General features: G+C 34.8%; 11 protein-coding genes across 22 annotated transcripts; 4 read left to right on the plus strand and 7 right to left on the minus strand.

Annotated features, from left to right (window-relative positions):
• Nucleotides 1-355: 355 nt before the first annotated feature.
• LOC115972290 (EPIDERMAL PATTERNING FACTOR-like protein 2) lies at nt 356-1,517 on the minus strand. The gene is made up of 3 exons (XM_031092514.1): nt 1,060-1,517; nt 944-978; nt 356-841 (listed from the first exon to the last, which is right to left on the minus strand). The coding sequence occupies exons 1-3, from the start codon at nt 1,169-1,171 to the stop codon at nt 575-577; spliced, it is 414 nt and encodes a 137-aa protein (XP_030948374.1). The 5' UTR covers nt 1,172-1,517; the 3' UTR covers nt 356-574.
• Nucleotides 1,518-21,436: 19,919 nt separating this feature from the next.
• LOC115971245 lies at nt 21,437-27,893 on the minus strand. 2 transcript variants are annotated; one of them, XM_031091034.1, is made up of 11 exons: nt 27,448-27,893; nt 26,784-27,057; nt 26,215-26,282; nt 25,311-25,381; nt 24,781-25,050; nt 24,199-24,359; nt 24,062-24,117; nt 23,810-23,862; nt 23,625-23,754; nt 22,187-22,284; nt 21,437-21,996 (listed from the first exon to the last, which is right to left on the minus strand). In XM_031091034.1, exons 2-11 carry the CDS (start codon nt 27,050-27,052, stop codon nt 21,925-21,927), a joined length of 1,248 nt encoding a protein of 415 aa, XP_030946894.1. In that variant the 5' UTR covers nt 27,053-27,057; nt 27,448-27,893; the 3' UTR covers nt 21,437-21,924. The 2 variants fall into 2 exon arrangements, with proteins under 2 accessions (XP_030946894.1, XP_030946893.1); XM_031091033.1 differs by lacking the exon at nt 27,448-27,893 and having other exon boundaries at nt 26,784-27,124.
• Nucleotides 27,894-35,895: 8,002 nt separating this feature from the next.
• On the minus strand, nt 35,896-43,364 carry LOC115971244 (putative lipase ROG1). Of its 3 annotated transcripts, none has more exons than XM_031091031.1 (10): nt 42,897-43,361; nt 42,335-42,402; nt 41,441-41,511; nt 40,917-41,186; nt 40,345-40,505; nt 40,208-40,263; nt 39,966-40,018; nt 39,778-39,898; nt 38,343-38,440; nt 35,896-36,607 (listed from the first exon to the last, which is right to left on the minus strand). In XM_031091031.1, the coding sequence occupies exons 1-10, from the start codon at nt 43,193-43,195 to the stop codon at nt 36,536-36,538; spliced, it is 1,269 nt and encodes a 422-aa protein (XP_030946891.1). In that variant the 5' UTR covers nt 43,196-43,361; the 3' UTR covers nt 35,896-36,535. The 3 variants fall into 3 exon arrangements, with proteins under 3 accessions (XP_030946891.1, XP_030946892.1, XP_030946890.1); XM_031091032.1 differs by lacking the exon at nt 35,896-36,607 and adding an exon at nt 36,622-37,385 and having other exon boundaries at nt 42,897-43,363; XM_031091030.1 differs by lacking the exon at nt 35,896-36,607 and adding an exon at nt 37,485-38,005 and having other exon boundaries at nt 42,897-43,364.
• Nucleotides 43,365-52,994: 9,630 nt separating this feature from the next.
• On the plus strand, nt 52,995-58,694 carry LOC115971485 (RNA polymerase sigma factor sigC). Of its 3 annotated transcripts, none has more exons than XM_031091435.1 (7): nt 52,995-53,285; nt 55,080-55,243; nt 55,361-55,966; nt 56,054-56,284; nt 56,886-57,026; nt 57,131-57,331; nt 58,095-58,694. In XM_031091435.1, exons 1-7 carry the CDS (start codon nt 53,192-53,194, stop codon nt 58,374-58,376), a joined length of 1,719 nt encoding a protein of 572 aa, XP_030947295.1. In that variant the 5' UTR covers nt 52,995-53,191; the 3' UTR covers nt 58,377-58,694. The 3 variants fall into 3 exon arrangements, with proteins under 3 accessions (XP_030947295.1, XP_030947296.1, XP_030947297.1); XM_031091436.1 differs by having other exon boundaries at nt 55,418-55,966; nt 58,095-58,597; XM_031091437.1 differs by lacking the exon at nt 52,995-53,285 and having other exon boundaries at nt 55,151-55,243; nt 55,347-55,966; nt 58,095-58,597.
• A 2,456-nt stretch (nt 58,695-61,150) lies between these two features.
• On the plus strand, nt 61,151-77,595 carry LOC115971938. Of its 3 annotated transcripts, none has more exons than XM_031092049.1 (23): nt 62,124-62,212; nt 63,248-63,369; nt 64,661-64,776; nt 66,002-66,210; nt 67,290-67,409; nt 67,533-67,661; nt 67,750-67,875; nt 69,470-69,525; nt 69,615-69,714; nt 69,802-69,919; nt 70,185-70,394; nt 71,482-71,818; nt 72,069-72,162; nt 72,580-72,688; nt 72,919-73,190; nt 73,338-73,465; nt 73,598-73,832; nt 74,767-74,955; nt 75,175-75,464; nt 76,037-76,235; nt 76,347-76,589; nt 76,836-76,939; nt 77,047-77,595. In XM_031092049.1, the coding sequence occupies exons 2-23, from the start codon at nt 63,305-63,307 to the stop codon at nt 77,192-77,194; spliced, it is 3,597 nt and encodes a 1,198-aa protein (XP_030947909.1). In that variant the 5' UTR covers nt 62,124-62,212; nt 63,248-63,304; the 3' UTR covers nt 77,195-77,595. The 3 variants fall into 3 exon arrangements, with proteins under 3 accessions (XP_030947908.1, XP_030947909.1, XP_030947910.1); XM_031092050.1 differs by having other exon boundaries at nt 62,138-62,212; nt 63,261-63,369; XM_031092048.1 differs by lacking the exon at nt 63,248-63,369 and having other exon boundaries at nt 61,151-62,212.
• A 1,044-nt stretch (nt 77,596-78,639) lies between these two features.
• LOC115972463 (glutamyl-tRNA(Gln) amidotransferase subunit C, chloroplastic/mitochondrial) lies at nt 78,640-82,155 on the minus strand. 3 transcript variants are annotated; one of them, XR_004087482.1, is made up of 8 exons: nt 82,056-82,155; nt 80,926-81,235; nt 80,796-80,836; nt 80,657-80,712; nt 79,843-79,894; nt 79,671-79,756; nt 79,154-79,367; nt 78,640-78,978 (listed from the first exon to the last, which is right to left on the minus strand). XR_004087482.1 is itself a non-coding variant. In XM_031092758.1 (7 exons), exons 2-6 carry the CDS (start codon nt 81,172-81,174, stop codon nt 79,681-79,683), a joined length of 474 nt encoding a protein of 157 aa, XP_030948618.1. In that variant the 5' UTR covers nt 81,175-81,235; nt 82,056-82,155; the 3' UTR covers nt 78,915-78,978; nt 79,671-79,680. The 3 variants fall into 3 exon arrangements, 2 of the variants coding, with proteins under 2 accessions (XP_030948618.1, XP_030948617.1); XM_031092758.1 differs by lacking the exon at nt 79,154-79,367 and having other exon boundaries at nt 78,915-78,978; XM_031092757.1 differs by lacking the exon at nt 78,640-78,978 and having other exon boundaries at nt 79,047-79,367.
• A 2,352-nt stretch (nt 82,156-84,507) lies between these two features.
• Nucleotides 84,508-97,646, minus strand: LOC115970727 (calcineurin-binding protein 1). 3 transcript variants are annotated; one of them, XM_031090323.1, is made up of 19 exons: nt 97,438-97,644; nt 97,276-97,350; nt 96,883-97,002; nt 96,742-96,782; nt 96,157-96,368; nt 94,074-95,953; nt 92,623-92,829; nt 91,848-92,516; nt 91,416-91,651; nt 91,119-91,329; nt 90,839-90,994; nt 90,148-90,305; nt 89,854-90,046; nt 89,132-89,523; nt 87,459-87,639; nt 86,553-86,782; nt 85,647-86,310; nt 85,211-85,283; nt 84,508-84,993 (listed from the first exon to the last, which is right to left on the minus strand). In XM_031090323.1, the coding sequence occupies exons 1-19, from the start codon at nt 97,438-97,440 to the stop codon at nt 84,755-84,757; spliced, it is 5,940 nt and encodes a 1,979-aa protein (XP_030946183.1). In that variant the 5' UTR covers nt 97,441-97,644; the 3' UTR covers nt 84,508-84,754. The 3 variants fall into 3 exon arrangements, 2 of the variants coding, with proteins under 2 accessions (XP_030946183.1, XP_030946184.1); XM_031090324.1 differs by having other exon boundaries at nt 84,866-85,037; nt 97,438-97,645; XR_004087135.1 differs by lacking the exons at nt 84,508-84,993; nt 85,211-85,283 and having other exon boundaries at nt 86,237-86,310; nt 86,489-86,782; nt 97,438-97,646.
• Nucleotides 97,647-99,025: 1,379 nt separating this feature from the next.
• Nucleotides 99,026-103,145, plus strand: LOC115972350. The gene is made up of 6 exons (XM_031092615.1): nt 99,026-99,435; nt 100,031-100,263; nt 100,373-100,511; nt 100,591-100,719; nt 100,796-100,886; nt 102,707-103,145. The coding sequence occupies exons 2-6, from the start codon at nt 100,175-100,177 to the stop codon at nt 102,874-102,876; spliced, it is 618 nt and encodes a 205-aa protein (XP_030948475.1). The 5' UTR covers nt 99,026-99,435; nt 100,031-100,174; the 3' UTR covers nt 102,877-103,145.
• A 1,346-nt stretch (nt 103,146-104,491) lies between these two features.
• LOC115972465 (oleosin 1) lies at nt 104,492-105,484 on the minus strand. Its single transcript, XM_031092759.1, has one exon. It carries the CDS (start codon nt 105,202-105,204, stop codon nt 104,767-104,769), a length of 438 nt encoding a protein of 145 aa, XP_030948619.1. The 5' UTR covers nt 105,205-105,484; the 3' UTR covers nt 104,492-104,766.
• Nucleotides 105,485-109,761: 4,277 nt separating this feature from the next.
• On the plus strand, nt 109,762-113,068 carry LOC115971163 (serine/threonine-protein kinase Aurora-1). The gene is made up of 9 exons (XM_031090895.1): nt 109,762-109,888; nt 110,566-110,682; nt 111,146-111,292; nt 111,392-111,487; nt 111,795-111,890; nt 111,984-112,080; nt 112,279-112,396; nt 112,603-112,675; nt 112,780-113,068. Exons 1-9 carry the CDS (start codon nt 109,853-109,855, stop codon nt 112,879-112,881), a joined length of 882 nt encoding a protein of 293 aa, XP_030946755.1. The 5' UTR covers nt 109,762-109,852; the 3' UTR covers nt 112,882-113,068.
• Nucleotides 113,069-113,395: 327 nt separating this feature from the next.
• Nucleotides 113,396-121,632, minus strand: LOC115971162 (ATP-dependent 6-phosphofructokinase 3). The gene is made up of 13 exons (XM_031090893.1): nt 121,280-121,632; nt 120,921-120,967; nt 120,758-120,797; nt 120,604-120,666; nt 120,344-120,481; nt 118,839-118,997; nt 118,624-118,677; nt 117,352-117,420; nt 117,118-117,247; nt 116,728-116,993; nt 114,724-114,772; nt 114,448-114,602; nt 113,396-113,954 (listed from the first exon to the last, which is right to left on the minus strand). The coding sequence occupies exons 1-13, from the start codon at nt 121,397-121,399 to the stop codon at nt 113,796-113,798; spliced, it is 1,449 nt and encodes a 482-aa protein (XP_030946753.1). The 5' UTR covers nt 121,400-121,632; the 3' UTR covers nt 113,396-113,795.
• Between the last annotated feature and the right edge of the window lie 264 nt (nt 121,633-121,896).

Here is a 121,896-nt window from a genome sequence, read left to right on the forward strand (position 1 = left end):
AGTAGGATTTTATTAATACATATACTAAGAACACATAATAATAAATCAATTTTAGAAAAAAATTATTGAAAATTGAAAAAAATTTTACAATTTTTTCAATTCCTAATAAAATTTATCAAAAATAGATTTGTTATTAACCGGACCCTTTTTAGTAAAACCAATCAAAACATGCCTCACGTCAGCAAAGCAAACTGTGAAAAGTAAAAAATGTTGCGTTTCTGTCGTTCTTTTCCACAACCACACTGTTTTTTTATCCTTCCATTTCCATTTCCTTTGCTCGGTTAATTGGCTAGCTCGTGTGTTAATTAAGAACTCTTAAATCTTAACTACACTGGATATAAATATAATCATGAACTCAATGTAAACATTAACAAATTTATTGAACAAAATAAACCCACGAATAGTACAACTCTTTCAATCCAAACCCAAACCCCATCTATACGCGTAGGAATAGGGTTTTATAATATGGATTAAAGGAGAACTCTACAAAGCATGAGAGATTGTGTGTGTGCAATCCAACTATTTTGGTCATATCCTATCTACTACTTAAATACTTAATAACATGTTAGCTCAATCAGGGATTGAAAATGAAGTCGCCGCACTTGCATTTCCAGCACATAGGCTTGTAGTTAGAGCTGCCATCCCCTCTAGAATATGCAATACTTGGGGTTGCACGCGAAGCATAGAATTGGCTTCTTCTGTGGTTTTGAACTTGTGGGACAATAGGAACCTGAACTGCCTCACAGTGCCCACAAGAGCTACACCTGTTCTCACACCTTGGTGGCCTTGACCCTATCTGAGTTCTCACCATCCTTGCCACTTTCTTCACTTCTATCCCTTTCTGTATGTACACAATGTTCGAATTCAACATCAGCTTCAAAAATAATTTAAATAGAGGAAATGATCAATATATATATATAGAAGGGAACTTGTTGTTACTTACTTGAGCAGCCTCAACTAACTTGGGCAGACCCCTACCTGCAATAAATAGAAATTAGCAAAAGTCCAATCCAGACCAAAAAAAGCAAAGGGTTTCTCTATGAGTAGTATAACTAGTACCTTCAGCCATGAATCTCACTTGGGTCAAGCTTGAAAACAAAAGTGCTAAGAGCAATGAACTGACTAGGTGTCTATTTTTGTTCCAACAAAGGCAATTTTCAGTGCTGCCCATTTTTTCACTGAAGAGGATGCCAGTTCTTTTGAGTGTAAAAACCTTGAGAGGATAACAATAACGGAGGATAGAAATAGAACACAGTAAATAAGAGAGAGAGGCCTGAATGGTGGCAGTATAGAAGGAAGATGAAACTGAAATTTTGGTAATTGTCCAAAAGGGTTTTCAGAGATTGAAAGCAACTTTCATAATCCAAATATGATCACTCCTTTTACCCCTTATATATTTTCCCTATCAGTTGTGTACGTGTAAGTCAAAAAGATTACTGTACAAATCTATACTGAGCTTAAAGAGAGAGTAAACGCACCCCAACCGAAAACGGAATGACCATAACCTCGTTCCATGAGCTACCAAAAAAAAACAAAAACTGTACAACTTCTTTAAACAACTGAAAGCAGCAGAAAAGGAAGGATGGACAGCTCAGCAACAATAAAAGCAGGGCCCGAGAAAAGGGTCATTTTCATATACTGTCATGGTCCCACAACAGCACCAAGTAAATTTCCCACAAAGGACAAGACAGTATAAACCAGAGGGTAAGGATTTTCGGACTATTGGGTTTTCGTTTTCCTTCGAATTTTTACCTCATTTTGTCCCTCACGTTTTGTGTTTGTTTCTTCTGGAAATTTGGGCATGCAGGTCCACTTTGACACGCCAAACACCTTGCTTAATTTCTCTACCTTTTTTTTTTAATTTTTTTTTTTTATATATGTTTTGAGGAAAAACTTTTTACAAAAAATATATTTCCCAAGGAAGATACCATATTTGAGGGTACATTATCTAAAGAATCGACTCATGGGAGCTAGAGGGACTGTTTAAGTTGCTTGAGAAGCAATGTATTTCGAGTAGGTAAGGTCGGTGTGAGCCATTTCATCAGCTGCATGCAAATTCACGCACGCTCGTCGATGTCGGGGAATGGAGTCAGAAGCTCGAGCACCGCGCATGCGTTTGGTATACGTCGTGCAAAATCTTTTAGCAGTAATTAGCTACATTATAATTACTGCATTATTCATCATCATGTAGACATGTACGACCTGGTTAGTGGTTACTAGCTACTATAATTTTAGTGTAAATAGTAAATTCTACCTGCCAACTCATTGCCCCTTTTTTGTTTGTTTGTGGGAAGTATGGAAACCCATCAATTTGTTTTCTGTCGCATGGGATTTTTAAAATTTTAAAAACTATTTAGCTCCACATTAAGCTCAGCCCTAGTCCCCATCTTATTAATTATGTTTGAATACGGTTTCGGACCTATTTAGTTTGTCTACTAGAGCGGAACATTTTGATAAAGGCCTATTTAAATATATTGTCTGGAATTACCGCTAAAACTGTATATATGTATATTATACCACATTTAGATATCTAAGTTGCATCATATGATATTATACCACATTATATTATTAATTCAAAATCAAAGTAAAGAATTTTTTTTTTTTTTTTTTTTTCATTTGATAGCCAGAAAAAAATATATTAATTAATGTAAAAAACAAGTCATGTCAAATATGAGTAAAGTAAACAAGAAAAACACAATTATAAAGGAAAGTAATAATAAAATTTCATATGTGAATGAAATAATAAAAAAATCATGGATTTAAGAAAAAATAATTATTTTTTTACATTCTAGCTAGAATCACCATATTGGGTTTAATAAACCAAAATAGGTGGAATGGAGTAGAATGATCCAGAATTTAGAATGAAATAGAATAAAGGGATGATTTGTATTGGTTAACTAATTGGAATAGAAAATTTTGGTCGTTTCGAAGAATGGAATAGAATTCATAATTATATTGAGATAGAAAAAGATTACCAAATCTGGTGTGAGTGCATTTGGAAATTCCTTAACATAGTTTTTACATTTATTTTTTTGTCTCAATTTTTCTTTTTAAATAATCTAACTTCTAATTTTTTTTAAATTAACTAATTTTTAGCTTTTCATAATATATTTAAAACAGAAATTACAAAAAAAAAATATATCTTTTAATAAACATTATACAAATAAACTATCGAAAATAAACAACAATCAAACATACTTGGAAGGAGAGGAGGGGGCGGGGGGAACTATTGTAATTACTAACACCTAATTATTATAATATTTTTCACAACTTATTAAGGTAATAGGTTGTAATTAAAGAAGTAACATAATTTTTGAATCAATCACAACAAGACCCATTAACCATTCTAAAAAAAATTTAGAATATTTTGACCAAAATTATTTGGGAAATACACTTTATCACCCGAAATTATACATCATATTACACTTTACACTCTAAACTTTTTAAATGCATGTTTTGCACCATAAATTATGACCCTTATTACACTTTGCACCTCCACGTTAAGTATGGTGTTAACTTGGATGGAAATTCAAAGTTTAGGGTGCAAAGTTTAATAAGGAATACAATTTAGGGTGATAAAGTGTAATTTCTCATATATTTTTAAGGGATTGAGAAGATATGCAATTAGATCTTTTCATATGATGTCATAGTTTTTTATCCAAATTAACACTAAACTTAACATCGGGGTGCAAAGTGTAACAATGATCATAATTTTAGGTGCATAATATACATTCAAAAAGTTCAGGATGTAAAGTGTAACATGAGATATAATTTAGGATAGTAAAGTGTAATTTTTCCTATTTGTTGAGAGAAAAGAAAGCACAATTACAAAAAAACTGCAAACAATAATAAACAATAAATTATCTCCTATCTATCATCAACAAAATTATCATACAATGATCATATCAATTCATGGATGGAGAATAACTTTTTAGGCAAATCGATATGTCTTTTTTATTTTTTTTATAGAGAATTTCAACCTATGATGTCCGCTCTTGATAATAGCTCTTTATCATCAAATCAAGACACCAATCAATTTTTGGTGTAGGCGGGAATTGAACCTCAAATCTCTTATATAAACATCAGAAACTTTACCAATTTTTGGTGTAGGCAAATCAATATGTTTATTTGTTTTCATAAATCTTTTTCACCTTGGTCCCAAACACCATTTCCAAGGGTCATATCATTCCAACATCGTTCTAAAACATTTACCCAAAAAAAAAAAACAAAATCGTTCTAAAACAATAATAGAGATGTTCCAAAAAAAAAAAAAAACCCCCCAATAATAGAGATGGATTTTCTTTTATGGGTGGGACCATAATAACAATCACATCCGTTTTTCTATCTTTTTCTTAATTACCTATTAAAAATATTAACTTTTTTTTTTCCATGCTTTACCACTTTTGCAATACACCCTTTTTCTCAACCAAAAAAAAAAAAAAAAAAAAAAAATCCTTTTGCAATACACTCTACATATACAATATACACTACCTCTATAGCCCAGTGGGCCACGACCCCGACACTGAATGACCCACAGTGGCCACTCCGAGCGACACACTAGTAGATATGAAGCCCATTATTTGATTGCTTACTAGTAATACAGTTTTCCATAGGAGCTCACAATTTTTTCTCTTCCAAATTAAGAAGAAAAGAGGAAAGAAAATGCCATTGAGGAAAAAAAAAAAAAAAAAGTACAAAATGATGAGAGGAGCTTTGGAGCTGGTGGCAAAAATGAGAACTGTGCTCTCCTGGCAAAATACGATTAGAACTTGTTATATGAAAGGAATGTGCCTTTGGGCTCAAATTATGAAGGCCGAGCTATCATGGCTGTATTATGGGCCTTGCGGGATGGCCTTTTACAGTATTTTACTTTGCAATAACAGAAAATTTATAGCTATTGTCATTAATGCTATTATTGATGTGTTAAAGCATTCACAGCAGCGGAGCTAAAAATTTAGTAACTTAACTCTACCAAAAGTTACTTTATCTATTTTACCTATGCACATGCTGTAGCAGTGGATCTATTTTAACTTTCAACACAATAAAATAATATAAACATCACAATAAAATAATATATCTATTACAATAAAATAATTCATCTCACTACAATAAAATAATATATTCGCTACACACATACATCACAGCTACACACACAACCACAACCCACAACAACAACAACAACCGAAAAAAAAAAAAATTCAACCAAGTCCACACCCACCCGGCAACACCCACACCCACCACCACAAAACCCACCCGAGCCACCACCACGAACACACCGATCTACCCACAAACCCACCCACCCACCGATGAACCCAACCACCTACCGACGCCAATCTACCCACACAACCACAACCACCACCACACCATAGCCCATAGCCCACAACAGGGAAAAAAAACAAAAAATGCTGATCGGCGCCCACAGCTCAGCCACCCACTGATGAACCCAACCACCTACCAACATCGATCTACCCACACAACCACAACCACCACCACACCACAGCCCATAGCCTACAGCAAGAAAAAAAAAAAAATCAAAACAAAAAGTGTTGATCGGCGCCCACAGCCCAACCACCCATCGATGAACCCAACCACCTACCAACGTTGATCTACCCACACAAAAAGTGCTGATCAGCGACAACGTTGACGATGAAATGAGAGTGAATGAGCTTGAGAGACCGGAGTTGAGAAAGTGAGATACCAGAGATCAGAGCTGAGAGAGTGAGATACCGAAGATCGGAGTTGAGAGAGTGAGCTTGAGAGAGATGAGCTTCAGAGATGAGAGTGAATGAAAGAGAGAGAGTGACAGTATGTATTATTTTAATCATCGAGGGATTAAAATAATTTTTTTTTTTTTTGTTTAGCTCTCATGAACAGTGCACATCTATTTATAGATGTGCACTGTAGCAATGGAGCTAAAAAAAATAGATTTAGCTCCATTGCTGCAGCATGGTTTTTTGTGATTGAGAACTAAAAAATACTATTATACCTATATAGCACCACTGCTATGAGTGCTCTAACTAACCCTTGACAATCTAACTCTATGATTTCCTCCATTGTGGATGATTGCAAGCAGTTGGCTTCCCAGATTCCCTAGGTTCAATTTAGCCATTGCTTCATGGAAGTTGTAAGGACCAGATTTGAATTCCTTACCCAAAGTATGAATAGACTTAGGTCCAAAAAATCCAAAACAATAAATTTATAGAGAATGGGTTAGAAAACTGGGTTTTATTTAATCAAACAACAAGTTAAGTAGGCTAGTGACAAAAGAGTGAAAACATACAAGTTGAGTCTAAAGAAAAAATGTCATCGGCAAAGTCCTTGGAGACTGGTTCTTATATAATGCTCTTAAGTATGGTTATAAGTCTAATTCTAGATTGCTAAAGTATTTCTTTCTTTATCCTTCGACCTCCATGTCTCGTTGCCTCCTTCTTCATTTATATTGTCTCCCCATCTTATCTCCACCTTCCACGTGCATACCCGATGGTTGGTGTTGATACTTGTCCCATCAACACCTCCCAAAAGTCTTCATGTAGCAGCTGTAAGACTGATAATCACTATTCAAGTATCACCTCTACATTAATGTGGTCAGAGAGTTAGCTGCAGTGCATTTAATGCGGTGATAGCAGCTTTCTCCTTAGATATTTTAGGATTTTTCCCTTTCCTATGTCTCTACCGTGCTCATCTATACCAACCAAACTTCTTGGAACATTCCCCTGAGCAATGGATCACTCCTTGTGAACTCAGCCTCAATTAGCCGAGGACGCATTCATCCCCAAACAATCCTCCTGGGCCATTATAACCAAAACCAACTTCTTCATTTACTAACACAGTCTCTTCTGTCAAAGATATTTCCTCCTCGGACCACTCCTAGGCCTCAACTTGAGCCATAGGCCCAATATACAAATAGATAATGGACCCCTGGGCCCAGTGTCCCTACAGAAGTAAATAGATGTGCGGATGCTTTAGCTAGAGTGAGATCGCAACAATCTTTAAATTTCATTTTGTATAACAGTCTGCCTGTGGACTTAGGGACTATTTTAAACTCCGATAAAACTGGTTTATATCTTAACAGGTGTTGCCCTAAGATGATTGTTAACCTTTAATTTTCTTTTGAATGAATCTCCTTTCTACCCCCCCCCCAAAAAAAAAAAAAAAAAAAAATTCTTGAAGTCTAGATATAGCCTTTTTTTTTTTTTTGTTTGGTAAAGTGGATAAATTAGTTAAGAACTAAGAATTACAAAGTCTAGGGTATACAACACCCCAAGCATCAGCTAAAAGCTGGTATAAAATACAGGAAGGGGGACTAGAATGCAAAACAAGAGCATTTGAATTATTTAATCCTTCCTTGGCCAATATGTCCACGCATTGATTCCCTTCACGATGGGTGTGGTCTATGTGTGCTACCTCAAAAGACTAGAGGATAGACCTGCAATCATTAATAAGATTCATATAAGGGTGAGTGTGATCGGTAGGGGCAAAAAGGGGTTTGACCACATTTAAAACATTCAGGGCATTAATTTCTATCAAGATTTTTCTGATGTTTAGGTTCCTAGCCAATATAAGCCCATCTCTTAGGCCCCAAAGTTCCGCAACCATCGAGTGGGTGAATCCAATATCCCTGCTGAAGCTACCTATCCAAGTTCCATTGTGATCCCTTAACAAACCCTTACCGAGGCCCTACCTGGATTGCCTTGAGTTGAACCATCAGTATTTAATTTGTAAAAGCCCGATGGTGGTGGTTTCCATCCTACATGAGACAAGTTTTTCCAAACGAGGGTATTCTTGGGGGGAAGGAAGTGAAAAAGCTCCTGCATTAAGGCTTTTATTCTTTCAACGATCCAGTTGGTCTTAAAAGGGTGGGCTTCCATCACAATTTGTTACGAGTAGACCAGATGGACCAAACGACTAGAGGAAAGGAAATTTCCAAGGGATGTCAGGGAGGTTAGGAGTTTGTGAGGTAGAGGTGGACATGCGTTTGATAAAGAAATCAGGGGGAGGGTTGTAAAAGGAAAGGACGTTCCAAATAGGCATGGTGCGAGGGCAGTCCCTGAGGAGGTGTGATGCTATATTAGGGTGTGAGAGGCAGAAAGGACAGGCGTTGTCATTGAGGATGTGTCTGTTGTGGAGGTTGTATTTGGTGGGAAGGTGGTCATGGCAGGCTTGCCAGAGGAATGTCCACACTCTAGGGATGGTGTGTGTTTTCCAAAGCCAGGACCAGGATGGAAGGGTCGAGGTTGGAGTGAAATTTGCCGCAATCAAGTAAGTTGAATTGGGGTTGAATTGTCCATTTGGGGAGCAGTTCCATGTGGGAAAGTCATCCGAAGTGGAGAAGAACGGCTATGGGGTGGCGTGGATAATATTTTGGACATGGGTGGGAAGCAAAAAGGATAAAGTGTTCAAGTTCCAGTTTCCTTGGGCGTCCCATGTGTCCTTGACTTTGAGAGTAGTTTCATTAGCATGAAGGGGATCATGTATGAATTTTCGGAGTGGTCTGTGCCCAGTCCAATCATCATGCTGAAAGGAAATGGATGCTCCATTGTGGATGAGCCACCTAGTACCTTTATCGCAAATTTCCGTAGCTTTTGAGAGGCTTGCCTAGGTATTGGATTTCCTTTTGGCATATGTAGAGGTGGGAGGGTATATTTCCCCGAATGTTTTGCCCTAGAGATCGTTTAGTTTAGCACGGATTGTCCACACTCTTTTGGCTAGCAGGGCTTTGTTGCGGGCTAAGCTTTTTTTTTTTTTTTTTTTTTTTTTTTTTTTTTTTTTTTTTTTTTTAACTTAGACCACCGAGGTTCTTAGGTCTTGTGACCACATCCTAGCTAATGGCGTGGAGTTTTCTATTCGAGGATGAGTCGCCCCAAAGAAAGTTATGATTGATACGGTCCAACTTGGTGTAGATTATTGGAGGGAGAAGAGTGCATTGCATGAGGTGGCTCGACATGGCCGATGTGACCGAGCTTGTGACCAAGCTTTCGATTGATACAGCCAGCCATGGGTGGGCATAGCCTTTGCCAATGCTTTAAATGTGTGCAAAAAATGCTTAGGTTAGGTTGTTAGAAATGGTAGGACCATTCAGTTTTGGACTTATAATTGGCTGGACATGGGCCCAAATGGGAATCCCAAAAAAAATGAGATTTTAGGTTGATTTCCCTTGACATCCCCTTCTTCTTCTTCTTCTTTTTTGTTTTTTTTTGGTATGGTACTTTACTTTCAAGAAATTAAGTATTGAATAATTTTTTTTTCAATTTTTTTTCTTTTGTAAATTTTATATTATTAAGTGGATTATAAATATTTAAGATAGTAATTATTATTTAGATTATGGATTGTGAAGTGATTTATTTATTTATTTGTATAGTACTTTACTTTCAGGAAATTAAGTATTGGGTAAATTTTTTTTTTTCACTTTTTTTTTTTCTTTTGTAAATTTTATATTATTAAGTAGATAAGAAATATTTAAGATAGTAATTAGTATTCAGATTGTGGACAGTTGAGTGATTTATTTTTTTTATTTTTGTACGGTACTTTACTTTCAATAAATTAAGTATTGGGTAAATTTTTTTCTTCACACTTTTTTTTTTCTTTTATAAATTTTATATTATTAGGTTGATTATAAATATTTAAGATAGTAATTAGTATTTAGATTATTGAATGTGTAGTGATTTATCTTTATTTTTTTCTTTTTCTTTTTGTATAGGAATTTACTTTCAAGAAATCAAGTACTAGGTAAATTTTTCTTTTTCACTTTTTTTTTTTTTTGTAAATTTTATATTATTCAGTGGATTATAAATATTTAATATAGTAATTAGTATTTAGATTGTAGATTGTGAAGTGATTTATCTTTATCTTTTTTTTTTTGTATGGTACTTTACTTTTAAGAAATCAAATACAGGGTAAATTTTTTTTCACTGTTTTTTTCTTTTGTACATTTTATATTATTAAGTGAGTTATAAATACTTAAGATAGTAATTAGTATTTAGAGTGTAGAATGTGGAGTGATTTATCTTTATCATTTTTTTTTTCTTTTTGTATGGTACTTTACTTTCCAAAAATCAAGTATTGGGTAAATTTTTTTTTGTTAATTTTATATTATTAAGTGGATTATAAATATTTAAGATAGTAATTAGTATTTAAATTATGAACTGTGGATTGATTTTTTTATATGGTACTTGTAAGGACACGATTCGTGGCGGACCGTAACAGTGTCGGGTTCGCACGTGAAAAGGCCTTAACAATATCATTTGTAGAGCGTGGGTTTGGAAGGCTAGGCCTTGATCGACAGGCGGTGGGTTTTTCGTGGTGTTCATACAAGGTTAAGTTTTCCTTCACCCCTGGAGTCTTTCTCCTGGAGGTGGGCTGAGAGGCTCTGGTTTTTGGCCATTTTTCCCAGCCTCTTCTCTAGGTTCCTTATTTTTCCTTTTATACTCGCCTGTGTCCACTATCCATCATCCACGTATCGGGTCAACCTTTCCAAGGCTCATACTTGTCCTGTCAGTCCATACCCAAAGTCGTTGGGGGTGGTTGTAAAAACCAAAGAACGCGGCTCTGTCAGGTTCAGAGCATTAAATGGCAGTAACAGCAGCTTTCCCTGGATATTTTAGATATTTCTTCCAAGTTTCAGTCCTATACCGTTTTTACCCTTCTTTCTGGGGGTACTTTGGGTCTGTCGAGGACCGACCTGCCCTCGGCGGTATCCAAAGGCTATCTTGTCGAGTTTGGGCCATAGCCCTCCTCGGCTTGGGCCTTTGGATTCTCCCCGGGTAGATGGGTCTGGCCCATAAATCACTTGGGCCCCACAATAGCCCCTCAAAACCCGGCTGTCCAACCTCTTGGTTGGAAATGGGGGTTTTGGTGATGCCGAACCTCTTCCTACGGCCCAATCAATTCGGCATTTTAATAATGTTGGCGGCTCTTCATCTGCCCAAGCAATGCACCGATCTACGAGACAGTTTTTTGATTTCGCGCTTGATGCGTTCTTATCGTTTGGGTATCCAAAACGCGCTTTTAATGACCACTATTTACGAGACTACTTTAATTCGGCGGTTTGTTTTGATGGGGTGGAGAAACGGAACCAGCATGTTTGTGTTGGCAGATTCCTTTGGAGATCTGAACCTATTAAATGTCTCCCGCTCCACCCTCTGTATAAGAAGGAAGGGAGGAGGTTATTGTTTTTGCAAAGAATCCCTTTTCATCCTTCTGAGATTTGAAATACTTGGCCTCCCCTAGGGTTCATTTTACCCACTGGTTTATACACTAAATCGTGATACACTTTACCATAACAACGAGTGATGCAGGAGCCAAACCCCTCCCATAAACGCCACGTTCCGATAAAGCTCATTATGGCTCGATCGGGATAGGGATGGCGAAGACTCAAAATCAACTTCACCCTTCTTTCAGTCAAAATCCGAAGCAGGGACTTGTCACGTCAAACTCTCAGCGTGACTGAGTTGAGAACACCCATCATCAGTACCAACCGCTCTCCTATGAGCATACCTAGTATGGCTCCAGTGTGTTGGGAGTCAGGATCGAGGCAGAGATTAAGTGTCTCTACTTCTTCCTCTCTTCCTTCACTGGTGCTATCCTCCGTCTCCTTTTCTTAGTCTTCCCAGCACCAGATCCATCCTGGTGCTTTCACTTCTCCCTCTTTTGCTCCTTTTTCTTTCTTTTCATCTCTTCTCTCTTCTTCTCCTCCTTCTTTACTCATGTCCTCCATCTTCTTCATTCATCTCCTCCATCTTCTTCATTGATTTATTCCTTACTATTTCCTTCTCCTTCATTTTTCCCAAAGAAGGTTCTTATCGTAATATGAGCAGTATTGAGGCAGAGATTGGAGAGACTTTGAAGACGAGTTTAAAAGACGCCTGACAGTTTACTTATCTGTACTACGGATATAATTGTTGCTTAGGCAGTTCACATTTTGTATAGGCTCGTTTGAGCCCCTCTTTGTACGTTGTAATAATTTTTCGTATTAATAAAAATTGTTGTTTATCTCATTTCGCATGTTATGTCTCTATGTTTTTATAAATTTGCAAGCGCTGCTCGGCACAATAATATAGCATCTAAATCAATGACGACTAAGACCAAAATACTTGATAATAAAAAGATGTCGCCATAACTTTAATAGAAGTGCTTGGCACAATAAGGCCGACCCGTAAGAAATAGTACTTACCCGGAACTAGCCGAGGAGAGAACCGAAGGCTTGAAGCCGTGTGAGAAATGACCATCCGAGGACATATCACCCGCCAAATGAATAGCCCTCTTAGGCTACTGAATACTGGGGCGTTCCACCCCCTTCCTTACACCTTTGTTGGCCTTAGCCTTTTACGGTGTTTAAGCCGTGGCTGAAGTAACCTGGCATTTTTATCAAGTAGCCAATCTTTCGAAACTTAATTAATTTTTTTTTTTTATACAAGTAGTTGGTTCCCCCATTGGCTTGGGTCCGTGGACCATACAAGACCTTGGTTCAGTTTATCCCTTTCCTCAGGTATCTCACAAGTTGCCGAGCAGGAGGTTGTCCTCGGCAACGGTTATTCCCCGGCGTGGGCCGTAGTTCGAGGACTCCCATGCAGATCTGGCCTGGGCCGCGATTTTACTAAGCCCACAAATTAAGAGGCATTTCTGTAGTCTTTGGTCACGCGGTACTTTTTGGCGTCCCAGTGTTCGAGGTGCGCCTTCGCGAGACTCCTTTAATCTCAGGTTTGCAGACGGCATTGGAAATCGAGCCAGAGACGTTTTGTCTGTAGCGTTCCTTGGGACGCTGCGTGAATTAAATGCCACCACCTTATCTTTTAAATAAATAGGAGAGAAAGTTGCTTTACTTTCGCACAAACCCTTCAGTCTCTTCTCCTAGTACATCATGTTTGAGGCGAGGATTGGGGCAAAGGAACTCTCTCCGCCACAAAGGCGCCGTGTCCTCCTGAAACTCCAGATAGTGAGGTACGGGCAAAGGAAGCATGAATTCAAGAGAATATTCCAGTTTGACAGAGGGGAAAGGGTGTTTCTCCCTCTTTTAGTCAAAATCCGAAGCAGGTTCTGTTCATGCCAAATTTTTGGTGTGTCAGAAGAAAGATTCTCCACCCCTAGCGCATCTGCCTTGTTGCAGGCAAATTTTTGGTGAAGACTCCTCAGCTTCCGGCTCCCTGCATCTTTCCCTCAGCGGTGTGAGGCTTAAGTCGGGTTCTTTTGCTGCCTGAGTTATGGGCGTGCAAAAGCATTGAGGAGGAATAAGGTCTCGAGGCAGTAGCCAACTTCTCCTCTGTGCTACCTCCTCGGCTTTATCTTCACTCTCTTGTATTTTTCGTTACTTACGTAGTTAGCTTCAATGTAAGTTTTGTTTCAGCTTTTCATTGTACACTGTACGATTCCTTTGTCTTAATAAAATATGTGTCTATTTCTCTATACATACCTTTCTTCTCCGTAACAACTACTTTATGCATAAATATTAAATGTAAGCTTGCCCTTAATGATATTCCAGGCAGAAAGATGCCTTAACACAGATTCCTACTAGTTTACACTTACAAATATTATCAAGCATAACAAGGTTAATCCTCAATAAATTAAACTCTTGGAACTAACCGGGATAATCGCTGAGTGCTGCGCGATGCATGCTAGAGCGATGTCCGAGAACGATAAACTCTAAATAATTCGTCCGAGAGGGTAGCCGAGTAGCGAGGGACTTTGGTTGTGCTTTTGGGTAATATGTTGCACCGTATCGCATCAACCCCTTTGATACTGGGGATCCGAGGGCAGACCGAGGAATCCGCGCAATCAAGGTATTAACCCATCTGTTAACGCGGAGTTCTCTTCGGATGGATTTTGAGGTTTATGTGCCATAGTTTTTTTTTTTTTTTTTTTAAATAGTTGGTTCCTCATCCAAGTAGTTGGTTTCCCCATAGGCTTGAGTCCGAGGACCATGCAATGCCCTGGTTCTGTCCAAAACCTAGTTTTCCTCATCCAGGTAGTTGGTTTCCCATAGGCTTGAGTCCGAGGACTATGCAATGCCCTGTTCTGTCCAAAACCTAGTTTTCCTCATCCAGGTAGTTGGTTTCCCCATAGGCTTGAGTCTGAGGACTATGCAATGCCTTGGTTCTGTCCAAAACCTAGTTTTCCTCATCCAGGTAGTTGGTTTCCCCATAGGCTTGAGTCCGTGGACCATGCAATGCCTTGGTTCTGTCCAAAACCTAGTTTTCCTCATCCAGGTAGTTGGTTTCCCCATAGGCTTGAGTCCGTGGACCATGCAATGCCTTGGTTCTGTCCAAAACCTAGTTTTCCTCATCCAGGTAGTTGGTTTCCCCATAGGCTTGAGTCCGAGGACTATGCAATGCCTGGTTCTGTCCAAAACCTAGTTTTCCTCATCCAAGTAGTTGGTTTCCCCATAGGCTTGAGTCCGAGGACCATGCAATGCCCTGGTTCTGTCCAAAACCTAGTTTTCCTCATCCAAGTAGTTGGTTTCCCCATAGGCTTGAGTCCGTGGACCATGCAATGCCTTGGTTCTGTCCAAAACCTAGTTTTCCTCATCCAGGTAGTTGGTTTCCCCATAGGCTTGAGTCCGTGGACCATGCAATGCCTTGGTTCTGTCCAAAACCTAGTTTTCTTTGGCACTGGAACTTGGTTTTACGGGAGTTAGCTCCTCGGCCAAGCCCCTAGAATTATTCACGCGATTAACGCTGACAAACGTAGCCCCTAATCAAGAAGCATAGCCCCTAACGGAACTTTACGCTGAAACTCTATAACCAATTGTTAGGAATAAAAAAGGAACTATTTCGACCTACCGCCTATGCCAACACACAAGCCTTCCCCACAGACGGCGCCAATTGTAAGGACACGATTCGTGGCGGACCGTAACAGTGTCGGATTCGCACGTGAAAAGGCCCTAACAATATCATTTGTAGAGCGTGGGTTTGGAAGGTTAGGCCTTGATCGACAGGCGGTGGGTTTTTCGTGGTGTTCATACAAGGTTAAGTTTTCCTTCACCCCTGGAATCTTTCTCCTGGAGGTGGGCTGGGAGGCTCTGGTTTTTGGCCATTTTTTCCAGCCTCTTCTCTAGGTTCCTTATTTTTTCTTTTATACTCGCCTGCGTCCACTATCCATCATCCACGTATCGGGTCAACCTTTCCAAGGCTGATACTTGTCCTGTCAGTCCATACCCAAAGTCGTTGGGGGTGGTTGTAAAAGTCAAAGAACGCGGCTCTGTCAGGTTCAGAGCATTAAATGGCAATAACAGCAGCTTTCCCTGGATATTTTAGATATTTCTTCCAAGTTTCAGTCCTATACCGTTTTTACCCTTCTTTCTGGGGGTACTTTGGGTCTGCCGAGGACCGACCTGCCCTCGGCAGTATCCAAATGCTATCTTGTCGAGTTTGGGCCATAGCCCTCCTCGGCTTGGGCCTTTGGATTCTCCCCGGGTAGATGGGCCTGGCCCATAAATCACTTGGGCCCCGCAGTACTTTACTTTCAATAAATCAAGTACTGGATAATTTTTTTTTTCACTTTTCTTTCATTTGTAAATTTTATATTGTTAGGTGGATTATAAATATTTAAGATAGTAATTAGTATTTAGATTGTGAATTGTGGAGTAATTTTTTTGTATGGTATTTTACTTTCAAGAAATCAAGTACTAGGTAAATTTTTTTCACTTTTTTTTTTCTTTTGTAAATTTTATATTATTAAGTGAATTATTAATATTTAAGATAATAATTAGTATTTAGAGTGTAGACTACAGAGTGATTTATCTTTTATTTTTCTTTTTCTTATTGTATAGTACTTTACTTTCAAGAAATCAAGTACTGGGTAATTTTTTTTCACTTTTTTTTTTGTTTTGTAAATTTTATATTATTAAGTGGATTATAAATATTTAAGATCATAATTAGTGTTTAAAGTGTGGACTGCGAAGTGATTTATCTTTTTTTTTTCTTTATCTTTTTGTTTGATACTTTATTTTCAAGAAATCAAGTACTGGGAAATTTCTATTTTCACTTTTTTTTTTGTGTAAAATTTATATTATTAAGTCAATTATAAATATTTAAGATAGTAATTAATATTTAAAGTGTGGGTTGCGGAGTAATTTATCTTTTCTTTTTCTTTCTCTTTTTGTATGATACTTTACTTTCAAGAAATCAAGTATTAGGTAATTTTATTTTCTTTTGTAAATTTTATATTATTAAGTGAATTATAAATATTTAAGATAATAATTAGTATTTAGATTATGGACTGTGAAGTGATTTATTATTATTATTATTATTATTATTTTGTATAGGACTTTACTTTCAAGAAATTAAGTACTTGATACTTTTTTTTTTTCACTTTTTTTTTTGTAAATTTTATATTATTAAGTGGATTATAAATATTTAAGATAGTAATTAGTATTTAGATTGCGGTATGTGGAGTGATTTGTCTTCTTTTTTTTTTTTTTTTTCTTTTTCTTCTTTGTATGGTACATTACTTTCAAGAAATCAAGTACTAGGTTTTTTTTTTTTCACTTTTATTTTATTTTATAAATTTTATATTATTAGGTGGATTATAAATATTTAATATATTAATTAGTATTTAAATTGTGAAATGTGGAGTGATTTATCTTTTTTTTTCTTTTCTTTTTGTATGGTACTTTACTTTCAAGAAATCAAGTGTTGGGTAATTTTTTTTTTTAATTTTATATTATTAAGTGAATTATAAATAGTTAAGATAGTAATTAGTACTTAGAGTGTGAATTGCGAAGTGATTTTTTTTCTATTGTACTTTATTTTCAAGAAATCAAGTACTGGGTAATTTTTTTCAATTTTTTTTTGTAAATTTTATATTATTAAGTCAATTATAAATATTTAAGATAATAATTAGTATTTAAATTGTGGACTGTGGAGTGATTTATCTTTTTTTTTTTCTTTTTGTATGGTACTTTATTTTCATGAAATCAAGTGTTAGGTAAAAAATTTCACTTTTTTTTTTTAATTTTATAAATTTTATATTATTAAGTGGATTATAAATATTTAAGATAGTAATTAGTATTTAGAGTGTGGACTGTGGAGTGATTTATCTTTATTTTTTATTTTTTTTTATTTTTATTTTATAGGACTTTACTTTCAAGAAATCAATTACTGGGTAATTTTTTTTTCACTTTTTTTGTTTTTTTGTAAATTTTATATTATTAAGTGGATTATAAATATTTAAAATAGTAATTAGTATTTAGATTCTAGACTGTGAAGTTATTTATCTTTATTTTTTTTTCTTTTTCTTTTTGTATGGTACTTTACTTTCAAGAATTTAAGTATTAGGTAATTTTTTTTTTCACTTTTTTTTTTTTTTGTAAATCTTATATTATTAATTGGATTATAAATATTTATGTCATTTTTTAGGTCCTAAGGATATTTCAGTCACTTTTTGGTTACAAGGTCATTTTAGTAATTTTTTGTTTCAAGGTCATGTGGTCATTTTTTTTTCCTCAGGGTATTTTGGTCATTTTTTAAGTTTCATGATTATTCCGGTCATTTTTTTTGGGTATTATAGTAATTTTGGAATTTTTTTTATTAAGTTTTAGGATGATTCTATTATTTTTTAGGTTCTAAGGATATTTTAGTAATTTTTTAGGTTTTGAGAATATTATGGTCACTGGTGATAAAAAAAAAAGGGGAAACATCGAATGTGACAAAAGTACCACCGAGTGTGAAAAATGTACGATCTAATGTGAAATTGGTACTGCCTAATGTGACATTGGAACCATCAAATGTGATAAAGAAATAAGGAAAGCACCAAATGTGACAAAAGTACAGTTACATGTAATATTGGTACTACACAATGTGAGGACAGCACCGTCAAATGTGAGAAAAAATTAAAGTACAACCAAATGTGAGAAAAGTACGGTCAAATATGATGTTAGTACTGTATAATGTGACAATAGAACCATCATTTGTGAGAAAAAAAATTGAATCACCAAACGTGACAAAAATGCAATCACATGTGATTTTGATACTGCACAATTTGAAGATGGTATCATCAAATGTTAGAAAAAAATACAAGTACAACTGAATGTGGCAAAAGTACTCTTATATGTGATGTTAGTACTGCTTAATGTGATAGTGGAACTATCAAATGTAAGAAGAAAAAAAACTATAGAATGTGACAAAATACGGTTACATGTGATGTTGGTACTACCTAAATCTCAATTTGATTATGAAACTGTCAAATGTAAGTAAAAATTAAAGTACCACTAAATGTGAGAAAAATATGGTCAAATAAGATGTTAGTACTATTCAATGTGACAATGAAACTATCAAATGTAAGAAAAAAATAGGGGAACCACCGAATGTGACAAAAAGTACTGTCAAATGTGATGTTCGTACTGAACAATTTGAGGATGGTACTATCAAACATGAGAAAAAAATACGAGTACAACCGAATGTGGCAAAAGTACGGTCAAATGTGATGTTTGTACTGCCTAATGTGACAATGGAACCATCAAATATGAGAAAAAAATAAGGAAACCATCGAATGTGACAAAAGTACAGTCACATGTGATGTTAGTACTGTCCAATGTGACAATAGAACTGTCAAATGTGAGAAAAAATTAAAGTACTATCAAATGTGAGAAATGTACGATTAAATGTGATGTTGGTACTGCTTAATGTGATAATAAAACCATCAAATGTGAGAAAGAAAAGAAAGGAACCACCGAATGTGACAAAAGTACTGTCACATATTATATTGGTACTACACAATGTGACAAAAGTACTGTCCAATGTGACAATAGAACTGTCAAATGTGAGAAAAAATTAAAGTACTATCAAATGTGAGAAATGTACGATTAAATGTGATGTTGGTACTGCTTAATGTGATAATAAAACCATCAAATGTGAGAAAGAAAAGAAAGGAACCACCGAATGTGACAAAAGTATTGTCACATATTATATTGGTACTACACAATGTGACAAAAGTACTGTCCAATGTGACAATAGAACTGTCAAATGTGAGAAAAAATTAAAGTACTATCAAATGTGAGAAATGTACGATTAAATGTGATGTTGGTACTGCTTAATGTGATAATAAAACCATCAAATGTGAGAAAGAAAAGAAAGGAACCACCGAATGTGACAAAAGTACTGTCACATATTATATTGGTACTACACAATGTGAGGATACTATCATCAAATGTGAGAAAAAAAATAAGGGAACTACTGAATGTGACAAAAGTACAGTTACATGTGATGTTGGTATTGCATAATGTGAAAATGGTATCATCAAATGTGAGAAAAAATAAAGGAACTGCCAAATGTGACAAAAGTGTAGTCACATGTGATGTTATCTATATATATATATAAAACCGAAACCTCTGCTAGTTCCACAATTTTCCAAGTCATCTTTTTTTTTTTTAATTCTTTTTAACGATTTATTATATTAGAATTTATTAATTTAGAACCCCACCCCAATCAACTCCCCCTTCACCTTCACGTCACCTCCTCTTTTTTTTTTTTTTTTTTTAATGATTTATTATTAAATTCTAATGATTTATTATATTATAATTTATTAATTTAGAACCCCACCCCAATCAACTCCCCTTCAGCCTTCACGTTACCTTCTTCTTCTTTTTTCTTTTCTTTTTTTAATTCTTTAATTCTAATTTATTATTATATTAGAATTTATTAATTTACAACCCTAATCCCCCTTCAGCCTTCACGTCACCTCCTTCTTCTTCCATTATTTTTTAAAATTTTTTAATGATTTATTATTAAATTCTAATGATTTATTATATTAGAATTTATTAATTTAGAACCCCACCCCAATCAACTCCCCTTCAACCTTCACGTTACCTTTTTTTTTTTTTTTTAATTCTTTAATTCTAATTTATTATTATATTAGAATTTATTAATTTACAACCCTAATACAAGTATACAACTCCCTTCAGTCTTCACGTCTAAAACAACCTCTCTGTTTCCCGTCAGCCTTCACGTCTAAAACAACCTCTCTGTTTTCTAATATACGCTGGCACCCCAAAACTCAGATCCTCTCACTGTCGCCGCCACCATGGATCACCGCCACTACATCGATTTCTTTTTGCCTCTCCATCGCCGCTCAATCCAGCCCATCATATTCTAGGTCGGCAAATTATTTTGAGGTAATTAAAACATGTTTTTTACTTTGCATAATTTCTATATATTGCTCTCTCTCTATCCGCTTCAATTGTTCATGGAATTTTGTTAGTTTGTGGCTGTGGGTTGCTTTGGATTTAAGTTTTTTTTTTTTGGTTTGTTTTTGTTTTTCATGGAATTTTGTTGGTTTGTGGCTGTGGGTTGCTTTGGATTTAAGTTTTTTTGTTTTTGTTTTTTTTTTCTTTGCAGATTTCCACATTTTCTTCTTCTTCCTTTGTTGTCAAATCTATGGCAAAGAAGAATCATGAAATTTTTGTTATTAGATTTTTTTTTTCCTTTTTTTTTGTATGCGATTTTTATTGGATTTTTGGTTTTTTGGGATTCTTCTATTTGGTTTTAATTCTGGGTTTGTTTTAGTTGATATATAGTGTTTTTCTCATCTTCATTTTACATTGGTTTGGATTTTCTTTTTCCCTTTTTTTTTTGGTTATGCAATTTTTATTGGATTTTTGGTTTCCTAGGATTCTTCTATTTGATTTCAATTTTGGGTTTGTTTTGGTTTGATATATAGTGTTATTGTCATCTTCATTTACATTGGTTTTCCCTTTTTATAAATTATTATAATCTTTGGGTCTTCATATATGATAGCCTGTGGAATGTTATGTTAGGGTTGCCACTATTTTGGATTCCGTGGGAATTTTTTTTGAAGGTTGGGGTTGGTTAGTATAAGTGCTTGAGATTGATGAACATGTGCTTGATAGAATGCTCAAGTGTTTGTTCTCAGATTCATTTATAATATGCCTTTTGTTCTCTGTTTAAAAGAATTCAACTACAAGAAATTACAAAAAGGTAATGGTTTGATATATAGAGTTATTGTTGTCTTCAATCTAATAAGACCGTGCCAATTGCATGGTTAACTCCAAAAAAAATTTAATCAGATTTTTTTCTACAGAAAGCTGTGCTATTACCCCAGTCCATTAAAAATCACTACTCATGTTTTAGTTTTAAAGTTGTAATATCTATTGGACAATATAGTATTTTGTGTTTCAATGTATTTATATTGTTCTTTTTTTAAAACAACAAAAAAAATTGTTATATTTGAATGATATCTTGAATAATCACTAAATATATATAGTATATTATCAATGTCAACTCTTATTCATAAGCATTTCATTTAATTATATAAGTTATTCCAACTAAAATAAAATGAAATGAAGATTTGAAATAATATTTTAAACTACCATAAATAAATATTCAATATAAACTAAAATTAATAAATTTTTCTTTTTTAAAATCTAATTTTCAATAGTTTTCCGTGCATCGCACGGGTTAGTGACTAATTATTACAAAATGTGAGGATGATACTATCAAATTCGATGTTTTGATAACATGGTATAGCAGGCCTGCTAGTGAGTACTGTAAGAATACGGTAAAATTACCCTTCTACGACAGAATTAACTTATTAAACTGTTTACATACGTGTGTACTAGCTTCTCTTTTGGGATTACGCCCTCTCTCTCTCTTCCCTGCCACAGCATTAACTTAAACTATCACATTCGCGTGTATATTTACTGGCTTGTCTTTTGGGATAACTTCCTCTCTCTGTGATGGTAAATAGAACTAACAACATTATACCTAAAATTTCACTCACACAGCCTGTCTAACCCCTTTTAAACCCTTCGGGATTTTTGAACTTCCAAGTCATGCCAAGATCACCTGGAACATCTAAATCCCTTCTCCCTTCCCTATAACTCTATACTAACCCCGGACAGGAACGATATTAAGCCAATAGGCAATAGGCAATCAGCAACTCAAACCAGACATACACATAATAACAAGTTGGTAGCTATTACAAGAGAAAATTGTCAATCATGTGATGGACCACATCAGCCCCAGCAGAATTGATACGGTATCTATTCACCTGAACAAAAAGAAAGAGAGAATTTAGAAGAAATTTCATTTGAGTTAGACTTCATTGGCAATCAGTTAAAAATGTGAAAAATAATGATAATTGTTGTCTGATAGTGGAACCAATTGGTTCATAACCCTGATAGCACAAAAATGGAATTTATGTTCTACATGATGACTTTCAAGAGAAGGTAAAAACCCACCTGAATGGTACTGTGCGCAAGATATCTTTGTTTAGTTCCACTGAAGTTAACGTCAATCCGTTCCCAGCTTGTTTTAGTCAAACCTCTTAACATTTCCTCTACAAATGTTGTAAAATGATACAATTGAGTGAAAATAAGTTAGAAGTTTTAGAATCAATCAATATACTAAAGCTCAGAATATGTAAAAAAATCATGAGACTGAAATCACACATGTATTTTAGGAAGCAAAACGGATAAAAGTAGCACTTTCCAACAACAAATTATTTTCCAATATCCATCAGCTCATATCTCATGCCCTAAAACTTAACCTCCATCCACCTTTCATCAGTTATGACATCTGGAAGAACATCTACATATTTGCTGCTCTTAAAAAAATTCATCATAATAGCAGTAAATAGTTTTGTGACCTCCATAATAACCATTGTGTCAATTACTTATATCATCCAGATAAAGTATGTTCTACTATTGTTACCAAAGTCATACTATCACAATTTAAATTCAGGAAAAGCCAAAAAATTATACTTTATCTAATAAGTATATAATTTTCTCCTATTAAATACTAAAGCATACTGCTGATAACAAATTGAGAACCACGCTTTTTCCTTCAATTTTTTTTAACACAAAAACTTGATGATATTTGTAATCATGTACCACACAATAAAAGTTGATGCACCTAGTGACTTAATATATAGGTTACGCAATTGTACAATGTGATTTTTTAATATGGCTTATTACTTATTAAGATAGTTTGCTCTAGATAAAATTCAATTATCAAAGTTTCAAGTGCCTCACAAATTATTAAAGTAGCTTACTCTAGGTAAAAATCTATTACCAAAATTTCAAGAAACTTAAAATACTACTCCAAAGAAATTCTATTACCAGAAGTTTCAAATAATTTTAATAAAAAAGGTCATTCGCACAAAACTAGAAAAATGTACCCACCTTCCCAAGTACTCAGCATTAAAAATATCTTTGATGTGCAAAAAAAAAGGACCGAGGGAGACCATTGCAGCATACCCTATTTCAACCGGAAGATTTATTACTTGGTTATGTCACTTAACTTTCTTTTAAGTTTCCCAACACAACGGGAAAAATTGGAATCAAAAGCTAGTAAAAGGCTGTACCAATCTTCATCGACCTTTCCCAGAAAGGCCAGAATTTCAATTAGCAAGTATTACAAATCACTTTTTAACAACTTATTTTTGAGTCACCTGGCCCCACTACCAAGAAAGATCTATCACAATCTTCATGGTCTTCTTGGATAATATTTATGATCTATCAGTAATTAATTAGTTGAGATTTTATAATAGTCAGGTGGGTAATTTAAGTAACTGCAGAGGCCCAGTATTCTCCAATTTTAAAACGCACACACATTCATCTAGTTTTCAATAGTGAGAGTAGTTTGGTAACCAGTTAAAAAGGACAAACATCAACACACCTTCTAAGTCAATGTTCTTGAATCCATTGACTTTGTCCTCCAAGAGGACTACTTGTTGTCGACTGGAAGTTTCTGCTGTCTCCACATTTACAATATGCCGGTATTTGTCATCTTTAGAACGATGGCAATGCTGATAGAGAAAAATAGTTAGAGTAACTCAATATGATTTAAAATTTCAAAATTACCTTTGGGAGCTCCTCTTGTCGCCGTAGAGATGATGTACTCCATCCCACAAGTTCTATGGAAAGTGTCAAGTAATTATCAGAAACACCACGAGAGTGTGATAACAATAACAATTAAGAGAGGCCAATGGTCAGACCCATCAACTAACTCCTTCAATTTCAGATTTGAACATCTAGAGATCTGACTTCCAATGATTTTACTTGAACAATAAGGTACAATGAAGTAGAAAGGATTAATAAAAAATAGAAGGATACGGTCATATCGTACATTTGCATAGGTCACACGACGCTTGAAGGACTGCAAAGCAGATCTGCAGAGACAAGATGACATTTGATGACTTTTTGAAATCATTTGTGCTGATAGTAGACACTCATGTTGCACAAGAACTCACACAAATTTAAGATCTTCACAATCATTAGCCATCTGAAGAAGAAGGGGAGGTTTTCCATTATCTTTGTCAGTTAAAAATAGATGTTTTCCAGTTCTACCAAGCAACCAAGATGCCCGGGATGCTACTTTTTCCATGGTATAAAAGCCACAAAACATGGGAACCTGAAAATAAAAATCCACCAAGATCCAGAGACTTTATTGACATGGAGCCATACATATAATGTAAGCACAGTAGACATGCAACAATTATTAGTTTGTTGCATTATCAAATGCCTTTTTCATCATCAATATGACGATACCCATCTCTAAAATCAAAATGATAGTCCGCCCTCACAATTGAAATAAATTCCAAAGTAAGAAACAACAAAAACTGTTCCAATTAGTTCATTTGAAGTTCAATATATGTTGCTGAAAGGAAAACCCTCTCAAGAGCCAGGTATTAAAAAAATAAAAAATAAAAAATCTCATAAGAATTAGCATTGTTTAGATATCATGGAACCAAAGAGAAAACATCTGGTATCTAAAATGAAATCTTCATAGTAATAATACAACTCAGAATGAGCAAAAAGGGGTAATGAATCACCTGTTTATGCCCTCTTGAACCAAGGTGAGGTGTTGCAAAGGTTATAAAATTCATCGGCACCAGTCCAGCAATTTTGCCTTTGAATTTCTCCACAGGGCATGGATCTCCAGATCCATCACTCCTACACTCTCCATTTTCCTGTGCAAATTCCCTCCTGACGTCTCGTCCATAAAGCTTGGCAATCACATACCTTGTTACCAGGCCACCCAATGAATGACCTACAAATGAAATCTTCTGAACTCCTGGGTGACGTTTTATAACTGATATAACCTGGAAAAAACAAAAACAAAAATAAACAAACAGTGTTCAATTTAAATCCTTAGATTGGTGCAGCAACTTCATATTCAAGGTAGTGTTTTCAAACATAAAAGATGTTGGACAATGGACAAACACATCTGAACTACAAAGAAACAGAGGAAACCGCTTACACACCAAGATTTGGTTCTGACAGAAAATTAGTAAAGAACAATCTCAGTTACAATAAGGGAACAAAGAAAGTTGGTTGTCTGAATAGCCAAACCATAACGCACCTCTTCTGCTAATCTATCTCCCATATTATCAACACCATCGAATGTCAACTTTGAAGGATTACATTCACTGCCTGCATTCAATATTGAGCATACTCATTTCATTTTATAATGGAAGCAAAGAACATCAAACTAGACAGTCAGACAATAGCCAATCGACATATATTGAAGCCCACCAAAGATGGAAAATTACTAAATCCTCAAAAATGTAATTGAGAAGTGTAATGAGCTATCCCCAGTTTAAATTCTATTAACATGTTGTTATGAAAGTCAACCCGAAACGGAGGAGAAACTACTTCCAATAAGAGAAGACAGACAAGTGACCATCACCGACAGACTAAAGATAAAATATCCAGACATGCCTAGTAAATAAGATAATTCCAGCATAAGCGTCTTAATATGGATGGTCCTCCATGTACCATACAGTTATGCTTAGATAGTTAATTCCCTCAAAGTTCTTGCCTTTCATTCTCATTATAACTTGTAACACTTTTTTCATTTGTCGTTTTTTTAAACACAAATTTGTTTGGATTAAGGTCATCAACCTGAAAATGAAACACCAGATTAGATGGACTAAGTCATGTGTGTAACATAGAATTAAAGCGGGCATAAAAACAGATAATCTTCAAATATTTAAAAGCCACAAAATGCTGTATCTGGGAATCTACTCAAGGAACACACACACACACACACACATAATGGTGTGTAAGTCACTAAAACACAGGTGATGGATTAAATCAACCAAGTGATGGTTCCAACTACTGTGGTCATCATGAATTTTGTATGAACATCACTTTAAGCTAATGAACTCGTAACCATGAACATCACTATTCACTAATGAAAATAATTTTATCACACATTCATCGAACATCCAAGACAAACGAGATGAAAGGATGATGAAACTCACAGTGAGCTATAACATCTTCAGGATACTTCTTCAAAAACTGCTTTGCAGCATATCTCCAATTTTCAGCACTGCATAGATATAAAATTTGAAAAAACAATAAAAATAAAAGTATAACCAAAGCACATTACAGTTCCGATAATTTAATCATTCTACATGCTCTAATGATACAACATCAACATAAAAAGTCTTAAAAAAAAAAAAAAAAAAAAAAAAAAAAAACTGAGGACAGGTTATACAATAACAACAATGAAGCCTTAGCCAGGGTCGGTCATATATATTCTTTTTCTCCGTTCTATTTTATCCGAATTCATAATTTCTGTTTCGTCCTTAATTAACAAGTCCTTTTTAATTGTTATTTTCGTTCAATCAACTTTTAACTCTTTCTTACCAAATAAATGAAGATATACAATTAACAAAATTCATTAGCTAAACCACCACAATATGAATCATTCAAACTTGCTCTCAAGTATGTCTCAATGAATCATATTATTATTATTATTATTATTATTATATTGACTAAAAAATAAGAGTCAAATGCAAATGCAAATAAATGGTTTGAGAGTTTTTACCTGCCAGCGAGACCGTTAACCGTTATAACAAGGTGAGTAGGATTGCGACGCTGTCCATCTCCATCAACAACTTCCATATCAAAATTGCCTTCCTTATCATACTCTGTTCTCAGTCTCACACATCCAAATCCTAACTTCGACATATAATAACGATACGCAGCGTTTTTGTCCTTCTTGTTACTCTTCTCGCTCATCTTCGATGGAATCCAAACTACTTCCACTTTCTGTACAGTCTCCGATGGAATCTCTTCCAAATCTACCGAAGCCATTGGAGCTAAAACAAAAATACGGAGCTGCTTAGAACCTTTTTTTTTTTAAGGCGAAAATACAAAATTGGCCTTTCACTGTTTTTCAGCTTAGAATTTTTTTTTTTTAAGGCGAAAATACAAAATTGGCCTTTCACTTATTTCATTGTAGTACTTTAACTTTTATTTTTGTTAATTTAATCCTTTAATTTTTAATTTTTTTGGTCAATTGAAGGGCACCATCAGGATCTGAAACGACGCCATTTTGCTTGTGTTTTTTTTTTTTTTTTTTAAATTAGAAATAAAAATAAGAAAAATCTGAAAAAAAAAAAAAAAAAAAACAACATTAAGAGGAACGACGACGTCGTTCCCCTTCCCCTGAAATCAAAAGAAAGAAATCACTGAGAATTAAAAATCACCCAAAGATTTGGAGAGAGAGAGAGAGAGAATGGAGGAGTCGATCCGAAGCTTTTGTGGAAGCTTAAGTTCATTTTGCAACCACGTTGAGTCCAGTTGCGACACTCTTAAGCAATCCAGCACGTCACGTATCAATCGCAACCAACGATCTCAACCTCCTCGATTCCATGACTTTCGGCACCGTCTTTTTTGAAGAGCTCTTAGGTCACTGCAATGAGGTCTACAAGAAGAACCAGGCCGATCTCACCGAACTCGAACTTCGCCTCAAGGACTTTGGATACAGTCCCGGTACAATTTCACGCTCAATTCCTGTTTGATTTTTAGTTTCTGACAAATAATTTATACAAAGCATTTGCCAATGTTGATTTTGTTACTTTCTTTTGCCATAAAAGTTGAGCTTGATGATGAAGATGAGGTTCGTAGTATATTTTTCTTTTGATTTCAGGGGAAGGGGAACGACGTGGTTCCCCTTAATTTTTTATTTATTTATTTTTTTTTTTTTTCAGATTTTTCTTATTTTATTCCGAATTTATAAAAAAAAAGCGTTGTTTTATAGGTTCTGACGGGAGTAGTAACTGAGCAGTAACATAGCCTTGGGTTGACAAAAAAATTGAAAGATAGAGGACTGAAATGAAAAACGGTGAAAGTTAGAAGGTCAATTTTGTATTTTTGTCCTTTTTTTTATGTATAAAATAGTAGTAGTAGACTCGGGGTGTAGTACTAAGAGCATCTGTAGCAGATGTTCTATAAAAAAAATGCTATTTTGATACATCAAAAGTCTACTTTATTATTTTACCACAACATTTTACAACATCCTATTTATCAGATGTTTTATCGTTCAATTCTATTCATTAAAATAATATTTACAACACATTAAAATAATATATTAAACTACTTCCCCATCATCATCATCAACAACAACAACGACACAACCACCTCGGCTGCAACAACGCTAACAGCCACCACCAGTACAAATCCACATCTACCAACACCACCTTATAAATAATAATAAAAAAAATAAAAAAATAAAAACCACACACACACACACACAACCGCCACCACCCACCCACTACCACTGCCAACCCACCCACAGTTGACCCATCCTTCGGAACCCACTCACAGGATGGTCCTCCCACCACCCATTTCGCACAATAGAACCCACCACCACTGATTCGCCCATCACCAGCTGACCCACCCACCCATCCATAGGTCGACCCACCCACCATTGAATCTAACCATCACTATCCACCACTAGTGATCTGCCAATCACCACCTCAACCCATCCACTCTTAACCATGTATCAAATCACTGCAAAAAAAAAAAAAAAAAAAAAAAAAAAAAAACCCGCAACGACAGAGATCAGAGTGAAAGAAGAAAAGAGTGAAAAGAAAAAACTGAGGGTGATGTCTAAGAGGAAGAGAGAAAAACAACGAGATTGAGAAGAAAAAAGAGTGAAAGAAGAAAAGAATAGAGAGGCTTGATGTCTGAGGAAGAATGAGAGAGAAGAGAAATGAATAAAGTGAAGAGAGAGGAGAGAGAAAAGAGAGAAAAAAATATTAAATCGTTATACCATTTCTGCCCGCACCGTGTCAAAATTGAAAAGGTACTATAGCATGTTGCAAAAATTTGATACATTTAACACATCTAATAAAGCTCCATTTTTGTGTTTGATGTGTCAAATGCCAAATATTATAATATTTAGCACAAATATGACATGTGCTGTGGATGCTCTAAGAGCTGGTATTTTTATAGGTTCTATTTGGTTTGAAAAATAAACATGTACTTTGAAGGGGACTGATCCCCGCTTTGAAGCAGAAGAAGAAGACGACGATGCTGGATCAACTCTTTGTTTTGAATCTTTTGATCGCGTATACTATTTCTAATAGGCCTGAGTTATAGGAAGCAACTCGAATTGGATCAGATATTCATATTTTAGTTTAGGGAACAAATAACCCTTTGATTTTGAAGTTATTTACGGCTTTGCGTTAGTCTATGCCGTCGTTGAATGAAAGGGCAAAATTGGAATTTTAGGGATTGATTTAAATGGGAAGGAAATGAAGGATTGGCATGTGTTTTGAGAGGTGGTATACTATGGATAATATGCATGTTACATCCTCCTCACATGAAGGTGAACTTCACACCATGCACCACACCATGCATTAGATGTATGTTTCCTCCCTCTCATATGGAGATGGACCCTACACATATGAGAGGGCGGAAACATGCATCTGATGTTTTAAACTTTTCATTTATATACACATGTAACATGACATCTTTGTTAGGAATGACAATAGGTCGAGCTTGGGGAAGGTTTCTTTACACCCAAACCTGCCCCACGGGGCCACCCTTGAAACTCAAACCCATCCCGTTTAATAAACGGATTTTTTTTAAAAAAAACCCTATCCCGCCCCGTTTAATAAATAGGTTTAAAAAAAAAAAAAAAAAACCCTAAGATCATGGTCATTAATCTAGATTAGAAACCCAAAAAAAAAAAAAACCATAAGATCATGTTCATCAATCTAGATTAGAAACCCAAAAAAAAAAAAAAAAACCCCAAGATCATGTTCATCAAGACTAGAGTAGCCACCAAAACCCCAAGATCGCTGCTTATCAATGAGGGATATGGGTTGTGCAAGATGGGCAAGGGAGATGAGAGAGTTGTGCCTTGTGAGGTGGAGGAGGGTCTAGTGAGGTGAGGGAGGAGGAGTGGCATCTACTGGCTGCAACGAAGTGAGGGAAATAAGGAGGAGGTACCAGCGAGGTGGAGAAAGGAGCAACGCTGACGAGGGAGCAGTGGTTGAAAGGTAAGGCCTCGTTTGGGAGGAGGAAATGGAATGGAATAGAAATGAATGAAAAGAATATTTTTAGAATATTTTTCCATTCCCTTGTTTGGGAGTTTTAATGTAGGGAATGGAAAGCTCATTCCCTTATTTTGGAGTTTAAGTAGGAGGAAATGGAATAGGTAGAAGAGAACACTAATTCCTCTTTATTCTCTTAAAACCTCAAATTTTCATTACCCCCAAAATTAGGAGGAATAGGAAGGAATGAAATTAGATTTAATGATTTTTTTACTAAAACTCTCAAAATATCCCTATATATTCAACTCTTTATTTTAAAACAGGGGTCTAATAATAATATTGTCATAAAACAATTTCATTCCATTCCCTTCATGTTGCTCCCAAACAAGATTACTTACATTCCATTCATTTCATTTCCTTTATTTTAAAACATTCAAACAAGGTTACTTAATTCCATTCCATTCTATTCTTTTCAATTCTTTTTCCTTACTTAAATACATTTCATTCTATTTTATTTCTTTCCATTCCCTGTAATCATTCCATTCCATTCCCTTATGAACTCCCAAACGGAGCCTAAGGCACCAGCGAGGGAGCAAGTGAGAGTGAGGGAGAGAAAGAGAGGGCGGCTGAAAGAGGGAAAGAGAGGGTGAGAGTGAATGTGAGGGATTTAGGGTTAGAATTTAGGAAAAATTTGTATTTATAGTTAGTTTTTTTTTTTTTTTTTTTTAATGTTATATATATATATATGGGTCGACTTCGGGCCGGGTATTACTAAAACTCGCACCTAACCTGAACATGTTTCGGGTTTAATTTTTAAAATCCAAACCTGACCTTACTATTTTGCAGGTCGAGTAAAACCTAACCCATTAGGGTCGGGTCAAGTACCCGTGGGTCGGTTGTTTTTACCATCCCTAATCTTTGTTTTATTTTATTTTTCATGTGTATAAGGTCCACTTCCATGGAGAGGGAGGAAACATGCATCCGATGCATGGTGTATTGTCTTGTGTTTTGGACTTTTCATTTATATACACATGTAACACGTCTTTGTTTGATCTTTCTTTTTCATGGGTTCTGGAAAGGGACTATTGTTAACATGCAAACGCAATTCAATGGGAGATACCATATTTCCCATTTAAGGGACTATATATTTCCCAAGGAAGATACCATATTTGAGGGTATGTATTTAGAGGATAGACTCAAAATATTTGAGGGGGAGGGAAGGAAAGTAGAGTAGAGTAGAGTAGATTTGACCCAAAATTAGTCTATTTTTAGCCAACTCTACTCTACTCCTCTCCACTCCCCCTCCTTCCACTTCCATCCAAATGGGCCCTAAGTGTTATAAAAATACATGTAAAAGTGTTTAAATACTGAAAATTGTTATTTAAACACCCTTACAGAACACCCTCTTAGTTGCTTGAGAAGCAATGTATTTCGAGCAGGTCGGTGTGAGCCATTTCATCAGCTGCATGCAAATTCACGCACACTCGTCGATCTCAAGGAATGGAGCCAAAGCTTGAGCACCGCGCTTGCATTTGATATACGTTGTGCAAAATCTTTTAGCAGTAATTACCAATGAGGTACATTATAATTACTGCACTATTCATCATCATGTATGACCTGGTTAGTGGTTACTACTATAATTTTATGGCATGTTTGGAAGTTTAGAGAGGGAGGAGAGTAAAGTAAAGTAGAGTAGAGGGGAGGAGAGTAAAGGAGAATAATTATCCTTCATCTTGTTTGGATGTTTTTAAAATTAGTAAAGGAGGAAGAGAGTAATTAGCATTTTCTCTTGTTTGGATATTTTAAAAATTATGATGGAAAAGAGAGGAAATGATTTAAATAGACAAATTTACCCCTATTTGAAAATGGACTTACAATATTGTTCTATGATTAGTTTGTTAGATTAAATAATTATGACTATAGCATGCAAATTTTTTTTTTTTTTGATAATTTTTTTTTCCTGATGTGAATTAAATAATCAACATTGATTTATGATTAAATATTTTTTCTGCTTTTTTATTATACTAAAAAAAACCATCCTTCGTATCAAAAATAAAAAACCATCCTTAATTGATAATAATTAAAATAAGAAAAACAATGTTTGTTTGTTTATTGAAAAAATCAACAAAAATTATAGTGGGTCATATTGGAAGAAGAAATAGTTCTCGTTGCTTTCGAACCTGTTCAGGTCTAGATCCAAGAAATTGGAATTAGATCCTAGGGTTTCGACTCGCAAGCCCTCGGCTGCAACTACTGTTGCTTCTACAAGTTCGTCTTCTCCATCCTAGTTCACCGCGATCTTCGTCGATTGCATGAAGAAGTTGCGACTTTTCGTTTACGACGAGTCCACTGTGGAGAGAAAGCCTCGTCCGCGAGTTGATCAGGGAATGTTGCCAATGAGAACTGGCGATTCCGATGAGGACTGCGAACGTTTGTTGCTCGTTTGGTTTTCCAGAAAGTTTGGGTCGAGAAAATTTTTTTCAAACATTATTTTCTCGAGAAAAAAAAAATGAATTTATTTTATATAATCGGTTTGTAATTTTGTTAATTTAGAAAATGTAAATTGGGGAATTCATTTAGTCAATAATTTATCTACTCTACTCTCCCCCCAAATCTCTCCAATTTGGAGGAATTAAAAATAAGGGGTTAGAGGTAGTTGAAATCCCTCCAAATCCCTCCTCCTCCTTCCTTAAAAAACTTCCAAACAAGATAATTGAATTACTCTCCCTCCCTCTACTCTACTCCCCATCCTTTGTTTAACTTCTAAAGAGGCCATTAGTGTAAATAGTAAATTCCACCTGCCAACTCATTGCCCCTTTTTGTTTGTTTCTGGGAAGTATGAAACTCATCAAATTTGTTTTCTATCTCATGGGATTTTTAAAACTTTAAAAACGGTTTAACTCCACATTAAGCTTGTAGCCCTAGGCGCCTACCTTATTAAGTATGTTATGAAGACCATTTTGGACTCAATTTTGGTTTGTCCACGGGAAGAGAACATTTTGTATCAGCCAATTTTGGCTTACCATTAAATCTGCATGACATGATATTATATTACAAAATTTATATACCTAAGTTTGTATTACATGATATTATACCATATCAAATTATTAATTCAAAATCAAATAATGCACATTCTTAGTGTGTGTTTGTATTCAGCTTCTGCATTTCCCTGCTGCGTTTTGTTCCTTCTTCTTTTTTTTTTTTTTTTTTTTTTTTCACGCGTTTTGGGGTATTGCGGTTACTGTTCAATGAACAGTAACCGCAAATGTTGACTTTCTGCAATGAACAGTGCATATATGCACTGTTCACGAACCCATAAATTTCATTTTTTATCAATTTTTTCATTAAAAATGGGTCCCACAGCACTATTCACACATTTAAAAATTATTTTACTACAGTGTTTTCAGTTTTCAGTTTTCAATTTCAGCAAAATAAGTTCTATCCAAACACACCCTTAATATCATCATTACACAATATTAATATATAAAATGTCATTTATAAGTAAAGAAAAAACCATGTCATATGTAAGTAAAGTAAACAAGAAAAACAGATTATTAAAGGAAAATAATAATAAAATGTTATATATGAGTGAAGCAATAAAAAAAGATTTAAGAAAAAAATAATGATTCATTTACATTCCACCCAAAATCACCAAAATAATGAACCAAAACATGTGGAATGGAGCAGAATGGGCTTGAATTTAGAATGAGATTGAATAGAGAGATGATTCGTACTGGCTAACTAATTGGAATAGAAAATTTCGGTTGTTTTGGCGGAACAAAATAAAATTTATAACTATATACTGGCATAGAAAAAGATTACCAAATTTGGTGTGTGTTTGGGAATTTCTTAACAAAATTTTTCCTTTTGTTTTTTGTCTCAATTTATTTTATTAATTTATTTTTAAATAATCCTACTACTAATTTTTTTTTAAATAAACTAATTGTTAGCTTTTCATAACACATTTAACATAAAAATGACAAAAAATCATATATTTTAAAAACAATATACAAATAAACTGTTAAAAAAAATTAGCAAAAGCCAAACATACTTGGAAGGAGAGGGGGAAAAACTATTGTAATTACTAACACCCAATTTTTATAATATTTTTCACAATTTATTAAGGTGATAGGTTGTAATTAAAGAAGTAACATAATTTTTGAATCAATCACAAGAAGTCCCATTAATCATTCTAAAAAAAATTAGAAAATTTTCACCAAAATTTATTGAGAGAAAAGAAAGCACAATTACAAAAACTGCAAACAATAATAAACAAATGATTTATCTCCTATCTTTCATCAACAGGATCATCATATGATAATCATATTAATTCATGGATGGAGAATAACTTTTTAGGGCAAATTGACAAGTTATATGTCTTCATAGATCTTCGTTGCTTTGGTACCGTACCAACGTCATTCTAAAACAATAATAGAGAAGGATTTTCTTTTACGAGTGGGACCATGATACCAATTCTTCAACAACTCTATAACAATCACATCCGGTTTTCTATCTTTTGTATTAATTACCTATTAAAAAACTCATTTTATTTTTCCATACTTTACCACTTTTACCATACACCCTACATATACACTATCTCTATAGCCCATGACCCACAACCCCAACATCGAATGACCCACAGTGGCCACTCCGAGCAATCCACTAGAAGATATGAAGCCCTACCCAACTAGTAAAACGTGGTTTTCCATTATTTGGTTGGAATGAAGATAAATGAAAGAAAAGAGGGTTTTTTCCCTTCCAAATTAAGAAAAAAAGATGAAAGAAAATGTTATTAAGAAAGAAAAAAAAAAGTACAAAATTATCCCACTTTTCTATATTTCTACTTTTTTTTGAGAGATAGTTTCAACTTATAACGTTTACTCCTGATATAACTTTTTATCATCAGATCAAAACACCAATAAGTTTTTGATATAAATGGGAATTGAATTTCAGATCTTTTATACAATTATCAAAGACTTTACCAGAGCTAACTGGAACCAACTTTTATATTTCTACTTTTAATAATGACATAATAATAATATTTTAATCTCTATCATTTTTCAGATTTTACTTCCATTCTCTTGCCTTTTCATCCTCTCAACCAAAAACAAAAAACAGAGAATAAAATGAGGAGGAGAGGAGCTCCTTGAGTAAAATGGGATTTTAGGTTGAATCCTTTAAATTAAAAAAGCCACTAGCATTACATTCACCAAGTACCAAATTCAATCGCTCAAAACTTCCTAACCTTGATCCAAAGTTGGTGAAATCATCATTCCCCTTCCAAATGATTTATATGTCATCTAAGATTTAACACCGAGAGAGTGAACTTTCAGGCATGTTATTCCAATTTCCATAGCCTATGATTTTTAATGTCATGTCCGGCCAATTAGTAAGCAATCAGATTATGGTCTCGGAAAGTTATGCCAGAATATGGCAAAGCCCTCAAGGTCCTATAAAGGTATATCAAAATCTGTATGCATCCCGTGCCTTCACTACAGTGATAAGAGGAATGCGGACAGGTTAGCTTAGGCTTGACAACAGAAGCAGGAAAATAACAATTTCTGCACCACGCATGACTCTACTGTGTTGCATAACAAAAAGCCACGGCCAGGGTTGCCGTTATGTCATGAAACGAATATAGGAGCTCAACACACAGACACAACAATCACGTCTTACTGCTAAAAAATCATTTTGAATGTATCAATTGCTTAATCAATGCGGTTTTCACATGTACACATACTAACTTGGATTACTTCCCACACATATCCATACCCACACCTACAAGAGGGAAAGCAGAAATGTAGAAATGTCTGAAATGTAGAGTATCTGGATTATCAAAGAAAAAAAGAAAGAAATGTAGAATACTGAACAGTTTAAGAATTTTTTATAACTTTATTGTAAAATTGATGTAACTGCGTGTGCATAACTACCTACATTTTGGGAGAACAAATCCTTTCTCCCTCATCTGTTACTGTTACAGAAAATTATTTCTACAACAGACTTAACTTATTACAGTGTGTACTGTGTAGCTACTAGCTTCTCTTTAGGGATGATATCCTCTCTCTGTAAGGGTAAATAGAACTCACAATATCATACCTAAAATTTCCCTCACATAGCCTGTCTAACCCCTTTTAACCCTTCCAGAGATTTGAACTTACAAGTCACGCCAAGATCACTTGGAACATCTAAATCCGTTCTCCCTTCCCTATAACCCCAGATGGAGAACATCATTAAGCCAATGGGCAATCGGCAACTCAAACCAGGCATACATATAATAACAAGTCAGCAGCTATTATAAGAGAATATTGTCAATCATGTGATGTACCACATCAGCCCCAGCAAAATTGATACAGTAGTTTTTCACCTGAACAGAAAGAAAGAGAATTAAAAAAAAAGGGTCGTTGAACCAGCTTATTAAAGGTAATCATCAGGATGGAATCAATTTTTCCCCCCTCCCCCTCAATTTGTAATTTATGCAACTAGTGTTAAAGTAGGAGAGAGAGAGTGAGACAAGAGAAGAGAGAGAGAATAAAAGAGGCATAAATTTTTTTTGCATGTTGCCAGAATGCTTATGCAAATATATGCATAAGCACTCTAGCAACATGAAAATAATTTTTTGCATTTTAGCTTATTGGATGTGGGTGTTTTTTGTGCATTTTGGTGAATAGTGTTATTTATTTTGCTTTTTAATGGGTTATATATTACCCAATGAGAATGTCAGATTATGGATTCAGAAAGTTATGCTGGAATATGGCAAAGCTCTAAAGGTCCTATGAAGGTATATCAAAATCTGTATATATCCTGTTCCATCACTGTAGTGATAGAGGAATGTGGACAGGTTAGCTTAGGCTTGAAAAGAGAAGCAGAAAAAGAACAATTTCTGCACCATGCATGGCTCTACTGAGTACTGTGTTGTCTAACAAAAAGCCATGGCTAGTGTTGTTATTATGTCACGAAACGAATATAGGAGCCCAACACAGACACAGCAATCACGTCATACCGCAAAAAAAAAAATATTTTGAATGTTTTAAGTGCTTAATTAATGCGTTTTTCACATCTACACATGCTAACTGAAGTTAATTCCCCCACATCCATACCCACACCTACATGAGGGAAAGCAGAAACGTAGAAATGCAGAGTATCTGGATTGTCAAAAAAAAAAAAAAAAAAAAAAAAAAAAAAAAAAAAAAAAAGGAAATTTAGAATACTGAATTGTTTAGAAAAAATCTAAAACTTTATTGTAAAATGGAATGTAACTGCAAGCACATAACAACGTACAATTTGGGAGAACTAATCCTTTCTCTTCATCTGTTATTATGTTTCAGAAACATATTTCTACAACAGAATTAACTTATTAAACTGTTTACATACGTGTGTAGCTACTAGCTTCTTTTTTGGGATTACATCCTCTCTCTCTTCCCTGCCACAGTATTAACTTAAACTATACATTCGTGTGTATATTTACCAGCTTCTCTTTTGGGATAACATCCTCTCTCGGTGATGGTAAATGGAACTTACAACATCATACCTAAAATTTCCCTCACATGGCCTGTCTAACCCCTTTTAAACCCTTCCGGATTTTTGAAATTCCAAGTCATGCCAAGATCACCTGGAACATCTAAATCCTTTCTCCCTTCCCTATAAGACCATAACCCCAGATAGGAACAATATTAATAACAAGTTGGCAGCTATTATAAGAGAAACTGTCAATCATGTGATGGACCACATCAGCCCCAGCAGAATTGATACAGTATCTATTCACCTGAACAGAAAGAAAGATAGAGAATTTTTTTAAAAAAAGGATCTTTGAAGCAGCTCATTATAGGTAATCATCAGGATGGAATCAATTCTCCCCACCCCTCCTCAATTCATAATTTATGCACCTAATAAGTCATGGAACCATGAACTGACCCTATATCATGTTTTTACAGAGGGAAGAAATTTTATTTGAGCTAGACTTCATTGGTAATCAGTTAAAAATGTGAAAAAATAATGATAATTGTTGTCTGATAGTGGAACCAATTGGATCATAACCCAGATAACACAAAAATGGAATTTATGTTCTACATGATGACATTCAAGAGAAGGTAAAAACCCACCTGAATGGTACTGTGCGCAAGATATCTTTGTTTAGTTCCACTGAAGTTGACGTCAATCCGTTCCCAAGTCATTTTAGTCAAACCCCTTAACATTTCCTCTACAAATGTTGTAAAATGATACAATTGTGTGAAAATAAGTTAAAAGTTTTAGAATCAATCAATATACTAAAGCTCAGAATATGTAAAAAAATCGTGAGAGTGAAATCACACATGTATTTTCGGAAGCAAAATGGATAAAGTAGCACTTTCCAACAACAAAATATTTTCCAATATCCATCAGCTCATATCCCATGCCCTAAAACTTAACCTCCATCCACCTTTCATCAGTTATGACATCTGGAAGAACATCTACATATTTGCTACTCTAAAAAAAATTCATCATAATAGCAGTAAATAGTTTTGTGACCTCCACAACCATTGTGTCAATTACTTATATAATCCAGATAAAGTATGTTCTATTATTGTTGCCAATGTCATATTATCACAATTTAAATTCAGGAAAAGCCAAAAAAATTATACTTTATCTAAGAAGTATATAATTTTCTCCTATTAAATACTAAAGCACACTGCTGATAGCAAATTGAGAACCACACTTTTTCCTTCAATTTTTTTTGACAAATAAAAACTTGATGATATTTGAAATCATGTACCACACAATAAAAGTTGGTGCACCAAGTGACCTAATATATAAGTTACACATTGTACATTGTGCTTTTTTCATAAGGCTCATTAGTTATTAAGATAGTTTGCTCTAGATAAAATTCAATTATCAAAGTTTCAGGTGTCTCACAAATTATTAAAGTAGCTTAGTCTAGGAAAAAATCTATTACCAAAATTTCAAGAAACTTAAAATACTACTCCAAGGAAATTCTATTACCAAAAGTTCCAAGTAATTTTAATAAAAATGTATAAAAAAAAGGTCATTCGCACAAAACTAGCAAAATGTACCCACCTTCCCAAGTACTCAGCATTAAAATTATCTTTGATGTGCCAAAAAAAAGGACTGAGGGAGACCATTGCATCATACCCTATTTCAACTGGAAGATTTGTTACTTGGTTACACCACTTATCTTTCTTTTAAGTTTCCCAACACAATAGGAAAAATTGGAATCAAAAGCTAGTAAAAAGCTGTACCAATCTTCATCGACCTTTCCCAGAAAGGCCAGAATTTCAATTAGCAAGTCTTACAAATCACTGTTTAACAACTTTTTTTTGAGTCACCTGGCCCCACTACCAAGAAAGATCTATCAAAATCTGCATGGTCTTCTTGGATAATATTTATTATTAGTTGAGATTTTATAATAGTCAGGTGGGTAATTTAAGTAACTGTAGAGGCCCAGTATTATCCAATTTTAAAACACACACACACATTCATCTAGTTTACAATAGTGAGAGTAGTTTGGTAACCAGTTAAAAAGGACAAACATCAACACACCTTCTAAGTCAATGTTCTTGGCTTTGGCCTCCGAGAGGACTTCTTGTTGTCGACTGGAAGTTTCTGCTGTCTCCACATTTACGATATGCCGGTATTTGTCATCTTTAGAAAGATGGCGAAGCTGATAGAGAAAAATAGTCAGAGTAACTCAATATGATTTAAACTTCCATAAAAACTTTCAAAATTACCTTTGGTAGCTCATCTCGTCGCCGTAGAGACGATGTACTCCATCCCACAAGGTCTATGGAAAGTGTCAAGTAATTAACAGAAACACCACAAGAGTGTGATAACAATAACAATTAAGAGAGGCCAATCCACTAACACCTTGAATTTCAGATTTGAACATCTAGAGATCTGACTTCCAATGATTTTACTTGAACAATAAGGTGTACAACGAAGTAGAAAGGATTAATAAAAAATAGAAGGATACGGTCATATCGTATATTTGCATAGGTGACACGACGCTTGAAGGACTGCAAAGCAGATCTGCAGAGACAAGATGACATTTGATGACTTGTTGAAATCATTTGTGCTGATAGTAGACACTCATGTTGCACAAGAACTCACATAAATTTAAGATCTTCACAATCATTAGCCATCCGAAGAAGAAGGGGAGGTTTTCCATTATCTTTATCAGCTAAAAATAGATGTTTTCCAGTTCTACCAAGCAACCAAGATGCCCGGGATGCTACTTTTTCCATGGTATAAAAGCCACAAAACACAGGAACCTGAAAATAAAATCCACCAAGATCCAGAAACTTTATTGACATGGAGCCATACATATAATGTAAGCACAGTAGACATGAAACAATTATTAGTTTGCTGCATTATCAAATGCCTTTTTCATCATCAATATGACAATACCTATCTCTAAAAATCAAGATAATAGTCTGCCCTCACAATTGAAAATAAATTCCAAAGTAAGAAACAACAAAAACTGTTCCAATTAGTTCATTTGAAGTTCAATATATGTTGCTGAAAGGAAAACCCTCTCAAGAGCCAGGTATTTTAAATAAATAAAAAACATCTCATAAGAATTAGCATATTTTAGATATCATGGGACCAAAGAGAAAACATCTGATATCTAAAATGAAATCTTCATAGTAATAATACAACTGAGAATGAGCGTCATGAATCACCTGTTTATGCCCTCTTGAACCAAGGTGAGGTGTTGCAAAGGTTATAAAATTCATCGGCTCCAGTCCAGCAATTTTGCCTTTGAATTTCTCCTCTGGGCATGGATTCTTAGATCCATCACTCCTACACTCTCCATTTTCCTGTGCAAATTCCCTCCTGACATCTCGTCCATAAAGCTTGGCAATCACATACCTTGTTACCAGGCCACCCAATGAATGACCTACAAATGAAATCTTCTGAACTCCTGGGTGACGTTTTATAACTGATATAACCTGGAAAAAACAAAAACAAAAATAAACAAACAGTGTTCAATTTAAATCCTTAGATTGGTGCAGCAACTTCATATTCAAGGTAGTGCTTTCAAACATAAAAGATGTTGGACATACACATCTGAACTACAAAGAAACAGAGGAAACCGCATTACACACCAAGATTTGGTTCTGACAGAAAATTAGTAAAGAGCAATCTCAGTTACAATAAGGGAACAAAGAAAGTTGGTTGTCTGAATAGCCAAACCATAACGCACCTCTTCTGCTAATCTATCTCCCATATTATCAACACCATCGAATGTCAACTTTGAAGGATTGCATTCACTGCCTGCATTCAATGTTAAGCATACTCAATTCATTTTATAATGGAAGGAAAGAACATCAAACTAGGCAGTCAGACAATAGCCAATCGACATATATGAGTGCCTTCATATTTATTGAAGCCCACCAAAGACAGAAAATTACTAAGTCCTCAAAAACGTAATTGAGAAGTGTAATGAGCTATCCCCAGTTTAAATTCTATTAACATGTTGTTATGAAAGTCAACCCGAAACAGAGGAGAAACTACTTCCAATGAGAGAAGACAGACAAGTGACCATCACCGACAGACTAAAGATAAAATATCCAGACATGCCTAGTAAATAAGATAATTCCAGCATAAGCGTCTTAATATGGATGGTCCTCCATGTACCATACAGTTATGATTAGATACTTAATTCCCTCAAAGTTCTTGCCCTTCATTCTCGTTATAACTTGAAAACTTTTTTCATTTGTCGTTTTTTTAAACACAAATTTGTTTGGCTTAAGGTCATCAACCTGGAAATGAAACACCAGATTAGATGGACTAAGTCGTGTGTAACATAGAATTAAAGCGGGCATAAAAACAGATAATCTTCAAATATGTAAAAGCCACAAAATACTGAATTTGGGAATCTACTCAAGGAACACACACTCACACACACATATAATGGTGTGTAAGTCACTAAAACACAGGTGATGGATTAAATCAGCCAAGTGATGGTTCCAACTACTATTCACTTTAAGCTAATGAACTCATAACCATGAACATCACTATTCACTAATGAAAATAATTTTATCACACATTCATCGATAATCCAAGACAAATGAGATGAAAGGATTATGAAACTCACAGTGAGCTATAACATCTTCAGGATACTTCTTCAAAAACTGCTTTGCAGCATATCTCCAATTTTCAGCACTGCATAGATATAAAATTTGAAAAAACAATAAAAATAAAAGTATAACCAAAGCACATTACAGTTCCGATAATTTAATTATTCTGCATGCTCTAATGACACAACATAAAAAGTCCCCACCACCCCCCCCCCCCCACCAAAAAAAAAAAAAACTGAGGACAGGTTATACAATAACAACAATGAAGCCTTAGCCAGGGTCGGTCATATACATTCTTTTTCTCCGTTCTATTTTATCCGAATTCATAATTTCTGTTTCGTCCTTAATTAACAATTCCTTTTTAATTGTAATTTTCGGTCAATCAACTTTTAACTCTTTCTTACCAAATATAATAAGATATACAATTAACAAAATTCATTAGCTAAACCACCACAATATGAATCATTCAAATTTGCTCTCAAGTATGTCTCAATGAATCACATTATAATTATTATATTGACTCAAAAATAAGAGTCAAATGCAAATGCAAATGCAAATAAATGGTTTGAGAGATTTTACCTGCCAATCAGACCGTTAACCATTATAACAAGGTGAGTAGGATTGCGACGCTGTCCATCTCCATCAACAACTTCCATGTCAAAATTGCCTTCCTTATCATACTCTGTTCTCAGCCTCACACATCCAAATCCTAGCTTCGATATATAATAACGATACGCACCGTTTTTGTCCTTCTCCTTCTTCGTCTTCTTCTTCTTCTTCTTCTTACTCTTCTCGCTCGTCTTCGATCCTCCTCCTCCGCTTACTTCCACTTTCCGTACAGTCTCCGATGGAGTCTCTTCCAACTCTATCGAAGCCATTGGAGCTAAAACAAAAAATACAGAGCTGCTTAGAACTTTTTTATATATATAAAATTGTATTATTAGACTCGTGGTTTGGTACTAAGAGCTGGTATTTTTATAGGTTCTGTTTGGTGTGAAAAATAAACATGTACTTCGAATGGGACCGGATATTCAGATTTCAGTTTAGTTGACGACCGCCCTTTGATTTTGAAGTCATTTACGGCTTCACATTAGTCTATAGACCATACTGTCCATACCGTCGTTTGGACTTTTCGTTTTTATACATACGTAACACATCTTTGTTTGATTTTTCTTTTAAAAAAAGAAAAAAACATCTTTGTTTTATCTTTCTTTTTCATGGGTTCTGGAAAGGGACTATTGTTGACACGCAAACGCAATTACCGGGATTCGTTTTACGAACTTTCCTTTCCTTAACCTTACGGCCTAGATTTTTTTGTTTGGTGGGAGGTGAAAAAGTGAGACAACAGAAATTAGTAAATTAAAAAGTGAAGTGATTAAAAAAATATATTTGAACAAATTTACTCTTATGTTCTTTATTACAAAAACTGACAAACAATCAAAACTTATTAAAAAATAAAAATCATATCTAGGAAAAAAGAAAAAAAAAAATTTAATCACGTCTAGTTAAACCTTAAAAAAAAAAAAAAAAAAAAAAAAAAAAAAAAAAAAGAGGGAAGAAGAAGAGCAAAACCAAATAAGAACCCACAAATTATATCACACATCCAGAAAAAATATCAAACTTAAAAAAAAGAAAAAAAAAAAAACCAACAACAACAACAACAAGGTCCAACTGTAAGAGAAGAGATGGTTCAACAATTTGAATGCAACTATTTATTTCTCTCTATTTTCTCCCTAATTTGGGGAGATTACATTTTGGTGAGCTTTAGAAGAAAGTACTTGGCCCCACCAATTTTCTCTCTCTCCTCTCCTCTTAATCATTTTTTCTCTTACTTTTCTCTCTTTCTTTTTCTATCCTCCCCAAAATCATCTCAACCAACCAAACATCTTCGAGTCTTTTTGTTGTTCAATGTTTGCTTTTTTTAACCATCTTTGCACTCCTTGGGATTTTTTACTAAAATAGTATTGGTAGGAATGTGTATTTGTTGGGTTTGATTGGAAGGATTTTTAACCAATCGGATATGAGGTTTAGAAATTTTCAACTCAATTTAATCAATTGATTTTGGGGAAAAAAAAAATTCCTAAAGAAACTACCCCTATCCTATATGTTTAAAAACTAACTTAACCTAAGGCTGGCGCTTACATGTTTTATACTTGTAAAAATTTTGAGTTTCAACTATTTAAACTTTTCTAATAAATTATTATTATTATTCACATACTATATTTAAATTATATTTCAAAAAATTTAAAATTATCAAAATTAATTCTCAAAATGCTAAAATTACTTATAGTTGGGTTGAGATTGCATACCACTTTCATTTGAGCCGTAAACTTCGAAAATGCTTCATTTAAACCTCTATTTTTTAAAATACAGTTCATTTAAATCTTACGTCACAAATTTTGTTAACTCTCATTAAACATCATGTGACCAACTAGCTTAGATTAAATTTATTTTGAAATTTGAAATTTATACATAACTGTTTTGTAGTGAAATATTATAAATTTTATTCAAATAATTCAAGATATTATATCAATTATTAAGGTATCGCCAAAAGTTGAAGGAAGATCCTCCAACTATACTGCGTAATAAATTAGATGGTTTACAACCATAGAAAAATTACAATTGCAGATTGACTAGATAGCAACTTTATTTAAAAAAAAAAAAACAAAACAAAACAAAAAACTTTGTCTTCAAGTAAATTTGAATGTAATTGTAAGGACACGTTTTGATCCACAGCCCAAGAGATTTGGACAGTGACCCAATGAGCCCAAAATAATAAATTTGTTTGAGAGTGGGCTTGTTAATGAACGTTCAATGAGTTAAAGTATAGATTACAGTAGGCTAGTTGGTGTAAGAATGAATAAGACAAACAGTTTGTAAAGAAAAATACTCATCGATCAGGTTCGAGAATGGTATGTTCTCATATATTTCTCTCAAACTTATATAAATATTCAAATTCTTGGCTACACAGTAATTTCTTTTATAGTTTTCTAGTGATCCCCCTTATAATGGAATCCTCCTCCTTTTATATCCCCTTTTCTTCTTTCATCTTAGCCATCCACGTGTATATCAGATTACTAATCTCCTTGATTTTTGTCCCATCAGCACATTCTTGAAGTCTTTGTGGGTAGTTGTGAGGTTAGAAGTCACTGTTCAGGTATCACCTCCACATTAATGCGGCTAATTGGTTAGGTGCAGAGCATTCAATGCGGTGGTAGCAGCTCTCTTCCCAGATTTTTTTTAATTCTATGTTGACTCACTTCTCTCCGAATCTTATCCTCCAAAGCACGGTTATCCATTGCCCAGTACTTGATGGGTGGTCGAACTTTAGGCTTCCCCTCTGTCCTCGGGCTCTTTGAAGTTCTTAGGTGCAGCCCACGGCCAATATCCTTATCTAGGTCTTTCATCCCTACAGTAATGTAGGGTCACAATTTTTGGGGTCCAAGCCCAAATTGTATGGAGTCTTGATCCAATGAACCCAATACAATAAATTTGTAGAGAAATGGGTTGGGAAGTTGGATTTTAGTGAATCAGACGACTGACTAACATGTCTTAATGATAAAGAAAGAAAGATAACATTGGTTTACTGGGGAGAGATGTCCTCGGATTTTATTTGAGGAGGTTGATTCTTAATATCTCTCTTCCCCCCCTCTTGTTCTCCCCTTCTCCTCTATTTTATACTATCTCTCTCCTATTTCCACCGTCCACGTGTAAAATTGGATTGATAGTGCTGATACTTGTCTCATCAGCCCCTCCCCAAAGTCGTTGGAAGTGGTTGTAAAGGCTGAAAAGTATGGTTCTGTTCAGTTCAATAGTAGCAGCTTTCTCTTAGATATTTCTATGTCTTCCTTTGTCCTTTTCTATTTTGGTACTTATCCTATTCCATGGAATGGTCCGGAGTGTTACTCTAGATGGCAGGCCGTTCCCTTTGTGACTTTGTCCTTGGCCTTACTTGGCTGAGGAGGAGTTCTTCCTTGAACTGGGCCAACATATGCATCGGTATGGGCTCCTTGGTTCGTTTTGTAAATGTCACCCCCATAAGTAACATTTTGAAAGTTTAAGATATAATATATTCCAAAATTTTAAGGTTGAAATGAAAGTTAATAAAACTGAATTCTCCTTTTTTAAGAAAACAAATGTTTGGTATGAATCTTCCTCTTTAATAGTTATATTATGAACAATCTTTCATAAGATATATAAAAAAAATAAAAAAAAATAAAAAAAAAAACATTAATATTGTTCTACAACATTCATCAAATTCCATTGAAAAGGAGGGAGCAAGTTAGGAAGAACAATAGTTTGACTTTGGCGCATTAGGTGGGTTGTAGCATCTTCTCATCTACAACGCCATTCTACAAAGAAAACTTCTACGCTAATTAGAAATTTCAAAGTTTCTAGAAAGTTATTCCTTCTAACTTTTATTTATTTCTTGGAGAAGTATGCAAATTATTCCGGGTCGCTTTCAAGGTACACGTCTTCTTAACATATTTTATTAGTAGTTAGTTAAACGGTCAACCGACCTATCAGGATTGCTGTCATTAACTTATTTATTCATTGTTGTTGTTGGTTTTTTTTTTTTTTTTTTTTTTTTTTTTTTTTTTTTTTTTTTTAACAAGATAAAATTTTACTTTAGCCTAATTTAAGTGTATATGCATGTGAAGTTCTTTCCTATAAACTTGAACTCCGACTCTTGCCCCCCACACTTCACAAGCACTTATACTTGTGAAGCACTTATACTTCTTTATTCATTGTTATTAATATTACTCTTGGAGACATTGACTTAAAAGAATTTATTTGAGGATTTGGTTTTCCCCTAATAATTTTTTAAATGGACATTTCCTGTTATTTTAAATAAATATACAATAAAAAGTGATAGTGAGTTTTAATCTCTACCTTTTTATTTAATTAGTGGGTGATGTGACAGTTTCTCATTAAAACAAAATGAAATCCTAATTTAAAAAGTACTAGAAAAAAAAAAGGAAGCAAAACTCTTTATTTGAATGCATAATTTTCAAGTTTGATGGTTAATGTGTTCTAAATAAAAATGGATAATTACAGATTACCCACCTGTGGTTTAGCCTGAATTTAACTTACCCTACCCATGGTTTCATTTTTAACACTTTACCCACTTGTGTTTCCCTCCGTTACTACTCTGTAATCCACCTCCCTTTCAAACGTTACTCTAACACATTTTTTATCAAAAATAAAACCCAAAACAGATCAAACACTCCTCTCTCTCCTAAAACACACTCCCATCCACGTGTACAAATTTCAGCATTTTAAGCTTAGAGAGAGAGAGCTCACAGATCACAATAAACACAAAACAAATGTTTCCACCGTGGGTATGGATTTGGTTTAGAATGAAGAGTGAGGGGGGAAGGAGGCGAAGCTTGAGGTCATGGGCTCAATGTATATCAGAGAAAGCAGAGAGGGTTTAAGAGAGAAATCGTTGGCCATGGAGATCAGTGGACGAAAATGGCAGCTCCGAAAGTTTCGTGACCAATTTGCTCCATGATTGAATCATTAGCCATGCGAGACTCCATCCGAAATCGAATCTATTCCTTCAAAAAAGCGATCTTATATTTCCTTAGCTTTCACACCATTTTCACAAAAACAAAAACGGAGAACCTTTTGGGGAGGGATGGCAATTTTGCCCCGTCCCGCTTTGATTCGCCCCACCCCACCCTACCCCGTGCGGGTTTTTCCGGCCCCGCAAAGGTGGTGAGGCGGGGATGGGGCAATATTTTGTCCCCACACCCCGGGGCGGGGATGTGTTTAATATTTTTATCCCCGCCCCACCCCATACTAATAAGAACTATAATTGTAAATTTAGTAAACCCTAAATCACTAATATTTAAAGTGAAACACAATAGTACAAAACATGAGATAAAATATTTTTTATTCTAAAACCCTACTGCTATTGCTGCCCTCTGACCCATCCCTTTTCTCTATAGTCTATACGTGTTTTTCAAGTTTCAAGCCAGACTCCACTCTAAGTCCAAGACGTTGCTTTTTAGGTTCATCTCATTCACTATCTTCCTTTTGTTTTAGTGTTTCTTAAATTAGTTTTTTTCAATTTAAATTTTGGTTCTTTTTTTCTATCGAAAATTGGTATTTTTGTTTATAACTATTGAAGAAGCACAGTTGGAAGGAAAAAAGGTTGGTCACGTAGTGCTTCCAGTAGGCAGTAGGTTTGTTTCTTATCATATTCCAATTGTTTCAAAAAAAAAAAATTGGCACATTGTTTCATGCTTCTAGTAGGCAGTAGGTTCGAGCACACATGGATTTCATTATGTATTAGGCAGTTTGAAGCTAGATGTGATTCATTATATGTTCGGCCCCACACTTGCTATTAGGCAGTTTTGAATTATGTTGTTACGTATTAGACTATTTAAATACTTGGTTTATTTAAATGCTTGGATTTTAAAACATTTTGCTTTGTTGTGATTTATATTATTGTAGCAAAATTTTTATTTATATATATAAAATTGTATTAGGGGCGGGGCGGGGCCCCAAGAGGTGGGGATGGGGTAAGGTAGTTTGCCCCGCACCCTGGGGTGGGGCGGGGATGGGGAAGGGCAACAACCATATGGGGCGGGGACGAAGATCCCATCCTCTCAGCCCGCCCCGCCCTATTGCCATCCCTACTTTTGGGAAATGGGGCCTGTGGTTGGATCAACTTGGTTTGATATTGAAATGGTGGCCATGTTAGTGAAGTAGCAGATTAGGAGTTTGGGAAACAGATCAACATGTGATCTGGAGTTTGGTTACTAGAGGTCCGAGATCTCGCTTTTGGTGGGTTGCATTGTGGCGGATTTGGTGATTCCGTGGGTTCTGGGTTGTTGTTTAGCTTTGAAATTTTCACTTTGCTTATTTTCATGTTTTGTGAGTTGTGGGGGTCGGATAATCAATAAATTATTAAAATCGTGTTAACTGGGCCTGTGGCCCATCTGAGGACGTAAAATTGCCCGAGGAGGCCCATATCAGGTCATAAGGGTAACCAAATAAAACGGAGAGTAAATATCACGTGAGGTGAGTTCAATATTCGTCCGAGGACAAAATCCTTCTCGGTAGTATGAGTTTCTAGGATGACCTGAACGCCACATTATTGCAAACACACCTCAGAGCTACATTACCACTGAAGGTGGGACATAGGACCAAGGATAAGAAAGAAAAGGTAAACAAATATCTTTAACAACATCTGCCTCCGCATTAATTGCCTCCCAACCAACTCTCTAACCGCATTAATGTGGATGTGATGCCTGAACAGTGATGGGGCAACCTTACAGCTGCTGGTTGGAGGTTTTAGGAGGTGTTGGAAGGGACAGGAAGGGATCCCCCGAACCCAACTTACATGTGTGTAGTGAAGATGACACCAAGAGGGCAGTATATAACATGGAAGAACGCATTGAGAAAAGGATCGGAACTTCTAAACAAAGAGGACTTAGAAGTAAACCTTATGAAATAAAGAACTGAACTTGTTTCAAGGAGAAATTGATCGTTATATCTGTGCTAATCCATCTATAAATGTGATATTTAATCGTTTTTTTTTTTAGTTAACCTAGTTTTTTGACATCCACACTCTACAAATTTATTGTTTGGGCCTTTAACGTTCGAACCCAATACCAATTTGGGATCGATACAAATTGAGTCCTTACATGAGTATACAAATGTGTGTTTTGTTACTACTTTTTTTTTTTTTTTTTTACTTTTGTTTTGAGAAGTTCCACATGCTTACTAAATGGGCTTTTTTTTTAGAACTTAACACGCGCACCCAAATGGGTTTTTGAAAGCACAACCTTGACTGGTCAGAGAAAAAAAATGTTATTTGAAGCTAATATGAAGTAAGAATCATTAATTTATTTTACAAATACACCGCCCACACGTGTTTAAGATTTCATGTTTTCTGTCTTTGTGAATTAAAGTAATGTAGATCTTTCCCTCTCTTTCTTTTCAAATTTTGTTGTTATTTTGTTTGTTGATGACATTGTTGTTATTGGAAACTGGAAAGTTATAATATGTTTTGTTCTTTGGTCAATAAATAATGAAATTAAGGTTGGAGTAATTGCAACATGGCTCAATGTTCTTGAGTTTTTACTCAATAGCAAGTAGGGACTGTACTAAGCAATCTGGATTAAAGTTATATTAAGAGGAGCGATTTTTGGGTTATTGTTGTGGTTCAAGAATCACAATATTGCTCACATGTAACCAGTTGGGTTCCATTTGCTTGATTTGATTTGTATTAGTTTTCTGAGTGTATGTTCTTCATGTTTGTGAATTGTGAAAATACTATACCATATTTTAATCTTGTTTTTCTTTTATTTTTATTTTTATTTTTTCTTGTTTTGGGAGGAAAGAGACATAAAATGGGTGTAAAAAGACTTATTTACCCCTCTTTTTTAACAGAGGTGGGTAACAGAGACTAAGGGGATGTTTGGATGAAAAAAAATGATCACTCATCACTCATCACTGAAATATCATTACTCAATAACTCATCACTTATCGCTGAAAATACCCCAACTTTCTAAGGTGGCATGTTTGACACTTGTTTCCAACTTCTGATAACTCAAAAAAATTTTACTTTTTGTAGGACTCACTACCTGAGCACCATGTCAGACTCCGGTTAGCATACCCACGTAACACACTAACACCAAAGCCGTTTCATTTAATTTTTCCCTTCAGCCCCAAAATTTCCCCTTTAGCCCTGTTTATCCCAAAACCCTCAACAAACCCATCAAAGGAAATCCACCTCACCTAGCGCTGATCTCCACCGTCCCAAAATTTTATTTTTTTCGAGCTGATCTTGATTGAATTCAAGTGGGTCTGATCTTGATTGAATTAAACTTAGATTTCTAAGTTTAATTTTTGTGGGTTTTGTTAGTTTTTGTTTGGTGCTGAATCTTCGTCCTTTACCCCAGTCACACCAACCAATCCAATGACGTTGTCCAACCCAAACTCGGCCACTGCTCAGACCGACGATGACACAGAGAAGAAAGGTGCGAAGGGGAGCCACCTATAAGTGTCACCCACCTACGTTGGACAATCTCACCATGGTTGTCGTCCACTTGCATTGGATGATCTCACCGTGCTCGGGGTTATGGTCAAGGTCTCGCAGTGGTCATCATCGGTCTGAGCTATGGCTGCCTTTGGTTTGGATGATCTCGTTGTCTTGGTAGGCGTGATTGGAGGTGAATGATGAAGAACAAAGAAGGCAGATTGGAGAAGAAAGGTGAGAGAGATGCTTTTGGGTGATTTTGCTCTGTTGCTTTTTCGTGTGAAGGGGAGGGCACTGTGCTTAGCCATGGGGTTGTGTTGGTGTGGGAAAATGTCTGAATTGGATTTGACAAGTCTCTGCCGTGGGCCCTTGTGTTGTGATGAAAATTACCAAAATGCCACCGTTACTCAGATTTCAAAATTAAAAACACCTAAAACTTGTTTTCAGTTTCCATAACTCATTACTCAATTTGGTGAGAATTGAGTGATGGAAACAAAACTTGAAAACAAATCTAGACAAGCTTTCTCTCCATGGGTCCCACCATTTTTGAGTGATGAGTGATGGAAACACCAAAATCCAAACAGCCCCTAAACGAAAGTAACTTCAGGTGGGTAAAGTGTCAAAAATGAAACCACAGGTGGGTAATTTGTAATTATCCCAAATAAGAACTACTTTTCTTGGCCTTTTAGCTAAGATCAGCCTTTTAGTTAAAATCAAGTGCTCTTAAAAAAAGGGTTTGATTGTTAATGATTTGTAGGTCGTGCCTTTACTCAAATCTATGAGTTATCCTCAATTGCAAGGTTAGAGCATTTGTATCAGCTCTTGCAATTTTTTTTTTTATATATATTTTGTTTGGTATATTTTTTATAAGAACTTATTTTTTCTAATCTACATACTCACTGTTCAATACAGGTTACATTAAATTATCTATTTTACTTACATTTTGTTAAAATATCAAATTTTTCTGATTAAAATTTTTTTTTCTTCACATACAACAATCCTCGTTCATTCTCTTCATTCATCATCAGAATGTGTAAACAGAGAATAAAAAATTAAATGTAAAATGAATAGTATTAATATAAATTTACATGGTTCTATAAAAATTATGTATTTTTACAAATTTTTACATAGCTATAGGTGAAGTTTGGGTTTGATTAGAATGTAGGACTTTTTCTAATTATACAAGTACTCTGTTGGATACCTATTTATAGGCTGGGCTGACAAAAATTGTACTGTACCCCCTAAGAAGAAAGGCTTCGATATGGGCTAAAAATAAGGCCTACCAAAGGATCGAGTCGCCAAGGCACTGTGTATAATGGGCTTCAATATGTATTAGACTGAGCTTTATCTGAATTGTGAAGTCAAGTTGCGCTAACGAAAGTCCAAATTTAGTTTAGGCTTAGCTTGGGTCGAGGTTTGCCGACGGTACGTAGTTTACATTCACAACCAACGAAGAAAGATAAGATACATCGTTTTAGAACTCTAGAATCTAGATTCTAGATAGATATTTTCTGTCTATGGCGGCCAACGGAAAACAAAAACAGAAGTCATTGTTTAACATAGATATTTTTGTGTGATGGCACGTGAGGTTTTCTTTTCTTTTTTTTTTGGGATGGCACGTGAGGTTTTCTTTTCTTTTTATAATATTCATTTTTTTTTTGCTGAATTTCTTTTTATAATATTCATACACATAATAATAAGAACCAGCAAATTATTGGCCAACCCAATTGTTTGTTTTTGAACTGGTGGTAGAGAGTGAAACCAAAGTACACCAACATATCCACTTTTTAGTCCGGCTTGTGTGTCATGAATTTGATGATGAACTCCATCAAGAGTTAATGGGCACAGTTTCTCTTCCATTTTGGTTCCCACAAACACAATGGGTTTCGGTTTCAGGCTAAATCTGAAGTGGGGTTTTCCTATTCAGTCTCATTCCCTCACCAATTCACCCTCCAGACTTTCCTCATCTTATGGTGAGTTTTTTATTGGCTCAAAAAAAAAAAAAGTTTAGTTTTTGAATAATGCACAACTTTAGTGCTTTAAATTAGATACATATCTGCCCCATCATAATTTTGAAATACATATTTGAGCCCAACAAAGTATCAATAGTAAAGTGCAGAAATTGACTTTGCAAGCTGACCAAATTAAAAGAGTATTTATGGGGATTGAATTTTAGAGTTTGCTCTGGGAACTGGTTCTAATAGCTTGTTTTTATAGATATTAGACATGACTTTTGAAGTTTGTACTCAGCACTTTACGGAAATGTAGAAGGCTAAGCAATTTGAAGAGCTATGCAATTGTCCCACAAGAAAATATATTAAGGAATAAGGACTTGTTAGAGTGAAATATAGTTGACCAGGATACAGTTTAATATGAGATACTATGCGATTTGAATTAGTTTCCATTCAGAAAGGCTGTTTTTTATTTTCAAAAATTAATGTGCTAATAGTTGTCATTTCTGGTATGAGAGTTTTAATTTTTAATTTTATAAGTATTTTCAACGATTTGTTTAATTGTCTTTTGATTTATTACCAAGATGTTTCCTTTGACTTGACAATTTCTTTTGAGTTGGGAGGTTGCCACTAAAACCCTCGAAAGTTAGCATGCAATCATATTAGGAAGTTATTTTCATTGAAATTTTCCAAACATGGTGTAAGTTCAATATTGCTTTATAATTTCAGCACATTTATTATGATTCCATCTCACAGTTACTTACTAGAACAATTGCACTAATTAATTGTTTGGAAGATAAGATGTTCTCGGGCTATAAGTTTAAGCTTTTCAAGTTGGTTTAAATCAGTGAAGAACTTAAACTCTCTTTGTGGATCTTTGTCATGCTCAATTGAATCAGCTAGTGACCCTATTGAATCTAGACATGCTTCAATTAGCTTCCTAAATCAACTGATTTTAGATTAATTATATCTATTATTTTCTTTGCCCCTTCCTAACTTGTGATGTAACAATTTGATATAAATACTACATAATATGATACTTTTTTTTTGGATAATTTGATAACTACAACGGGGGAGGGGGGATTTGAATCCTGGATGTCTTTATTGGAAATGCCAAAAGGTCCAATTAGTTGAGCTACAATGCTCTTGGCTACATAATATGATACTAAGCTTGAGTTGCTGGGATAAGTTTATCCCGTTTACTTTCTAATTGAGCTGCATTCTCAAACTCTTTTTCTTCCAGTTCAATAAGAATACATTGGGGAGGATTTAAGTTTATAACTATGCTTGGCAATTTAGCTAGATAAAAAATGATAAGAAGTGACATGGTGGGAATAGAAGAGATAAGAAGAGAGGTGGTCAGAAGTGAGAACTGAAGTATAACCTTTCTTTTCCTGTTTGGATGTTTCCTATGCAGAATGGGAGTAAAATGTATTCTTTACCTATTTTGTTTGTCTCTATTATTATTATTTTAATTAGTTGGGGTTATTCATGGTACTGAAGAAAACAATAGTAAAATGTTCACTCACTTCCTAGCTCCCAGCACTTCTAGCCACTTTTTTGGCTAGAGAGTAGAAAGTGGACCCAGGTGAAGTTTAGTCCTTTCACTTTTATCCGCTTCTTTCTCACTAAATATCCAAATGGGAAGTTTTACTCATTTTAATCTACTTCTCTGCTTATGCATTCACTTTCCACCACTCCAAACATGGTATTCATGGCTATTAATTCTGCATTTACAGTGTTCATTTGCCTGTATTATGTTTATATAGTTTTAGTTATATCATACTTTTTACTTATGTATACAAAATGATACAGTTAGAGGCAAGGAGGCTTCTCTCAACTTGACAAGGCAGTCTTTTGTGTCTGTTATTTCTGAGGAGAGTGAGACATTTTATAAAGATCCTCTGAAAGCAGACACTTGTTCAGCTGCAGCTCCACTCTTCATGGAGAATAATTTCTCAGAAATGGAAGACATGAAGGTTTGTCATTGCATTAAGTTTTCATGGGCAAGCTGCATGTAATAATATCTCAAGGACACTTATTATATTGCGATATTCTTCCCCATTTGAAATCTTATTGTAGGTCTTATCTTTCAGAAAAACATTAGGAAGAGGTCATACAGTAGTCTACATAACATGATCGATGATACCCAGGTACCTGTTGAAGAGGACAAATTTACTTCCTGCACAAGCTTACAAGGGAGCAAGGAAGCAAATTTTAATTTGTTAATGGAAAATCTTCACGTTTTAGAGGAAACTTTCGTTGATTCGGACGTGCTAAGGTTGGAAAGAGATATTCTGCAGCAACTAGGAAGGCTTGGAGCTATAAACTTATTCAATACCTGTCTATCAAGAACGGTTCAAATCTCAAATCTATTGGATTTGTCTGACATACCTACTGATTATACAGAGCACGAGAAGAAAAGCAAAACAGACGAGAATGCAGAAGATGAGATGAAAGGCAAAACAGATGATTGCATAGGTAAAGTTGTTGTTCGCTCCAGGAAAAAGAGGGAAAGAAAATCAAGAGGAAAAAAAACATTGGAAAATGCCTGTGAAACTTCTCTTCTGTTATTGCCTTCAAAAACCATTCAGCAACGTTTTGGACAGCCTAATATTTCATCTGTAAAAAGGGCATCAAGTTCTAGAAGTAGAAGGCTTAAGATTTCTAGGAATGAGGCTGAAATGTCAACAGGGGTTAAGGTAGCATTAATCTTCTAGGCCTTGGAATGAAATTTTTCTGTTCATGTTTCAAAAACTTCCTTAACAGCTATATCCACATCGTTACAGGTGGTTGCAAACTTGGAGAGAATCAGAAGAACTTTGGAAGAGGAAACTGGGCGAGTAGCCACCATAAGTTGCTGGGCAGAAGCAGCTGGACTTGATGAAAAGGTGCTGCAGCAGAATTTGCATTTTGGTTGGTATTGCAGGGATGAGATTATAAGGAGTACTCGCTCCTTAGTTCTATACCTTGCAAGAAACTATAGAGGCCTGGGAATAGCCTTGGAAGATTTAATTCAGGTTTGTCAGACAAATTTTTCATTTATATACTACTTTTTTTGTTTATGATTTGAAGGTTCGCAATGAAAAAACTGGTATATAGGTTGTGTGAGACGCTATACTTGTCTGGTCATTGGTAAGAATTCATCTATATTTACCTTAACAAGTGTGAAGACTTAGAGGATGTTATGCTTTTTTGTCAAGAAGCTTATGGCTACTACTTCTTCCCATTGCTGTTTTACTATCAAAGACCCTTATGCATTAGATAAGATAAGGAAAAACAAGTCAGTATAATAAATTCAAATAAGATAAATATGCAGACTGTGTCCTTGAGTCTTGATTTTTGGTAGTTCACATGTCTCACATCTCATGCCTGCATCAAAACATGACCCTCATGTTTGCACCCGCATTGTTAAATCATAAAATTCCAAGTTGCAGCTTTCTTTCATGCTGAGATTGATAAATGCATGAAACTGCCAAAAGGAGGAGAAGAAGAATAAAAGTTTATATATGTGCATGCATGCATGTATATTATTATATAATATGTATCAGCATATCACTCTCATTTTCCTAATTTCTTGCTTGCGAAGATTTATAAGTTCACTTCTGTTTTATTTTACAGGCTGGAAATCTGGGAGTGCTCCAAGGTGCTGAAAGGTTTGATCATACTAGGGGTTACCGATTTTCAACCTATGTCCAGTACTGGATAAGGAAATCAATGTCAAGAATGGTAGCACAGCATGCTAGGGGAATTCAAATTCCTGTATGTTTCTATATTCTTCGAGATGTTGTTTAAATGTAAAAATGTCATGTTTGTGACATCCAGAGGTTGATCCAAATGTTTTCCTTTTTTATTTTGGTTTATAGTACACATTGTGCAGTGCAATAAATCAGATACAGAAAGCTAAAACAGCCCTTAACAGTGGCCACAAGAAATACCCAGATGATGATGAAATTGCAAAGCACACAGGTCTTTCTTTGGCTAAAATTAGATCGGCTAGCAAATGCTTAAGAGTTGTGGGTTCAATTGATCAGAAGATGGGACATTGCATCAATATAAAATATATGGTATGACTAAAATCCGTTCTTGCTCCCTTTATCATATGCATTCATCTCATCCATACTGGCAAGTCAAAGTCTTGTTATAAATTAAGATTTGTGTAACACATTTTGTTTTTGGCTATGGTCACCTAGTACTTCTGGTAGATGGCGGCAAAAATTAGTCATGCTTCTTGTTGTTACTGTTGCCTAGTAATTCTACAATTGTATAATAATGTCACAGTGGAAACCATTTTTATAGTTGTAGAAAAGCACATTTTCAATTCACTCAGTGGGCACAACATATTCAATAGAACAAGCCTAGTTTTCTTGTGAAACTCTACCAGCCAATAGAGTAACCTAAAGGATCCTGATCATAAACCCTCTTGTGAGGGTAAGTTTTTTTTTTTTTTTTTTTTGGGGTGTGTGTGTATGTGTTCTAAAATAGTGCCGATTGGATCACAAGGCCATTGGTGTTGTTTTTCTGCACTTGCATAGTCATATTTCTTACACAATCTGAAATAAGTGTTTGTGGGATTGTTTTCCATAAAAAAACTAGCATTTTTTTAAAGGGGGAAGGGAGATTTTGCTTCATAATGTAGTAAAATAAAAATTTCCTCCTCCAGTGAAGCAGGTTTAGGAGAGGGGTGAGCCTACTTTTATGATAGCATCATTGACTAAAAACGCTATATGAGGTGGCCATTTTCATTTGAAATTCAGACTCACAGTAACATTTCAAATCTTGTCGAGATTATTTTGTTAACTAGAAGTGTGTTTTGAAAATCTGATGCAGGAACTTACACCTGATATGTCGGTAAAGAGCCCGGAAGAAACTGTCATGAGGCAACACATGATAAAAGACATTCATGATCTCTTAAGAGGCTTGGATTCAAGAGAGAGGCAAGCGTTGTTCCTACGGTATGGTCTTAAGGACAATCAGCCTAAATCACTTGAGGAATCTGGGAGGCTTCTTTGTGTGACCAAGGAGTGGATGCGGAAAATTGAAAAGAAGGCTCTAACAAAGCTAAGGGATGAAGATATCTGCAGAAATTTAAGCCATTATTTGGATTTGTAGTTTCAGCTCAGAAGCTCCGATATTGTCTGCCTTTTAAGTTGAGCTTGGAGTTAATTTTCAACTTTCTTAGGCTAGATGAATTGTTATATAAACCCAATAGAGCTAGGGTCCTGACGAGATCTAAAACTGCACACAAATTATGAGTGGATTTTGTGAGTTCTCAACCCAGGAATGTGCACATCATCATTCCATGATGATCCATGAATGCATTTTTCTATCAAGGGTTTTTTTTTTTTTTTTTTTTTGAAGGTGCACATGTTCCACACTTTCACTAGTTAAGTATTGGATAATCTCACCTGGAACCCTTTTATAAAAGAAGAAAAAGAAAAAGGATTTGATTTGAGTTTTTTTAATCAATTATTTGAGCTGAGTTAGACTCGTTGACACCATTCTATCTTTTTATATATATATATATATATTGTAAAGAACATACCGATTCTTTCATTTTTGTTTCCTTGGATTCACAAATTCCCTTCACGAAGGAAGTGCTAGTTAAACAAAATAAACGTTGTTTTCTTAAAAGTTTATTAGAGAATGAAATAGAATGGAATAAATGAACCATAAAACAATTGGTGGATGGGAAAAGTATATGGGTATATTGTGTTTTGGAGGTTTTTATATGTGTATATATATATATATATATATATATATTTTAGAAATCATTGGAATATGTAATTTTAGGTTTACATTATTCAAATTCTATTCCTGTTTTGTCATGACAGTGATAATATTTTACTTCCATTTCATTAAATGAATAAGTCATCTCTTGTATCTTGAAGGAATTAGGAATGCTTACCGATTCTTTCATTTTTGTTTCCTTGGATTCACAAATTCCCTTCACGAAGGAAGTGCTAGTTAAACAAAATAAACGTTGTTTTCTTAAAAGTTTATTAGAGAATGAAATAGAATGGAATAAATGAACCATAAAACAATTGGTGGATGGGAAAAGTATATGGGTATATTGTGTTTTGGAGGTTTTTTAATATATATATATATATATATTTTAGAAATCATTGGAATATGTAATTTTAGGTTTACATTATTCAAATTCTATTCCTGTTTTATCATGACAGTGATAATATTTTACTTCCATTTCATTAAATGAATAAGTCATCTCTTGTATCTTGAAGGAATTAGGAATGCTTAGGGTCTATTTGGATATCGTTTATTTACTAAAAATTGAAAATTTATTGTTAAAAATACTGTAACAAAATAATTTTTAAATATGAATAGTACCGCGTGGAACCTAGTAAAATATATAATCTGCGTTTAAAGTAGAGTTGGCTGACAAGTGCACAGTTACTATGGGACCTACCTTTTAAATGCCAAACGTAGACGTGCTGAGGGCAATGCTTTCCAAACGGTCACTTAGAATCAAATGAATTTGAATGGATATTTAATATTTTCCCGGAACCATTTTATTCATTTTCATTGATCCTTCAAACATGGAATATTTCATTTTCCTCCCCCAATCTAGTTGCAACTTGCAAGCATCTTTTATTTAATATGACATGTAATGAGTTTATGGTTTAACTTTTTTTAAACATGCAAATTTTAATTTAAAATTCCAAAATGGCAGGAGTATAATTCAAAACTATCTATCTTAACCCAAAAAAAAAAAAAAAAAAAAAAAACTTCATTAAATGATAATTTAAAGTAAGATAATTTACATATTTGGTCCCTATCTTTTATATTATATTTCAGTTTGATCCCTAACTTTTCAATTGTATCAATTTGGTCCATAATCTTTTAATGTCGTGTCAATTTAGTTTATGTCATTATCTCTTAGATGAAAATTTATGACGTGGCAAACGGCCAAAATAAAATATTAGTTTATTGCCACATAAATATAAACTAATTTTTTATTTTGACTTTTAGCCATATTAGCAATTTTTATCTAAATTATAACGGTAGAGACTAAATTGATACAACATTGAAAAGTTAAGGAATAGATTGACATAATTGAAAAGTTAGAGACTAAATTAAAATATGAAGTAAAAGATAGGGATCAAATATGTATTTTTACCCATTAAATACATATATATATATATATATATATAAACATTTTATAAAAATAGGAAAAAAATTTATAATTTTTTTTCAATAAAATAAAATAAAAACTTTCCTTAAACGGTGAACGAATCTTTTAAATATAAAATTTAAAAGTAGTCAAAGGAGTGAAAGAAGCCAACCAACCAAACGGTCCAAGCTACTACTACTTCACAGCCAAGCAGTCACCCCATACAGCTTAGGTGAGCTTGCACTGTTTTCACTTTTTCAACGATACACGTGTCCCCTCTTCGCCTTTTAATGTTCAGTCAGCATCAGTAATTCCGTTAAGAAAACGACTCCATCACCCGCAAGACTCACTCATATCTCACAGACACATAAAGTTTACCGTCGGCTGTCATTGCTGGCGAAATACCATTCCATCTGTGACACATTGTATTTCCCCCGCGGGTGATTACAGTTCCAAAATATTTAAGCGAGTTGGTTTATCGCCGCGCCACCACTCCCTCACTCACGCTCCAAATGGCGCGTGAAGATAAACACAAACAAGTAATCACTAATCAGATTCATAAAATCAGTTTCTAATTATAATCCAAAGCTGCTAACAGTTAATAATCAGCTTTCCTAATTAGGAGAGTGTATTCAACGCTCTTTATAACAACTTCAGTTTTTATTTAATGATTGAATAATCAAGCACGCTATCCAGTACTCTACCAGAAACGAACAACCAATCAAACTCTACAAAAACCTCAAGTTCACAATGTTCTGACCTTATCTGATAATTTCTTCCTCCTCCCAAATATTAAAATAAAGCTCTCTCTCTCTCTCGCTCTCTCTCTCTGTGTTCATACACTTTGTCTTCCTTCTCATTCTCTCTTAGCTCCCTCAACCGCTTTTTTAGTTTTTTTCTCTCAGAGCAATTTCTAGGGTTTGAAATGCTACTAACTCTAAGATACAATCTCAGCCCTTCATTTTAATGACTTTTTCCACCAGTGAATGGCTCGATTTAACTCTCCTATTTTCCATTTCACCATTCTCTTCTTTACTTTTTTACCCCTGGTCCAAGCATCCGCAATCGACGGCGATGATTTCTCGATTACCGATTTCGATTCCGATTCCGATTTCAGTCTCTTCCACCAGGACTACTCGCCGCCGGCGCCGCCACCTCCGCCACCTCACCCGCCGTCGGTTTCGTGCACCGATGACCTAGACGGCGTCGGCGACCTCGACGCCACGTGTCAGATAGCTAACGATTTGAACCTCACTCGCGACGTGTATATATCAGGGAAGGGAAATTTTTACATCCTCCCTGGGGTGAGGTTTCACTGTCCGACTCCCGGTTGTTCGATAACTGTGAACATTACTGGAAATTTTAGTTTAGGCACAAATTCTTCGATCGTGACCGGAGCGTTCGAGTTGGCATCGCATAACGCGAGCTTCCTCAATGGTTCGGTGGTGAACACGACGGGACTGGCGGGGAAGCCTCCGTCGGAGACGAGCGGTACGCCGCAAGGGGTAAGCGGGGCGGGCGGAGGACACGGCGGGAGAGGCGCGTGCTGCTTATTGGACGACAAAAAGCTGCCGGAAGACGTGTGGGGCGGAGACGCTTACTCGTGGTCTTCGCTGCAGAAGCCGTGCAGCTTCGGAAGCCGAGGCGGGACGACGAGCAAGGAGGCGGAGTACGGCGGATTGGGAGGCGGAAAGGTGAGTATGGATGTCGTGGGAACTGTTGTTGTGGAGGGAAGTATTTTAGCCGACGGCGGCGACGGAGGAACTAAAGGTGGAGGTGGCTCTGGTGGCAGTATTCACATCATCGCTTATAAAATGTAAACTCTTTTAACTCTCTGATGATTCCTCTTTCTGTCTTTAGCTTTTTTCTTCTATTTTCGTAGTTGATGGAATAGAGGGAAACTAGATATTTGATTGAGTTTTGTTTGGCATCATTTGGTTGGTAGGGAAAATTTTAGGTTATTCATAGAGATTCGTTTTTGTCTCCAGTGGGTTGGTGAGAGAGGGGAGGGAAAAATCTTAGTAGAGCCATACGAAACTTTATATTAGAAAACAGAAACCAAGATGCGGCCTACAATTGTTGAAAAGTAGTAGAAAAAATAAAGGAAATTATAGAAATTAAATATCTGAATCTGCGTTTACTTTGTAGATTAATTGCTGTGAGTCCGTGACTTAAAAAAAAAAAAAAAAAAAATTTTGGGATTTAATTCTGGTACTCTGATGTGCTATTTCCTTTTGTGTGTCTGTGTGCGCGATCTGGTTTGAAATTTTGTAATCTAGCATAAAAAGATGTATTTTTTTTCTTCTGGAGTGTAAAGAGTAAAGTTTCGGTGCAAATTTTGCATTACTTGATTTGATGCTTTGGTTTTACAGTCCCTTCAAATATCATAGATTGTTGCAGTTCCTGAAGTTTCAATGTTAGCCCAAACTTAAAATTAGCATTTTAAATGGATGCTACCTATCACTGCTTTCTGCAGAGTGTCATGGTTTGAGCCCCAAAATTTTCACCTATGTTGCTATCCTCGCAATTTTGAACTTTTTGTTATATATTGACAATACATAAACGTTACTAGCATAACCATTCAGTGGGAGATTTTTTAATTTTTAATTTTTTTAATGATTTGGGCATCGTTAAGCCTTATCTTGTGTGTGGGCTTGATGTGCATTCTTCTAGTATTTTCTTCTGGCGAAGTTTGTAGTTAAATGGTGAAGGAGGCCAATGTTTAAACTTTCTGTTTCTAACTATTTATGCATTTTAAAATATCATTCTTCTTTTCCGGTCAGGTTATGCATGCTAGATTAAATTTGAGAAACAAGATTGGAAATCATCTTTTGTCTAATTTTCTAACCAGAATTACCTTGAAGAGGAAAATGAATGGCAATATTGAAGCAGAATTAGTATTGTAACTATGTTGGTGGGGAATAAGAATTCAATTATGAAGAGGAGCAGGAGACAACTTTTTACCAGGGAAAAGTGAGTTCCCTTTATATTATGGTTTCACTGTTATTTTCCACAACCAGAGCTTGAGTTGTAGGGAGTGTGGGTCTATTTTCTAAATGACGTTTGAAATTTCCTATATATATATATATATATATATTCTTCTTCCAATAACTTCATTAGCATCTATTTACTCCTCCTATTGCCTTGCCTTTTTCTTCTCTCCTTATCACCTTCCCTTCATATTGTGGTTTCATAATCTGGTAATTCCATTGATGTGACATGCGTTCCTAATGTAAATTACATTGAAGATTAAGCTAATACCTAATATAATTTGACTTTTACTGCTCTGTTCACATTCATGAACTTCGATTATTTTAAAATTGCTGCTAGAATGATTAAATTCTTGTTCTATCCAATTATTATTTTATAAGTTTCCTTTTTAGAAGTTCTAAAATGTTTGTGCATCATCAAAATTTAAAGACTTTTCTTGATCACTTTCCCATGATAGCCTATCATCACATTGATTACATTTAATGTTAATTATAATTTATATTTTTCTCCAGTTTTTATTGTTAAAGCATACAAAGGATTTAACTATTAATATATGATAAGTAGGTGGTACAGAAACACTTAGGGGGTGTTTGGTATATGCACTTAAAAACTAAAAACATGTGTTTGAAAGCATGTGTGGAAATACATGTGGGTGAAAAAGTGTGTGAAAATACGTGTAATGTTGTTTAAAAACTGAAAACATGTGTTTGAGTGGGTGCACCAAACGGGGCCTTAATCTTTCTTCCTTGAAATGAGCATTTTCTCAAAGTTGAGTGGGCATTTTCTTTGTAGCTATGCTCTGGGGGGAAGATGTGTCTAATGTCTTTTTTTTTTTTTTAAATAATTTTTTAAAAATGATTTTATAATGGCACAACTTTAGCAACACACTGGTTTGTATCTATAAACACATTCGTTCCTGTGTGGGCATGCACCATGCGTTTTAGATAACATGTAATGTAGATTTTTTTTTTAAGCAGAAGACGCATCCATATTATTCCATTTTTATGTGCGTGCATTGGTGCATGCATGTGTGCCTTACTACGCATGTATTCGTGTGCACACACTGGATAAAATTAATTCAGATTTTATTTTTGTTTTTTAGGGGAGACATTCAACAGCATATTATTCCGTTTAAGTCTTACCATTCTGTCCTTGTAGATGTGGGTGTGATTGTATTTGCATCTACCTTAACTTAGATCTGTAAAAATTTCAGTAATGGAAATACAGGTTTTTATACTTATTTAATTGAAGTGTTCTCCTTTCATAAGAGCAGGACTGGCAGTGGCAGGATAAGTGCTTGTGGAGGTAATGGATATGGCGGTGGCGGTGGTGGAAGAGTTTCAGTTAATGTTTTCAGCAGGCATTATGACCCAGAAATTTTTGTGCATGGTGAGACTCACTATGTTCTTTGGCTATGGTTAGCTCCTTTTATATTTTTTTGATAAGTAATTATTAGCATTGAAGGGAAACCTCATGTACATGGTACACTGGATGAGTACATTACAACAAAAAAGAAAAAGAATGATGCAGCAAGAAAAACTTAGAGCTGAAAAAGTTCTGATATGATCCAGCTAAAGAGATTCAAGCAAATTGACACTTATAGAGGTTTAAGAAGAAAATCCAGCAATACAACCAAATATTGTAGCAAAGATAGAAATAAGACTGAATTTAGAAAATATCGATGAATATGATCAAATGAATCAAAAAGGCAAAGACCAAAAAGCACCGGAATAGAAAATTGTCCTTGTTTGTGTCTCTTGATATGTTGGCATTTTTTTTTTTGTGTGGAAGACAACACCTATAGTGTTTTTATAATAAATCAATGTTCCATCTCATTTCCATTAATGATAATGATTTACAATTTTTTAAAAAAGCGTGCTTTCTGCTTCTTAGAAAAATGCTGGAAAAGCATGCATGAGCCTCACTTCAATAAATGAGTTTTGTTTTGACAAAGCAAAGTGCTTACACCTTGGGCTTTGAGCTTTAAGTGTGCTTATTGAGCTGTTAACAAAATTGGTAAAGAGCTTAAAATTTAAACAAAAGTAGAAGAAACTGTAGTCTTGATGGAAAGCAGTCTTTTAAAAATATATTTATATATATATATATTTTAATATTATAAGTAATTGAAGACATTTATTGAAGAGAGAAAGGGAAAAACCTTAATTTCTTTTTGTATATGTTCAGCTGTGTTATTTTACTTATAGGTTGGATCATATGAAATTTTCTCTGTAATCAAGTGGTGGAGGATGAGTTGTAGTTGCCTATCAATAAAAAAGAAAAAGAAAAAAAGAAAACAGAGAAACCCATGAGCCTATTTCATTTTGAAATCTCATTTACTGGGTTCTAATTGCTTTTTACCATGAATTTGCTTGTCTTCTTCACATTATTTTGTTTTTTTCCCTTAATGTTTTCCATTTCTGGAACACTCTTCATTTATCAGTTGTCTGGTCAGGTGTCTATGTTGATCAGCATTGATGGGTACTAAGTTACTATCTTGATATCAGATGGTTATCAAATATTTGTTTTATTCTTAGGAAAAGCAAATTACATATCCTCTGATTAAATCTTATGTCAATATGTGGAATTATTTAGCAACTGCAAGCATCATTTGCAGGAGGAAGTAGTTTTGGCTGTCCAAAGAATGCAGGTGCTGCTGGGACTTTATATGATGCTGTTCCCCGGAGCCTTATTGTTAGCAATCACAACATGTCAACAGACACGGAGACACTTCTTTTGGAGTTTCCTAATCAGCCTCTCTGGACAAATGTTTATATTCAAAATAATGCCAGGGCTTCTGTGCCATTACTTTGGAGTCGCGTCCAGGTTAGTAAAATTCAGATGCATAATTTATACTGGCAGAGCTCTTGTTCCTATGCATGGTTTGCTCTTACTTTCTGGCCAGCCCCTATGTACTCATATTTTTTTGGAGTTTAAAGACCTTTTGTGTTACCTCCCTCTCTATCTAAAGAGAAGTTAGATATAATTGTGTGAAATTAAAAAAAAGGCTGGTTTAAAATATAATTGTTTACTAGGGGGGTGGGTGCTTGTTTAATGGAACTTTAATGCTGGGAGTACAGCTAAAATTATTTCAATATTTTTTTTTTTCTTATCTGAAATCTTGGATTTTATTTTTGAATTTCAGATTTATTTTAGATTTCACTTTTGAATTTTATGTTGTTGAGGATTATATGGGATTTTTTTTTTTTTTGAATTATTTTTACTTATTGTTGACAAATGCTCTTTTGACAGATATTGAGGAATGCACTTTTGAATTGGAAAATTTCAATTGCTGGGTGTTGATTCCTAAGTTTTTCTGTTTGGTGCTAATTCCAAGCAATCCCCAAGTGCTGATTCTTATTGCCTATTTTTATATTCGGCGCAATTTTCTTCTCTAAATTCCTATTCTTTCTCCCTTGACCATCTGCATTTGATCTATCCTCCGACGTCAAACTTTACCTTAGCCCATTGTGACTATGAAACCACTGGTTTATGCATATTTACCTTAAGCATGATCATAATTTTGGTGCTTACTGTATGAATATATATATATATATATATTAATCGTTATCTAGATTTTATGAGATTGGTATATTCATTTTAACTCCTAACCACATTTTATTGAGTCTATCTGAGTCAGTCGGTGTGAATGTGGATGTATTGAGATGTATTTTTAGAATTCGTTATAATTAAAATTGTGAATTCTTTTCCATGTATGGAGCTCTCGAGAATATTTTGAACAATAAATTTTCATTGACCACAAATTTCTATATAGAAGAGATTTTGAGTGTTTTCTTCATCTTAAAAGAACTGAAGTTTGGTTTATTTTGTATCCTTTTGAAAATGCAATCATGATTCACATGGGCTATCTAATTCCATTATCTCCTGATGATGCACTATATCAGGTAGAAGGACAGATAAGTCTGCTGTGTGGTGGAAAGTTGAGCTTTGGGCTTGCACATTATGCTTCATCAGAGTTTGAGTTATTGGCAGAAGAACTGTTGATGAGTGACTCTGAGATCAAGGTAACTAGCAGTTCAGTACGTTCTTTTTATGCTTTCCCACAATGTTTGATGCAATTTGAGGTTTAATGTTTTAACTTTGTTATGTGCTTGTGTTATGTGGTAACATGGGTTTGTTTCCTTAAGGTGTATGGGGCTCTACGCATGTCTGTGAAAATATTCTTGATGTGGAATTCCACAATGATTATAGATGGTGGTGAAGACGTGATACTGGCTACATCCTTACTTGAGGCTAGTAATTTAATTGTTCTCAAGGTGTGTCACTGTCCATTTTTGGCATTTTCTATAGCACATATTGCTTATAATGTATTCATATATGATGTTTCTGCCTTTTCCATTTCAGAAATCATCTGTCATACATTCTAATGCAAATCTGGGAGTTCATGGACAAGGTCTACTGAATTTATCAGGACCGGGGAATTTAATTGAAGCCCAACGTCTGGTTCTATCACTATTTTATAGTATTCATGTGAGCAACTGTTCCATTATAAATGTTTTGTTATTTTTTCTTTGATTATTTTTCATATTTGCTTGTAATTGATAAATTATCGATTGTCCCAAAAGGTTAAGCAATTAATAATTGGTGAATCTAATCATTTAATCTAACATTCCCCTTCATGTGTGAGGCCTAAATTGCTCTTATTAAGTGGGCCTAACACATGGGAATTTTTTAATGGTAGGTAAGGTGGAGACAGGTTTTGAACCTAGGACCTCTTGTTCTAATAACAAGATAAATTACCTATTGTCCCAAAAGTTTAAGTTGTTAGGAAATGGTGAATTTAATCGTTTAATCTAACAGTAACTATTTGCTAGACTATAAAAAAAAAAACTTGCAAGTTAGGAAATCTAGTTGTGGCATCTGGTAGTTAATCCAAAATTTCAGACATCCCTTCTGGTCACAACCCTTGCACTGTAAAATGCTTCTAAATTTACATCTCTGTTTCTTTATCAATAATTTGAAGTTGGGGCATGGGGAGATTGGATATATCACCTACATTGTGCAGTTAATGTATATGCCTTTTAAACGCTCATATCAGTCAAGTGCCAGACCTTTTTTCTAAAATGCATACATTGTGATTTGTATGATGTATTCTCTTACATTGAGTCTGACTGAGGGTGGAGGCCCCTTCAACTCTATTTTATGCATGGAAAGATCTAATAAAGATTTATTTTGTGTGAAGCTCTTATTGGTTTATTTTATGAGAAATATAACACTGTAATATTAAATCAGTACAGTCAAGTCTTGTCCACATTTTGTTTCTCATACTTTACCTAAATTAAGATTTACAAAAAAAAATTATTATGAAGAATAGGTTACAACTATACACATTGTGCTATCAGTAAATGCTATAGAAAGTAAAAAACTAGCTTATTTTACTGACATGTTTTGCTTGATGCTTATAAGAAAAAAAATGTTTTCTTGTGATGTACTCAACAAAAAAAATTTCTGTAGAACATTACTGGTGAATTATCAACTTCCATTAGCTTAATATGTATCTTTCTTCATTCCCTATGATTCGTCCTAATTTTTGGGATTAAGGCTTAAGAGGGATTAAAAAATGGAACCCCTGATTCATTCCCTTCCTTCCGAATAAACTGCCAAACATGGGAATGAAAAGAATTTTCTTTAAAATTTCTTTTCTTTCCATTCCATCCCCTTTTATTCCCCTCCCAAACAAGCTGTAAGTTCATTGCCTCCCGGATTGCTTAAAATCCTAGGGGAAGATCATAGTTATCAGTGAGTTTTTAGTAATCAGGCCTTTTTTTTTTTTTTGGGGGGGGGGGGGGGGGCAGGCATTGGATGGTTCGTGGTTGGCTCTCTTAGTACTGTTAAGCTCAACTGTCTTTATCTATTTATATGGTCTTGCTTCCACAACATAATAATGATATTATGTTCCTTATCTTCATCATTTAGTAGTTGGCTATACAAAAGTCTGGTTTGATGATAATTATTTGCAGATTTCTCTGAGCTATAGGATTGTACATGCTATATGCACGTTAGGAAATTCTTGTGTTTTTTAGTGTATATGATTACCAATTGATTTCTCTTTTTTGCTTGACAGATTGGACTGGGATCTGTTTTGCGTGGTCCCTTGGAGAATGCAACAACAGCTGTTGTGTAAGATTGGATCTAGCTGTATCATCACTTGCTTGAAATTTTCTAATGTTCTATTTACAGCGTAATTTTTTTATTTTAATCTCTGTTAGGACTCCAAAGCTCCATTGTGAAAACCAAGATTGTCCTATTGAACTACACCATCCGCCTGAAGATTGCAATGTGAACTCATCACTGTCCTTCACTCTTCAGGTGTTTGTTTAGTTGAGTTGGTGCAGTAGTAGGATTTGAAATTATTAATCTGGATCTATTAGAAGTTTTATCAATTTGCTTTTCCAGATATGCCGAGTTGAGGATATAACTGTTGAAGGCCTTATAAAAGGTTCTGTTGTTCATTTCCATAGAGCAAGAACTATATCTGTACAGTCTTCTGGAATAATAAGTGCATCTGGGATGGGTATTTTTTCCCCTTTACTAGTGATTTTATTATGCCCATGAGTGATTGATTCAGTAGTCATGCTTCCTCCACTTTAGTTTCTCTCACTTGCTCCCCCCCCCCCCCCCCCTTTATTCTTTCTTTCATTCTGCCTTACAAACACCCAGGTTGATACACACAATTATGTCACAGTTTAAATGTTCTGTAGAAAACAAAACAACACATATTTTGATTTCTTTGGAAGAAATCATATACTTAAGTGGAGTTCATGTTTGTGTATGTACAGGCTGCACAGGTGGTGTGGGCAGGGGACGTGTTCTGAGCAATGGTGTTGGCAGTGGTGGTGGGCATGGTGGTAAAGGCGGGACTGGATGTTACAATGGTAGTTGTGTTGAGGGTGGTATTTCATATGGGAATGCAAATTTGCCTTGTGAACTTGGTAGTGGAAGTGGAGATGAAAGCTTAGCTAATTCAACTGCAGGTGGTGGTATCATAGGTGGGTCAATAGTACATCATCTTGTCACTATTTTGCTATAAAATGGTGGAAGATGTTGATAAGGATCTCTAAGGAAAATTAAATTTACTTGTTATATGTATCTGCAATCATTGTAGTCAAATTTGAGGGAAGGTGGATGGTGCCATTCATGGGCACCTTTTTTTCTCTTTGCCTCTTTTTATAATATCTTTTGAAGTCATGTACTTTATATTTGTAACATTTATAGTGTAATACCTGCTTTTAATTATAATTTATCTGGCTGTGTATTAATAAGATATTTTTTCCATCACTTATCATTCTTTAATTTTTATTATGATTTAATAATTGCCTTGTTGCTGTTTTATTTTCTCTTAGAATTTAAGAATGCCTATTTTTAATATCAAATTTGTAACTTTTATGGTGTAATACCTATTTTTTTATTATAATTTATCTGGCTATTTATTACTAAGGTTTATATATATATATATATATCAGTTTTTTTTTATCACTTATCATTCTTTTATTTTTGTTGTTTCATTATGATTTAATAATTCAATGTTGGACTTTTATTATTTAGAATTTAAGAATGCTAGTTGTTTTTGGGTGTTTCTCTTGTACACTTTCATATGTACCAGGGTTGTGTTCTTTTTTCAACATTTTTTAAAATGTGTTTTATTACTTGTAAAAAAAAAAGATATAATAATTCCTTTCTTGTATAAATGGAAGCCGGCTCTGTTTCTGTTATATGCTGTTAGAAAACAATGGTAAGTGATTAAATTCACCATTTCCTATCATCTTAAGCTTTTGAGATTAGTGGTTGTTTATCATTGTATTAAAGCATGTAGTCATGAGTTCGAACCCTGCTGCACCTACCTTCCATTTAAAAATTAAAAATTCCATTTGAGCGCCACTTTTGAGGGGGAATCTAGGCCCATATGTGAGGGGGGGGGGGGGGTGTAAAAGAAAATAATGGTTAAGTGATTAAATTCACCTTTTCCTGTCGGGTATTAGTGGTAGTTTATCATATGCAAACCTTATTTGAGTTGACAGTTGCTATTCCTTTAGTTTCATATCCTCCATATTCACACCTTTTTTTTTTTCTGAGCAGTAATGGGTTCATTTGAGCATCCCTTGTCAAGTTTGTCAATTGAAGGCTCAGTGAGTGCTGATGGAGAGGATTCTGAAGAAACTAGTGGAAAGGCAAATTATGCTGTTGCAAATAGTTCAAATGGAGGTCCTGGAGGTGGGTCTGGTGGAACTATTCTTCTGTTTTTGCAAACAATAGCACTTGGTGAGGCTGCTATCCTTTCAAGTGTTGGGGGATTCAGTAGTCCCACTGGGGCTGGTGGAGGAGGTGGTGGAAGGATTCACTTTCATTGGTCTGACATCCCCACTGGAGATGTGTACCAGCCCATTGCTACAGTGGAAGGAAGTATCCATGCAAGGTTCAGACATAGTCAATTTTTATGCGAATGCTACATATTTCTATATGTTGTGAATTCTATGGGTTTTTCTATTTTGTGAAAAGAAAGAACTTATTGGTTCATAATGAGCTTGTTCATTCAATGAAAGATTATTTGATATGGCAGATTCAATGCTGGCATGTTTTAAATTTTATATTACTTCATTTAATAATATCATCACTGAATTTAGCTAGTCTTCTGGTAGCATATTGATGTTTTCTGTAATGGTTAGTGGAGGGAAAGGTGCACACCAAGGTGGTGCTGGAGAAAATGGGACATTGACTGCAAAAGCTTGCCCAAAAGGACTATATGGTATATTTTGTGAGGTAGGTCTGCAATATGATAACTTTAAGATATATTAATTTCCTTTGTGTTTGCACACTGTTTCATTTGTTCAGCATTTCTTAGTTTGAGTTTGTATATCTGCACACAGATTTCATAACATAAAAAATGTATATTCGTCAACTTCAAGCTACCATAAATAAATGGACTTCTTTTTCATTTTTTTATTATTATCTTTACGTGACTTTTTATTTTGTGGGATACAATTACAATCATGAACTAAACAAATTACAACTAGAAATGATAGTAGAAAATGCAGAGCATCATAGTGTGCAAGTTATGGACCTCTCTCTCTCTCTCTCTCTAAATTTGTAGTTTAGTATGCATCACTGCTTATTCCATCATATAATTTTTCAATTATGAAACTTGTATTTGTATTTGTATTGTTTTTTTATCTTCAGGAATGTCCAGCTGGCACTTATAAGAATGTTACGGGATCTGATAGAGCACTTTGTCATCATTGTCCTGCTCAAGAGCTTCCCCATCGTGCTGAATACATTGCTGTCCGAGGTACTTCTATGTTATTGGTGGCTAATTTTTCTTCTATCATAAGAGATAAAGGAACATATTCCCTTGAAGTATTGTCAGTTCTTATTGATTTTCATCCTTTTTGTCTTGGAGGGGGAATTATTTCTTATCTGTAGTTTCATTTACTTTATATCCTTGTTGTTTCTTATTCCAAAAAATAATTGGAAGTTCTGGAATTAATGTATGGATTCTCAACTTGTCCTCTTTAACAGGAGGTATAGCTGAAACTCCTTGTCCTTACAGATGCATTTCAGACAGATATCACATGCCAAATTGTTATACAGCTCTTGAAGAGTTGATTTATACATTTGGTGGGCCTTGGTTATTTGGTCTTCTTCTTATTGTTCTCCTCGTTCTGTTAGCTCTGGTGCTCAGTGCCGCGAGAATGAAATTTGTTGGGGTAGATGAATTACCAGGACCAGCTCCTACTCAACATGGCTCTCAAATAGATCACTCCTTCCCTTTTCTGGAGTCATTGAATGAGGTTGCTTTGAACAATCTTGCATTATAAAATTGTCTTTTTCATACTGATTTTTGTACAAGAAAAGAAGTCTTCACATACAGCTTTTGTAAGTTTTGCTCTGTCTCCACCCATGATATCGGATGTAACAAGGTGCTATTGATATACTAGGTTTTGGAAACAAACAGAGCTGAAGAGTCCCAGAGTCATGTGCATAGAATGTATTTCATGGGTCCTAATACTTTCAGCGAACCTTGGCATCTACCTCATACTCCTCCAGAACAAATAAAAGAGATTGTGTAAGTTAAATTGGATCATTCTTTTCCTGATTACTTCAGTTGCCCCTTTATGAATTTCATTGTTATTATCTCTTTGTTAATTTAATTATATTTGATTAGAAGTCTTTCCTCTTAATCTTTCTAATTTGGCAGATATGAGGGTGCATTTAATACGTTTGTAGATGAGATCAATGCTATAGCTGCCTATCAATGGTGGGAGGGGGCAGTATACAGCATTCTTTCTGTTCTAGCATATCCTCTTGCATGGTCATGGCAACAGTGGCGCCGGAGATTGAAATTGCAACGATTGCGTGAGTTTGTTAGATCAGAGTACGATCATGCTTGCTTACGTTCTTGCCGTTCACGTGCTCTCTATGAAGGGATCAAGGTTTGCTTTTGCACAAGTTCTGGTTTTTTGTCGTGACTTCATTAGACTATGATACTTTATGTTGCATGTGATGCATTTTAAATGATTAATGAGTTATTAAGTTTTTTTAGGCGATGCACCCCTACGTCTATGATATGCTTGCATAAATTATCCAAGATTCTACCATTTGTGCTCTGGCTGAGCATTCAATGCTGTAGATACTACTCTACCAAAGTGGGTGTGAAGGTTATTTTTTGGTATACTCTGGGGGTGGAATTGGTGGGAAGAACACACTGAAATGTATAGAAAAAATGAAAAAGAGGGGTAGACATTGGGGTTCGAAGTGTTATTTGAGACCTGGAGAATGACCTGGCTTTGGGGGGGTGTACAATATCTGATTTATTTACTAGCTCAGTTATTACTCTGATGCGACTATGATTTTAAAAAAAAAAAGAAGCTATTTTCCTGTATAAAGTGACATGAATAGAGCATGTCAAGGGTTTTGTGGCATTTAATTTTTCCTACTGAAAGGAAATTAATGCTTATGAGAACTAATAATAGAGTGTTATGTTAGGCATTTCATACTAGGATCCAAATCGAGGTCTAATTTATTGACATTAGATTGTATGTTTGCCTTTGATTTTATAATTGACTATTTATTCTTAACAATGTCTAATGTTCTTATCCTTCTATCCAATTACAATCCCCACTTTTTTTGTGCCGGTAGTTAAATTTGTTAAGAAATATAAATCACATCTAACTTTCTCTTTACGTGATAGTTGAGTGCATATTCATTCACTATAGATGGGATTTGGACTTACCATTCAGCACAAATTGGTTTTCAGTGTGTAATCCTCTGCGAAATCTAATCTCTCGCATTATGGAAAATGCAATGTGGTCCCAGTGAAATTTAATTGGTTTTTAAGCTTGGGTATGTTTTCATGTGTTTCTGTAGGTAGCTGCAACTTCTGATTTAATGCTAGCATATGTGGACTTCTTCCTTGGTGGGGATGAAAAGAGAACTGATCTTCCTCCACGCCTACACCAAAGATTTCCTATGTTATTACCTTTTGGAGGAGATGGAAGTTACATGGCCCCTTTCTCACTTCACAGTGATAATATTCTCACAAGCCTTATGAGTCAGGTTTGTTAATTCATACAGGGACTCATAGTAAAAAATGATCAATGCGCACAAAACACAAGCAAGTTTAGAGAAAGACACACACAAACAAACACATGAACATACACCTACACATAAGAGGGAGAGAGAGAGATGAGATCTGTGGGGGAGGGGTGCTAAATCGATCTCTTCTAAGATGTAGCTCTTATAGAATTTGCTAATTGTTATGCTTCTGGCCTGCAGTCAGTCCCACCTACCAAATGGTATCGATTAGTGGCTGGATTGAATGCACAGCTGCGCTTAGTTCGTCGTAGTCGACTAAGAGTAACATTTCAACCTGTTCTCAAATGGCTTGAAACTCATGCCAATCCTGCTTTGGTGGTCCATGGTATACACGTTGATCTTGCTTGGTTTCAGGCTACAGCTTGTGGTTATTTTCAGTATGGACTTTTGGTGTATGCTATAGAAGAAGAAAATGATCCTGTATCCGTTGGATATATTGGTGGAGCAGTACGAACTGAGCAACAATCACGGTAATGCTCTGTAGTGTTTTGTGATTGATAACCTATGTTAACCAATATGTGGTCACATTCGCTTCTTTCTATTTCATTTTCATTATACATAGAACTGTTAGTTGTGTGGTGAAATCTTGCCAAAATTGAGTGGGTGTTAATGTTATGTCGTGCTTCTGTGGATGAGATGATGACACAAAATGTATCAAATTTACAAGTGTCATTGAAGTTGAAGGTTTAGAGAACATAATATCAGACATACATAATAAAAAGAAACATGAATGCAAGTATTAGGATCAGAAGAGGTGTAGGTGAAAGAATAGACACATGCACCTTATTACTTAAGTGCTATGAACATGCACAGGCTCACCAGGCCTATCAGCAGAAACACACACAACGTCAAATATAGCAATCTGAAGTCTTATGCTGTGTTTTTGAGCAGATTTAGGATAGATAAGGGAGGTGAATTGGTGTACATCACTCTCTTGTACATGCTGACCAACATGTGAACATACATATACATGGTAGTAATTGAATTGAGTTTGACTTGTTTTTCTTTCTCCCCTGGCCTACGGTGCGAAAAACACTTACAGAGAAAATCCTCCATCCAGTCATCTGAGAGAAGAAACACAATTAAACCAAGCACATGGAAGCAATGAAAGTTTAATGAGGCGAAGAAGGATATTTGGCAGCATTTTAGATGCTAACAGTGTACAAGAAATTGAAGAAAAGAGAGAAATATTTTATCTTCTCTCTTTTATACTTCATAATACTAAACCTGTTGGACACCAGGTATAATGAGTTGATTATGGCATTTTATTGGTTAACATTCACTTGAAGTTTTGATTACTTCTCACTCCTCTCTCTCAACAAATTTCTTTTTCCTTTTTGGTCTGATTGCAGGATCTTGTCGGTTTAGTAATCTCTATGCTACTTTTAGGAGATTTTAGCTTAGTGTTGCTTACTTTGCTCCAGTTGTATTCATTTTCACTATTAGATGTCTTCCTGGTTTTGTTTATTTTACCCCTCGGTGTTCTTCTCCCATTTCCTGCCGGAATCAATGCTCTGTTCAGTCATGGACCTAGACGTTCTGCAGGTCTTGCACGTGTTTACGCCTTGTGGAACATTACATCCTTGATTAATGTAGTAAGTTGCAATATCTGCTGATTCTACTTATTCTTGAGCCCTGATTAGTCTGCTTTCGCCCAATGAACAAATAGGCTGAGGAACTTACATTATACGTATTTTGGTAGCTGAAAAAAGTGTGTGAAGAACATAAATCTTGAAATCTTTAGTGGAGTTTTGGTTGAAATAGACATTATTTTTCAGTTTGAAATTGACTGTCACTCTTCTTTTAATGAGTTAAAATGTAATTACCTTATTTTCTTTCAGGTGATTGCATTTCTTTGTGGATATTTTCACCATAATGCTCCATCACCATCACCATCACCACCAGATAGAGAACATCTGAACTTTCAACCTTGGAATGTTGGCATGTGAGGGAATTTTAGCTTTGAAAAAATATTCGTTTTATTGTTAGGAAGTAGTGCCATTGACAAAACACTGAACTAACTGTGATTATTAATGGTGGTTGTGCGCGCAGGGATGAAAGTGAATGGTGGATTTTTCCTGCTGGACTGGTTTTGTGTAAATTCTTCCAGTCCAGACTAATCAACTGGCATGTGGCAAATCTGGAGATTCAGGACCGATCATTGTATAGTAATAATTTTGACATGTTCTGGCACTCATAACTTGGGTTTTCACAAGATGGCATTTCTACATTAACATGCATTTTTGTTGTCATAGGTATTTTGTATGTTTGAGTAGGTGAGTGATTGACATAGAGCTTAGAGAAAGTAGAAAAAGGAAAAAGAAAGAAAATGATAGGAGAAAGATAGATTTGTTTTTGTTATTGTAATCACCTGTAAACAGTGTGGGCTATACGCAGTCCTTTTTCCCCCATAATGTATACAGTTTTTATACAATGTAAACAGTTCTTTTACTATCTCACCATTTGTCACAACTTGTGAAGTGTTCAAGTATGTGAGTGGTCAATCACTTGCTCTATCACCTTAGAGTTGTGGCACAAAAGTTGTGTCCCTTTTAGATTTGTGGCACAAAATTTGTCCCTAATGTAACTATAATTGCAGTACACATGTCCTTTATTCATTCAGTGACCGTATACCATTCCCTACGTTTTCTCATATAGTCTACTTATCGAATGATTAGTAATGTTCAGTGCATGGAATTCGAAACCTGGTAAAAGTTTGATTATGCCTATATATACTTGGGTAAATTACTAATTGGGTCCCTCAAGGTTTAACTTGGTCTCTCAATTATTAGTCGTGTGAATTTGATCTTAACTTTTAAAATTAAGTCAATTTCATCCTTCTTTTCAAAATTTTTTTTAAAAAAAATCAATTTCATCCTTGCACGCCTCTACTTTTAAATTTTATTGAAATTAGTGGTTAAAACTGAATTAATTTTGAAATTCACATTTTCTACGATAACCTTTCAGCTTGTACAATATTTTTATCATATTAACTAAAAATTTTGTTAAAATTTAAAAGAAGAGATTTAAGGTTGACAGAACTTAAGGTTGAGGGAACAAATTGGACATTACACTGTAGTTAGGGCCAGATTAGTAATTTACACTATATAAGCAATATGTCTTTATCATTATTTATATTGTCTAAGCAGGCCACTAAAAGTGCTTATTTGAAAGCGATGCCTTTTTTTTTTTGCATATCACGTGCTGAACTGCTGACACGTTGGCCAGAATCGGTGTGTAGCCCTGAACTTGTTAATTTGGAACCTCTAGATACCCTGGTTCCTTTGCTTTCTTTTGACATTTCAAGACGATATTGTACCGCTACTATCCTCTAATGTAATCCTTTTTACCAAATAAAAGAAATGAAGATAAACATAAGAAATTATTCATGTTAACGATTTCTTTTACTTGAAGATCGAGGAGATTGGGCATCGTTAATACTACAGTAGGATTCTTTGTTGTCCACCTTTGAATATTTCAAAATTGCTTCATGATTCATCACATAAATTCCAGCAAATTAAAAGAACACTTAATAATGACAATAAATTAGGAAAATAATGTATTATCTTATTAATTAATGTAAGAAAATAATATATTTTAAATAACAAAGATTTAATTCAAATTTATAATACAACAAAATTGTAATTGCCTTGATTTTTTTTTTTTTTTTTTTTACTGTAATTGCTTTCCTTCCATTCATTCTTATAGGTAGAGTTTTCTAAAAATTCTAGAGGATCTTGATCCATTATTCTAGAATCATTGTTTATATCTCCAAAAATTCTACAGAAATGTAATATAGAAAAGAAAAGAGGGGGGGGGGGGTGGGGAGAGGAGGAGCAGCGAAACATGACTATAGCAAAAACCCAATTAAAATGAAAGTTCGGTTATTGAAGACCTAATATATGATTTTTCTATAGCACTTTCTTGGCGTACAAGATGCATTCGATTGGGTTTCCTCCTTTCTCAAAGTACACCATCTGATACCTGCAAAGTGGAAATGTCTTAGACTAGTATTTTCATCATTAGAGATGCAGATTTTTTTTGGCCCCATACAGAAGTAGCCTAGTTGCCTGTGACATAACCCTTTCAAGAATTGAGCAAATAAATTGATATTTTTGGCGACTCAAAAGTCTTCAAAAAACATCTGGATGGTGATCACCTGTTTGCATTTGATTGACTATTAATAGCAGCATACATGACTTGTTTGCTAACAAATCCAACACACATTGAACCTGAGATAGCAGCAGCCTTCAATGTGTCAACCACCCAAGGAATCCAGAGTCATCAGAATTTGAAACGGTACAGAACAAAGGGATCCCCGTACTAGTTTTGTTACCAATATGGTACATACCAAAAGTTCCCATGATAACCACCTACAGAAAACAGAACATGACACAACTCCAACTCTGCATTTTTTTTTTTTTTTTTTTTTTTAAGATAGCTTACACACACCTAGTTTTTATGACCCCCCACATCACCCTCCACCTTGCTCTTAGGAGAGGAGATGCCATTTGAGCTAAAGCTCATTGGCAACTTTGGGCAATTTAAATTCATAGGATTCTAAGAATCACATGAAATGCCCAACAGTATGAATTAAACCATTTGAAATTACAATAGAAAAAAAAAAAAGTACATAAGCCTTTTTCATGAATCTCAACATTGACGAAACAAGTTACCTGAATAATGTTACTCCTTGTTCAAGACTTTGGGAACTTTAATATATGGTTCTTCATAGCTAGGAACAGCAGCAATCATGGACTCCCTGTTGAGGAAAAATTTAAATATTAATTGCATTGGAAATTCGCCCACTCACCTCTCCACTACAGGAAAGAGAACAAACCATCTTACCTATTCTCAAATGTTTCAGGAATATCATCACGCAAATTGCTGTCTTCAGTATCTGCAGATGGTGAAAATAAATCAAATCATATTGTATGATAAACACTTGCCAGTCTATCACCCTACTTCCCCACCCCTGAGAATTTTGTATAAAAATTTGACAGCAGGATATATCATCAAGGAATCACCATAGTGATTCTTTGAAACGACATGTACAACTTCACTGAGAAGATGCATGAGCAGGATCCATAAAAGAAAGTAGGATTGGGACTTTTTTGTTATAAAACTGTAAAGAGGAAAGTTCTCCACTTATCAAAAAGAGAAAAGCAGGAGGGAAATTCTAGGATACTGCAGTTGCCATCACTGCAGGCCCGACATCCTGATCTTCTTCACATCTTACCTCTACCAGATCCAACAAAAGTGAAAGCTTTTTAATGCAAACCACATGAATGAGATAACATAACTGCTTGAGCTTTTGTACTTTCTAGAATAGGTACGCTATGGTAGGTCATTGTTTACTCAAATATGCAATATAGATTCTTTTTGTTGGACTACCTTATCAACAGCAGTTTTCTATTGCTTGAAAAGCACATTGAATAAGAAATGGCAGACAATTTGGGTATTTGTGATACAGATTCAATGACAAACTGCAAGCATCTATCCTACCATCAAAATCCTTGAAGAAAGAACTGTTCTCATAACACTCCAGCAATTAATAAGCCAGCTAAAAGGGGAAGGCATTCTCTTAGAAAACAATCAAAATATGCATATGGTTTGATCCCATTATCAAGATATATGAGTTATAACAAGGGCTTTCATGCACCTGCTCTGATGGAAGGCTCAATACTATGAAGATCAACATCTTGAAGTTGTCCAAACCTGCCAAGTCGAAAATCATCAGAAAAATGAGGTAAACCAAAAGAACAAAAAAAATAGAGAATGAGAGAGCAAACCAAGCATACCAATCTATGACCTGTCGTATTTTTGGAGCAAATTCTTCAACCTGCAATAAAATGAACAAGGGGAAAAAATAATAAATATTTACATATATTATAAAAAATAGTCTTATAGTCATCAATCAATAGTGTATACCTCATTTGGGGTGAGAGAGATTCGGGCAGTTTCAGCCAAACGGGACACATTGGGAGGTTCAAGAGAGGACTGGGTTATAGTTGTTGAGCATCTTCGGACCTTATTGTTCTTGTCGTGATTAATAACTACTTTTGAGAAGCTGAAGCTGGAGTTGCTGCTTCTGCTGCTTTTACAGTTGAAGTTGAAGATTTGGTTCTTTGGTGCTATACTCGACACTCCTTTTAGCATAAGCAATGCTTTGCTTCCCATCTTTTTGGAAAATTTGGTGCAATTTTAACGACCAGTGGTAACTGAAAGCGAAATTTGCTGCCTATAGACAATGCACAGTTGCTTGCAAATTATACTTTTTACCAAGAGGTTAAAGAGCACTCAGACTTTCTGTTGTGCAAGCAAGAATTTTATATACAAACACACAAATGTCAGTTGAGCTACAAGGCTCGTGGCGCAAACAAGAATTCTTTATTAATATCATTCAACATATAAATCAAAAACTTGAGCAACCAAAACGCACAACCAATCTCCACATCACTAAACTAAGCTGCATCCAAACTATCCAAATTAGCCAAAACCATATATAAAGATATAATCAATCACAACAAACTTATATTGGTTTTCAATACACAAGAGTTTATGATATTAGCTAATACAAACAAGCATAATAAAACCCAAAATTTTTCCACTTATGATTACTTAAAAATAATGAATCCCTCGGCTTATAATTTTCAATTCGACAAGACACGACTAGGGTTATGAAATTTTTTTTTTGCCATCAGATGGGATAAAGAAATAAAATTATTCTCATTAGTCCCCAGTGATACATAAATGGGAACTCAAAGCCCTTGCGCAATTTCCCAAACATCATATGGCAGTTGTAAATTTAGTTTACTTAAACCTAAAATGCAATCATGTATAAGATAATATAAAAAACATCAAGAAGTGTATACTAATTACTAAAGCACATAAACGAGCAAAACGGAGAGTGTAGTGCAGTTTAGTGGCGATGGTGAAAATGTTTTCAGCAGAGATCCACAAACAAAGGTTTTCCCGATTAGAGAAAACAAGCATGGGGAAATGAAAAAAAGGGAAAACAAAATCCCTGGGAATAGAAGAATTCAGAGAGGGAAACGTACCCAGATTTCCAGGTCGAGGGGCTGTGTGAGAGAGAGAGAGAGAGAGAGAAAGAGAGAGCGAGATAGAGTAGAAGGTATGGTCCGTAGGGATGGGATTGGGGCAAAAAAATAGGTCAGTCAGAGACGTTTGGATTGGGCCAAAAACAACTTTGCCATCTGTTTGTTTGAGAGAGAATAAATGACATGGAACGGTATTTGGGGAATTTTTTTTCCAATTAACCTTAAATATCAAAAAAAATTTGTTAGTTGTCACGTTTCAAAATAATCTGAAAAACTAGCATCTCAAGTGTCTAAACTCGAGTTTCAAGATAAAACTCGAGTTGTTGAATCTCGATTTGTAAGTTGTAAGAGATGATGTGGAAAAAAGATCCACGTGGAACTTGAGTTTTTAAGACTCGAGTTCCACCATTTTATTTTTCCTTTCTTCTTCTTCTTCCTCGCATATGTTCGTTCTTCATCGTTGATGAAGACTCTGAAGATTAGATCGTCCACCAGCATTCTTCTCCAACCAAATCACCCACCCAACTCCAGATCGTCTTCTTCAACGTTGTGGATCTCTAACTAGATCGTCTTCTTCGACGTTGCGTTCTTCTTCAAGTCTGACAAAAATCAAGTTTGGAAGACTTGGTTTTGCTTTTTAGAACTTGAGTCTTATAGACTCAAGATCTATGTGGCTAAATTGCTCCACGGCAGCAGTAAAACTCGAGTTTGAAAGCCTCGATTTTCGTCATCGATCTCGAGTTTTTAAAACTCAAGATGCTAGTTTCCAGAATTCTTTTGACAGTATGTTAACTTATTATATTTTTTCCCTTATTGTGCTAATCTGCAAAATCCCTCAGTATTTGGGTGTTTAAGGGTATGTTTGGATATCGCTTATTTTGTTGAAAAGTGAAAATTTATTGCTAAAAATATTGTAATAAAATAATTATTAAACAATGAATAATGTCGTGGGACTTAGGATTTACTACTTATTGTTGCGTTTTTCAATACGACCTAGGATTTACTACTTATTGCTGTATTTTTCAGTACTTGGTTGGTCTGTGAACAATGCCATGGAACCCAGTAAAAAAATGCAAAATGCAAAATCATTGCTTGGCAAATGCACACTAAGAGTGTGTTTAGATACCGCTTATTTTGTTGAAACTGAAAAATTATTGCTGAAATAAAAATGAAAATTATTTGAATGATTAAGAGGGAATTCCCTAAAACCAAAATTCCTATTCCCTCCAAAATTGGGATAAATTTGAGGCAATGGAATGGGCTTTATTGGAAAGAAAACAATTTTTTTTTTTTCAATGAGAAGTTTAAGAGTTTTTTTTTTTTTTTGGTAACAGTTTATCTAGTATTTTATTGAATATTTTTTGTTGAAAGTGTGCTACATATATTTGTATTTTGAAAAAAATGAGGAAAAATAGAAAAAGAAAAAATGAAGTTTTAAAAAATTATACATAAAAGTTAAAAGCGAAAAAACTAGCTTATAATCCAATATCAAAGAAGACCATTCACATATATTTTTAATTACATTACATGACATTTTGAGTGAATCATATAATTTATTTAAATAATATTCTTTTATAATCCTATAAACCCACTGTGTCAAGTAGAAGAAAACCTTTTCATGAATAAAATGCTTGTAACGGCCATATATATTGAGAAATCCTATGTTTTTCAAATTGTTTATAATAATTACTATTTTTTTTATTATATACCACATTTTACTTAATAAATAGCTCACCTTTTAAATTCCACTATTTTTAATTTCAATCCTCTAATTTTACATTCTTTTATTTTAGTTCAGTTTTCTAAATTTCAAAACACCCAAATTCAGACTTCTGTTATTCTATCATCCACTGTTATTGTTAAATCATCAAAACTTCGTTATTTTGTCCTTAATTTAAATTTTATTATTTATTTTCTAAAAAACGTTAATTAAAAAAAAGTAAAGTAAAGAAATTAAAATAAATTTAAAAAAAAAAAACCCTACGGGTTAGGTTGGGGTTTTGGGGTGGGTTTCTTTTCTTTTTTGATTTTACGGGGAGGGGTGTTACAGACTTACAGTGTAAGGGGTTAATGTTACCTTGTATACCTCCAAATCTGTCAAAATTAATATCTCTACCATCAATTAACCTTTGTCTATATTTTTCTCAAAAAAGAAAAAAACACTTTTGTCTATTTCAAAGCTAATGAACTTCTGCTTATTTATTTCTGATCAAATCCAAAGATCCATAAACTATATGGGTCATTCATGCTCTAGTGATGTACCTTTAATGAATTGTTGTGAAACTTCCAATAGGATAAAGATGATACATACATATAGTTTAGCAAGAAATCAAATGAAATCAAAGACAATTTCCTTCCTGAATTCATTGATCCATGGAGTCCGAGAGAAAAAATGCATGTAGATATTTCAGATCATAATACAGAAGCATATCCTTAGCAATTCTGTACAGAAAATACTAGTAACATTTCATTTACTCTAAAATCAGCCTTAGGCTATCATACAACAGGGATTTTAGACTAATCCATTCTCTTAAAAAGCCCTCAATCCCAAGATTCTTTTTTACATGTATTCATAAAAAAAAAAAAGATTCTTTTTTACATGTATGATGTCATATTTTCTATGATAACAAATTAGGTGGAATGCACAAGGATGGTTTCTACAACAACCAGTTAAATGCAGTTCAGTCAGTGAGATGAAGTTAACTTTTGTCAGAATCTCCTTCATGACCTGCCAAATTGCTGCGTTCTGCAACAATATTTTTACACTGATGCAGTTGCGGTGTAACAAATAACCCCTTTTGACTCTCACCTAGAGATGGTAGTTGATTCACACAATGTCGGGTATCACCCTCAGACAACAGAGTAGATGCCATTGTCGTCAGTGGAGAAGCCTCCACATCACTGCTTCCAACATGGCTTGCTCCATCTTTCCCAGCACCTGCAACAAGCAATGATTTTTCACCAATTTTAATGTGTAAAAACCAGCAAAGAAAGTTTGGAGAAAGAATGAACAAGAACATCTCCAAGAAAAGAAAAGGTAGAAATATGAGTCTAGCAGCATTGCTGTTTTTCTTGGGATAAGCAACAGCCCTGGGTCAGACCTCCAGCTGCAGAAAAAAAAATTTTAAAAAGCAGAAATGGAGAAGAATAACAACCTGCAAGAGTAGTGGTGGTACTAGATACATTTACAGTTGCGGGTGAGGTTCCAGTTCCTTTTTTCATCTTTGACTGCAAAACATAACCACAGTCCCAAAATATATTAGTCAACTTGAATGCCTCAATTACCCCAGATTGCTCAATTATCCCTTTCGTTTTTCTATGGATGTGATAAGAACATGCATCCTTGCATGTTTTCACATGTAATGTATATTCTTATACATAAGATAGAAAAGCACGTTTTATTTTATATTATCAATTACCCCATGCTTCAATGCTAAGAGGATTCATGCTCCTCTCAGCTTTTAGCTTTACGAGGAAAACAAACATCTACTCTCAACTCATGCTCCTCTCAACCCATGTCTACTATAAAACTGCTATTTACTTATTCCATATGCCAACCAAAACCAGTTTAGAATGTTTTATTATCCATACCTTTGCATTTTCTTCACAATACTTTACAACAGCTGTTATGTTAGCACAACGGCCATGCAATAATGTATAGGCCCACAAGAGAAGCTTCCTTGGAATGCTCAGATCAAGCATTTCAACCCCATCCATGCTTGGCTGAAATTGTGTTCCTGTTGCTAACCGAGATGGAACCAGATTAAGAATGACACCAGATTGAAGCACCACACAGGAGCTCTCCCGATAATAATTGTAAGTAGATTTAAGCAAAGCATTTGCAGTCTCCAAATTTTCTTCTGAAGCTTTCTTGATAATTATATTCTTGATTTTAGACAAAATTGGGTACCATTTTGTTTCAAGATTTTTTAATTGAATTGAGTTTTCAAATGCTGAGTTCCACAATTCATTTATTTGCAGATCAACACAAAGCAGATGGCTATTTTCCAACCATCCATCTGATGGAACAAGGACCGGACTCTCGCTTGAAAATTCATAAGGTAATGGAGTGATTGATGCCAAGCTTATTATGAGGGATCGACACCAAGCCACAGAAGCATGCTGACAAACTTTTGCACAGTTACTGTTTGACAACTTTGGATTCTTAAAACGCTTTCGAATCTTCTCATTTATTGCTTCAAGAGTTTCCAGCTTTCCATTCCTCTCTAAAGATATGATATGTTCATGAAGATATCTGCAGTGATGGAGCACTTGCATTACGCTTGTGAAAATCACCACTATCAATTTAATATGTCAAAACACATGATATTATTAAAAGAACGCATTGCATTCACCAATAACAACCCCATCTCTCTTTTTTTTTAAAAAGGTAAAAATGAACAAGTTGTGAAGATATATACAGAAAAGCTTACAATTTTTGACAATTTTTGCAAATCCTCACAAAGAAAATCAGAAAACTTGTTCAATGCAAATTACCCATATAAGCTGCTCTCTGATGTTTCTGGGCTCTTAATCTCAGCCAAACCACAGATTTCAGGCCATAAGTTCCCCTGTTCCATGAACAAAGCAAACAATTTCTCCAGGACATGCTCTGAACTGCTTGCAGAACTAGAACCAACAGTCTCAGTATTATGCATTGATGAAATTAGGGCTTTAATATACCTCCCAAGTGCCACTGGTACAAGATCTTCAATGCACAGTGAAAACTGGGTTTACAATGAAAGTCAGATACTAGAACTAGAAAACAAAATCAAGTTACAAATAGTATCAGGTCAGTTTGATGAGACATGCAACATTGACATAAATGAGGTCTCATCACCATTAATAAATTGAAGCATAAGATGGTAACATAGAGGCGTTTTATTTTTTTTAAACATAATGACAAAAAATTATCAAAATTGAATAAAAGAATCCCTCCTGCCCATGTGCACCTCAACCCCCCCCCCCCCCCCCAAAAAAAACACACACACAAAAAAGAAATAAGTACTTAATGAGAGCTACAGTCACAACAGTTGAGTTTGTAGGTGTTTTCTCATTTGGCCCACTATTGACATCACTTTATCATCTACTATTAACAACTTGCCACCTCGGCAGTTGTGAAATATTTTGTAAACAATTTTGTGTCCCTAGAGTTATTGTATGATTGGGAAAGCAGCCATTATCAACTTAAATATCTGACAGTCAATTGAAGAATTGACTTTTTTTTGACTTCCATGAAAACAACTGCAGCATAAAGGAATTCACATACATATTTTACCAATCATATATATTTTTCCTCAGCTGATGCAGCCAGTAAGGCTCTTCTTGAAATGTTATGAACCAAGAAAATGCTCTAGGTATTTATCAAAAAAAAAAAGTAAATGTTCTAGGTCAAATTGTTACCCTCTTATCTGCCCGAAGAGATAAATAAGCTCGATCAAGGGTACATATGTCTCCAGTCTCCTCCAACAATTTCAAATAGAACAGCATGTACTTCCGAATGCAAGTAATAAATTTTCGAGAGCTCTCTGGTAAGTTGACTTCAAGGACCTTTTTGCTCCCAGCAAGACCTGGAGTTTTTCGCCTGATATACAAGAAAGACATATTTAGGTACTTGCTATTTACTCCATAAGGAATTCAAAAGCTACTTGACAGTATAAAATCTAAACAAACTGGAAAATGTTGGGAAAAAAAGCTACGGCATGCCACATAGAAATGGAATGATTCAACTTTGTTTTACATTTGCGCGTTTTGAACTTTTGTTTCAACCATCAAATTTAAAATGAGATACCATAAGTATTTCAATAGCTAGTCTTTCAAGTTTCAAATTCATTTAGTAATGAGACTTATTTATATGGAATAACAAATTTATAATTTTACCATATAGTTATTTCATACCACTGCAACTCAAATTTGAAAGCCATATAAAGTTATAAACAAGAACTGTAAAGGATGGCTACAAACACTCTACCTTCAGCTTTATCTGGTATGATATATTTAATCATGATCCATCAAAATAATTGTGAAATAATTTATTAAGATTTTATTTCCTTGTTTTTAAATACCTACATATAGTGGTATGGGGATCAACCCTTTCAATTGGCTTTTCCAAGACTGTATGGTATTGCCATTGATAAGCAGGTTTCTGTTGAAGCTTCTTTGCTAAGGTAGGGGGCGGAGGAGAGAAGAACTTGGGATGTCCGTTTTATTAGAGTTTTTAATGATTGGTAGATGGATGAAGGGCTGCATTTCCTTCGTATATTGGGAGCCAATACTCCTCCTATGGATGTTGGAGACCGGATGAGATGGAAATTGAAGCCTAATGGGGTTTTTGACATCCGGTCGTTTTATAAAAAATTAAGGGATTCTCCCTCAATTGTCTTTCCTTGGAAAGCTATTTGGAGAGCAAAGGCCCCTAGGCGAGTTTCTTTTTTTGTTTGGTGTGTAGCTTGGAATAAGATCCTAACGAGAGATAACTTAAGATTAAGGAGATTGGTTTTTGTGGATTGGTGCATTATGTGTCGTCATTGTGGAGAGACGGTTGACCACTTACTTCTTCATTGTGAGATGGCTTATCGGTTATGGAGCTTTGTCTTTATAACTTTTGGCTTGTCTTGGGTTATTCCTAGATCAATTCCAGACTTGCTTTTTGGTTGGTGGAATTGGCTGGGGAAGCATTCGTCTCAGATTTGGAACTTAGTCCCATTGTGTATCCTTTGGTGTATTTGGAAGGAACGGAATCGGAGGACTTTTGAGGATTTGGATAGTTCCAATGATCAGATGCTTGCTTCTTTTAGTGGAACTCTTTTTGATTGGTCTCGGGTGTGGGGACTCACATCTAGTGATTCCCTCCCTTCTTTTCTTTACTCCCTTTCTCTTTTGTAATTTTTCTATTGTTTGGTTTTCATTTTTGTTTTTCTCTGTTTTCCTTTTCTTGTTTTTCTAGGTTTGCTCTATGTTCTTCATGCATAGAGTAGCCTTTCGTATATATATCATTCTTACTTATCAAAAAAAAAATATATACCTACATATACAACCAAAGAATACAAACTAGAAATATAGGATTACGGTTTTACCTTCCTTTTTTAACCATGCTATCAATCTCCCACATATTTATTGTAAAGGATGAGCGAGATGATTTGAAGCAAAAAGAAAGTTCGTCCTTTGCCCTTTCCAAATCGCCTGTCTCACCCCTTTTATACAGCCCTTGAGCTAGCATATATCTGGCCTTGTGAAAATGCTTAAGATCCCCTTCAACACATGTTTCAAGGGCAGAAATGCAGTCACTGTAAATCATGCGCCATGCCTCCTCCAATTTAAGTGATTTTTCATACTTAATCTCATCAGCATTTGCTTGAGTTTCATCCTTGGTATGTATTAGTGAGTGCAAAATTTCAGAACTCATTTTACCAAGGATAATCATGACCGCATCCCTAACTGACTGACTAAAAGAATATTCTGAAAGAACCTGGAATGGGCCAACAAATCAACATGAATACGTTGATGTCTATAAATAGAAATTTATGCAAATCCAAAACTGGAAGATGGTTAATCATTGAAATAAAAATATTTGCAATGAATAACAAATACAAGCCAGCATGCACAGATGTGAGTTGCTAAATACTTCAAAATATTCACTACAGCCTATTAATGAGGTTAGAATCACGAAAGAAAGTATTATTGATTATAGAAAAGGAAAACAGAATAAGGTTAGTGAAAAGCAAGAGGGGGATTTAAATATTAAGTTTAAGATAAAGATTAAAAATTAAAAAAATAGAAGAAGAAATAAAACAATAACCTTTAAAACCTCCGGATTCTGTTTTCCACACGTATAAAGTAACTTCAAGCGTGAAGCATGCATCCTGTAGACAGGGTCCACAGCTAATGGATTCAAAGCAATAGCCTTATCATAATATGACAATGATGTCTCATGTGAGTATCCAAGCTTTTCACAGAGTTTTCCCATATAGAATGCATGGGACCAATCTTGCCTAAGACAAAAGGAAGAAACAAAGGAACTTGGTCAAGTCTATACATCATAACTACAGAAAAAAGAAAAGAAAGAATACCCCTTGAGAAGAGAAAAATATACTTGTGCACAAAAGCTTTCTTAAAATGTTTCAATGAGTTCTCACAGAATATCATCCATGCTGCATCCTTTGAGGGTACAACATAACGCTGATCATAAAATGGCACCACATTCTGAAGGCCGTCATAGTATACCAATGCCAATAATTCATGTATCTCACACTGGAGCCAAAAATATCCATCAGAATGATTAACCAAAATCCCTGAAAACATTTTAATCAAAGCAGACTGACTAGCATACATGCCTCAGACTCAAATATTATGTGTTCAAGCAACTCAAAAGACACATGGTAAATATTAAATGGCATAGCATCCGCCCAAATTAGAAGATTTCAGCATTAAAATTATCATTGTCATCTTCTTCTTCTTCTTCTTTTAAAAAATGAAGATAACACAATATCTGAAACAATTTAATAAGTTCTTTTATTTCATTATCCTAAGATATTTTTTAATAAGTAAATGAATTTCATAAAAAAAATCACAAAAGGTAGTGCAACACTAGTACACAGGACCCATTATACTAAGACTATGCCACGCAGAAACCTTTGGTGGGACTGCATCTTGTCACATCCCTTTTTTCATAACCAATCAACATAACTAAAGGATATATCTACAATTCCCAATATCCCCCCACCCCCCAACAAAAAAAAAAAAAAAGATGCAGCATACAGGTAAATAATGGATGAAGGTGAAACCTGCTGAGCTGATGTCTTTGCCAATGCCAAACTCATTAAAAAACACCGCCTACTCCTCCTTCGGCTTGTCTCTACTCTCTGAGGTAAAGTAGCATTCTTCCTCCATCCTACTACATTAATGTGCTTGCTGCCATCATTTAGCAACAAGTCTACCTCCTGTATGAATTTAACCACAAAGAATATCCTAAAGAAATCAAACTGTGGCCAGAAAGATTTAAAAACTAGACCAAAAAGTCCTCTATATTTTTACAGCATTCACAATTGAAAATTGACATTTTACCTCATCATAAATATTTGCAAGCCGTTGCCAACTTTCAAATCGTAGAGGGTTGTATAATAAATCATATTTGAAGAGGTTTGCATTTTGCTGTACAAATTCCTCCCCTTCCCTTGTTAGTACAAAGCCAGGCCATTTATCAGTTGCACTGATTTCCTCAGACTGAGCCATGAGATAATACAAATTGGAATAGACCTCCAAATATGGCTCAGAGCTGCAATCAATTAATTAGTCATGCAGATAGCTCAACAAAAAATCAACTAAATTTTCATGGAAATAGAATAATATATGCATCCATACCTCCCAACTGACGAGGCCTTGTGCTGTTGGAGGCTACCCTCATCAGGAAATATTATCTTCTTCATAGTCTCAAGAAATCCGTCAGAACCAGCCTCCTCTGAGAGTTTATCTTCACATAAATCTGGATCATTCAAGAATTTCTCTATTGCACTTCCAGACAAAACATCTTCTGGTGGATGTGGAAAGTGTTTCCGTATAGCTCTTAATACTCTTCGAAGTTTGACCAATCCAGTTCTCTAAAACATACATGCACATTTATTTTTTTGTAAGTTTTTTCCCCAACGCTAAAAATTCGCATATAGTAAAAGCACAAATAAAAGTCAGGAGAATTAAAATCACTGAGAAGACATGGACATATCTTCTATGAAACAAAACTTATACAGAAGGGGGCCCACAGAGAGAGAGAGAGAGAGAGAGAGTATGGGTACTCACAGAAGAAGCTTTTGCATAGGGGAGAATATACTGGAAAACATCAGCACACTGTTCCTTGGTCTGGTAATCCCCACGGCTAGTATTTTTGTGGCTAACTGGATCATCTTCATAGGAAGAATCAGACCTAAGATTTAGACCATATAAGCAGAAAAAGCACTGATCTAATGCATTATCAATTTTTGACTCAAGTTCCTCCCTTTCATCTTCAGTAAATTCATTTCCACATTCAATCAATTGATTGCTTGCTTTTTCACCTTTGTTCAACTCTCCATCAGACCCATCACTGCCTCGGTTTCCACCTTCTACCCCAGCACTCTCCTTATCCAGGGATTTATGAGATGAAATGTCCTTGGAAGTTATCTTATCAGAAATATCCTTCTCCATGATACAATTTCCATCAATTTGAGTCGGACCCATCCCCACCTCCAGCGTATCTATTCTTGATTCATTTAGAGAAGTTTTGGCAGGACTATAATTGCAGACCTGCTCATGACATTGAGTCTTTTCCCTATTTAAAGTATTAGAGTTGGATTTAAGCTTCATATCTAAGGCCAAGAGATGCTTTATTGCAAATTTAAGAAACGTTCCTTCCTCCCCATCATTTCCTACACCCGCACAGCAGAGCCCATACTCAGCAAGCAAGTCATGCATTGCAACAATTAACTCAACCTAAAATGAGAATTCAAAGAAGCAGGAAACATAAACAATCATAATTGTATCACAGATTTTAACAACTCATATAAGTTCCATTTTAGAGAGAGGAGATATGACTCACTTGAGTTTTAACAGGCCAATTAGGGTTGAGGTGTTGAAGTTTGCAGAATCCAATGGCTGCATCAACAAAGCAGCATCTTTCAGCATCATCAGCAACTAACAGCCCAGAAGATTTCTTGCATAGCAATATGCTTGCAACATTGCACATGACTGACAACAGCAAAGATTGAATATCACCAATGCAGCTCATTGGGACAAGAATGCCATTCTGCAAGCATAATTATAAATTGTACTAATAAATGACTTCTCAAAATTACAGAAAGCATATGAAAGGACAAAAAAATGCATTCACCAAAAATCACTCCATTTTCCTGAAGATAATGAATTCGCTAGTTTGCTTTGAAGTTGAATATTTGTCAACCATAAATCAAGAACCATCAAATCATTTGAATGCAAAAGATCCTACCAACCCCTAATGCAGCAACACCCCCCCCCCCCCCCCCCCAAAAAAAAAAAGAAAGAAAAAAGAAGGCATGGCTACCATGTCATGAAAAGTGTTCAAAATAATCAGAGTTCACCACATGGAGATAGCCACCCCTTTTGATTTTAAAAATGAAAACAACTTGATATGTGAAGCATTGGTGAAGTTTCAGTTACCTTTGATATTTGCCTTGTCACAAGTGATTCGGTAAATTATATACACTGATGCCCCCATGAAAGAAAATATTCAAAGAAAAAAAAAAAAGGAAGCATACAACTCATAAACAGACTTATTGAAAACGTTCATTTTAATTTCTTTTCTCCTCCCTAATTTTTTCTCTTGGTTTTCAAAATGCAGTGATAGATTCAATGTTTTATAAACATCCAAATGATCCAAATTCTTATTCTGTTAAATCTAAACCTTGAGACTTCTTTTGATTTTTTTTTTTTTTTTTTTTTTTTGTTGTTTTTGTTGTTTTTGTTGAGAATTCTAGACCTTGAGACTTATTTGCTCCAATCACTGTCCTTCTACTGGAATAGGTATTTGTACTTAGGATAAAACTTAGATAGAGTTCCTTAGATGCAATACACATAGCTGCATTGAATTTAATTGGCTTTGGAAAAATTACATTTTTTGTGTTTTATTGGTCAATGTAACCACATGTCTTAATTTATTTGGAGAACTTAACATACTACACCTAAGAAATTGTACCTAAGTTTTGCCTTTTTACTTATCTAGATTTTGTTTTCTAACCATCAATTTATAAGGTCAACGATTATTTTTTTTGTAAATAAGTAACGTAAGAAATTTAATTAAAAAAACCAACCAAGTACACTGGAAGTGTACTATAGTGGCACAACTCAAGAACCTAGATTACAAAAATCAATAAGATCAAGGAGAGAAAAACAAGAAAAAAGGTCAAAGATTAATAATTTTATCAGTGCATTGTCTAGATTCTAAAATGACAAATCACGATATAAACAACTATGACCATAGAATAAAGTATTGCTAAAAGAACAATGTTGACTCACAGGATCTCCTGACTGATCAATGAAGCTCTTCACTTGTGAAACACAGTCAGAGATTGCCTTCACTTCCTCTGTAACCAAGCAATTCCAGTGCTTGCTTGAACTTTCTTTTAATTCTATATCAGAACCAGAAGGTGTTTTTGACCCCAACTTCTGACGAAAGGGTTTACATGAAGCAAGGTAATCATCCATTCCAGTTGCTACCATGAGTATTTGCAGCTTTCGTCTGTGGCAATTCAAATATAACTCAGCATCCACTGGCTTTATCTTCTCACAAGCTTTGATTAAAATGTCTAGCGCTGACATTTCAAGAGAAGTAATCCCTTCACTGTTTGTATCCGCAATAGCTGAAGGCAATGCATCAAGGTGAACATTTTTTGTAGAGAATAGAAGTGGAGCAAGTAAGTTAACGCACTCCATATACATCTCTTTCTCAATCATCTCACCTAAAGTCTTTTCCATCATGAAATCAACCTTTAAAATATTAATTTCATGGAGAAGCCTATCAATGGTTAACTCTTTAATAACCTTGCAGTGTGGGAGCTGGACTACACATGGAAAATCATTCATATTTTCCTTATTTTTCAAAAGTGACAAGGAAATAGAGAATTCTTCATGAGCTTTTGCCTTGTTACCATCCAAAATAGACAATCGCCCACTTAACCAGAAAAATCGAACCCAGAAAGATTTGTCATTGGTTAAGAATGAACTATCTAAATTTGAATCCCTAATTTTGGAGCCATGCGTTGATATTCCAACAGTACATTGAAAATTCTGACTTGAAGAACAATTTTCATTCCCTGAGACACAACTCGAGTGAGAAGGATAGTCCAAAGCTTTTAATTCAATGATCTTACAAAGATGATAAGATGCCTCTGACATGAATTCAGACAGTTTGGAAGCATTGGAAAAGGATGAGCCAAGGTCGTAATAAAGCTCGGCAAGAAAAAGACTACATTCAGGGGTTCTATCCTTACCCCAATGTCTTGTCAACTTCTCTAACTCCATCAATTTGAAAAATGAATCCTGATAAACAAGGCCTCTTCTTGCCATTTCTTCTAAAAGTAAGTGGCCCATATGGTAAGCACCACAATTTTTTGAAGTTTCTGTCACAAATTTAGAAACGTCACTAAATTCAGAATCCAATGGATTTGAACAGCTAGAATCATGAACAGCACTTTTCGTTCCTGGTCCACCAGTGATAAAAGGTTCTAGATATTGAATTACAACCTTTGGCAGATCCTTACCAGTACCAGAATCTAATTCTTCTTTGCCTGGTTTACGACTCCTAAGACGACTACTCCGCCTCTCATGTGGTTGTTCTTCTAGAGTATTTGCTTCTTTTTCTTTAACTACACTTGCTCTTTCAGTATCACAATCACTAAGAGGCATATTTTCACACACTAAATTTAAGTCAATCCCTTTCCTTTCCACAGTCCCCATAACATTCTCAGAACTAGAAGGTAAGCGTATTCTTAATCTGACATCCCCGGATCTATAAACTTTTTCCGCCCCCATCTCAGAACCACATTCATGCAATGGATGTAAGATTTCCAATAGTGCATCAGCAAGAGTGGCCCAGGAAACCTCTGCCAAGTCCAGTTCTATGTTCTGTTTCAACTTTTTCAATGCAATGCTTTCATCTAAATTCTCATCAGTCAATTTTCTCTTGTCACAGAATTTGAGCCGCACATGTTTAGGTTCCAGTTTATCTATACCTCTTGGAGCAAATGGAACTGGCTCTGACTCTTCAATGGTGTTTTTGACATGCAAGGCACGAGAATGTGATGGCCAATGCCTCAAAATCAACTCTGCTACAGAAAGACATGCCACCTCATCACCAATCGCAATAAGAACTTCCAATAGCTTCTCCATGCAATTCCCTATACAAATTGTCCAGAACGAAGACATTCATAATATGTCGAATGTTTATGAAAGAAGAAAAGCTCAGGACAGAGACTACAAGGGAGATGGATATAGAAATAAGACAGCTTAACAAATAGAAATAATAAAAAGACCACAGTATAAAAGACTATATACAGGATAATATGCATAAAATATTTGATAGAACAAAACAAATGCTTACAATTATTAGGGCTGCACAAAAGCCCTTGCTCAAAAGCCCAACGTGATATACTGAGTGAGCCCATTGAGCATGATAATGTTCCCAGCTGGTTCCAGATAACAGAATCTTTGGTATCAATCTCTACGGCTTGAAGATAACAGCGTAAAGCACTCTCATAATGTGCAGAACCTTGTTGAAGAAAAACCGTGGCAAGGTTCTTCAGTGCCAAAAACCTGCAGAAGACTAGGTAAGTAACTTTGTCGAAGATATTTGAGAATATACCTATATCAGAACGGAGCACGCACTATTTTTTTTTTTTTTGATAAGTAAGTTTAGGCCAGAACGCAACATAATTATTAAACAAAAAATCCCAAAACTGATAATTTACTCCACAAGCTTTAGAAAACTGAAATCTTCTAAAAGCATTGCACAAAGAAATTGATAATTTACAACGGTCAGCATGTAAATATTAATAATGATGGTAAATTCTAGACTGAAAAATTAAACATCCAAATGGTCCAAAAGAGCCTCTAGGTCACAAGATAAACAAAAAAACACAACATTAATTGAACAAAATCTAACATAGAAAAAAAGATATATGTAAACCTGAGCTGCAGTAGATGACCATCGCTGGCACTACTGTCCACCTGGAAAAACAATGGAAAACCATCACTACCTACTTAATTATACCCAATATGAACACATAATTAAAAAATATATATTAAATTCGCGAAGAAAGTATAATACCTGCGCCCCTGCTATAAGAGGATCTCTTAAGACACATTCTAAGAGCTCGCGCGCCTTTTCATATTCTTTAGCTTGTAATTTTTGAAGTCCTTCATGATAGGTTTGTGTTAGATGAAATTCCTGAATGAAAAAAAAAAAAAAAACAAAGAAACCAGATTATATCGTCTTAACAAGAATTATCATAAAACACATTGGGAATTCTCCACTTCAGCAAACCTAGATATTGCTAATTGTAGTACTTTCTTTTCTTTTTTCTTTTTTCTTTTTTATTTATTTATTTATAATTCGTATAATGCCCTAAAGTTGTTGAAAATAAAAGAATTCCAAAACCATAAATAAAGCAACTGAATTATAAGAAAATAGAGCAAATTTTGAGAAAAAGAGGGGACATGCCTGGGCTTCTTTGGTAGGAGCTAAAGGTTCCCACTGGCCTTTAGAGTCAGTATCATTGATAGCAGCAATTGCGAACTGAGAAAACCAAAACCAAAACAAAATCAATTTTGGCCAAAGGTAGGAATAATAGAAATTAAAGAGAGAGAGCTAAAATTGATGTACCATATTCGAATGTGGTTTATGAACTTCTTCTTTCTTCTTCTTCTTCTTCTTCTTCTTCTGCAGAGAGAAATTTAAAGCGAGTTTGATTTTTGGTTAATACTACTACTGAGTACTGATTAGGGCTTTTAAGTAAAACAAGTTTGTTTTTTTTAAAAGCGAGGGAGATTGAGATTGAGTTTGTCGTTGGGACTTTCGGAGTTTAGGAGCTATCGATGTCAATGTAAACCAGTTCTGTTTGCGTTAAACGATGTCGTTTAACTTTAAGTTATTCCTTCTGCCTGTTGTGTAGGGGCGGTGACTTGAGTTGAAAGTTGGGAGAAGAGTAAACAGTTAAACGAACTATACGGCGTCGTTCTCGCGGAAAGAGTAGTAACTTAAATAAATAAATAAATAAGCTAAAAATGCTTCTTTTTATTTTTTGGATAGGAAATGCAACTTTTCAATTGAGTCATCATTTTTTTAAAAAAAATTATCACATACAAATTTTATAATTTTTTTATATTAATTTTTATCACGTGAAAATGATTTTTTTTAATAAAGTAATACTAGAACCTCAACTTAATGGTGATCAACAGCAAGTAGTCTTCTTTCATAATCGTCGTCCAAGACCAACAACATCCAACATAGCCTTCAAAAAGGAGAAGTGAGAAATATGCACCACAAACATAAAATATGGATGTCTAAGCATATCACCAATCATCCAAAAAGAATTTTGCTATCTAAAGAGAACCAAGTCGTCTATACCACAAGAAGGTATGGATGACCAATAAACACCTAGTAAATTTCTGAGTGTTTTTCACAATTTTAAATAACTAGACCACTAACTCTCATTACGAAACGTGGGGTGAATTTCCCGAAATTCGATCCACTCATCCCATTAAATCCACACATCTCCCACGATGTTAATGGCATCTAACAAGTAGACTCATTCCGAACTCTCTATAAAAGGGACCAAACCTCATCTAATCAAGATACGTTCTAATATTCATCCACTCTCTATACTTGTATTTTAGAAAGAAAACTAACTTAACCATTAGAGGGTTATTGGCCGGTTCACCTCGATCACCTTCAAAAACCTCTTTCTTCCTCTTTAGGTCATCCGATTGTCGTTGAAACTCGGAGCATTCAACCCATTGATTTTCAAGTATTATCATAATTTTTGCCACCACTTGCTCATGTGGTAAGTCGTGAGTGATGGAGTAGTGAACCCACCACTTTTACAACACCACTTACGACTTGCCCCGTGAGTAAGTTGTAATTAAAGTTGTAGCAAAAATTGTATTTTTAATATTTTTCTTTTTGATAAAACTTTTAAAATAAAATTGGACAAAATGTCTATATATAAATAAATTTTTAAATAAATAGAACTCAATTCAAAAGTAAATTTAAAAATTGGAATGAATTTCATCTCAAAAATGCAATTTGCATTTAAAAAAAAAAAAGGTGAAAAATACTAAACAGTAAACGCCCAAAACTAGCACTAACAGAACTGTCTCTGTCTTTATTATATATATATAAATATATATATATATATATATATTTTTTATATTCAAATTTGTTCTTACGCAAATTCTAGTGGAGTGGCTCGCCTCCATTTCATTTATCTCCTGTTTCCTCCATTTTTAAATAGATGATTGATATTATCCAACGGTTAGCAAAAAAAAGCCAAAAATTTCTCTTATTTTGTCATCTCTCTACCTCTCTCCTCTTCACTGTCTCTTGAGCCAAATTGAAGAAATTTTTAGCACAACAAACAGATTTTAAGAACTCCAAAACAAATAGATTTAAGACTACTTGGCCAAACAACTTCACCTCTTGAACCACAAAACAAACCCTTTTGCTTCAAATCCAGCTAATGTGCTATATCGCCTCTTCAATCCCTTCCTTCACCGATCTGAAATCTCCATGAATCACAGGTCGGTGGTTCACGGCAGCGCACCGGCGGTCGTAATTTGTGCTATCTGGTTGTGGTGGCAAGTAGTTTGGGATTAGACCCTGGTAACTCTATCTATCCCCCCGTCCACTTCATTTAGGGTTTTGTTTCTTATTTTTTGGGCACTACTTGAAATATGTTCCAAAGTTTTTGATCTATCAAAATTGGAAAAAAAAAAAAAAAACTTGATTTTCCACGTATACGCCATTTTCTGGCTATTGTTAGAGCTCACTGGAATCGAATAACTTGTTATAATGAATTTATTCATTATCTTTCTCTATATGTAGTAATGTTGTCATTTGCGGTGAGAGCTCTAAAAATTGCTCTTTTTGAATTGAGAGGAGTATTTTCTGCATGAAGCAGAATTTGTTTTTTGCTAGCAGAACTCAGAACTTTCTGTTCTTGTAATGTAAGCACCTGAATTATCTGTGCTTACCCCAATGTCTAATTTTTCGTTATGAAAGCTGCAGTTGTTTATATTGTTGGGTTGAGAGATTAGCTAAATTAGGATCAATTTTAAAAGCATGATACTAAAATTCTTATAAGGATTTATAAATTTTGGTTTCCTTTTCCTTGTCTTTCTCTAAATTACCCCTTTTTTTAATTAATGGCTTAGTTTATATGATATAATATATAATAATGCTCCCCTTTGTTTTACAGGAAAACAGGATTAAATCGACGTAATTATGGTGGAATGGAAATGCTGAGTCAATTTGACCAAACAGACTCGATTTGCTGAAATGCACAATTCTGGTTTGGAAGTTTGAAGAAGTTGAAGCAGAACAGTCATTTCATTAATTTACCATGCGTTGCATATATGTCCATAATATGTTCATTTTGCTCTACCTTCTTAGTATTATTGTTAATGGCCCAACTTCCGGTTACAGTCATATGTAAGTATATCCTGAAACACCAAATTACACATCCGAGAACTTAATATCTTTAGTTCAGTAATTTATACTTTTGGAAGCGAAACAAGTTAAATGCTCTGTAACATTGCAGGGTTGACAGCAAGGTTTTAAATGTCGGGGAGGAGCTGTGGAAAGAAACTCTACCACTACAAACGGGTTTGCGCCTTTACCAACTTCAAGGACTCAAACCTTATACGTGGTATGAAGTGAAGATATCATATCCAGCTTCTGTATGTATTTTATATCTTTTAGTCGTCACTTTCTCGACATTCTCTTTATAGAAACTTACTCATTCTTGTTCAATTACAGATACCAGCTACTTTTTCCATACAACTGAAGAGAGACGATTCAGACTTGACTCTGAATCACAACAGAAGATTACTCAATACTGAAAAGCTTATTTTCAAGACTGAAAGTCTTGACTCACTTAGCAATCAGGTTTTATTATTATACTCTACTTTTGCATGCTTTTTTCCGTGTTATAAGATTGTTAAATGTTTGGACTTTTGCTCAGGGTCGTATCTCTGTGTTGGTGACTGTAGAACCTGAGGGGATTGTTGCCATACCACATGTCCAGGAGAGGCAGTCCATCATTTTTAATATAGGTAACTTAGTTTCATGTTCAAATAATCTACCACACATCCCCACTGTCATTAAATATCAACATTAAGTATATATGTCATTGTTTACTATATCTTGATATTATGTCAGTATTCTTTTTTTTTAATAACTTTACGATCTTGATATTATGTTTGTATCCTTTTTTAGTTAATAACTACTTGAGCTAGTTCTTATGACTTCCATTTTTTTTTTTTTTTTTTGCCTTACATGCATTCTCATTCTAGGATTTTGCTCTCATTTGCAAAATTGTTTTAGTTATTGCTTCAGATTATGATTTAAATATCAGGGTAAATGACAAAAAACCTCCTTGTGTTAGGGTCATTATTAGTTTACTTCTGCCTTTTCGAATTTATACTTTACTTCTACTTTAGACTAAGTTCCAATGATACACTTTCCATCCAAATTGATGGAAAATAACAAAAATGAGAAACATACCCCTTTCCCCTTCTATACATTTTCTCTCACTTTATGTGGCCAAACACTTCCTCCATCAACCTTGTGCTTTACCACCAAGGCCTCTTTTTCTTTTATCCCCCATCGATGTGCCCCCATGGGGGTGGTGACAATGAGGCCTCACTAGCTATTAACTAAGGATAGTGGTCGGCTTGGGGTAGTCATGACTGGGATTGTGGACTAGAGATGGGTGCATGGATTTGCAGTTGAAGGTTTGCAGCTCTAGATGTTGGTGTGGCTGATTTGACCTATGTATTGGGGATTTGGTGTAAGGCTAAGGGTTGGCATGGCTGGCAGCTAGAAGTTGGTAGTTTGGGTTATAGGTGGATCTTGGTTGACAAGTATGAGAATTTGGGATAGGCTTGGCCATGTGTGCCAGCTTTTTGGGTTTAGGTGGAGTTGTTTGTCGATGTAGTGGTTTGATTAGCATCTTTATATGGCATGGGTTTATGGAAGTTGAAGGTGAAGGTTTGGTAGTGGTGTGACTGCTAAATGTTTTAAGAGGAGGAAGTTGAATGTATTTGGAGATTTTGGTTGAAGGCTGTTAGCCATGGGACTGTGGGTGTTTTAGTAGGTTGGGGTTCAATGGATTTGGGGATTAATCTTTGAATTGTTTTTGGCTAGCGGCAAAGTGGGTTTATTGGGATTAGAGCATTGCTCTGGTTGGCAGTTTGCATGGTTTGCGGGAGAGAGAGAAAATGGAAGGGAAATGAATATTTTTGTCATTTCCCTGAATTTAGAAGACATTGCAATGTAGCCCAGATACATGAGATAAAGTGTGACATTTGAAAAAGCATGGTGCTAAACTGATAATGACCCCAAGTCCCCAACCACAGGAGGGAATTTTTTTCATTTACCCTAAGTGTTAGGCATGCTGTATTTTAGGTATTTATATTACTCTGTTGTCATTTTGATTTTCTCTCCCTATGTGGTGATGCTGCCTTCTTTCCACTAGGAGGCCCTATCATGAATGTAAACTGATACAAAGTAGAATAAGCAAATTACCCATTTGACTTTTATCCATATGCACCTGAATCCATTAAGAAATTTTTTTCTAGCCAAAGCGTTGAGTGAGGAACATGTATAGAATGATCTTATTCTTGTGTGTTCTCCTTACATGTGTGCCTATAATCTGCTATTTCTCTCATCACCTAGGCATATGTGTGATCTTACTGCACTTGGTATTACAAACAAGTTTTTTGTTCATTTCACATGCTCTCAGATGAATGTTCCTAGGGCATTTTCCTTTCCTCTCGTGTTATTTGTGTTTCCAGGTCAATATGCCATATTGTATTCAATTCAAGTCAAAGCATCATCTTTTCTGTTCTAACAAATTCCATCTTCTTGACAGTTTGTGATGAACTATTCTTGGGTATCCCGCACAAAGCTTGGTGGGTTGTGGTCTTGGTGTTGCTTTGCCTTGGATTGGCATTCATTATTCCATCTTTTCTTCCCTCATATCTGCTACAGAAGAGCCAAAGTCCACGTTCAGTTAATCATAATGTTTCCAAGGTTTCTTGAAAATTCGCTCAAGAAAAATGTTAGGCTAGGATTCTTGTCCTTGTTGTTTAGGCAAAATTTTCTATTAGCCCTGATAGTGTGTAATTGGATACTAGTCTAGTACCCAATGAGTTTTGTGAAAGCTACTTCAGGGAATGATGTCAATTGTCATATTCATCAGCCAAATGTAGTTGGATTGTCTGAGTCATGCCTTGGCCCATCCTTTTTACTTTTCCTGAGAGAATGCTAGAGTATAAAATATATGGTGCTTAACAATATTATGCAGTAAATTGATCTGTTGCCTGTTTAATATAATTTTTTTTTTTTTTTTTTTGAAAATGTTATGTTGCTTTTGGTTTATTATATTAATGTGTATTTGGATGCAAATTTTATTTACTTAAGTTGACAAAAGTATAAACTGTAGTTAGGAAAAAAAAAAAAAAAAGACTTTGAAAAGCTGTACATTAATCCAAACGGATGCTAACGTCATTGTTTGTTTACGTATGTTTTCCAGCAAATAACAAATTAGCAATGAATCACTCAAATCCACTGTTAAAGACAGCTGCCCCAAAATGAATTGTCCTCTTAATGTCATTGCTTGGTTATGTATGCACTCCCCACCAAATGACAATGAATCACTTTAAAATCCACTCTTAAAGGCAACCAGCCCCAAAAGAATTGTCCCAGGCTCAGGAAGAGTGGGGAAAGCTACTAGCCTTCCAATTATGACATCTGAAATTTGTGCGAGGTTATAAAAACAATGAATCGGAAAGAAATTAATAAGCAAAGTAAACAAACTAATGTTTGAGCATGCTAACTGTTTTAGACAAGAAATTCCAGGAGCATGAAGCAGTTTCAGATCAACAGAACTCAGAACACAACCAGCAGTGATATAGGCAGATAATTCACTGGCAAGCACCTCCCTTGGCTCTTTCAAAATTAACTGTGATGCTGCAACATCTATATACACACTTCTGTGCTGCTATAGTGATAAGAGATGGGAGGGACATGTAGGTGTCAATGTTTTACTAGCAGAGGCAAGGGGGCATAAGATGGGCATGTCAATGGTTCAATTGCTGAAGTTAAGAAAAGCTATCAGTGGAATCTCCATTGGTGCACTCAGCAAAGCCACAAACAGGGAACATGATTGTATAGAACCATGGGAACTAAGCACTGTGCTAGAAGATGTGCTGAAAATCGCGAAAGAGATGGACCAAGTAAGATTTTCATATGGGCAAGAAGCCAAGAAGAGAGGTTAATGAAGCAGCTTATGTTTTAGCAGTGTAGGGGTTTGGTCAATAATTGGAATGGTTTTGCTGATGTGCTGTCCTTAATTACCTGATCAGTTTCTGCTTGTGATGATCATGCTGGCTGTATTGTTACCGTTTTAATACAAGTGAAGCTTAGTCCTTTGTCAAAAAACAAAATAAACAAGAATGGCCTTTTTCCTTCATTGTTTATTAGGTTCCCCAAAGGGACTTTCCTCTATCTTTTTATATTAATTCAATTTTTTGCATCCATTAAGTTCCCAAACGAAGCCTCCTATTAGGAAGAGGAGAAAACCCTGCAGGATTCTGAGCAAAGAGCAATTCAAGTGAAAAAAATTAAAAAAATAAAAATAAATAAAATTCACAACTAGAAAGTACAAACTACCAAATACAGAAACCATATACAGTGGGACGCAATCTGTCAAAATGTTTTGAACAAGAAAATCCCCAGCCACATATGAACTTATTAACAAACCAAACCCTCAGCTGAAAGTGAGGCACCAAGGTCCAGTACAAATAAAAAAAACAAAAACACACCACATTTTGTTGATTCAAGTAAACAAAGACAATACAGCACCCAACAAAGCTTACAAACACAAAATTACACCTCCCTAAAACCAGAACCCACCACCATATATTTCATTTAACCCTGAGTAACCTCTTGACCCCTTTGCTGCACATACTGCCCATAATCTCTAGCCCTCTCCTTAACATCTCTAGCCTTATCCGCGATCCTCATCCTCGCATAATCCAGTTTATCTGCCCCTATAGGGTGCTGTCCGGTTAGATAATTATATAGCCACGACAGTGCTGTTATCGCCGCCACGCCACACCCACCAGAGAATAGGAAACCTGTTGCAACCAGGAATATGACTATCCCAGCTGGAACTAGAATAGGACTAAATAGGACTAGAACTGGGGTTGCCGTGATCAGTGCTATCACAGTCCCGGTCAAGGTTAACCCGGACAAGAATAACAGTGTAGCACCAATTGTCACTGCGGTCAAGAAATTCACGGCCTGGCGTGAAGTCGGGGCAGACTCTTGGAACCTTTGGCTCATTGGTTTTGATTGATCAGCCATTTTTGGTTTCACAGCTTTGTGTGGATGATGATCAAAGTGGAAGATAAAAGAGTGTTGAGTGTTGAAGCTCAGAGAAGAGTTAGGCTTTGTGAGTTTGTGTACTTAAGGAGTGATGGATGGGACGCGTGGCAGCGTGTATGTTTTCTGGTGATGCATGTAAATAGTCTAGGATGGTGGAAGTGAAGACAGGCGATGTGGTGAGGTGGGCGGCGTGGCACCTTTGCATGAATATGAGTTGATGAATTAATAACAAGTGGCATGGTTTGTTTTTGGTGTCTATTGAATGTGACAGCAAGCAGCAGAGTCGGTGTCTAACCAGGCCGAGATGGTGTGTTCACACTTGATAAATCTGAGTTTGTGTTTTCGAGTTTTCCACTACTCTCCTTACAATGACTCCCATTTGTTTCACCGCTTGCAAGACATTTTTTTTCTAACCATGGGGTTAAAAGCATAGTTAAGTAAAGGTCCGGTTTGTGTAAAATGCTGCTAGATTGACGAAGGGCCTGCATTCAACCCATTTTCCAATTTTCCAAGAACAAGAGAAATTGTAACTTCAAGTGTCGGTTTTGAATTTATTATTTTGAAGATTGTGTATATTATATATGCATGTGTGTGATAGATACTCTCCATCAGATAAACTCAAACCAACTCAACTCAATCTAACATTTCGTTTGTATTTGGTTCCAAATTAAAAAACCAGCTTATTTTACTATTCAGCTGATTTTTGCTACTATTCATTGGCCCTACTTCACTTTTTTGGTACTATTCATGGGTCCTATTATACTATTCCAATTAATTTTTACCTTTATTTACAGTACTTTTAGTAAAAAATTTCAGTTTCAACAAAATAAGTGGATCTCAAACAGACTTTTCAATTAGTTCTTATGAGTGTTGATAGGAATATGTTTAGGTTAACAAAATTCTCCCCTCAAAAAAAGAAAAAGAAAAAGAAATTTTCAACTCAAACATACTATTAATAGGATTTTTAACAATATATATGAATTTTTAGGGTAGAAAAACATTTTAAAGTTTAAACCGATAGGTTTATAACAAATTAAACTGTGTATAACTTTAAAAGTAACAAATAAATATCCTCAAATTTAAAAAATTAACAAAATTAAACCTTTAACACTATATTAAACAAACACAAAAGTGCAGGTTCATTTAAATGGGTTGATTTTTAATTTGTTACTTTTTAAAAAAAAATCAAGATTTTATTTGTTATTTTTGACACGAGTGTTTAATTAAGGAGAAAAAGAATACATGTAATCGACCTTAAATAATATGTTAAGGATCCATATTCGATCCCAAAATTTCAAGACTAAAATTTTTGTTGTTGTTGTTGCTGACACAAGAGTTTAGTTTGTTACTTTCTAAAAATTCAAGTTTTAATTTGTTATTTTAAAAATATATAGTTTAATTTGTTACACCCACTAAACTATATATAGGGTATAAATTGCAGTAAATCCTTGAGTCAATTACCAAACCTAGGTTGAGCAAAAGTCTAGGGATCTTCTAATCTAAGTAAAAGTTGACATTGTGTCTCGAACAAAAAAAAAAAAAAAGTACTCGGAAGTTTTGTTTCACATGAGAATGTTATCGGTTGCTAAATACTAACACATATGATATGACATCCTTTCATAATTTTTAGGGTAAATTGCAAAGTACACCTTTAACGTTTAGGGGTGATTGGATTTTACATCCCAATGTTTCGGAACTTTGATTTTACACCCCAACGTTTGGTTCCATTAGCAAATCAACCCCCAATTAGTTTTTGCTGTAAATTGCCATGTCATCTTACTGATGTGTTTTTTTTTTTTTTTTTTTTTTTTTGCCAAATAAGCCCCCAAAACGACATAGTTTCAATGGAAATGAAGTGATGAACGAGCACATGCAAAACAACGCCATTTTGCCCAAAGAGAAAACAAACAAAATCTGTTAGGACACCATTTCTTTCCCCACCAAACAGAATATCTCAAAATCCTAAATCTAAACCCACAAACCCAACCCTTGCCTTCCTAACCCTTATGAACCTAGACCACCACATCGACTCTGCAACCAGCTCCTTGCATCGTGAACCCAAACGTGAGTAAGTTCATTAAGGCTCCAGGTCAACTCCTAGGTAGCAGCAGCGGCAGCGATCGATTCGGCCAAGCCAACAATTAGTAAGTTTATTTCTCTTCTCTATGGCTCTCTTTCTCTCTCTTTTTGGATTTTTCTTGCCATTGCTGGATTGGAATTTTTTGGGTTTTTTATTGGGTTTGCTAAGGCTTTTGTTGATTGGATTTGTTAAGGCTTTTGTTCAATTTTTTGCTTTGCTTGGGGTTTTTGTTAAACTTTTTGGGTGATGGATTTGTTGCTAGAACTCTCTATGTGTGTGTGATTTAAACTCATTTGCTTTGCTATTGGAACTTCGAGTGTGTTTATGGTGGAGTTTGTTTCTCTTTATTTTAATGTCAGCAAGATGACATGACAATTAACAACAGAAACTAACCGGGGGGTGATTTGTTAACAAAATGAAACGTTGGGATGTAAAATCAAAATTCTGAAACGTTAGGGTGTAAAATTCAATCACCCCCAAACATTAGGGGTGTACTTTGCAATTTACCCTAATTTTTATTAGACTTAATGACAATTTTATAAACAATAATCAACACATTCACTAAGTTGACATAAATGTTAGTAAAATTTAAAGGCCCACATTAATTTATATATATATATATATATATATAATGATAATTACAGCTCATCCAAAGTAAAGTTAAAGGGTGTACTTTGAATTTTTGCCTATTTTTTATGCCAAATGTTTTCAAATACAAAACTCTTTTATGGTGTCATTATTTGTCTTTTATCACATCTAATCTCTATAACTATGGCTTGTTATAATTGCGCATGTATATATGTTAGGCTACAACCTTACTTAATATCTTTTATTGGAGGTGAATTTTGACAAATCCACCATTGGATGACATGTTTTTCTTATATTCTTCATACTTGCAAAAATTTTAAAAAATTAAAGATCAGAAGCTATGTTATCAATAAATTGTTTAAATTACAAGTTTTTGTAGTTTAAAATTATGCATAAAATATAAGCTTATAGGTTATATAGTAAATAATATCTGATTGAAACAAAATTTAACATGTGTATTAAGAGTGTAAAGAACATGCAATTTAACAGTTAGATTTTCAAAATATTTAATAATATTTATTTTATTGAGTAAGGTTGTAATCTTAGGCTACAACTAATTTTGTAGCTAAACTTTGTCCTATCCTAAAATCTATGTAGTGAACGCCTTGATATGAGATTGAACACGTGTCTACATAATACATACTTTTATAATCTAAGCCAATTAAATCCACAATAAAGGCCTATCTTTGTTATATCCACTTTGTTTTTAGTTTTTTTTTTAAATCAATTTTGTGTTATATCTATCTTTTGACCGCTATAATTTAGATGATAACCCTTTTTAAAGAAAATAAAGCTAAGTTTAGTGTGGCAAATGTCTACTCCTCTTCTATCTGGATGTTTCTCACTACCTAATTTTCTCTCTTTCTCTATCACTCATTCTGACAAATGTCTACTCCTCTGTAGTGTCCTTTGATAGAGATCTCAAGATCTTCACTAAATCACAATGCTCAAGCCCAACAAAATCCTAGTCAATGATAGCAAGATTGCTCACAAGATTTTTCTCGTGGTTTCAACCGATCTGACCAATGATTTATGCTCTTCGAATTAGACCACGATTTATATGTCGAGGGTCAACAATAGTTCCAACTTCATGAAACTCGATAGAATTGAGTCAATCTTTAGTTTTACCCCCAAACTCAAGTTTAGAGATCTTCTAGCACACCCAAGGGATGAATCCCTTGAAGGCCCCAAAACGAGGGAGTTTAAACCTAGGATCTAATGAGATCTTGGGAGCAACTAATCCAACATTTGAATTTTTTTTTTATCCAAACCTATTGAGGTTTAAGGTAATTGATCAATATACATAAAAGGAAAATGCCAAAGGCATAAACTATTTTCCAAAAACAATTTATAAATTGCAAATGTGATGAGTGTTTAATTGTTTACTAGAAAGTAAAAAAGTTAGGTCAATGATAAGTTTAGACGAGAATAAATAAAAATTTATAAAATTAATATTTTGTTTAAATTTTATAAAATAATTTGTGACAGATAATATTACTCTTCTTTTTTATTTTTTGCTTAAGTAATATTTACTCTTCATACAATACTTTCCATTGGGATTTTTATTAGGTGGGTTCACCTAAAATATTTAATCATAGCCGTCTTTGACCATTTGGACACCACAACCCCATGCCCCACCGTTGATCTGTATGCAGCAAATCCTTGTCATTATTCTATTTTACTTCTAGGATCCACTGCTGCTCAACCTCAGGGACGCTCCTACCCCCATGTGATTAAAAAAAAAAAAAAAACAGAAAAGACAGAAAATGCCAAAAAGTTTTTGAAAAAGCATCGAGAGCGGGATTGGACCACGTGGCGGCTCCTACGAACTCGACCGTTGTAATTACAGCTTATTCAAAACCCTCCCATCCACCACTCTCTCTTTCCTCGTTCGCCATCTTCTTCATCTCATCTCAATCTCTCTCTCTCTCTCTCTCTCTCTCTTTCTCTCTCTCTCTAATGGCGATCGCTACAGAATCCCCACAGCAAGAGAAGGTAATTCAATTAGGGAAGAAAATGCTTCTAAGTTGTGTTATTAGGGTTTTGATTTGTATTCGCTGGGTTGGGTTTCTTTGTTTCTCAGATCTGAATTCTCTTTACCCATTTGCTTGATTTGTCAAAATTAATGGCTTTTCGTTGTTTCTTTAGCGAAATGCAAAGAAATTTTCATGGTCTAATTTGGAAGAAATCCCATTTTTCAATCTTTGGGGCTTTTGAAACCCAACCTCCCTGGGTTGGAAGCAAGGGTTTCTTCGCGAGGTCTCTTCTTGTTGTTCTTTTTCCTCTTTTTGGTTTTCGGGAAGGAATGGAGGAAAATCCCTAAAATCGCGAGGTCTCTTCATCACACTCTCTCATTCTTTCCCGAGAAACAAACAGAGTTCAAATTCTCTCTGTTTTTATTTTTTTGGCTGATTTAAGCACATGGAGTTATGGATTTTTGGGGGGCTGTGGGTTGATTCGGTTCAATATGTAAAATTTGAGCACCACAAATTTAAACTATTAGGGTTAGGGTTCGCAGATTTTGAGGTTCTGGGATGTTGGTTTATAATTTTTTTTTTTTTTTTAAATTTTAATCTAGGATTTGTCTGTTATAATATATGTGCTACTTTTTGTTAAATCTTTTGGTAATGGGTGATTACTAGGAATTTTAATTCTGTGCTTCATTTATATAGGCCTCTTCAGATGTTTCATCAGTGGAGAAAAGAAGATGGACACTCAATGACTTCGACATTGGAAAGCCCCTCGGAAGGGGAAAGTTCGGTCATGTCTATTTGGCAAGAGAAAAGAGGGTTAGTTTTCATGTGCTTTGATAACTCTCTAATTCTACCAACTATTTTTTTTTTTCAGTAATTATGGGTTATTTAATATGTTAATTATGTGATTTGTTTATTGTGGAATTTAAAATCTTTTAAAGTAGTAGTCTGTGTTTTATCAAATCCGAACACTCTTTATGTTGTTTCTTTTGTCTTTGTGCCATTGCTAAGGAAAATCTCCTTAGGAACTTGAGAAAATGAAAAAATGCATTTAACTTATTGTTCAATTTTTAAGTTTCCCTAAGTGTGCCAAGAATGATGGTCAGTTGGATTTTTGTTTTTGTTTCTAAAATCTCTATCAAGAAGACTGGTGAATGTGTTTTCATGGCAGTATGTCTATATCTTGTATTGATTAATATCTACATCACCTATTGGTACTTGTTGGTTTACTTCTTTGCAAATATGTTACCTAATTGATCTCTATGTTTTGCTGAAACAGAGCAATCATATTGTGGCACTAAAAGTCCTCTTCAAGAGCCAGCTGCAACAGTCTCAGGTTGAGCATCAGCTACGCCGTGAAGTTGAAATACAAAGTCATCTGCGACATCCCAATATTTTACGCCTCTATGGATACTTCTATGATCAGGTAAATAGTAATCTTAAGCTCCTTTGTTCTGTGTGAAGCATGAATTTTGAAGTGGAAAAATATGATGCTGATTAACCATTGCAATGCGGTTATTTGCAGAAAAGAGTTTATTTGATATTAGAATATGCGGCCAAAGGTGAACTTTACAAGGAACTACAGAAGTGTAAATACTTCAGTGAAAGACGTTCTGCTACTGTAAGTTATTTTTTGCCATGCTCTCATTTTACTTCCATTAGTTTCCCCTCCCATTAATTCTTAAAGTATATCTTAAGGTTTTTGCTAGCTACTACCTAATTTTTGGTTCCTCTGCCTTGTTTACATTACCAAGGCGAAGTTCCTTAAATAGTGGTATAAAACTGTTGAAGAATTGTTGTGGTGTATTGTTACTTGTCACATCTTTTTCTATAACGTATAGTGGGGGGCTGGGACTTTATGTTTTCAGCTCATCTTTTATGCATGGCTAATTTGAAGTTATTGTGTGTGCCTATGGCGCATGAGACAGTATGTTGCATCACTAGCCCGTGCCCTTATATATTGCCATGGAAAGCACGTGATACACAGAGACATTAAACCAGAAAACCTTTTAATCGGTGCACAGGTGATGACCAACCTCTAGCCACTATTTGTTCCTCTTCGCCCTTATTGGATGTACTCTTGTATTAATCAAGTCATTGTGGGTTTTCTTTGTCAGGGTGAACTCAAAATTGCAGATTTTGGGTGGTCAGTGCATACATTTAATCGCAGGCGAACCATGTGTGGGACGCTTGATTACCTCCCTCCTGAGATGGGTATGTACACAAGGGACTTTTCTTCATTGATTTTCAACTTCTATTATATTATATGTTTGGTTTCATCTTTATGATGCAGTTCTGGGTTCAAATTGATTCTGTTTGTCAAAAAGTTAATTTGTTTTAAATGTTTGAGAATTACCTTACATGGCGGCTTATATGATAACTAATTTCCATTATATAATACTTGCCTAACAGTGGAGAGTGTTGAACATGACGCAAGTGTGGATATTTGGAGTCTTGGTGTCCTTTGCTATGAGTTCCTCTATGGGGTCCCTCCTTTTGAGGCTAAGGAACACTCAGACACATATAGAAGGTAAGCGTGACTTGTAGAATGCATCAACATGATAAAAAATTAGTGTCTTCACTTGTTCACCCACTATTAATGCTTTTTGTTGAGAGAGGTGTGGAATGCTAAAAAATTGGTGATGTTTAAAGAAAATCCTTTTCCTTGTAAAATCTAAGTTTCTCCTAAATGGATTTTCATATTGCCTTTAATGCTTGTTATACTATATTGTACAGGATTGTGCAGGTGGATCTTAAGTTCCCTCCTAAACCAATTGTCTCTTCTGCTGCAAAGGACCTTATTAGTCAGGTTCCACTTTTTTGCTTTGCGCTTATTCTACTTAGCTAAAGTTTTTTTTAATTTTCTTTTAAAAGGTATGCTATGCCTGATTTTCCTCCCTTTTTCTGTAACAGATGCTTGTCAAGGATTCTTCTCAGCGCCTGCCACTACACAAGCTTCTTGAACATCCATGGATTGTTCAGAATGCTGAGCCCTCTGGTATATATAGGGGTTAATCAGCTTGCCAGATGTTGGTATTTTCCCATTTAAGGGTCACTGTAGCATGTTTTGTACAAGTGATTCAGTCTTATCCAGTGCATTTGTGTCATAAACAGTTCATATAATTTGTCCTGTAAACAATTCTTTGAAGATGATTTAATTTGCCCATATATATATTTCCATTATTAGCTAAAGAAAAGAATTTGATTTTGTGTTATTTAATTATTTAATTCATTCAAACCTTCCTTGTTTAGATCATTCGCATTAACAAATAAAACCATTACTAATTTATTATGACTACTGTTTCCATATGACTCTCGTGCATATTCCAAACAATTGCGCTTGATTTTTTATGAAAGAATAAACTGTGACAAAAGCATTTATCTGAATCACAAGCTGGGACTTGTTTAAGAGATAACTGTCCGTCTAAGAAAATACTTATTTGGGGCTGGGTACAGAGAGAGGAATAAGAAAATAATTATTTGTAACAAAATTCTATTTTGCCTGATGTACGTGTTGTAGGGTTGATTAGGCAAAAACATATATCATATTGCACCATATAATTTTACAAAGGGTAAGGACAATTGTACTGCCAGAAACTTCAATTTGAGAAAAAAAGAATAAGCCAAACTCAATTTGCTTCCACGCCCTTCAATGAATCAAATTGGAACCTCAACCTAAATTACCAAGGGGCGATAAAATTAGAAATAAAAATAACATATATAACTCATTGGGAAACCTTCCCAAGCAACCTCCACGGGACTACAAAATAAAAATAAATCTTCTACAATTTAGTCACATTCAGATTCATAGCAACTAAGAGGGTAGGCACTGATAAGAGTAGCCACTGATTATAACAGGTATAAAGACGATGTCAAGTGCTCTTTTTATGTCATGCTCTGGGATATCTTTAGTCAATGACTCGTCATCTTTAGTATTTCCCTCCATCCTCCAACTGGGTTTGAGTTTGAGGTTCTTCCTTTTCAATGAAATCTTTAGGATTCAGAAAGCTTGGCTGGTTGGTTGATGCAAGGACTCTTGCCCACATCCTGTCAGTAATCACAACCTTGTTCTGCTTCTCAGTGATGCGCTGTATATAAAAAATTCAGACAAAAGATCTCTCTAGTAAGTCTTTTGGACTTTGGTCAAACAGAAGAGAGTGACAAGCAAGAAAGAAAATGTAACTGAAGATAAAGAGCTATCAAAAATAAAAATTTATCCAAAACAATAAAATATTTTTATTTTATTTATTTTTGTTCAATGGAAATGGAATGACCACTCGTGCAGGAAATAAAGTGTATGGAGAGGTATCTTGAAGGTTACCTCCAGAGGTCAAGATAATTTGTAAAGATAAGAAATACAGCATATAAAAGAGTTTATTACATTCACCATTTAACCTTTTTCTTTATATTTTCTTTTTATAAGTCATTTCCTTGGTTTCAAACACCACTTCCTTTTATGCTCAGATTAAAACAGATAATTAGTAACTAACAACATGAATTAGTGTCAAAATGAGACCGTTGATGTTAAAACTTAAAATACAAAATAATACAGTGCTCATCTAGGGTGACAGAATTACATACATTGAAAGGAATCATAGCATGTCTGCCATTGACTGGCCCAACTACGAAGCCTGTATAACCAGCCATTGCACCATGAACTGCACTGTGAGAAAGAAGCGTGCTGTAGACATTGTCGGAAGCATTTCCTGGAATTGCTCGGATCATGTAAGTAGGATCTGCAAGATTAACTTGTTAGAATAAAATAGTTGTAAAATATCCAGATCAAATTAGAGACTCATTTGAAAATAAAGAAAACACAAATACACACAAAAAGAAGCAAAATCTGAGGCCACCGACCTATATGTTTAAGATTAATGACCATCTTCTGTTGTCCTGAAAAATAATCCTACAACAAGAAAAGCTGAGACTGTTAATAGACCAAAAGAAATCTATATTGAACCTCTGAAAAATTTCAGATATCTCCATCTGTTTGCCTCCAATAAAAAAACGATATCTCAAAACTGAGGATAATATTAGGATCTCTTCACTAACAATATAATTAGCAGTCTTGTTGCAACCAGATGATTGAACAAACAGATCTGTCAGCAGAAACTTGTGCCAATTACTTGCTATGTCAAAGGAGTAAAGAAAATGACTTAGTAAAATATTAACCACTTCTTTAAGAATTCTTCAATGAATCTAGCACCATACTACGCAGCAGCTCAGGTTACTAATCTTACTAAGATCTAATCCAAAGCAAAACCTTATGAAACATTGCATGATATTGTACAGAAGATGAAGCATGTTATGAATATGGCATACAGAAACTACAATATGGATAAGCTGATGATATAATTCTTCAAATGGTAGAATACAACATAGCTGGATATGAGATAAATATGATATTATATACATATATATATACACACACACATATATGTCCGTGTATACATACATGTGTCGTGTGTGTGTGTGTGACAAGACCAAGTTACAACTAGTAGAACTCTTTATTAATGTTACGCTGCTCAATAACTTCTTATTTAATTAATATATTAAAAATTAACCCATTAGGTTATAAGTTTTCATTCTTCTTAACATACACACCAAATTTTATATTAACTGGATGTTATTTACTATTTGATCCACAAACTCATGTTTTTCCTAAAATTTTAAAAAAATAAAAAATAAAAAACAAACAAACAAACAAACAAACAAACAAACATTGTAATTTTAACTTTTTATAGATGAGATAATTATTGTTCTCTAATCATCTTGAAATTTCACCAATATGCAGGGTATTAGGAAAAAATGTAATCTAACAGTGGCTTCGTCAAAACATGCATCCAACAGAAAATTATTGAATGGTATACCATTGCCAAAAGTTTCGTCAATGCAACGTGAACCCAACTCTCTCTCTCTCTCTCTCTATATATATATATATGTGTGTGTGTGTGTGTGTTCAAATATAATGTAGGCAGTTTCAGCAAGGAAAACACTTGTAGTTGAGCCGAGTGTTCTTTTTCTTTAATGAATCTATACTTCAGGGCAGCTCATAGCCTAGGTCCCCATGCCCCAAAAATTTACAAGAAGATTCCAGAAACAACCCCCCCCCCCCCCCCCCAAACACCCAAATTACAAAAAGGGTTCCAAGTTCCCCATTACACAGAGGCCCAAAAATTGTACAAAAATATGCCAAAAACTTTAGGATAATAATTATTTTTTCTCAAAAGAAAATACAGGTAGGTTTTGCATTCTTTCCCCATCTCCAGGGCCCCAATGTAATATGAAAATTATTGATTATATAAAAGATTAGGTTTTTTTATTTTTTTCAATAAATGCATGCTACAAAATTTCTCACAATACTTATTATTTTTGTTTTTGGAGAAATTTTTTTTGAAAATTAAAATTGAAAAAATTACTTAATATCAATTATATCACAAGCTTAAGTAGAGTATCTATGATCGATTGTAAAAGATATGTTAGTAAAATCCAAATACAAAAAGTTATTTTGTATTTTGTATCTCAAAGGCAAAAAGTATTATTTTCAATTCAAATTTATAATATACAAATTTAAATAAATATTATTTCATTAATATTAAAATATTTTAAAAAGTCAAATTAAAGTTTTGACCTTAAAACCTCAAATCCTGTATACTTATAAATGAGCCATATATTCTGTAGATGATGACATAATAACTTCATTGTGTAAACCCCAAGGTTATATATTTTATACATCCATAATGTGGATAATGTGGACATAGATAACATGTCCATGCTTCAACCATAAACCAATTAGATAAAAGAAATTTAAATCCAAAATTGATAAAAATTTTAAGAGATTTTTCATTTCACAAGAGATACCTTGATCCTCTGAGATAGCCATAGCCCAACATCTGGTAGTAGCTTGTTTCCCGAAGCATCCTTCAAGTCCGTATTTTGAAAGCTCTCTGAAAGAAGATCCAGCCCTGCTCCCTCAGCTATCACAATTACCATATGCCCATTCTCTTTGAGTCGTTTTTCAATATATTCAAAAAGTCCACCTTTTCCTTCAAGATAGAAGGGAGACTCAGGGATCAGACAACAATCCACATCCCGGCTGGCAAGAGTAGCATACATAGCAATGAAACCTGCATCAATAAAAGAGAGAAATTATATTGATTACAAATATGTAAATACTGTATAAATAAATTAAAATCATAAATGCAAAGCTTTAAAATTCACAAGAATATTAAAGACAAACACAGAGCTTACCACTGTAGCGTCCCATTAATTTTACAACACCAAGACCATTTTCAAAGCTTCCAGCTTCAACATGGGCAGCATTAATGGCACGTTGAGCTTCTTCAACCGCAGTATCAAAACCAAAGGACTTGTCGATAACCTGAATTAACGGAAGGTCCCACCTAAGTTATTTCCAGAATTAATGTACATAAAAAAAGATGAGAAAAATTAGATTTAGTATGGATAAGTGGAGTGAATAAGAACCGGAATGTCGTTATCTATGGTTTTAGGAATTCCAGCAACTGCAACTTTAAGGCCACGCCGTCTAATTTCCTGCACCATTGGAACTAAAATATTTTAATATCTAAGCCACAAGTACAACGGTGGGCTAAATGTTGGCTATGTGTCAGGTCAGGTAGGTTAAGCACTTATGATAACATGAATGAAGCTTAAACTCAAGTTCAACCCATTTAAGATACCAGTAATATGGATCCAACGCATATAACCCATTATCTTCATTATTATTCTATATTTCATAACATATTAAATATTTCTATGAAAGGAAAGGTTGATAATAAAAATTTCTGATCATTGTTTATGTTATAATTAATGCTTTGATAAACTCTACAGAAGAAGTTACGTAAACTATAATAATAAATTGAACATATATTATATTCATTATATAAATTACAGTTTCTAGGCAGAGCATGGTGACCTGTCAGGTAAAGGAAAGGATGGTCAGCCAAACCAAACACTTATAAATGGGCCAAGAGAGTGCAGGTTAATCCCTCAAAAACAAGGGAAGGTTCATAGATTGTCAAAAATCTAAAGCCCTATGTTTTACATTCAGAGTAGAACAATCACTCACACACACACACACACATTCAGATACAGAGAACAACAGTGTTATACAGTAACAGAGATGCATACTTTTTTTTCTTTCTGGTAACTGAGAAAGACACAAGGACAAGGGTGCCGAAATAAATAGAATAAAAGATGTTAGAATTACGGAGAAAGAGTCTAAGAGCATTTGATAATGTCTATGCACAGCCCAGGAACATCAGTAGACATCAAATGACTAAAACCTGAAATTATCACAGAACTCCGGCAGACCATTCAAGTTAGTGACTCTTAATTGTTATGCATGTGTGTGTGAAAAACCTTAGGAAACTGTTTCTTGACTATGTATTTTATCAGCTGGACTTGCAAAGTAAAAGTTAGGTTAAAAGCTAATATTGAAGAAGAATAGTGTATTTATCTATCTATTTATACCTAGACATGGGGATGTGAGAGAGAGAGAGAGAGAGAGAGACTTTGCTGCTAATGATCAAGATCAGGTGAAGTTGGTGATAAATTGTGGTTGACACAGATCTAACATTTTGCAGAAATCTGAAAATAAGATGCTAGCCACATCCTCTATCAAGTGGCCCCAAGTATCACATTCAACATCCCCAAAAATTGAGGAGAAAAGATTACATTATTAAGTCCATTCTATCCAAGATCTCTTACTGCCTCTAATTTGCTAACTTTAATTACCTCAAATATGACAGCTGCTCCTTTCTGAGTTCCATCTCCTCCAATTATATAAACCTGGAAAATTAAAAGAAATAATAAATACTTAAACCTAAGGAATTGTGTACCTGGCTCAAAAAAATATATAAAATGTACTTTAAGTTTATTGATTATACAAAAATCACTGCAAAATTATTAATTGAAATATAAAAAAATAAAAAATAAAACACTTTCCACACCTGATTAATCCCACGATCCTGAATGCTGTCAACTATCTTTGAGGTATCATGGCCTCCTCGCGATGTCCCAAGGATGGTACCACCACGTTTATGGATATCATCAACAATCTTGGGTGTTAAAGGAACGGTATTTTTGGCATAGAAACCCCTGTATCCTCCCTAGATACACATCAAACATAATCTTCTGTCAGCCACTGAGCTACAAAGTGAATCCCAAATTATGAGATTGAAACATTAAGCTATAAGAAATATCAACACTTCCTCCCCTTTTCTCCTTCTTTTTAAAAGTCATATCAAAACTTTATCTGCCAATCCTGTATTGCTAAGACATGTTCTAATAACAAGGTTCATCCATGTTCAAGACCTTGACCTCTAACACCACTTGGAAATGGACACCAGGTACAAATCCCCTAAGTGTTAATCCATGATGTAACTTTTATTCAGATATGGTGTTATGCACAAGTATACGTCCAGGAGCTGTACTTGTCTGCTTTCCATATGTTTTATAGTCCATAATTTTAGATGCATAAAAAATCCAATAACCCATAATTATATCATGCACCATCAACATTGTACTCTAGGGTGAAGCAAAGGTTTCAAGGGCAAGGTGCTGATGATAATCAAAACCTATATTAAAAAATGGTGTTGCCCAACCTAGACAAGCCTCTATGAAGGTAGAAAACATAGGAATTTTCTTGATATGGCCCTATCCTGCATCCTCGGGACAATTAGTTGAAGGTCAGCATGTTAAAACTTAAAAGCCGTAGGACAACTGAAAAAATGGCAGCCACAGCACAAACCAAGGTCACACCAACTTGCACAGAATATAGAAAATTTCAGGAAAAAAAAAACTGATTGCTCTAAAAGGAAAAATAAAGCACCCAGAGCTTCTAGAATAACAGAGGAAGGCATCAATTTTTTACTATGAAAAAATTTGCAATATATTGATATGGCACTTATAATATTTTTTCTTTATTCAGTAATAGTAGAATCTTCTAAATTTCTACAAGCCTTAAGCATGTACTGCCTGTGTTACCCAAAAGCCAATGCCAATACTAAAACCAATACTAGTAGCTCTAAATTCTAATAAATACATGTTCATAAATGGTCCTCCTCATGGACGTAGCTTTTGCCGCATTCAGTCTTAAATTAATTGGAACCACTGGCTCCTATGTTGTTATGCCTTCCAGCTAGCATTATTGCAAGGTTATATAAATGACATGCATATGACTGATCATCTTAAATTCACATATAGTCTATTTTCGAATATGAAATGTAAAAATTTATATGCTCATTGTAATTCATAGAAATTGACTCTTGTCTCACATTTACCCTCGTTTTTCCTTTGTTGGCAATAATGGGGAGAAGGATTGGATTACCTAAAGATTTTCAGCTATGTGACTCATTTTAGGAAAACTATAAGCAACATAAACACGTAAAGCAAAGAAAAAATCATAACAATAACTCAAATTTTTAGCAAAGCATCAGTTCATGCGATTACTCACATCTATCCCAAGGATTTTATTGACACCATACATGTGATAAAGGCCACACACAATTTCCCTAATCACAGTGTTGAGCCCGGGGCACAGACCACCGCATGTCACAATACAGGCATGAACTTCATCCGAATCAAAATAGATCTGCGCAGCATAATAAACATGTCACTAACATAAAATCCAACCAAACAAAGCATAAAGATAATTGAAAAAAAAAATTAAAATCATCAGCATTCAGATATGACAAGAACCAAGACGTTTAATACCTTTTGGCGAGGTCCTGTACGCCGAAAGTGGACCCCTCTTGGGCTATCCTTGTGAACAACAATCTGTATTATGAGCAAAACCAAATTTAAATGTGCACTAATCACAATCTATGAAAGGGGCATTTGAATCAAATGATGCAGAGATCAGAATTACCTTCTGAGCAACTGAATCATCCACATTAACAAAATACTGCCTGAAATCAATGAAAAATCCTTGTAAAAATATATCTTATTCTAAAATCAAAACCAGTAAAAAATATATATATAAAAAAATTAAAAATTAAATAAATAAATAAAAACAAAAAGCTGTTACTTACTTAACGACTGAATAAGCAGGATTGAATTGCAATGGATTTTGAAAAGTCTGCCATACAACACAGCATCCATCAGAATAAAATATATTGATCACAAAATTTAAAATTTAAAATTAAAAAAAAAAAAAAAAAAAAAAAACATATAGGGTCCAATGTTTCAATGAGCAATGTGCAACGGTAAAATTTGTTAGTTTTTTTCTTTTTATAAGATTAAATTACTCAGCGAAAAGGACATTGATCCAACAACAATAACTGTTAGTTACTACTTGGTAGGACCAGATCAAAACCTAAAGGAATAATATATAAATAAATAAATAAAAAGTAGAATTCAGAGGAAAAAAAAAGGAGAGAAAGACAGATACAGGAAGATCAGGAAGAAAATCGGTGAGGTGAGGAACATCTTCGAGAACGTAACCAGCTTCGCCATGAATCACTTTCATATTCGTTTGCGAATTTTCAGAGCACTCCATTCCCTTTCCCATCCAAACCAAACCAAAGAAAACCAGAGAAGACTCCGAGAATTTTTTGTGTTTGTTTGTTTTTTTTTTTTCTAACTTATCAACCTCAGATTTGAGAGAATTACAAGTGTTTACTATTTATAAAGAGCGATGCGAGAGTTGACGGTATGTGAATTGTGTGAGTGGCCGAGTGAGGAGAGAGGAATAAGCGACGTCGGTTTGAGTTTTAACTGTGAATTCGCGAGCAATTATTGCTATAAAATAGTATAATTAGACAGCGCTAACCTGGTCGCTAGATTTTTTTTTGATAAGGTCCGGACACAAATTATTTTAAGATAAAGTTTAGCTACAAAATTGATTGTAGCCTTATACTACAAACTCACTCAATATCTTTTTATTAGAAGTGAATTTTGACAAATTCACCATTGGATTATATCTTCTTCTTATATCCTTCATGTTTTCAAAATTTCAAGAAAATTAAAGATCAATAACTATGTTATCAATAAATTTTTAAATTGTAA

The sequence above is a fragment of the Quercus lobata genome, chromosome 12 (assembly GCF_001633185.2).
Source record: "Quercus lobata isolate SW786 chromosome 12, ValleyOak3.0 Primary Assembly, whole genome shotgun sequence".
NCBI classification, from domain to species: Eukaryota; Viridiplantae; Streptophyta; class Magnoliopsida; order Fagales; family Fagaceae; genus Quercus; species Quercus lobata.

What these genes read in the sequence shown, in the direction of transcription:
- LOC115971245 (XM_031091034.1), bottom strand. Translation starts at nt 27,052, where the DNA reads ATGGCTTCGGTAGATTTGGAAGAGATTCCATCGGAGACTGTACAGAAA. An exon ending in GTTAACGGTCTCGCTGGCAG is followed by an intron (nt 26,283 to 26,783) that starts GTAAAAACTCTC and finishes ATATCTATGCAG; the next exon opens with TGCTGAAAATTGGAGATATG. An exon ending in TTGCGCACAGTACCATTCAG is followed by an intron (nt 21,997 to 22,186) that starts GTGGGTTTTTAC and finishes CTTTTTGTTCAG; the next exon opens with GTGAATAGATACCGTATCAA.
- LOC115971162 (XM_031090893.1), bottom strand. Translation starts at nt 121,399, where the DNA reads ATGGGAAAGGGAATGGAGTGCTCTGAAAATTCGCAAACGAATATGAAA. An exon ending in ATAAAATCCTTGGGATAGAT is followed by an intron (nt 118,998 to 120,343) that starts GTGAGTAATCGC and finishes ATGTGTATCTAG; the next exon opens with GGAGGATACAGGGGTTTCTA. An exon ending in GGCTATCTCAGAGGATCAAG is followed by an intron (nt 114,773 to 116,727) that starts GTATCTCTTGTG and finishes TTCTTGTTGTAG; the next exon opens with GATTATTTTTCAGGACAACA.
- LOC115970727 (XM_031090323.1), bottom strand. An exon ending in TTGATCAGTCAGGAGATCCT is followed by an intron (nt 92,830 to 94,073) that starts GTGAGTCAACAT and finishes TTATGCTTGCAG; the next exon opens with AATGGCATTCTTGTCCCAAT. An exon ending in AAGAAAGCTTTTGTGCACAA is followed by an intron (nt 90,047 to 90,147) that starts GTATATTTTTCT and finishes CTTTTGTCTTAG; the next exon opens with GCAAGATTGGTCCCATGCAT.
- LOC115971938 (XM_031092048.1), top strand. Translation starts at nt 61,383, where the DNA reads ATGGCTCGATTTAACTCTCCTATTTTCCATTTCACCATTCTCTTCTTT. An exon ending in TGCAGGTGGTGGTATCATAG is followed by an intron (nt 70,395 to 71,481) that starts GTGGGTCAATAG and finishes TTTTCTGAGCAG; the next exon opens with TAATGGGTTCATTTGAGCAT. An exon ending in TTCTGGAGTCATTGAATGAG is followed by an intron (nt 73,191 to 73,337) that starts GTTGCTTTGAAC and finishes TTGATATACTAG; the next exon opens with GTTTTGGAAACAAACAGAGC.
- LOC115971485 (XM_031091435.1), top strand. Translation starts at nt 53,192, where the DNA reads ATGGGTTTCGGTTTCAGGCTAAATCTGAAGTGGGGTTTTCCTATTCAG. An exon ending in CAGAAATGGAAGACATGAAG is followed by an intron (nt 55,244 to 55,360) that starts GTTTGTCATTGC and finishes CTTATCTTTCAG; the next exon opens with AAAAACATTAGGAAGAGGTC. An exon ending in GCATCAATATAAAATATATG is followed by an intron (nt 57,332 to 58,094) that starts GTATGACTAAAA and finishes AATCTGATGCAG; the next exon opens with GAACTTACACCTGATATGTC.
- LOC115971163 (XM_031090895.1), top strand. Translation starts at nt 109,853, where the DNA reads ATGGCGATCGCTACAGAATCCCCACAGCAAGAGAAG. An exon ending in AATCCCCACAGCAAGAGAAG is followed by an intron (nt 109,889 to 110,565) that starts GTAATTCAATTA and finishes TCATTTATATAG; the next exon opens with GCCTCTTCAGATGTTTCATC. An exon ending in ACCTTTTAATCGGTGCACAG is followed by an intron (nt 111,891 to 111,983) that starts GTGATGACCAAC and finishes TTTCTTTGTCAG; the next exon opens with GGTGAACTCAAAATTGCAGA.
- LOC115971244 (XM_031091030.1), bottom strand. Translation starts at nt 43,195, where the DNA reads ATGGCTTCGATAGAGTTGGAAGAGACTCCATCGGAGACTGTACGGAAA. An exon ending in TGCAAATATACGATATGACC is followed by an intron (nt 40,019 to 40,207) that starts GTATCCTTCTAT and finishes CACTTTCCATAG; the next exon opens with ACCTTGTGGGATGGAGTACA. An exon ending in CAAGAACATTGACTTAGAAG is followed by an intron (nt 38,441 to 39,777) that starts GTGTGTTGATGT and finishes CAACATTTGTAG; the next exon opens with AGGAAATGTTAAGGGGTTTG.
- LOC115972290 (XM_031092514.1), bottom strand. Translation starts at nt 1,171, where the DNA reads ATGGGCAGCACTGAAAATTGCCTTTGTTGGAACAAAAATAGACACCTA. An exon ending in AGTGAGATTCATGGCTGAAG is followed by an intron (nt 979 to 1,059) that starts GTACTAGTTATA and finishes TATTTATTGCAG; the next exon opens with GTAGGGGTCTGCCCAAGTTA. An exon ending in AGTTAGTTGAGGCTGCTCAA is followed by an intron (nt 842 to 943) that starts GTAAGTAACAAC and finishes GTGTACATACAG; the next exon opens with AAAGGGATAGAAGTGAAGAA.
- LOC115972463 (XM_031092758.1), bottom strand. Translation starts at nt 81,174, where the DNA reads ATGGGAAGCAAAGCATTGCTTATGCTAAAAGGAGTGTCGAGTATAGCA. An exon ending in ATACGACAGGTCATAGATTG is followed by an intron (nt 80,713 to 80,795) that starts GTATGCTTGGTT and finishes TCGACTTGGCAG; the next exon opens with GTTTGGACAACTTCAAGATG. An exon ending in TGAGCCTTCCATCAGAGCAG is followed by an intron (nt 79,895 to 80,656) that starts GTGCATGAAAGC and finishes CACCATCTGCAG; the next exon opens with ATACTGAAGACAGCAATTTG.
- LOC115972465 (XM_031092759.1), bottom strand. Translation starts at nt 105,204, where the DNA reads ATGGCTGATCAATCAAAACCAATGAGCCAAAGGTTCCAAGAGTCTGCC.
- LOC115972350 (XM_031092615.1), top strand. Translation starts at nt 100,175, where the DNA reads ATGCGTTGCATATATGTCCATAATATGTTCATTTTGCTCTACCTTCTT. An exon ending in ACTTCCGGTTACAGTCATAT is followed by an intron (nt 100,264 to 100,372) that starts GTAAGTATATCC and finishes GTAACATTGCAG; the next exon opens with GGTTGACAGCAAGGTTTTAA. An exon ending in GTCCATCATTTTTAATATAG is followed by an intron (nt 100,887 to 102,706) that starts GTAACTTAGTTT and finishes TCTTCTTGACAG; the next exon opens with TTTGTGATGAACTATTCTTG.